The sequence below is a fragment of the Pagrus pagrus genome, assembly GCF_965226575.1.
Source record: "Pagrus pagrus genome assembly, chromosome: 24".
Taxonomy (NCBI): Eukaryota; Metazoa; Chordata; class Actinopteri; order Spariformes; family Sparidae; genus Pagrus; species Pagrus pagrus.
The window spans coordinates 17853542-17997720 of NC_140206.1; the positions used below are offsets into that span (position 1 = coordinate 17853542).

Below are 144179 nucleotides of genomic sequence, written 5' to 3' on the forward strand. Positions count from 1 at the left end.
ATTAAATGGTCCAAGCCTTCAAGGCAAGCATGAAAGAAAACTGAGAAAAAATGAGGAAAAGAAGGCCTGATATTGAGTTTTGTCGTCCTTGGTTAACCTACAAATTTCATTTTGTGTGTTCAGGTTTTTTTATAGCCGCAGCTAGCTCAATAACAATACAGCTCTCTTGCAATGATGCTATCATAACCAGCTATCAGACTCAGGTAAAGATTGAAGGGAATATATCTGAATACATTTTCCTGAAGCCCAGACGGGACAGCTGAACTCCCACCTACAACACACTCATAAACATATACGTTCAGCCAATTAGTTGTGGTCTCTGTGTAATAGATAAAACACAGCTCTGTTATCATTATTATCAAAATTCCACTATTACACTACCATTTTCTACTTAAATGAAAAAATGTTGTATCTTGTCATTGTGAACATGAAAAGGATCTTGTAAAAACAAGAAAATGAGCACAATTTAAAATTTCCATCATTCATCATTGTACCTGGTTGGACCTGCTGCTTCACTGACAACTTATCATGAAATAATTATTCAGTAGGCTCCCTCCATATATAGATTTGGTTTAAATAATTGTTTCCTGTGGTGTCAGATGATTTCGTGTTTTGAACCTCATTACATAAGAGATCAGGTGTTAAATACTCCAGTCCATTAACGGAGGCATCCCGACATGTTTTGTATTTACAGCTTTGTGGTTACAAAATTAATTATAACATCACTTTCACACATACACTTGATGCTACCGAGGAGCAGCAAGAGGCCCATATTGCAAAGACTGTGGTTGTGTGTCATCCTTTTAAATCTGTGAAAAAAATATAAATTAAATTACTTTTAATTGTAAAAGCGGGGCCAAAATTTGTGCTAGTAACTTAAATATGAGTGAATGTTGCACAAACCGCGCTCCTACCCTGCCCTAACACTTCATCCTACCCCAGTTGGGACACCCTAGACGTGAATGCGAAAAATGGAGCGGTAGGGCTAAGTGATAGGGGCAAGGGGTGTATTGACTGGGCTTACAGACTAACGTTAGATTAAATGGATTATATTGTTACACTATAATTTAGATTTTTTTTTTTAAATCAGCCTTTGTGTAATGTCGCTGTTAATACATTTTATACGCAGATTTACAAAATGTGATCCAAAAGCACAGGCTCTTTGACCATTAAACCTTAATTTAGCTGAAATGCTATCTATTCATTGTTGTGTTATAAGTGCCTGTAAGCCTAACTGTACACTGTAATCATATTAAGTCTCACATTCCTGCATTCAATGGTTCCCCTTCAGTTTGGGAAGCATTTTCTTCGCTGTTTTTTGTTTATTTTTCAAAATTGTATCAGGAAAGGGATATTATGGGGATTATTGGACACTGGCTTTTAATGTGAAACTGTGCAGGAAGTGTGGAGTTTCACTGGCGGTACCTGAATAGCAATCCAAATAGTGTCGAAGTAGAAGGAACTGAAAGTAACTCAGAATATGTTAACAGTATTTCTGCAGTTCAGCTAAATACATTTGAGAATGTTCAGTATAATCAAACTAACATGCACAGACATTTGCACACACAGCACACACAACCATCAAATTAAACCTCCCAGGTTTCTTTTTTTCTCTTTTTTTAGAAAATACTGTGATATTTTATTAAAAATGTTGCAGAAAAAGTTTATACAGGTGTCCAGCCAGAAATATCTCTATTATCACTTAAGGCAAAACCGCAAACAAATATAAGACAAACTAAGGATTTTAAAACTCTACATTAAAACCCTTGTTATCATGACTGGTTTAGGGACCAAATGGCAAGAATATATCTTTTATAGAATTTACAAATGTAGCTTAAAATCTTCTGGATGTATTTCCATTTTTTTTTATAATAGGATGCAAAACGGAACGAGAGTTAATGGTTACTTCTGTTGTAATTTTATAATAATTAATATCATTAATATTTACACTCATTCACTTGCTTTTGTAACCCAAAATATCACAAGCCTGGCACAATACTTTACATATTGCTAGCATATGACAATTTGAAATATCTAACATATATTTCTTTACAAACATATCCAACTAATATTGATACAAAAAAATCACTGCCTTTTTTATTTCTAAATAATACATTGCTGGTCACATTGTAAGCTCAGGCAGTGCTGAGATTGCAAGACAGAAAAAGCCCACAAAGAAAACTATTGGAAGCATAACAGGATGACAGCAGGTGATGGGATCAAGTCAGTCCTCATTCTCAGAGATGAGATGTGTCTGAAAATGGAGAGTAAAGCTCTTCCGGGACATGCAATGTCTAAAGAGTGGAAACAAAGCAAATGTACGAGACAGTATGTGATGACCTGCAGACACACAGTGTGCAACTCTCCAAGGATGGGATTGTGTTCGCATTTTGGTCGTTCTGTGAGAAAATGAATGCAACACGGGCTGTAATCAGAAAAAGAATGAAGGGTGTTTGGATATATTTACACGCATCTAAACAGAAAGCACAAGCTGGAAAAACCCAAAAGATCTCAGCCAAAATAAAAACAATAATAGGAGGAACTCCTTTAATATAATTTTTTCTTTTTTAAAGTTTTAAATTTCCACGCACAACTATATACCTTTTTTTCTTTTTCTTTCTTTTCTGTTTTTTACAAAGTTTTCATAAATACATTTCAGGCTGGGGTGTAGAATTCTGTGCCCAAGTCAGGTGTCCGATGCATGAAGGATCATGAAAAGATGATGTTCCAGATGTTTAATTGTTGCTTTTCAACAACTGATGCCACTGACCTCCTACTGTTGCCTATATTTATGGCACAAAAGCGTCTGCAAAGGCTTCTTTGTCACACAGAAACAGTTAATTTTGTGTTGTAAGAATATTAACAGTCATCCCCTGGTTGCCTTGTCTTTTGGTAAAACTCCTCGAAACCTTCCATGAAGCTTAGCTCCAAATAGAGTTATTACTATAGTAACATTCACTTTGAATATTTTCAATTTAAATTGTATATACTTTTCAAGAAGGCATGGTAGCAAAATAACATCTGCTGAGTCTGTGCTTCACACAGTTTTATCTTGTCATATTTGCCTTGCGAGGTTAGTGGCTGATCCAGAGGGAATCAAGCGGCATCCTTTCCCAGCGGAGCTATACCCGTGTGGTGGAGTGGCCGTGGGGTAAGTTGGTACTGTTCTGGCTGCCACCGAATGTATTGAAGTTGTGCAGAGGCTGCATGCCAGCCAGCGAGTTGGGGATCATGGTGATGGTGCTGGGCGTCATCAAGGGTATGTCGTCGGGCGACCGGCGCAGAGTGAGGGTGTAGTCGGGTGGGCACGTGAGACGCAGTGTGTCATGGGTCTGCATCGACTCACACTCGTGGTGGTGCTCGTGCTCCAGCTGCTGCTGCTTCATCTGCAGGGACATCAGCTCCTCGCTCTGCAGGTGGGCCACATCGTTGGCTGTGGAGGGCGTGTTGGTTGGAGCAGAGTTGCGTTGCGGGGTGGGGACACGCCGATTTGAGTCATGCCTTCTCTTGTCTTTCTTGTAGTAGAGTGCAGCGAAGGCGAGGATGTTCAGAAAGAGCAGGGACGCTCCAACTGCGATGGTGACGCTGAGCTCAGTAGAGTAGTCCCTCTTGGTCTCAATTACCACGGTCGACTCATCAGTCAGGTCGCCACTCTTGTGCTGGTCGGTTGTCTGTTTGGTGTTGGCAGGTGGGACCCCTGGGTGACGGGTGGTGGATGGCCAGTTGTTTTTGCCAGGGAACCGTTTGGTGTAAGGGTAGGGGGTGGTGTCCTGTGGTGGTATCTTGGTGGTGGTGGATACATATTGAAAAAATTCATTGATGTTGTGGAGATGCGGAACTAGTTCTAACCAGAAAGCAACCTTGGTCGCGCGGTAGTGGTCTCGGACTCGTGGTTTGAGGCCAATGTGAAGGTAGAGTTGGTCTTTGGGGTTGTACTTAGTCCAGGCTACCTCCTCAAACCGGTTGGGTTTTGTGTGGATGAACTTTGTATCCTGTGGAACTGGCTGGTTTGGATCCCTGAAACAGGAAAGCAGAAGAGACCAAAATCAAAGACATGTAATCAAATGACTAAACTGTTTTTATTTACCTGTGGCCTATAGGGCTGGACAATTTATATACGTAGAGATTAACAACAAGTTCTCACTCCCAACTCGTCAAATACAACAGCTTGGTCAGTGGCCTCATGCTTTAAACTATGATGGTCTACCCTTGTAGTGTCAGTTTTGCACGTTAAAGGGTTTGCAGTCTAGGCAGCAATTGTACATATGCAATGTCGATTTAGACTTGCTTTGGTGGGGTTTAGGCAACAAAATAACTTGGTTAGGTTTAGGAAAAGATGATCCTTAGGGTTGTTAACTAAGTTATGTTGCTTATGCTAGTTAGCTTACTTACATAACATAAAAAACAAATCACTCATCCCAGTTGTTGACACAAAGGACTCTTCAAGAAATGATGCTAGAGTGGTAACTACAGCGTCAAACTAAGAAGTATAGGGCCACTGACCACGATTCTATATTTGACATGCTGGGAGTGAAAACAGGCTATTAAATCTCTCCAAATCCATTATGACACAGTTAACATGCATTAATGAGACAATAAATAAATAAATAGATAACATAACATAACCTAATGATCATATTTAAAACACTGTAAATTGGCTTTTTTAATCATTTCCACGCAGCATGATCACACAGATGAGAGAGTCTAGAGTCAAAGCCTTTCTTGTATTTTTCCACTCCCTCTGTTCAGGCTCAAGCTACACGTTTCTAGGTGACTCACAATTTGAATGCACAAGCCGACAGAATGTTCTGTGTCCTTTATAAACCAATGAAACGTTTCCAGGTCTGTTGTCACATTTTCTTAATATTCAGTCTCACCTGGGGTGTTGTTTTTTTGTAGTTTGGAAAAGAGCTGCCTCTCTAGTGACTTTGTGGGAGCAATTTCATTAATTTTGGAGAGGTGAGGGGGAGTGAAGGCTAGACAACAACCTTGGATAAGACGCACTGGAGTGTTTGTGTATCTGTGTGTGTGTGTGTGCGGTTGTGTGTGTGTGTGTGTTTTTGGCATTGTGTGAGTGTGTGTGTGTGTGGGCAGGGTGTAAATCTGGATACTTAATAGGAAGGAGTCATTTAGAGTCATGCATTGCACTTTGGGGACTACCAAGGGACGCCGACAAACTCCAGCTACTGTATTAGCGACAACCAGTCAGGGTTAGGTGTGTTTGTGCATTTTGTGGATGAAAAGGTACTGAGTGGTTATAAATAGATGTATATACATGAAAATGTGTATGTATACATGTGTATGGATGTACAGTATGTGTACAGGAGTGTAGGTAATGTCAGCCTGTTCTCACTCCAATGTGTAAAATACAGCAGCCTGGACAGCGGCCCTACACTTCCAAGTTTGATGCCGCAGTTACCCCTCTTCATTTCTGGTGTCGACCCACTAGTGCAGTATTATAAAGAGCAAGTTAAGACCATGTTAGGGGTGGTTGGTGTGGTTACACGGGTTATACACAGGACTTTACCTAAGGAGACCAAGACTCAAGTGTAAAGATTGATATGTTTTAAAGTTAATAGTAACTTCTGTAAATTACATAATGTAATGTATTTTGAATAAACCTATGAAATAACGTTTCTTATTTTACCCAAAGCATGATCTTTTCCTAAACCTAACCAAGTAGTTTCGGTGCCTCAACCTAACCAACTGCAACGTTTTACATATATAATGTTTGTGAAAATTTGTCAGCAATCTTTGTCTTGAAAGTCTAACCTGACTTTGCATAGATTATTTTTAACTTGACCGCAGACCGCATCATAGTTTGAAGCTTAAGGTCACCGACCAAGTTGCCATATTTGAGGAGTTGGAAGTGGGAATGCGTTGGCATGGTTCAGTCTATGCATGGCAATATTGATATGTAATAGATGTTCACAGCCTTGAATCTGAATTATTGTAAGTCACCTTGACAAGAGTGTCTTCGAAATAAATATGTTTTAGTATAAAGTCTTATTATGTCTTTATGCCAAAATGCCTTCTGGCATAAAGCTCTCATAATTATGACATCGTCCTAATTAGGCAATATCTCAGTTTTTCTTTCCTTCAGTGAATACAGTGCACTTCCACACTTTCTAGCAATTTGGTATAACTGACATTATCATCCCAACTGAGAACATCACAAACTAGCATGGTTTGTGCACAGCCCAGGACAGGAATGCTCTGCAGTGTGATTAAAACCGCCCAGAACATCACTGGTGCCCCTCTCCAGAGTATCGGTGATATCGCTGAAGAGAGGTGTCTGCACAGAGCCCAAAGGATACTTAAAGACAACACCCACACCAGCCACAGTCTGTTCAACTTGCTGCCATCTTGCAAAAGAATCCACTGCCGTACCACCAGACTACAGAGCAGCTTATTTCCTCAGACTGAGACTCCACAACCCTTCATTTTGAATATATATTTTTTTAAATGATTGTTATTTATTTATCAGGGAACATTGTGAGCCAAACCTTTGGTTCTTGTACAGGATAATTATCTGGAGTGAAGCAATGCATCAAGACTCCTGCAGAGTCATCACATCTGAACCCTATAGAATCTGTTTGGGTGGTGTTGTTGGTTTTAAAAATGATCATAACTGCGCACAAACCGGAAGTTCGGTCAGCTATGTCTCCCAAAAGACGTCTATCACTTGGACAAAGAGTTGTGAAACAACACAATCACAGTTTTTTTTACAGGTTGTGCCACTGATTGTGCAGAACAAAGGAGGGCAGAGAGGGAAGTAAATCAGCAAATGCGTCAACAGACCTCCACACACACACCATCTGCTTGTGCCTCTTTGTAACTGCCTATTTTTGAATTACAGCATTTCAATTTTTGTTCGTTTTTTCAATTGAGCCACAGGCCCACTGCTTATTTGCTAAAATAAATAAATGGCTGCATTTTATAGTGCTTTTATCCAACACTTCAACAATTTGCCTCTCATTCGCCCATTCACACACCCACACACACACGCACACACACACACACACACACACACACTCACGCACACACAGACACACACCAATGGCCCATTGCTCAAGGATGACATGTGCGCACATGGAGCCACAGCCTTCATCTGAAAAAATAAAACAATTACAGACTCCAGTTCTCTAGAAAATGTTCTCTACTTTTATATTCTATTATAGAATCTGTTTGTTTTATTTCATTTAAAAAGTAATGCCAGTAATACCAGAAACCAGTTATTAAATACTTCAATGGTAACCTGGGGTGAATCATGCTCAGGCTTGCTATATATTCCAGCACTTATACAAATGTTTGACTGTGTCAGCTGGCTGTAATGACCATCTTATACAGATCCATCAGATGCCCACGACACATATTACCTAATATTCCTTTACTGTGGGAGGATTTATATGGGACCACTCAGAAGATATCAACTGTGACTACATGCATTTTGCCCATTTTTAGTCATTTTCAAATAGCTCCAGGAAATATTCCAAGAACTAAACTCAGGAAGTAAAAAAGGAACTAAAAGTCCCATTTGAGCATTCCTGTTCTTTCAATATGATAATAATAATAATAATAATAATAATATATTTAATGCCTCTATTTTGCCACATTATTATATTAATTTTGTGAATGTATTCTTACATAATTATTTACATAAACTGGCCCTAAAGTAAATCAGTTAAATAATTAACATAAATAGAGGCAGCATGAGATTAAAGGTAAAGGAAGTGTGTATTGAACAAAAAGGATTGTATTATTTGCTATTTCAAAATATTTTTCTATTTTTCTTACCTTGTCTCATTTTAAAGGGTTACTCCTCCAATTTTACACAAGTGTGTTTGCAGGTCTTGGGGAGTACTACTTCATATTTGAAAAAAAAAGTAGTATAAAGCCCTTTGTGGCTCCAGAAAAAGCAGCATATAATCTGTAAAGCAGAGGGTGCTAGGTTTTGAAAAGCAGTCCACTGGTCAGATATTGCACTGCTGTAACACCTTTATTCCACAGATTGAGCATTGAGTGTCATGCCTGGCTGATATTGTTGACATGCCCAGATTGTGTTTGTTTTGGACTTTGTCCTTGATTTATGTGCTTCTACCATGTGTGAGTAGGCTAAGAAGTTAAAGACCCCCTCCAGTGTATTTTGGTATTTTTATGATAGTTCATATTTTCCTTTTCCTTTTTCTTTTCCTGGTTCACCTAGTATTTGTTGACAAAATAACTTAATTTTGTGCTGCTGATGTTCATGCTGCTTGTTCATGCTATTGCTAATCCATGCCAGTGATGTTGATCTTGAGAAAGAACGCTGACCATTAGACCAAACACTGACTGGACTCAGCTTTAAATGGTCTCTTTTTTGTCAGTTTAAATTGTGTTTATTTGTTAATATTTCTGACTTTGTTCTCCTATAAAGTCTGCACATGGGGTTTTTCTTTGAAAATGTTCAGATGGCGGCAATTTATCAGATTACATGCAGCTTCCTTTGGAGCCAAACTGCTTTTTTCCCATAGTTCCCAGTGGTACTCCCCAAGACCTGTAAACACACTTTATTCAAAATTGGCAGAGTTACCCTTTATAGCAGACAATACAGACTTTAATTAATAAAAGCAATTCTGTGGTATCCAAATTTTAAAAAAATGAGTGAGCTCATTTACGTCCTGTTGCGATCAGTTGAATCTGTAATTGTAACGGTTATAAACTATTTGAGCATTAAAGCAGGAACAAAACAGAAAGGTCAAAAATGTATCACCATCAACGCTGATATTATTCATAATTAAGTGTATTTTGTTAATATGGACCCCAGGAAGATTAGTCATCCCCATGGGAACAGCTACAGGGGATCATTTAAAGGTCGGGCAAACACATCGGTCCACAATGTACACAGTTCCACCTGTGCCTTTCCCCTAATGTGGTTCCCTCATTAAAAAGGCTGTACTCAGCCATAATGCAAGGTCTGCCCTCCAACTGGTGGCTACATATGGAACCATACATAAGGCACTGCCAGCATGTGGTGGGCTTGTCATCTTAATACTAACATATGCTGAAACAATATGTCACTCTCTCCCACTGAATTTGCTCAAAAAATTAAATAAATAAATAAAAAAAGACAACGCTGAAAGCCTTCCAAGCTCACTGAACTGCAAAATACGTGCTTTGTTTGTATATGCTTCAACGAAGCATCCAATCTGGTGCTAAGTACAGTGACTCTTGCCATAAGTTTACATGCTAAAGCTGTACTTCTCTCAGTCTGACAGGTGAATGAAAACGGAAAATTCACAGTCACCAGAGAGGTGGAACAGATGCTCCCCTGTACTTGGATGAGCTGTAATGTATTTAGTGTTACCTTGTACTAACTGACACCAGAGCAGCCTTAAAGGTATAGTTGGTAATCCTGTTCAGAAACACTTTTTGTTATACTGGGTGAAATGGTCTTTCGACCCTGAGAGTAGTCCATACATAATGTGTTCAGAAAAAGGAACAAAATAAATCAGACCTCTGTGGCAGCTGCAGGCCTGTAAAAACTGACCAATCCCTCCCTCTCGGTCCGAGTTGAAAGAACCAATCAGATGCCTTCATGTCTCGTCCTGCCTGCACCCCCCTCTGTCCCCCCCTCCTCCCTGAGCACACTCATCACGTGTCACCGTTGCCGGATATATTCAGCACACTGCATATGGAGTTAGCAGGAGATCACACTCCAGGTCAGAAGGTGGCGGTAATGCACACCTAACAGTTGTTTGCCAACAGCCATAAAACAACAGAAGAAGAAGAGTTAGCACAGCTAGCAGCAGAGAACAATGGCAGAGAAAATGCAGCCAAAAGTAGCACTTCCAGAAGTGATGCAGAGGTTGCTGTCTTTCTGTTGGACAGGTAATTAGTTGTTTTGCTTCGGGGGATTTGTTATTTTCATGAAATATGTAACGTTAGCCAGCTTAGCTACTTTTGTAGCTTGTATTAGCCCAATGCTAACGGCTCTCCTCTTCCCTGCTGACGGACTGTCTGATGCGCGTTCAAGTTTGTGGGGGCGGGGCTTTGGACGGAGCACTGACGGGAGGGGGAGAAGGGGGTGGAGCTTAGACAAGGTGCCACTTTCAAATCTTTGCTAGCTCTCCAACATTACCAACTATACCTTTAAAGGTCCCAAATGTAAGATTTAGGGGTACGTATTTGCAGAAATGGAATATAATCACTTATCATAACCTGGAACTCAGAATGGTGTTTTCGTTACCTTTTAATGAGACCTTTACATCTACAAAGGGAGCAGGTCCTCTTCTACAGGGTCTGCCATGTTTCAACACTAGCCCAGAATGGACAAACCAAACACTGGCTCTAGAGTGGGCCTTTCACATTTTCCATGGCCACCACAGATTCTCGTACAATCATAGAGGGGCTAGTCTGGTCGCACTCCCATTGGGTCAAACACATCCTGGTCAGTGGCCTGACCCCTTTTCCTAAAACCTAACAAAGTAGCTTTTGTGCTTAAACCTAACCAAAACACTCCAAAAGTCATAATATGTCATGCTATGTGAACTGTTTGTCAGCAAGCTTTATTTTGAAAGTCTAACTAATGCTACTGATGCTAGAGGTTAAGGTAGAGCGTCAATGACCAAGGTGCCATATACAGTATCAAAAGTTAGGTCTGAGAAGATGTTGGTTTACAACAGTAGCCCAGGATGGACAAACCAAACACTGTGGGGCTTTCATGCTTTTAAAGGCTACTGTGTTTCTCATGCATGCTTTGAAACAGAGCATTTGGAAAACTCCAGACTTGATCAGGCAGAAAAGTGGCATAAAACATGCAGGAGAGGGGGCCCCGGGAGTCTTTCTGAGACCTTTTAATTTTCATTTGACCTAATGGCTCAAATTCTTTAGATGAAGTCATGCTGCAGTGTTTGTAAAGCCCAGAGGAATTTTACCCTGCCATTGAAGGAAGATTGGACTGACAAAAATACAGTCCCTACTCCCTTTTTCCTCAGTGAATAAAAACTAAACAATAATGTGAAAGACATCTGAGCTAATTGATGTTGATCATTGAGCCCTCCCTGACAGAGTCGGAGGTAGAGCGGGTTAATAAGGGCCCAGCAGCTCATTTTTGCAGCCAGAATAAAATGTGACAGTTTACATGTCTGCAAACCACAGATACATTGAATTTGAATCACATTTTTACAATATGTATCACATTTACATATTGACTGAGCTGACTTTCAAGACAGGAAGTGGAGGGGATGATGGTGGCGTGACAGCTCGGCAACAAAGAATATTGGCAGCAACACACGTACCCAGCCTGTACATAAAAACAGCCGCATTCGGTCGTATTGTGTGTACATCTAAACTGCCATATTCTTGTGCTCTGACATCAAGAAGTTTCAGAACATCAATCTGCTCTACTTCACAACGGGAGACTTTGCAAAGAGTGGGGCAGAGCTGTTGAAAAATGGCCACACTCCCAGTGACAAATTTTGCTTTCAGTCACTGCTTTATTAGAAGCACAGTGAAAAGGGAAGCGAGAGAAAAGAGCCTTCCCAAAATACCTATAAGGCAGCCAATCTCCCACTGAGCATCAGCTGGATGGGGGCCAAACAGAGGGGAGTGAACTATGAAGCTGATCAAGACTTTATTTATTCACCTTAAAGTGAATTTTCAGTATGACTAGGCTGCAAACACCCTGATACCTAATCTCAAGGTGCGCGAAACAAAAACGTGATCCAAATATAAACAGCAGGCAAATCCTCTCATCAAATCGAGCACTGCCACAGCACCGGAGGGGATTTGACTTGTTGTATTAACCTCCACTTGATCCCTCTGACTTCTCAGTTAATCATTAATACTCTAATCAGAACAAAAGTTTTTTTGTTTATACCATATCCCAAATCTATCTTTGCAGTATCAAACATGTATTCTCGAAAGGCTTTGAAGGTCTTTTAATTTAAGCATAGTTTAACAGGCAAAAGGAACCCAAGGACGTTCTCATTCACTTTATTCACAGGCATATGACATTGTCACTACATGCTGCGCATGCTACTTTCAGAATAAGTGACACTCCTCTCAATTGGCAGGTCAATGGAACTATATCTAATAAGATGCTTATAATGAAAAAAAACTGTTAAGCAATTTGAAAGTACTTGTATTTGTTCAGAGATCATCAACAGTGTCCACAGACTATCAAAAATACTGTTAATCAACCAGACATGTGGTTTAAGTCATGTGGTCCAAGTCTCAAGCAACTCCCAAGTCATTTTTTCTTGAACAAGTCACGTCAGGTTAGAGGTAAAGTCAAGTCGTGTCCTTGGTTAGGGCAAATTTAATTCTAAATCAAGTTAAACTGAAAACATAAAATTAACACTGACAAGTCATTCAAGTCATCTTGTCTCAAGTCAAGTCATGAGTCGTAAACCTCCAAGTCCAATTCTTGTCTCCAGTAATGTATTTTCTGTCAAGTCATGTTGCAAGTCATCAAAACAGTCACCTGAGTACAAAAGTTCAAAATATGTATTAATTTGGTCACTCCTGTTGTTTTTCCATCTTTCATTATTATAAATATGTTTTATTTTTTGGATTTACAGTTACAGTTCCCATCATGCTTTGTGGTGTAAACTCAAAGTAAATTGCTGCCATGGAGTCTGTCCAAATCCACACTTACCAAGACTTTCCCTGACTTCATTCATACGACTATCGGTCAAGATCTATCGGTCATATCCATGTAACCTATTGAGGTCTAAAGTCCATTTTGGGAATTTCTTCCTCCAGGTCCTGCACCCTTTCAAGACTTGAGGCATTGATGGTGTGCACTAAAGGACGAGTCACAGTACATATGGTCAAAGTCAGACTGTGGAAAATCTACAGCGTGTAAAGTTATAGTGCATTAGCTACCCGCGGTTTGTGTTTGGCCTGTGCAACATGGACCACCTGTCTGTTACGCATGACCACACAATAACCAGTGTTCCTCCTCCTTAATCAGGGGAAACGACAGAAGAGCCAGAAATATGCAAACAGGGCGTAAAGCCTATTTGAATTATATTACCCCATTTTTTCATGATCTGTAGTCAGCTTGGTAGACGGGGTTAAGAGCACTGCGTTTTCCATGACTTTATGGATTAATAAATTCAACCTTGATTTTTTCATGTTTAGACAACAATCACTGGATTACTTTTGATTCTACAGAAACATCAAAACATGATTATCATGAGGCAAGCTCTGAGATTATGAAGAGCACTCTTTAATATAATTTCTAAGCAGATAACGGCCGTTTACTCTCAATGGACAGTGCAAAGAGCAGTATGTGTTTGACTGAGTACTGTAGGTAGATGGCGTGCAATTTTAGATACCTGCATGTATCTCATATACTGTAAGAACGATGGCATAACATGAATCAAAATTCAGGAAAACCCAAAGAAAGGGAAGGACAACAAGAGGGAGTACTCACCCTGTTTTAGCAAAGTTAGTCCAGTAGGTCATGACCACAGCACTCAGCATCACGTCATTCTTGGAGAAGTTGCAGTTGAAGAGATCTGTGGGGCCGATCATGGGGATTCCAAACACGTATGGTACTTCATCACCGTGGGCCGAGTCGGCCCAGCTAGGCTTCATGTCGCTCTGACAGTGGTGGTAGAAAGCGTAGAAATACGTAGGTGAGCCATACTGGGCGTGGAGGTCAGCTGTGGCCACTGCTGGCGCCACCCACTGGTGGTCAGTGAACAGAGCCACTAGGGTCTTGCGCCGTGTCTCCGGGTTCTCCTTGTCCGCCCAGTCCGTGTACATGAATTTGATGGTCTCGCGCAGAGTGTCCTTGCCCTCCGGGTAGCCATAGAGATGGTCCACAAAATCCGACACGGCAAAGTCAAAATCATTGGCAGACACACCGTCCTCACTGTCCACAATGCCGTCCACAAACTTAAACCCCTCGCCCTGGTTGACCCCGAGCATGATGTCATAGTTGAGGAACTCCCCCTGCTCCATGAGGATTTGAGGGTCATCCGGGATGACATCGCCATCAATAACAGGCCCAAAGGCGATGTGGTACTTCGCGGGTGTGATGTACTGTTCAATCAGCTCTTTGTAATTCTTGTTCTGCAGGCACTCCACCAGGTCAATGGTGTCCAGCATGTTGCAGCCCACCTTCTCAGCCAGGGCACGCGTGTACTTGGCAGGCTGGTAGTTGACTGCCCAGCTGGACAGAGCTGTGCCACTCTGGATGATGGCTTTCTGGAACAGATCTGAGATTAGAGCTGGTATTAGTGAAACAAAAATACACACACACACACATGCACACAAATGCTGGCAGCAAAGGGTTCATACTTGATAATTAGGTGAAATGCAGCAAACATTTGCTCTAGTTAAAAACATGGAAGAGGGAACCTTTTTCCTCTCCACGATACAGATGTCAAATTCAAACTAATGTCATCTGCCTAACTGAGCACCACTACTGATGTGATACCAGTGAAGTTATTCCCTCAAATTTGAAGTTCATCCGAAAAACTATTAAAAATCATGTCCAAGGGATTTTTAAATTTTGAGTTTTAGAATTTTTTTAATCATTAAAATGATGAAACAAAAGGTCTTTGGGGAAATATGTTCCTTTGTTCTCTCAGCCTCTGAAGAGGCATTTCTGTGTCTCGGTTTGATTGAAAGTTAAGCCCTGACAGGTTCGGTTCTAACAGTAAATCAGAGAAACAATGTAAACAGAGTTGTGCTGTAGCTACCGGCACAGCACATACTGTACCAGGAGTGGCATTATACTGTTATGATAGAATTGTTTTTTGTTTCCTTTAGTGTACATTTGTGATTTGCTTTGGCCTGTCATATGTGACTTATGTGACAGGAAGTTGATCACGGGGAAACAGGAAGATCATAGGGTAATTCATGCAATCTGCATCACTGGTATGTAACATTGTTTTTCATATTTGCCTGCAATTGTTCAACATTATTTATGGGTATTGATTTATTTGGAACAATTCAAGAATCTTGAAGTACTGTGTGGCTCTGTTTACCTAGCAAATGTTAAGATGTTAAGAATTCATTAGCTGAATTTATGTCAGCTAATTCAATTCACTTTTGTGAGATATCAATATTCAGTATTCACCTCATATTTATCTTAGTTAATCAAATGTAAAATGTACTTAGTACATAATGTATTTATTATTTAGCTCTTTTCAGTTTTTACCCTGCAACAATAGCTCATTGCAGAAAATGAATGGCATATAGAGATCCACTTAATGGAGTCTAACAAATCACTCATTTACTGTTCATTCAACAAATTACATAGAGAGAAACCCAGTCAAACTCAGAATTCTGAAGCTCTGACTTTTGTCTTTTTTCATGCTCGCACAAATAAACATTACAAAGCATTAAAAGGGTGATTCAGAATATTGACGTTACATCTTTGTGTCCCTGATGAGCAAACCGAAACATAAAAGATATTTGTTGTTCATATAGAAACAACACCTTAGGCAATTCCCACATCTTGGAACACGGCTTCACGGACTGCCAATCAGCAAGTAGGCCACAATACACTAGAACACTAGAGTTATGTGCTTTTTTTTGTTTCAGAGTGTGCTATTTATACTTATGCAAACACGTCGGTGGTGACTCAACCAGGCCGACTTGAAAAGTATGTTTTGAGCACACAGCAGACATCCTCCACTAGGCCTGGTTAGCAGTACAAGCTTTTACTGCTGCCGCTGTGAGTCAGATGTGGAGCTTCAGTTAAACCTCAAGTCTGATGTAACTTCAAAACTGTACTGACAGAGTGACTGAAGGTTTTTATGACCTTGGTATGTTTGCTGATGCACAAACTGATGGTACTCCTGTCTTCATGGCAGCTTTACAACAACCGACCTCCGATAGCAAATGAAAAAAGGAACATTACCTTTCTTGGTGATGTATTATACATCACCAAGAATGCTTGGCAGGGCAGAGAGTGTTTGTTGACTCTCTCTCAGCCATGATTTCTATCCATCAGAACATGAGGACTTTTATCTAAATGTAAAGTAAGCTATTCCTATTCCCTCAAGTACAAGATGGACAAAATGAAACAGACCTAATAACAGCAACAGAAGACCAAAAGAAAACAGCCTCAAGTCTTCCTCACTTTGATTGTCTGTAAGGTCAACCCAATGGACTTCTACCAGCAAGATAAAAAGGTTGATTTTGTAAGAAGGTGCATCTTTCAAAAAATCTGTATTTGTCTCACACAGAGAGGAAAATGGCCCGAGAACTGCAGCAGCGCTTTCTGAGAGCCAATCCTCCAAATCCTCCTTTTTTTTCTGACAGATGGCTGGTTGTATACATTTGAGTTACACGAAGCTATTCATTTGTGCAAACCAGGGAATGGAAAAAAAAGTCATTCTGGCTTGCTTAGTTATAATCTCCATTAATAATACATATAAATAAAAATGTAAATACAGTATGATAATCCAGAATCCTCTCCCATTCAGCTCTTCTCCTCTAATGCTTTTAGACTAAAGCCGAATACACACTTGAATGAACACATATTTTGGTTGGTGTTTCTGCATGTGGTGATAAAATATGATGAGTAATCTGATGACAGAAAAGGCAATTTGAATAACTGATGCTACTGAACTGATTCAGTGAATTCTTCTTGCACAGGTGGTGTTTTGTTTTGGTGCTTCTGGTCTGTCTGCTTGTGATTTTCTTTTCCATTTTTGCCACAAATTACATTTTTTTGTATGCCCTGTATCCAAACACTGCATGACAAATCAGGAAACTCACTGAGGCTACACTCGGCAAACAATTGTGATGGTAATACCCTAAAAATCTAAAACAAGAGCAAATCTGCAGCGTAGTTATTGGCCCCTAGACGCTGTAATATTAGCTGTCATAGCTGTTTTTTGTAGAATCAAAACAGGTTCAAACATCAGTCAAGACTAAGAAAAAAAAAGGTGCTAACTAAGAAGGAAACATCTTTCTGCTCACAGCTTACAGGCATATGCAACGTGTGATAGCAGGTTGCATAATGATGATTCAGCTAGTATCACAGCTGTACCAGCTATTAGGCTCAAAACATGAAGTTCCTGAGGACGGAAAAGGAAAATTATCGGATCGTTTATTTTGAAAGGAAATATTCCCATGGGTGCCTGATTGTGCTAGGAATATTGAAAGGCAGTTCATCCATTAAATTGTATCTTATGTTGCAGTGTTGTGTTTTTCCCTGAAGGGGTTCCTTCGTGGTTGGCATGATTTTACAAATTATATATCATTGCAGTTTTCCGAATACATACTTCTTGTGCACAAGTAGAAATATCCTCCTGATAGTGGAACCAAAAGAAAGCTCATCAGGGGTCACCAAAAACATGGAGCTTTATCCACCGGTAGACTCACGGGTGTGATCGCTACTGGGGTTTGGCCGATGTAAACATTTTCAATCCTGTTTGATAAGCTGTATTTTACCACTAGATGGCGAAAGTGACTCAGCCGCTCCTGAGTATAACATAAGGAGAGCAATGAATGTGAAAATATAGCGGCACCATCATACATCAGGACAACTGTAATAATAAATAGTGTTTGAAAATCCAAATGCCACGTGCTGTGTTAACAAAGAATTCCACTGAATTGATATGTCTCTTCAACATCCAGAAATGTTTTGGGGCACGGGTGATAACAGAATAATTGAATGGTTGTTTAATTTCAATGGTTCTAAGTTGGCTACTTTTGTTTCTAACACTTGGAAAAACGTCTATTTGTAGTCGATATGTTGCTACACTGGTTTCTGGTCTGATGGTGTTGTTTTCTGGTAATGGTAATGGTGTCTTGTTCGGGCTGGGCACATTATTTTTGCATGATGGCCTTAAAGGTGCTATTTGTAAGTAAAGTTGATCCCATAGCGTCATTATTTGACGAGTTGGGACTGAGACCCATAAATCAACTTTCCCTACTAATAGCACCTTTAAGCTTCAAACTATGATGCTCAACCTATCCCTCTAGAGTCAGGTTTGCATGTGAAGTGCTCCGCTGTCAAGAAATTAAACTGCAACCCCGGCTGAAGGTAAGTCAGAAAGAAACTAGTTGGAAATTAAAATAGTATGAACAGCCGAAGTCAAGCAGGAACCAGCTGGAAGTTTTCTAGAAATGTATGAAAGAAATGGCCAGCTTCTAAAGAGCAGAATATTATTCTTAAATCATGTTGGGGTTATTTTCAATACATTTGGAGGTAATTATTGTTGTAGTTGAGGGGTAATTTCAAGAAATTTAAAATATGTTCCTTCGTAATTACCACTTGCCATGAAAATTTGCAGACCTGTAAAGTTTCTCACCAGGCGGCCATGTTGAAAACAGATGGTGAGAGGACAGAAAGGGACGTACATGCAGTAACATGCAGGCTCACACGCACTAATTGACGGATCTGGATCGTCATACCCCTGGGTACCCTAACCCTACTGTGGATCACTGCTCCTTCTGTTTTACCTCCTTATATCTTTACTTTTGTAAAATCTAAATCCTTATACCCTGATATTGTTTGCTTATTATCTTGTGTGGCCTGTCCTCTTCCAGGTCACCATGGTGGAGAGGAGGTCATGTGGCTCGTGTGACGGCCTGCTCAGTCGTCCTCCTGATCCATATTCTTCACTTGTATTCTAATATAATTTACTTGTATCAGATATTCTGTCATTGAAATCTGTAACCTCTGTGATTTTGTTGTTTTGTTCTGTCCACGTGGCATCTATTGCATGTCTGGTCGTCCTCTGTGGCTCTTCCTGAGGTTTCTTCCATCCTTTTTCCCCTGTTACAAGGGTTTATTTTTCTATTATGGTGCATTTTCCTCTTTCAAATCAAGGTTCTGAGGACGGATGACGTTGTTTCTTGTACAGATTGTAAAGCCCACTGAGGCAACGAAATTGTGGGTTATGCAACATAAATAAAATTGATTTGATTTGATTTAACGTGCACACATGGTCAAGAAGCTCAGATTACAACACACACAGAGGGAGTGTGACGTCATGTTCTGCTCAGGACACCATTACTCACCTTTATCTCTACAAGGCGAACAGTTGTTTGCAGCAAGACTAATATTATAGATCTCATATATTTAACCTGTAAAAACACTGTCAAATGCCTGAATATGTGAATCAGTCCACAGAGAACATTCTAAATGTTGTTTTAATGTTGCCCTTTATATATGTGTGTGAAACAAAAACAAGGCTCTTCACTGTGAACATTCTTAATGTATGATAGCGTAAGGAGCATGCACATATATAGCAATAACGACAATGTGATGAAAGGCCCTTTGTCTGTGCATATATATCTCTGTTGTGGTTATGCATGCCTGCGAGCGAGTAGACATACCTTCTGAGTAATGCGAGAGGGTGAGTAGGCTGACGCACGATGCTCCAGCGCCAGAGCCAAAAATGGTCACTCTCTTCGGGTCTCCTTTGAAGGCTTGGATGTTTTCTTTGATCCACCTGAGAGCCTGAATTTGATCCAGCAGGCCGTAGTTGCCCTTGGCTGCCTGGTCTCCTGTGCTTAGAAACCCTGGATTGATGAAAACAAACAGGAGAAAAACAGATCTCAACTTTCAGGAAGGTTTCTGGCATTGATGTAATCCAGACTGAGAGTTCAGAACATATGCACTCTTTGTATTTTAGAAGTGAAGTGCAGCATCCATTATTTTTTTTAATCTCATCTCAAAGCCCTCACTTGTTTGAGTGAGTTAAATTGGCAATATTAAGAAAGGAATCAGAATTTATCCGGCTGGTCTTCAGTAGATAATGAAAATAGCAGGCTGTACTTTGTGAATAATAGCTTTATTATCACATCAGAGTTGTGCTTAGTTAGTTTTTACTGAGTTTTTTGGGTGAGGCCTGACCAGTGAAGAGCTCCGATAGAAGTGTATCCGACTCTTTTTAATAATAAACAGCTGAAGCCTGTTTGAAAACCCAAATGCCATGTGCTGTGTTAACAAGTATTGTGTGTGTATCCAAAGCCTGACGTCCTCTGTACCATAGAGCTCCACTGTTGCCTGTTTGAACTAAAAAGAACACATCAATGAGCCACATTGTTTCACTGGATGACATGTTCCTTCATTACCATGAACACGCACATCGCACACTCTAGTTTATTTTGACTCAATCCCGTATACACCGTCCTGTTGTCAGAAATGCTCACTCGAGTACCAAAATGTGGATTAGTCAGCGTCTGAAAATAGTCCTCAACAGATGCATTTCCTCCTGTTTAAAACTATGTTGTCCAGTGTTTTAGGTAAGATAAGATAAGATAGAACTTCATTAATCCTGAAGGAAATTCTTGTGCTAACGCTCAAAATTACAGTGCCATAATAGTAAAATACTAAAACACAACCGACTAATACAGAATACGTGTAAAAGGAGGAAATGCTGAGTGAAATTATATCCTGCTTGTATAAGAAAAGGAGGAGCTCTGCTCGGGCAGCCAAAGTCTGCTTGAACGGAACACTTTAAAAAATAAGACGTAAAATAAAACTGTAATATCCTGGCAGCAAGGGTGCCAAGAAATCCTGTAAAATATCCCTTATAAAAACAATGAAATAACCTTCAACTATGATCGATCACTGTTAAAAATCTAATTTTCTTAATACTTAATCAAAACCTCTTCATCAAAATACCATAAAACCAGAACATGCCAGCCATTAAACATTTGGTTTACATTTTAAACTAGGAGCCCCCTGCACTCACTCATAGTTACCAGTCACATAAATATTCATAACCCTAACCCTCATATTTCATCAAGGTCTATGCATTATTCCCTGAAAATTCCCCATAAACGACAAACGAATGCTCAAACTCTCAATGTTAAAGGAAGTGAGAAAATAATTCCAGGATCTAAACCAAAAGGTAATGTGGCATCTGACAAACTGCTAACAAACCAACCAACCAACTAATCAAACTACCAACAGACGTCCTCCTTGAAGGAAGTAGATACATCAACATGTTGTTCTACAGCTCGTAATGAGACTTAGAAATTGCAACAATGCACTATTGCTTGACTTTGACCTTGACATTATCAGCCAGTGTCGGCCTATCACAGACACATCAGTATTAGTGACTGTGTTATCAAGCAACACACCGATATTAGCCGGGAACATAAAACTGCAAACTGCTAAGCACATTGTATGACTCCATTACTCATGCACTGTCTGCAGCGCACCAAAGCTAATTGTAATGGTGGAGCAATGTCACATGTGTTTAATACATTGCTGAAAAGTTGATGAAAACACATTTATTTGACATAATTACATATGTCAATGAACAAATAAATCAATGTAAAACAACAGAACCGGTCCTTCTTTTACTGAAAAGTGTATTAAACTTAAACAGATTAATTAATAAGTAAATAAATAAATAAACAAACAAACAAACATTTGTGGAATTGTGATAAATTTGCAATTTTTAATGCGGAAAAAGCAAATTGCTATTTTTCTATTTACAGTAACATATGTATCATATTAATTCATATTGGACATGCCAGTTACCAGTCTTTTTTGTAATTTTATGGATACAGTTGTGTTTTTCAAAAATACAAATAAAAGTCTATAAAAATATCAATAATTTTGTTTTACAGTGTATTTGAATGGACAATAATACCACCCTTGTATGAGAATGTTAAGTGTAATGAATGCAGAGTCTGTTAATTGCTTAAGGGACACAGGAACATCCTGAGATATTCAGTCCACCCCCCATATTGACAAAATGAAAATTTGATCATACAGAATATTTAGCCATGTGCCAGCATGAAGGCAGCGTGAGAAAACAACTGCCTGCGCAGAGGTGATTATGTAAACTGTGCTCAACACAAACCAACCTGCGAGCATTACACTGTGTCTATATAAGATTCATTTTAGCCGCGTTTTTAAGTCATCCGTCTCGCACACATCTGACAGAACAGATGTGCCTCTATTTTAATCAGTCCAGCTGCCCACATAGACTGTGTAATAGCTGAGGTTTTGCGTTCCGAAGCGTATTTTTACGCTTCGTGTCTGTTTTCTTCAGTTTTACACGCGTAACGCCAGTGATTGTGTGTTGGGCTCAAAGCGCTGCCAAATCGTGGGAGACCTGCACTTCAATACCGTGCCTCAATGCATCCTGTGTAGCCACAGACGGAGCACTGGAGCTGATGCTACACCTCCTGTGTGGACACAGTGTTGGCTCTCTTTAGAGGCAGGAAATGTGTGAATGAGGTGTGTGTGCTGCTCATCTGCACAGCGAAATAAGCCAAAAGAGCGACTATTTACTGTATCCCCCATAAGTGTCTTCTTTTCTGCATTGAAAATCCTCTGAATCCGCCTCCAATGATCCCAGCATAATTAATCATTACTTAGACTGTCAGTAAGCCATTCAGCATTGAATTCTACTGCCTCAAGAGCCAAAACACAAATAGTCAAGTATGAAAAAGCCTTTGAATTTGATCTCACTCCACCAGAAATGGTCTGCAAGTCAAGTGCCAGACCAACCGGCCTGGCAGGGAGCTCCACATCCGAAACTTGTTTACAAATTAGCAAATGCGCCTAAACCCATTAAGTGGCTTTCTAAATGCTGCCACTGGGGGAACTGGTGGCTCCTCCTTGCCAGGCCTATGAGCTCGGCGGCCAAGCCTGGCAGTGACAGCCTGTCCCTGCGAGCTGACCAAGACCGAGGCAGTGTAAATGACAAATGGGATGAGGACCGCTGGGTAAGAAAGGAGGAAAAATAGGAGAGGTAGCCTGTGGCTCTTTGATAGAGAGCAGATCCGGTTTGTCATGGTGAGGTGGTGGGGATGATAGAGAGGGAAGGAGGGCAGGGGTGGGGGAGGATTACAAGGCCTTTGGCAGCCTCATACACCCTGTAGGATGACCGCAGGTCTGTCGCTGCTCTCCCCTCTCAACTTCTCCCCCCCAGACACACACGCACACACACACACAAACACACACACACACACACACACACACACACACACACACACACACACACACACACGTCCTCCAGTCTTTCTCATTTCTCTTCTGTTACCCCTTTTCTCTGTCTCCTGTCATCCCTCACTGCGAAGGAGCCGAGGAGCGAGGCATGCCTACAGGAGCTCCCGAGGATGTGTGAAGATTAGTCAAAGCTTCATTTCAAAGGTCCTGAAAATAGACTGCATACGTAACGAAGCCTACCACCTATGGACAGCATCAAAAAAGACATGAGATCTTTTTTTAAGGTGTCTTTGATTTCTGAATCAAAGAGTTTAATTGTACAGAGATGGGATTTTTTTGTTGGTAGGACTGAAGATAATAACTCTTCTGTAAAAATGTAAAGTTAAGCCTGTGACCATTTGTTTCACGCATGAAGCTAATGACCATTTATTCTGTAAATTGGCCAAACATCAGCTCAGTGGGCTGTTTGCCCTTTTTTCTTTTCTATTAAGAACCACAGAGTGGGACGTCTTGGCAGCTGTCGGTTTAATTGACAGCAGCTGAATACTGTTAATATTTTTCATGTATATCATATTGTTGTTATCATCGCCACACAGGCTACTTAAAATCTGGTTTTCCAGGATTTAGGGCTGTAAAGTAGCTTGTCCTGCTGGTCTGTGTCGGTCCTCACCCTTCTTCTGCACGAGCGTGGAGAGTAGAGAAAGGTTACTGAACAAACAGTCTTTAACAGTGATTACTGTTGGAATACAGAGCTATTCAACGCTTAATATGAAATTAATGCATACAGCCGCTTTAATAATGAAAGAGCAAAATATGTGCCACAGGTGTGGTGTGGCATAAAAAATGGTGCAAAGTGCAAAGGTTGAAATAAATATTGTGCACACTTGCTTTCCTCAGGGTATCTGGAAGTAGTCTAATTGTACACACTTGAGTTGAGTTGAACCCAATACAAGCGTGTATTAGACCAGATGCTTTCTGGGCAAACAACAACGGCATGATGACATACATACGCACAATATTCAACATCAACTCAAGATACTTGCAAGCAGCAAAATAAAGCTCAAAATGATATAACTAGATGACATAACAGAATCTGCTAAAAAAAAAATGTTTAATTATCATGAGTATCATCTGATTGTCACTGATTTACCACACCTTCAAAATCTGTTATAGGAAAGTGGAGAGTCAAGTTCCTCATTTATTAGATGAGCAGACAGAGAGACAATCTGTCTGTTGTGGTAAAGGGGCAATCAACACTGATTGAAGCTAGAGAGGTGGCAGGATAGGATGCCCTATATCTGGTTCAATTATATCTTTGTATCCCCCACATATAGCCAAATAGGCCATAATAAAGTATATAGCCCTAGAGCCATACAAACTGCTGGAATTCCTTCCTGATTAAAACCAAGAGAGTGAGAGAAATGGTTGGTGAATGCAGAATGGCTCATGCTGGCACTGACGAGTTAATAGAATATCCTTAGCTGACCACTGGTGACTAGATGTGACAACATGATGGACATCTTAGTGTTGCCTCTCTACTACGAGGTTTTCAGATTTTCTCCAGGCTTGTTTACTTGATAAGAGAAATCAGTCAGGACTGTGTGCAAATCTGTGCTGTGCTATCAAAGATTCACCCAGCAGTGACCAGTAATCCAACCAGTGTCTGTTCATATATGCTTCTGTGTGATATGCTCATGCTACAAGAATCAAACAAATCCAGGTCCACGCCCTGTAGCATCCTAAACTGGACTGCCTGTTGTGTTATATACACTGGTGACAAAACTGTGTTTACAGCCTGAGGTCAATGTGCAGCAGCTTATTTTACATTTCTTGTTGGAAGGAGGAAGTTAGGTGACCGCATACAAAGCACTTTGTGTTACTTTACTGTGTAAAGTCTGTTTGATTGATATGCGGACCTTTAATAAGATCGCAAATGATTATTTCAGCTGATAAAACGTAAGTCTGGATCAAAAAAATTTGAAAAGCTGAGGACAGAAGACATAAAAGCTGTTATATTTTTGGCCAATATCTGATGGAGAGTTTGTTTGCTTGCTTGTTTGATTTTCTTTTTTTTTTTTACGTAAGGTTTTTTGCTATGCTGCCAGTGACACTGTGATCTCTCACTGAGCACAGAGGAAACCCTTCATCATCAGCAGCGCTCCCACCGCTCAGAGGGGAAAGCATTAATCCCTCACATTTGTATTAAGGCTACTTTGACAGGGCCTCGGAGCTTAATTTAGGTCAGTTATGACAAAGCACAGAGTGGTCACAGCCGCAGGATTTGAGCAGCACTGAGGCGGGAGGTATAATGAGTGACAGCACTGATCGATTTCTAGCTATTTCAAGTGAAGCACCGTCCAAAAAAATAATACTTTTTTGTTTCTTTCAAGAAGTTTTCTAGGTTTGGGCATGTCAAAACATGCTGTTAGGTGCATTATGGCAGTGGTTCGCAAACTTTTCAAGGTCATGCCCCCCTTTGGAAGTCAAGAAAGTAAAAGTAAACACAACATTCTTTCTTTTATTTACAAGAAAAAAAACAAGACCACAACCTCTTCTTAGCCGCAAGTGCTTCAGTAGGACTCTTGTCAGAGGCTTGCACTTTTTACCGCCACCGTCCATTCTGACCACCTTCCTACAAGTTAAGTGGGGTGCAATTAGAACTTCCTTCATTTGGAAAACAAACAAAAAAACAAATTGTCTGTGAACATAATTCCGGCAACAGTTATGCTTTGTAGCAGGAAAGAAATAGTTCTATATAGTAAGTAATTTCTAAAAGACAGGAATGGAACAGCAATGACAACATCAGTATCGTCACAGGGACAGAGCTCCAAACCCTCACGACAAAATCCATGTGGTTGAACTGAACAAGTCGATGAAATGTTGGCATTTTGAAACCATGATAGATCGTCACCTGACAACGGAAATGTGTTTCCAGAGCCAAATACGAGCACAGTCACTCAGGTGCGTTTGGAGCAGCCGACGTGACTTAATCTGCACAAAACATCTGAGTTGAAATTTAAAAATGAATTTTTGCCAAGTCCTGGAAATACCATCAGGGTGTTATCTAAATGCCACAGCATGCTATTCTACAGAGTCTAATGCTAAAAAGTAGCAGCATCAGATGACAACAGAGCAGCGTGAGTGACGAAAATGACACAGAGTGAAATGGCACTGCAGCTCTGCGGACAGACGGTGACCCGGCTGAATGCCAAGTGTTCGAGCTTTGGGCACAAAATGTTCACAGACCAGAGAGCAATACGAGTTAATGCATGTGTTCAATTGCATTACATCACTCAGCCTGGAAATGAAGAAATGTCTGGTTTTATTTCCTCGTCTGAACTCTGAAGAAGCTTGTTGGGCTTTGTTGTTGGATCGATATATCATAGTTACATTTGGTATGGTAAGTGTAATGATTCAGCAGTGAACACTACAATATTACAGTGTGTGCACTTAAAGTGACAGTTCACCCCAAAATCAAAAATGCATATGAGAGTTGCTGAGTTTTCTAGAGCAGCCCAGTCACCAGGGTAAAATGTTGGCAGTTAACGTTTCTGCAAACCACAGATTAATTAAAATCTGTACGCGTCCTATTGGTACGTCTACAAAACGTGTCATATCACATTCACAGTGCAAGTTTTTTACCTGACTTGTCAGTAGGTGGAGGGGGCGCTGTGTTTGTGGCAGCCAGAACAGATATTTTAAGCCAAAACGTGATGTTTTCCTAACCCTAACCAAGTGGTTTTATAAAGTCTGAATCAGCAGGTAGGAATGATTCCCTGTGCCGTTCCTTTAGGCAGCAGGTTGAATGAGTCTGTTGCTGAAGCTGCTCTTAGCTTGTCCAGAGTTTTGTGGAGGAGGTGAGAGACATTGTCCATGATAGCCAGCAGTTTTGCCAGCATCCTGTCCTCCACCACCTCCTCCAGGGAGACGAGCTTAGAGCCAACAACAGACCCTGCCTTCTTTGAGTTTGTTCAGTCTGTTGGCGTCCTTCGCTTTGATGCCCGCCCCCCAGGACACCACAGAGAAGAAGATGGTGCTCGCAACAACAGACTGATAGAACATCTGGAGCATCTGGTTGCAGACATTAAAGGACCTGAGCCTCCTCAGGAAGTAAAGCCAGCTCAGGCCCTTCTTGTAGACTGCCTCCGTATTTGTAGACCACTCCAGTTTATTGTCCAGCACCACACCCAGGTATTTGTATGATTGCACTATGTCAACATCTGTTCCTCCAATGCAGACTGGACTAGAGATGTCTGCATTCAATTAAATGAAAGAGAACTAATTAAATTATCTTCATCAGTATTGAGAGAGAAAAACTTGAATCGATATGTAAGCCTCTTCCAAATCATGTCATTTCCTCTGAAAGGATCAGCAATCAAGAAATGAAAATAAAAATGATCTACTCAAACCCAGCTCAGCCAAAGACGGCTTCATACAGCTCGCCCGGCGTAATCCAAGTCTCCAGAAGCCCTGAGATCCCAAATTGACGTTATTCACATTCTCAAAGTGCCGCTGAGCTTGTGCACCCACTTCAGACAAGGTGCACGCCCACCCTTTTAGCTGTTCCTTTAACCACGCTGTGTGTTGTGATCAGATCGCGTCGCTATTTAAAAAAAACAACTATGAAAGCAGCAAATTATCTGTAAATATGGTGCTGGTGACAGTAAGAACAATGAATAATATCTGTATTATTTCAGCTACCATTATCACAGCAGGCACATTCTACAGAGAGTACTTCAACTAGACCGCTTACTGATGTAGTTTCACTTGAGCGAAGACTGCATATGAATCTTTGAGATGAGCATCCCTTCACATCTTTGAAACATCTGGCAATCATCTCAAACGACCTTTCAAGCTGGATTTCAATCCACCTCTGCCACTTTGTTGCATTTATACTTCAATAGGATCGGTGACAGACACATTACTGTGAGTGGCTAAGTGTAAGCGGGCTGTCTAAGATTTCTCTTCAGTGACATTCTGAAATTAGCTGCAAGATTCGGATCATTGAGATACTGTATGTGTAAAGGACAAAAAAATACATCTAACATTCTGTGAATCCACACTAACAGTGAGTGGCAAATGAATTGCACAAAAAGGAAAAATCGAATTTGAATGCAATCTATTATTTTACGAGCGCAGGATAGAAAACAGTAGCGGTCCTTTATCATTCTATCCTATGGAGAGGCATTGGCAAACTGACATCGTGACGGTAATGGTTCTTAATTGTGCTCTCTGTCCAGAAGATAATCTCTGCGGCGGCTCCCAGATTAAATGTTAATTATCAAAGGGAATGATGGGATGGGAATAGTTTGGGATAAGCCCAGCAAGGTCAGCTCCGCTCAGCCTCAGCCACGTTCAAGCCTCCTGTCTGTCAGATATGAAGTCGTCCACCAGACCGGGTCAGACGGGGACGGGGGAAGGTGAAAAGAAGACAATTAAAGTCGGGCTTTTTCTTGCGGCTGATGTCTGTAATTAGGCTAAAGCATTAAGCCCACAAGGGGCATGCCTGGTGTTAAACATAACCTCCTCTGACTGACAGTACAGCAGCGAAACAACCTCACCACAGCTGTCAGAGCACGTCAGCCCACGCCGATGCATCTGAGGGTCACATCATGTGGCAGAGTTTGGATGACAGCAGAGCAATGAGTCACACCAAGAATGACATTATGATAATGACTGGAAAAGACAAATGTGGACATTCGTCTACAACCTCTCTTTTTTTCACTTAAGCTGCAGATTAGCTGTGGTTGGCTAGGCTACGTCCTGTCTCCACAGACTACATGTATTTGAGGGTATTTTAGAGGATGACACCAGTGTCATTTTTTTTTCTATCATCATTAACGCCTGTGAAAAAAACCTGGGATGTATTTGCCTCTGAGACACTGCTACAGTACAACAGGCTCTCTCTTACCTCCCAACAAAATCCATTATAAAGTGCTGAGAGACACAGTGCTGCCTTGACTAATGCCATCAATCATGTTCAACAACACATGCTCTGCACTTTTGTCTCGCTGTGACTTTATTATGCAGCTAATTACCAGTTTAATGGGACTATTTTAACTTTTTCCATATTGTGTACTGTTACTTACTTCTGGTGTTAGTGATGTAGCGCACACAGCTAAATGCTGGGAGGTGAAAACACACAGAAATCACTGCACATTCACTGGAGGCACGATCTTTGGATTCTACTGTATAACAATGTACTCTGCAGCCTCAGAAAGGCATGTTAAGAAAATGATAGACTACATGTCTATGATGTACTACAGACAGATGTACTGATATCCCTACTTGTCTAGCTGTTCATTCTCTCATTGAGCATTTCTGTTATCGGTCTATCTAAAGAAGTGAAAGGTATTCTTGGGATGCGCTAACCATGTTCCAAGTTAAATGAGCTTCCACTACAGCACTTGGTATGAGAAGTTGAATCCATTGTGATCTGATCAAAGATTCTGTCTCCTCCATAGAGGACAATTTTGTGGGTTTCATAAGCCTTCAAAGTACTCTTTCCACTGTATGACATTGCTGTCTTGGGATGGACATTTTTGGGTTGATTTTTATTATCTGTGTTAGTAAAAATGCAAATGTGATTTTGACTTCTGGAAAAGAACTGAGAAATTCCTGTTTCAATTTGGCTTTTCTGCAATGATCAGTGCTGTTTCAAAGAAACAGCCTTTAGAACACACAGCCAGTTCTCAACCCCAATGCATCAAATACAGCAGCCTGGTTAGTGGCCCTGCTCTTCTACGTTTGACGCTGTGGTTACCCCTCACGCGTCACTTCTTGAAGCACCCCTATAGTGCAGTAGTGGGGGGATGGTCGAGGTGGTTGCATGGATCAAACAGTGGACTTGACCTGCAGGGAGCGGAGTTCGCCTACTGTTTGTGACCATTTGTCTGATTACTTAATTGAAGTTATGTGACTGAATGTAGTTATGTTCACTCAAAGTATGATCTTTGTCTAAAACTAACAAAGTAGTTTTGGTGCCTAAAGCTAACCAAACCATTTGACAACATCAATAACAATTCAAAAGTCATAATATGTCATAACGTGAACTGTTTGTCGGCAAGCATTATTTTGAAATACTAACCAGACGTTGCATGTTACATATGATTGCTAACTTGACTGTGGACCATGTGCAAAACTGACACTCCAGGGGTTTGTAGAACTATAGTTTGAAGCTTAAGTTCACTCACCAAGCTGCCGTATTTGACGAGTTGAGAGCGATAACATGCTCGAATACACCATTCATAATTGTAACTTTAGAGTTAAGGTGATAAAGCCAACTAGCTAACCTTACATGGTCTCATAGACATGTTCTCTGTGTTTTAATAGCGATGCGTTGGCTCTCTAAATCAGTGGAAAAGGATGTCTCTGTGAACTTCATTAATGGCGTTTTGACAACAATGAAAGTTGGTGACATTTGCAGTATTATAATCATGCCTTGTGATTGTCACAAAAACACTGATGGGTTCAACATTTCTGTGGGTTTTGATGTGAGGAAGGTCACCTCAAGTCATGTTTTAAGATCCTAATAAATAGGCTGTTAACTATAGCACACAAGCAAAGGTGAAAAAAGAGTGAGGAAAAAAGCTTTAATAGCAGCATGAATTGACTCATCAGCCCAGATTCTCCATCCTGTAAATTGTTCTCGCTCAATAGTTCATACAATGCCAGCCGCATACAGATGTTGCCCAGCTTAATTATTTTGAGATGTTTTTTGAAGAAGGTAAACAATGTAAGTCTGGTGTCTGGGTTTTTCTAATTTTTAGTGAGAAACTCTTTGATGCGATGTGACTTCTCTCCCAATAACGAGGCACAAGTCTTCTCCTCTTTGTTTACTTTGACAATGAGAGATGACTGTTTCACAGCATCAAAGGAAACAGCAGTGAGTTCATTAGCTGATCTAGGGCGAGCCAGCTTTGGGCACAGATACACAAATCTATGCATGTATTCTGTGTCTGTACATTGGGTGTGTGACTGAATCACAGGCTTGTGGTGTGAGGGCTGCCTGTGAATCAGGAACAGTAATCTCAAATCCAGAATTGGTGTCGCTGGCAGGGGTGTCACGATTTTGATTCTGAATCTTTTTTGTTGAACACAGGAATCTTTATTTGAAATTGCTTAACCCTAACCCACAAAGAGCCACCAAAAAAAGAAAATATGCCTATCTTTTTAGACAAGAAATAAAAATGCAGCGAGACGTGACCAATAAAATCAAATCAAATTTAAGATTTGGATAATCACTCACAGTAGCTGGTCACTGCTCACATCCAATAGTAGATGCAGCAATAACATCCCGAGGCCTTATCATAGAGGGGATCTGTTAATCACAAAGTAATATTTTCTTAATGTGTGATTTTAATCTTCACAGTTAAATTTCAGTAAGATAAATGTGCAAGAAATATGTTATTAAAATCTGGAAAAAGTCATTCTTACACCGTATTTAGTTGAAAAATATTAGTTTTACCTTTGTGGTTTTCTGATTATAAAAGAAATTCAGAATCCCTTTTTATACCATTGATTCATGTTGTCTGCTGCACTGGAAAAAATCTCCTCATAATCACACTATCATGAAGGGATGTCAAACCATGAAGTAGTTACTCCCTCTAACAAAGCTGATCTTTATATGTTTAATATGATGATTAACACCTTTAATCAAGATGAAAACACTACAGTGCAAATACAAAATTGTACTTAGATTCAGTACTTTTCAATATCAGGTGCACTGTAAATATAATGTACACTATGACTCAAAAGTTTAGGGTCACTAAGAAATGTCCTTATTCTTAAAGCAACAGCACTTTCCAATTAAAATAACATTAAATTCATCAGAAAAATGGCTGATTTTTAATGGAATATCTCCACAGGTGTACAGAGGTCCATTTTCAGCAGCCATCACTCCCGTGGTCCAATGGCACTTTGTGTTAGCCAATCCTAGTTTGTCGTGTTAAAAGGTTAATTGATCTTGTGCAATTATGTCAACACAGCTGAAAACTGTTGCTGATTAAAGAAGCAATATAATCGGCCTTCCTCAGGCTAATTAAGTAGAGGAGCTTCGGCATTTTTGGGGGGTTTTATTACAGTCTCAAAACGGACACAAAAAATAACCTTTTTTTCTGTAACTTATCAGTCTATTTCCGTTCGGCGAAATGAACGCCATTCCATGCGAGAAATTGCCAAGAAATTGAAGATCTCATACAAACAACTCCTTTCAAAGACCAGCACAAACTTCTTCTAACCAGAATAGAAAAAGAAGTAGGAGGCCCTGGTGCACAACTGAACATGAGCACAAGATCGGATCAGAGTCTCTCATTTGAGAAACAGACACCTCACAGATCAACTGGCAGCTTCATTAACTGGTACCCGCAAAATCCAGTCTCAATGTCAAAGGTGGAGGGACGACTCCAGGATGCTGGCCTTCTAGGCAGAATAACAAAGAAAAAGCCATATCTGAGACTGTCCAATAAAAAGAAAATATCAAAATGGGCAGAACACAGACATTGGACAGGAAGACTGGAAAGAAGTGTTTTGGACTGATAATTCTAAGTTTGAGGTGTTTGCATCACATACTGTGGAAGAGAGTTTATGAGACACAGAACAAATGAAAAGATGCTGGAAGAGTGCTTGACTCTATCTGTGTATAGCTCCAAACTATTTAGGGAAGAAGTAGTCAGCTGGTATTCTGCTTATAATTGAAGGACCAGCACAGCCTCCACATCTCAATCCTATTGAGCTGTTGTGGGAGCAGCTTGACTGTATGGTACTTAAGAAGGGCCTATCAAGCCAATCCAACTTGTGGGAGGTGCTTCAGGAAGCGTGGAGAGACATTACTTTAGACTACCTCAACACATTCACAGCTAGAATGCCAAGGCTGTAATTGCTGCAAATTGACAATTCTTTGATGAAAGCAAAAGCTTGAAGGACAAAAAAATCATTATTTCTAACCTTGACAATGTCTTTAGTTTTCATAGAAACCACGACATTTTTCGGGTGACGTCAACCTTTAAAGTAGTGCAGAGTCATGGAACAGAACACTGAGACCTTTTTGTTTTTGATGTGATAAATATCTAGGAACCTCCAGAAGTGTTTTGGATGAGATTTTAACTTTCATCTGTGAGCAGGTAGATAAGAATTCAAAGCATTTCTCTGTGATGACAGTGTGTTCACCAAGGACACCAGGTGGTGGAATGTTATCCACTGCACTGTGATGTTTGATTAACTTCTAAAGCTAAAAAGGGTTTGATTGAGGTAAATCCAACTAAAAAATCAAGGACAACAAAGATAAATAAAACAGAAACCAAATATGTAAAGTATGTAACTAAAATATGTAAAACAAGCTTTCTTCTTACTCCTCTTCGCCCTCAGCAAAATGCTTCCCGGGATACACATGCAGAGTGAAAGCCATCGACATAGGAGGGGAAAAAAGGGAGTGGGGATGTGCCAGAGTCATTCTGCTGCAGCAAACCCCTCTCGACTGTGGAAAAGTGCGATTGGTTACACATCCATTCAGCCGGGGCTCTACCCCAGTGATCCACCGGCGTATGTTCATTAAATTCTGCAGAGCTAATTAGAATCTATTTGACATCCGTGGGGAGACATTTGCACAGCTTGCAGAACTGCACAAACAATTCACGGGCACAAGCAGCCGTGCACACTGCAGGCATTTTAAATGGGAAAAGATGCCGTTACAGCAAGCAAGGAATTGTAAAGTAAGTAAATAAAGCATGGGACTTTACTCGACTTGAAATGCCTTATTAGTCGTAACTGTGCAGGTAATGATGGCACTTTTTGCTATTAATCCCCCTTAACCAATACAAGCAGCCAATGACAGCCAATGTTTTTCATAGTACATTTGTGTTACCTGACTGCTGTCTCAGCACGGCACTGACTGACCATCACAGTATAAAATCCATGAGTTTATATTTCTCAAGGCTTCTTCACTTTGATTTTCACTCATGCCATCCGTGATTTAGATAGAAGAAAGGCCTATCAGGTCTTATAAGTGGAGAAACAAAAGAAAATGGTCTAATGGCCAATTAGTGAAAACAATTTTTGATTTTATTCCAAATGTAAATATTCCATTACATTAACCGACTAATGGTGCTCAGGGGAAATATTGACTGTGAGCCCCCTTAGATGCTGTGTTAGTTTTAATTTTGACACAGGTAGACAAGACAGCATTTAATGCAGGCCTCGCTTTGAGGCCCTTAACTTGACTGGCGCATATTCAAAAACAAATTTGCCATTAATCCAATTAACACAAGCCGGTTGACAGGCAGAATTAGGGGCCCCAGGGGAAGCCGAGTTTTACTTGCTACTTGGCGATTTAGCAATGTTAATAGCAACCCCAAAGCCTAAAATTAAATCCCAACTTACTCATATTTTCTAAACAGACACAGTCTAGATTCAAAACATCACCTACTGCAAGAGCACAGAAGCCATTTTATTATGAGGGACTGCTGACAGCAACAACAATACTGTCAATAATCTGTAAAATGACAATTCATGTGATTCGTATGGAAATGCATTGCTTTTGAGACAAAAGCTAGGACTTGCAATTATGTCTTGGCATCTAATAATTATCAGTCAGTGGACACTTCACATTGTGATTTTGTATTTACATTTTAACCATGGCAAAAAAAGTTTTTAAGAGACTGCAGTATCATGAGCTTTATTTCCAAAAACAATGTTCATCACATGTCAGTCAGTCTTTCTGAGTTTGGTTTCAGCAGCATCATTGCTATACTGCACATAAAAGTGGTAAATTAAATACATTTTGAGGGAGACTGCTACATTTAGCTGTTCCTAAGAAAATAATGTGAAATATAAAATAAGATGTTAGGCCTAACTGAATAGAGTCCCTGAAAACTGCATAAAGCACAAATGTGAGCTTATGAATAAACATCCTTCATATGAAAAATGAAATAGAAAGTGGAAAATAAAATGTACAATAGAATGATTAAAATGAAAACTTAATGAAGTGCTACATATAGCTGTTCCTGCTCTCAAGTTAGTGCTATGAGGATACAAAAAATAGAAAACATAAAGGTATTTACTGAATATGTGCTGCCCTCTCCTGGCACGCAATGTCTCCATTGGGAATTTTGAGTTCTAGGTTTGACCCTTTGAAGTTGCCGTTGCTGGTCAGTGTGGTGGACTGTTTGGTCACGATGTTAACATCGGTTTGAATGTTACTGGGAATTCCTATTATGTGATAGCATCGAGCTAACAGACAAAGTGCTAGTTATATAAAATCGATTCAGCAATCATTAAAAAAAGACTCATGATACTCTTTTCCACCCCTACTCTGTTATAAATTCAAAATTGTCACAATTGTCGTTATGCAATGAAATGTCTGTTTTAATTCCCTAAGCTACACACCCAAAAAGCAAAACCTGAGACCTACTGATTAATGAATACATAATAATCATGTCAGAATAATAACTTTTCGTAGTGAAGTGTTGAGGATGAGTTCTGAGGATGAAGCTGCTCTGTAGTCTGGTGGTATGGCAGCAGATACTTCTGTATCTTTTGCCAGATGGCAGCAGGGTGAACAGACTGTGGCTGGGGTGGGTGTTGTCTTTTAGTATCCTTTGGGCTCTGTGCAGACATCTCACTTCACCAGTATCACCAATGCTCGGTAGATTGAGTACCATCATGGTACTGATCTTGTTGTAACACTGATTGAACTCCAACAAACACTATTCCGGTCTCTCATTCTAGTACATGATGTAATGCAGAACATTTTTGGATTGTCAGTGTCTCATTTTACAATAACAAGGCTTTAAATGAATGTGATTATACAGGTAGTCATGTTGACAGCTGAGTGAGAACATGGCAGCAGAGAGCAGGAGTGTCGCAGTGGGAATAGTTGGTGGCACCTTGGTAAAGGCTGAGCGTTGTTACTGCAGATGGAACATGAGCCAATCAAATCTAAACCCAGGTTGTTGGGCTTTTTTACACTGTGTCACATTGTGTTCGGTAAACTCACCTCGATGAGCAAACACAGAAGGGATGAGGTATTAAAATCCACAGGTCAGTGTCGGTGTAAACAAGCACAAACCCGGACGAATCACCTTGAAAAACAAACTGCAAACTCGGTCTGTCACATTCCAGTGTGGAGTGCGATGGCGAGACCCCGAGGCCTGCGACCGCCCGACTGTTTGTCACTTCATAAATGTCAGCGGACTCGTCAAACTCCGGCCATATGTCAGTCCGAGTCAGGGCTACCTCCTTCTCCTCCTCCTCTCCTTAACTTCCATCCGTGACGGCGGGCCCGAGGCAGGTCTGCTGCAGCTTCGACACCCACATCATTAAAGCCTCATCATCGCGGGCCATCCACGTGACGGTACACACTCACACACAGGCTGTTAGAAGACTGACAGGCCTGATGTAGAATCTCTGACAAAGCTCCCGCTAAACAGCCAGCGAGGATGAATCAAATGGGCAACCACATGTCTATCTGGTCCAGGAAAAAGACAGGCCTGCACAATGTCTTCCCCTCCAAATTATTTCGTCTTTTCTCTGACTTTGCCCCCCATAACACTCACCCACTCTCACCACCCTCCCGTCATGCGGCTGAGTTGAGTGGGGATGTCAGCCCCCTCTTAGTTTTCCAAATTGCTCCCGAAACCTAGCCAGCCATGGCAGATCTGCATTCGGCAGAGGACGGAATGAGGGCACACGGAGAGGAATAAGTTTCCGAAATGAAACATGTAGATGTTGCTGAGCATGATGGCCCCCGGGAAACGGGCTTTTTAAACAGGGTGAAGGAGTCACTTAGTCATACCGGCGGATAAAAGCCAACCTTGAGGATACTCGTGCAAGGACGAGGAGGCGATTTTAATGATTTGATTATTGCTGCACCGATGTGTGTGGGCATTTGGATGTGTAAAGCAGTCTCTTTGATGAGGATGCAAATGAATTGATAGCAAAAAATGAGAATTCAAATCGGAGTCAGAACTGCACACACATCAAAGATACACAGTAACCAAGTACACTGGTACAGTTCGGACTGAGCATCCTCTCAACATGAGATATGATTTTTTCTCCCTTGATTTTTTCTTTCTGTAAATCTTCTGTTTTCTTCCTACTTCTCTTCCTTTCCTACCCCACTGAATTTCATCCTTGCTCACCGCTGTCTTTCCTCATTTCCTCATATTTTTTCTTTCTTCTTTCTGTTGTTCCCTTACGCTTTCAATCTATTTCCCTGATTTCCTGCTTCTATTCTTGTCCTTCCCTGTGTTTTTTTTCCTCTGCTTTCTATTTTCTCTTTCCATTTCTTTATCCTTGGTTTCTTGCTTCCATCTATTCATCATCATTTTCTTCCTTGCTATCCTTCATTCACCCCGTCTCTCCTTTCTTGCTTTCATTCTTTCCTTCCTTTTCGTAATACGTTTGCGCTTTTGATCTCTTCTCTCTTCTTTCCGTCTGTCCTTCCTGAAGATAATATGTATAAAATATCATCATTTCCTTCTGTCTGTCCTTATTGATTTCTTGCCTATTCTGCCGCTCCGTCTTCTCTTTCCCTCTTGCTTGTCCTACTTTTCTTTCTCTCTTACTCTCAAATGTGTCTTCTGTCCTTCAGTTGATGTCCTTCCCACCTGCTTTTCTTGCCTCTCTGCTCCCTTGTCTTCATTTCTGTCCACCTTTCCTCGTGCTCATTTCTTCATTTGTTCTCCCTTGCTACTGTTCCTGGTTTTATTTCCTTCTTTTCAATTGTTCTCCTTTTCTTCCTGTCTTTCTTCTGAAAGAAATCCCCCCCTTGTTCCTTCCTTCGTATTTTATGCTTATATTTCACTGATTTTATCCCTTTTTCTGTCCTGATTCTCCTCTTCCATTCTTTAATATGGAAAACTGGAAGAAAAAAAGTTGCTCCGTCCTTCATCTTATTTATTGCTCCCCTTCCTTCTTTCCTTCTCTTTCTTTGATTCCATCCTTCCTTGTTTATTATTCATATTAATTCCCCTTTCTCTTTCTTTCACAAGCTTATCTGAATGCATAAAAAATTGCTTTCTTACCCTGAAAGTGATTTCAGCCCGAGCCGAAACCAACACTCCTCTTCATATTGACCATTTTAACTTTTAGTCCTCGAGAGAAGGTTTGACTGAAGGCTTTTTACATATAATACAGTATTTAACAATAGTTGTCTTGATACTTCTCCGGATCAGAATATTTTTTGCACAGCAGAGCTCTTCATATGTGGACAGACTGAGGTGTGGATTCACTGACATCTCAGCACACGACAGACAGCGAAAAAGGAAATAAGTGGAAATTGGAGGCAGCGACAGCGGACCTGGCAGCGAGGCTTAACAAGCTTTCCGCTCTGACCCCAGCTGTGCTCGGCCCCTCCTTGGACTTCTCTGCCAGCGATGGCGTACATATTGCAAGGGTGTATGATGTGTGACAGAGCTGTCACAGGTATCAAGCCTGTGTGCGGCAAATTCACCGACTGTGGCAAGGAGCGCAGGGAGGACAGGCGGGATGGAGGGAAGTAATGGGGGGGCTGGAGGGGGAAGAGGAAGGGAGAGTAGGGATCTCCGTTGGAGTGACAGCTCGTCCAGGTGTGGGACAGCTGGGTGACAGTGATGGAGGGGGAGAAGCTCCAACACACATTGTCGTTATGTCCCTGTAGTCACTGCTATTATTTGCTGTCTTGCAGACTTAGTGCTGTGTTTTAGCAGATTTGTGCAGTAAAAGCAAATAACACAGTGTGCAAACACACTGTACTGCAGCATGTGGAGCTGTACACATGCACACTCACAGTGAAACCCTACTACAGCACTGAACACTGGACACACATCACTGCCCAGGCTAGATCTGGGTCACAAGGCATTAAATCCCCTTGTTCATCAGCTGCCCTTACACAAACACACACACAGCCGCACACACCCACACACACACACCCTTGTGCAAACACACACTGCAACCCACTACTGTCACCTCACCACATACCATCTGTCCTCCAAAAGCCGGGCTATGAAATCCATCAGGGTCTAACAGGTCAACCTCCACAGAGCTGCCAGACGCACGTGAACCAGCCAGCTGACAATGGCCACGTCTCTGCTAACAACACGACACACGGCCAGGGAAGAGCTGTGAAGACACTGCACTGATGCTGTACTGTACATGACTGTGTATAAATAATTCATATGAAAGAAAATGTTGTCTAAATGGTTCCATATTCAGCTTTAATTTAAAAATGGTCTTATTTTTATCTTTTTATTGTATCTGTATGAAATGTTTGTTCAGGTAATATAACACAACAGGACATCTTCACAGTTAATCTACTGTGAGAAATGAAGTAGCTGTTGTTCTGTATCCACAGGAAAACCCCTCAAACACAGATACTAATCCCTCTGATATGAAGCCGCTGCTTTGTTAACCTCATTAAAAAAAACCAAAAAAAACTACATTACAGCAGAAACAGAAAACACACACACAGAAAAGATTGGTAATATTAATTTTAAAGGTCTGGGAATTCCATGATAAGTAGGTAACAACAACATACTTGACATTTCTTTGAAATAAGCCCTACTACAATAAATACACCAGTATCATTTAATAATAATATTCTGCTATTTACCAATAAGCATTTAATAAATAGCTGGTATTTTTTAATACATCTCCAGGTCTCTGCTTTACTTCGGCTGATCATGCCATTGTAATTTCCAGCTAGTTTCTACCTAACTTCCCCTCAGCAGGCCAACAAATTGAATTGTTGCAACTTAACGGAGCAACTTTGGGGAAGAAATGTTAATGAGAAGAGAAAGATCTTCATTGGCTGTTTATTTTTCTGCCTAAACAAACTAAATAAACAAACTCTCTTTGTTTTCATGACTGAATAAACAAAGTGACCTTAAAGGACAACACAATTTATACTGTTTTACTTCAAACAGTGTCCCGGAACCTTATTCTCAACAAGAACGGCTTGTTTATACAGTCAGTTTGTATTATTACCTCAGTAATATCATAAATATAAAAATTCTGAGTTTGAATTTATTTTCCAAACCTAGAGCCTTTTTAATTCCCAATAGTGTCTGCCCAACTCCTGCAGTTCAGTATATCGAAATATATTATAAAGGCCTTATTTATATTGCAGTATTTATGAGTTGACGGGGGGCCAGATGACTGACAGATTGAGGGCTAACCCCGGGATCTCCCCTACCCCCTATCTTAGTGTCCTAAAATGATGCTGAAAAGTTTTGGTAAAGAAGGGTTATATAAAGAACACGCGGTTTGTCACATGCTTCAACTCAGTATTGACTTCTAATATCTATCCACAACCGCACGACATGACATTTCTGCCAATGGGGGACTCTTTATCAAAACAAGACAAAAGACGTGAGCAGCATGGGATCATGGGAGTTGCTGTATTTATTGTTCAGCGACCACCATTTCCAATGAAAGTCTATCTGACTCAGGCAGCGATGTTCATGGAGGAGGTAATGTCTGAACATTTAAATCACCAACTTCCTTCCCCACTCTCTGACTCTCTCCCAGAAGTTCTAAAAAGGAGAAGAAATTTCAACATGTCTCTGGGTTTGACCAAGATTGTTGGAAACATTTAGGATCACGTAAGTACACAACTTAACAAAATATTTAACAAAGGTTTAATCATTAGAAATGTTAATGCATAAATCTAGCATGTTGTATCTCTGACCGAGTGCTTTCAGACAGGCATTACTCATGCTCTGGCTGCCTCCAGTGGCAATCAGAGGAAAAATGAATGAAAATAATTAAAAATGAATATCTTGCAGATTAATTGAACATTTTGAACACTGTATAATATGATCATTTAAAACATTTGCTCAGTATGTTGATCAAAACAAAAAAAATCTCCACTTTGGAAACAGTAAACAGGTAAAGTAACATTAGGTTTCCCCTAAAACATATTTGATTTGCAAATTATTAGAACAAAAGTTTCCATAAGAGATAATACTGAGCACTTTTCATTGTTCCTATCTTGCACTTTTTCAGACCAAACTGCTTATATACTTTCAGTATGCATTTTTTCTGGCAGCAGTGATCTTCCATAGGCGAATGCCTCCACACTGTGACCTTACCATGCTTGGTCAGACGGCTGTAGAACACAGTCAGGCAGACAAATTGACCAGCTGATGCAAGTGACCATAAAAAGGCGAACAGACAGGTCTCAGAGACACAGAGACGGGGTGAGACATGAGATGAATGAAGGCTTTCTGTAGAATAAGGAAAGAAAGAGTCTGGTGGGCAGAGGAGGCTCAACAGAGATCAGGCTGAGACAGAAAATAGCAACGTCAGCTGAGTTTTCTGATAAAAGCTCAGCAGAGCTGGTGTTTTTCCAGCTCGTATCTACTGACAAACTCTACCATAGAATGCTTCACTTGTTCTGATGTTCATTCTAAGTTAAGAAAATCAATCAAGGGAGATGAGAAAACTGACCTCCACCACAAAACAAGGGGCAACAGAGCACCAGCACACACATTCTGTTCAACCAAGCATCAGGCTTCATTTATTGGTTATGTCGGGCCACAGAGCAGTTCTAACACCGCCTGAGCAGTTCTGGAGCACCCGCATCAAATTGGAGCCATGTAGTTTTCAAGCTGCGGCAGGGTTATGTGGAGTTATTCTATATAATAAACAATCAATATCCGTGATTACTTATCAGAGTGACTCCTGAGGCCACCGATGACAGAGTGTCGGTGTCTGTGCCCTGACTTGCCGTCGTTTAAGGCTGCAGTCATTACCCCGAGCATCATGCCAAGTCAACAGAAGTGGGTCGCAAAGCAGAGAAAAATTACATAAGGAATCGATACCAAGCAAACATACAAGCATGTCAAAGCAGCCGCTAATCCTCTTTGTCGAGAGTGCCGCGGCTCTACCAGGCAGCAGCTCCTACAGGGAAGCTGACGGGGATGTAAACAGCTTGATGCAACCTCAACCCCCCCGAAAAACAATGTGTGAAATCAATGTACTATTATTGGAATACACAAACATAATTGAAATAATTGCTACAGAAGCTTTTCCAGTACATGTTGCCCTTTATAGCTGAGATGGCTCCTCAACGTTTTCAGCGAGTCCTGGCTGCTTTGGTAATTATCACACATGAATGCAATGAAGAGCAGAAGTGTGACAGGTGATCTCCTCTGGGTGCTAAGAGAGAACAGGACATCACTCATCTCAGTCATACGGGATGGATTCGGGCTAGGGGCTATTTTTAACAAAATTCCCTCCTAACTCACTTTGAATGTTCTGAAACTCAAATGAAGGAACACGCCGCACTCTTGTTTAGAGGGCGCAATACGTAAGAAGTCACACTGCAAACAAACAGGCAGTCAGCCCAGTCACCAGGATAATACGCTGGCACTTAATGTTTCTGCAAACCACTGATACATTGAAGTTTGTATGTGTCGTATAGGCTATGTCTACACAAATGTCATATCAGAGCACCTTCACAGTACAGACGTTCTTGTCAGGAGGGGGAGGAGATAGTGACGATGAACTAGAATTCTTACATATTGCGGCTTTAAACCCTCTGATTGAACTCACTTACACTCTGCTGCTTTTAAATCACTTCTTCAAACATTTAAAGATGTAAATTAAATTATTTTATGAATTTCCAGATTATTATTCATTCTTAAATTAAAAAAAACGTGTTTTTTTCAAAATCATTTAATTGATTAACTATTTTTGTATTTATCTATGTTGTGGTGAAATAATAGTTAGGTACAAAAAGACATACCATGAAGGAATAACTTTAAATCAATCACAGTTTATCAAGTAAGCTTGACAACTTTAAACTATTAATTCTAAACTCCAGTTACGGCTCTTGGCCTTTGAATGGCACAGTAGTTAAACTGAATGATCTGTGTCTTCCTGCCAGATGATTGTCTATATTAAGAACAAATTACAATGTGCGCTGATGCATAAAGGTCATGGTGCGTAGAGAAAAAACGTCGCACGTACAGACTTAAGAACCTGGGTTGTATGAGTGCAGTAGCTCATATTCATGCACATTCATTAGGATTCAGATGGGTTAATTAGGGAGAGGAGCAGCCGCCGCCGCCGCCGCCTCCATGCTTGTGTCTTCAGAACATCAAAGCAGCGTTGGCCCGCTTGGTGGTCGGCCATCTCACTCTTCTCCGTCTCTGCCCTCAAGTTGTTGAGCGACATCACTCTTTAATCAGCTTTGCATCTGGGGAACGCTCTGCCCCACAGATATCATGCAAATGAGCCCACCCCTCTTTGGTGGAGCAGTGCCTGATGAGGCCTGATGTGTTCTGGTGGTCCGCTGCTCTGTGGTCTGCACTCCATCATTATGTAAGATTGGATTTGTGCAGGCCTGAGCCAAGGCAGTGCTGCTTTTCCAGTGGTCTCACAGGAACTAAAAGTTTACCTCTTCACCCTCAATTCGGTTCTGGCATGAATCTAGTTGTTTGTGTGGGATTCCAGATGGATGGAGCTGGAAAGTGATCTTTTCTTTTGGCTCACGAGGTGTCTGTGGGTGGGTGCCTGGGTCACTGAATGCGTTACTTCTGGATACATTCACCACAGCTTTTTCAATGAAGTCATGCTGGCTGGTGTCTCTGGCCTCTGAGAGTGACTCTGCTGGTTCTCTAATGTAAAGTGAAACATTATGGATAAAAAAAAAATTAAAATAAAAAAAATATAATAAATAATTCACATATAGAGGTGGAGATATGACTAAAATCAAATGACACACTGAAACATTTTCCTGCTTACAATCATGTAGAAATCTTTGAAATTTGTATTCTAAATGGCTAACTTCTAATCTAACTTTAGCAGACGCGACTTACATACATACACTGATGGCAGTGGCTGCCATGCAATGTGCCGAACAGCACATCAGAGGCAGTTTGGGGTTTAGTATCTTGCCCAAGGACACTTCGACATGCAATCGAACCAGCGACCTTCCCATAACAAGACACTGGCTCCGGCCCTGAGCCACAGCCGCCCTTTTAAGTTGGGAACTTTTTAGCACACAGTTGCTTATTTACACATCCAGCAGTAACAGTACACACTTAACAGTAACAGTATGGAGGATTTGAAAACCAAAGTGAGGTCTAGGGGTCCTTTCCCCCAAAAATGACTGAGACTTTTCTGTATTCTGGTAACTTTAAAGTTAAAATGAAAATGATAACAATGATTGTTAAATACTTAACTTTTAAATCCCAGGAAAAGACACTGCTTGATCAACAGAAAAACTGACATGGCAGACTTTATAAAATGTCACTCCCTTTCCTTTAAAACTTTTCATAAGAAACACAACATCTGAAATTTGCTTGAGTGTTTTTTCCTCTTATCTCTGTCCTACTCTCACTCATTGAGGAGGACAAGGCACAGCAGTACAGCAGACTACATGCTGTACAATAACAGAAATAGTGGGAAGAGGTGCAAAAATTTCTAATAAATTGTGTGAAATACGGGAAATTGTGAAGTCAGAAAAAAAGAAAAGAAGGAAATGAAAAAGAGGAGTCTCAAGGGAAATCCAGAGGGTTTGCAAGTATTAGATGGTGCTTTGTGGAGCAACATCATCATTTGTTTGGAGCCGTATTTTAATTTTCACTCCCCTTTAGCTCATTGTAGCGTTTTTGGGCCCTACCAACTCCTGAGTACCTGGCTCTTCAGCTGTGAAATACTCCATGATGATCAGCTCGTCTTTAACTGTGTTTGTTTGGTGCGACTGTGTACCGTGGGTTTTTAGAGCTTTTTCTCTGACATCAGCTGCCTGTAGCTTTCATGTTGTCCTTACGACAATGCTACATTGCTATTTTAAAAATTCCCTGAACCTTACGAAGGTCAAAAGAAACACAATCCTGCATACTGATTTTACTTGCAGATCAATTTGTGGGTGCTGTGTTTAAAATTTCTAAACTGAATAAAAGGTTTCTTACATTAATCATTAAATCATGAGGTGAAAACCATTTAATATAGACGTCATTACTATGATATTGGGACTGACTGGACATCAAAACTTACTTCTGTGGCTTCTGTAACCTTTTTATCACCAGACAGTTCTTGCTTCCAGATGTAACCAATCACTTGGAGCAGTAAGAGTTTCAGGTGGGATCCTCGGACAGATTAATTGTACATGTCCACAGGTTTGATGCACATGAGGGCTCGCAGCACAGCCCAGCATTGGACGCTCCCAGAATAGCGCAAACACTCTGATTGGATGAACGCCACTCGTGTCCGGGATTTCACAGTGGACCAACAAGTATCCTGGACCTCAACTTTCTGCAAATGAGGAGCGACAATGCAACGCGTTTCTTGAAACACAACGCTACAAAAAGGGACTGCTTGGCTGCTTACATAGGCAATGAATGACAATGCAGACAATCTGTGGACACGTTCCATAACTGTGTATCTGCCTCCTGTAATCTTCTACAAAAATGACTAGAGTGTTTTGACTTGTGCATCACATAAGAGATAATGGTAGTCCGAGGAAACCCAAACCACATATGCTTTTCTTTCATGTCAATTAATATGACTTCAATGAGAAAAAGATGCATTTGCTTATTGTCCTGAACAGATTATGTCTCATTTTCTGTAATAAAAGGTACAATCTCACTGATATTTGAACTTAAAGTTACCAAGGCTCTCAATGGCCAATGGTCACTTGGAAAATATTGTTTCTATCCTATAAATTATTTATCCTATAACTAAAAAAATAAAAAGCTCCTGCAGCTGATGCTTATTAACCTTACAACATTTCCTATTCCTGACCCACAGGTCACTCCACTCCTGTTCATTTTGACATGATTTATTGATCACTACTTACTCACATTACTTGAGCATGTGAGCACCCTGCAGGACAGCACAATCTGCAGTTTATAGCAACAGACACTTGTGAAAAGCCTTCATTTGTGAGCTGCATGTAAATTGTTCTTGTAATTGGCTTCAGGCTGTGTACATTTTGTTTCTCAGTTCATTCAATCCACCACACCTGGGGCAAGAGTGAGACACTGACCCTTTGCCCTAGTTGAGGAACTGTGGATCACAACTTGAGCAGCTGTCCAAAGGTCCTGGAAGAAGGCTAACGCTACCATGATGAGCTGCTGCAGGCAGTGGCATAGCACACAGCGCTGGGCAACAGCAGCAAGCGCTCCCACATATCTAGGAAGACTTGAAAGCATGTGAGCAGCACCATCCTCGGCCTGAAGTGGCAACATGGCCGCCCGCTACTTAGAATGCGTCTCAACATGGATCTCAAGTGACCGCTGTGATTGGATGTTACTTCACTGCTCTATATGCAAATACGCATGTAGACGAGGACAAAAGGACACAGTGTTTCTTAGACAAAGTCAGAAATATCTTCACGTAGAACATTTGCAGAATTTACAAGAAGGCCAAACTAATTAAGAATTTGTCAGAGACAGTATTTCATAGAGTTTATTAAGTTCCTCCTGACTCAACAACTCATGAAATTGAGTGATTTTTTAAAGGAGTCTGGGGATTTTCCCCATGGGTGACCAAGAAGTAGCCTATATAGGTGACTCTGTACTGTATTTGTAAACTTTGACATGTTTACTATCAATAAAATATTGTTTTCTTTCATAAATGTAGTGTAAATGGTGAAATCAATTGCTAAATGTTGGCAGGTAAGATGCACTTTAGATGAACAGGAAGATATGTTTTTTTTTATATGGTATATTATGGTGTATTATGTGACTGTTTTATTAAGGCTTGTGGCTGGTGGAGAGTTCCTGCCTGTGTGATGGCTGAATGTCAGTGCAGAACAACGCCTAGACAAAAAGCCATGCCTGTTTGATTCTGACACCGAAACCTGACATTTACTGTTTATGATTTAGATCTCTGGACCATTTTCAGCTATCAAACTCTATAGCAGTGTAGAGCAGAGCTGTCTCACTTTGACACCACATCATGAACAATTGACCAGTTATCCACGGGAAGAAAACCACCAATAAAAGACACAATTGATGTCGCTGGGACTGTTTTTTGGGTCTCTTGCGTCTACTATCCCATCGTGTGAGAACATGACCAGTTCACTGACTGATCATATAATCCCTAGGCTATAAGAAGGGATGTCCATCCTCATCTCTTTCCATTTCTCTTATTCCACCTCAATGCAGGAAATGACAGCCTGCAGATAACAGAACTTCAGTCAAATCCTCTAATGGCAGCTTTTTCCTTTCTGCAAGTGTAAGGAAGTGCTGTCTTTGATGTGCTAACTGTCTTCAAGAGCTGAATGAAGGTTTACTGAGCCTCTGCTCTTCAGCCATAACAGAGAGCAAGTGTGATTTGAAACCTCACAATGACAGCTGTATATTCACAGACACCTTTGAGTCATGTGGAACAAAGCTGTTGAGCTAGTCAGCTCTCTTCAACGCAGTTTAGTGTTTCCTATTATGGCTTTTACCTCAGCTGTCATTCAGATTCTGGGGCCTGGGCTCAGTAACATCTTTAACTGTGCAGATGAATGTCCTTTGAAAATAAAATGCTAATGTGACATATCAGCTGGTATATAAAAAACACTGAAGATAAAGGTTGAGCACAGGACAAACGGAGAAGAACACTCCCTGCTATTTTGGTGGAATCAAAGCACGGCTAAGCATCGCAGAATCAAATCTACATGACTGATATACAAGTTATTGATGTGGGTGTTGGCCACATTGAGTGAATTTCAAACCAGACCAACATGAGGGCTCATTTGGAAACTTTCTCAAGAAATAAGACATGCAGTTGCTGAATCTGTCTTCATTTATTCTTAACAACAGTTAGTTTTTGAGTTTCCAGAGGCAGCAGGTCACACAAGATGCCTCGGATGTGCACAAAGTAGCCTAGACCTCAAGTTTTTGCTAATGAGGAGTGGGCAACATGACAGATCCTATGGACATGTACCACTATAGCCCACATCAGAGGTCAAACAGTAGAGTCACAATACAGCCAGAAGACATGAAAAGGCTGTATGATGTTATTAGCCTGTATTTGCTGACACTGTACCCTTCTATGCTGATGGATTGAGATTTTGCTATTTGATGGGTTTAATATTTAATGTAGTCACTTAAACTTGATACAAAAAGCAGTCGCTGTAGAGCACTGGGGGGCAGCTGGTTTAATTGTTTACTTTGATGATGATAGACTGTATCATCTCTTGAGGTACAAGAACCACCGGCCACATGGCCAATTTATACTCCAAACAAATTGGGGCACGGTGTATCACCAGAGAAACTGCTATAATTGTAGCTGCTTGCTCAGTTAGCTGTGCAGCTAGCGGTCTGTACTGGAGCACCTGGGGAGTGTTGGTCTTGTTTACACTTTACATCAACCCTAACCCCCTAACCCTAGCACAGCGGCTTTGGAAGGGGCTTGCTGGTTAGCATGCTAACTTCAGTAGATATCTGTGAAACACACCAAACTAAACTAAGATTCTTACATATTGCATCTTTAAATGATGCGTCAGAATCATGCGTCAGAATTGATGTTTATTCTTTCAGATATCTGAGATATCGTGCTGATCAGTAGTCAACAGCAGCAGATGCAGTAATGTCACAGTAGCAATCATGCAACAAATTGATATGCTTACAGCAATGGTTGGCACTTACCCACAGTGTGCTTGCTACAGCACAATCACAATAGGTGGCCCATTATATTAACAAACACATTGCATGCTATTTTGAGGAAATTACTGTATGTATGGGCGTCTGTATGGAATATGACAAGTTCCATCAGAAGGCACTGATTGAACTGAAATATGGTGAGGGTCGCAGGAAGTGACTCGTATACTCCCAGGAGGCAGTGGGGGAAATGGACCGTGCTGATGTTCTTTGAGTGACTGTAACTGCTAGGCCAATGAAGACACCAGCTCTGTGAGCTCCAGAATAACAAATCAACTGTCTGACACGCTGCTATCAGAGATTAAAAGCTAATGCGACTATCTTAGCTGTCATTCTGCTCCACTTAGCCATCTCTGATTTAGATGTTTTGAGGACATTTTTTGTGTTTTGTTTTGTCAAAATGTCCATTTGGATGAGCTATTTGCTGTTCCCTTTCATTATCATCCAGACCTGCTGCGCTGCTTTTCAATTCAGGCAAAATGAGCCCGCCATCTCGCCAACTGTAATTGCTGAAAATTCATTTGCGGCACGCAATTATCTTGACTATCCTTTGCTTATAACAGCATTTAGTCAAAGGAAAGTGTATCACACTCATCTAACACATTCTCTGAGAAAACAGGATGGGACACGGGGGGTGGGAAGGTTGTTGTTGCGGCTACAGTCGTCATCTGTCATCGGAGGGCCGGCCAGGGAGATTGAAAACAACACAGCCTCGGATCATGGAGATTTACACAGCCGCTGACCAAAAAACCCCATTCTAAACAACATCCTACTTTCGGCCATTTTATCAGACACTTTATCAGCCGGCCGTGGCACAGCCGTGTGCATGTGCAGGTTGAGGCCAGCAGGAGCATCCATCTCTTCCCAGGGAAAAACCATCTGGGCACTTTTCAAGCCTCTCAAATCCCTCCAGTGCATCTGTTGCATTCTGTACATGACAGTCTGTGTGGAGAGCAGCTCCCAAAGCTAATAAATGCTTGATATTGTAACATTTTCAGAGCCAAGAATGACTCCTCCAAGTAGCATTTTGTTGTGATCCAACAGTTTTTCTATCCCTCGCAGTTATTTCTCACAGCAGAGTTGCGAGAGAATACACGACTTCAACATGAATATCAATATACTTTGGTTTTTGTTTGGATTCAAAGTGAAGGCTGAGCAAAGGGCAATGACAACACTGACCTTTAAAAGGCAGGATTGGTTAGAAAACACAGAGGCCAGGGTTATATAAGGAAAAACTTTCCAATAAGCTCTAAAAGCAAATGGAGTGAAGTAAGAGATCCGCTGAGAGAAAGAGCCACAGTCTCCTGCAACGGTTGAGGGTCACTGGCTTCACAGAGGTGCCTTTTGGAATGAATGAATGACTTTTTTTTTAAGCAAAAACTAAAGCAACATAATAAAAATCAAGCAAAACAGAAGTAACATTGTCTGAAAAGGAGTAGGTGGAAGTCAAACTTATATATCCCTACCCCTTCCTCACTTTTCTTCTTTTACCTCATATATAATTTCAACAAAAAGGAACATGGTGGATATCAGTCTCATGTATGGAGCTTCAGTTAGGACCTGGTGAGGCTAAGGGGCCGGTGACACAGAGATTCATCACTAGGAATGTGTCGCCAGCAAAACCATTGTTTTCCAATGGTACATGTGGTACATGTTGAAATGTGTTCAACTTTACAGCGCCAGCCAGAGTCACACCGCATTTCCCATTGGTAACATATGAAGGCTGGGTGTGCACGTAGCTCACCTTGGCAGGCGCTACAGGATGTTTTTCTCCAAAACATGCTGTTCCTGAGTGTTTTTAAAGCGACCACACCTCTAGCAATGAGTCTCTGTGTGATCAGCCCCTTGAAGAATAGAAACAGCGAGCCTGGCTCAGTCCAAAGTCCAAAAATACACTGTCTAACACCTTACAAGCTCGCTGATTAATACACTGTATTGTGTTTTTGGTTAATCTGTACATAACCAGATCCAGCATTTAGTGGGTCAGAAAAGAAGGTTTATATTTGTACCTTTAGGGGTATCGTCTTGTCACTGGGGCAGTACTCGCAAAGGTACAGCTGTTGTACCCTAGACATTGGTTACCTATTTGTACCCTTGTGGTTTGTACCTTAAATTTTACCCATAATTTAAGGGAACAAAAAGTGACCTTTTAAAAAGGGAACATTTAGAAAAACTGCCACATATATGTACCTTTTTGGAACTTAAAAGGTACACACAGTGACCTTGAGGTCTAATATTTAGTCCTAGGGAGTACATTAGTATAGATTGTGCCTTTGGGGACAGAAATGGACTCCTACTGTAATCCTATTTTTGACAGTGTAGGAAGTTACATATTAAAAACAACTACTGCTGGTCGATTTTTTTGTACATTACGGCACTTTTGGCACTATTTGTTGTACACTGAGGGCAAAATGATCCTATAAATGTGATAATTATCGTATATCTGGCAATACTGACTCTTTGTGAGAAATGCACACGGTTACTTTTGGTGATAATATACGTATGTTGTAAGATCCATTCTAATTGTACCCACCTTTTTTTGCCGCTACAGCCCTGCTAAGAAGTAAGGGGCATCTGTGTGTTTGTTGCACTGTGGTGATGCAGTTTTCAGCACTGTTGCCTCACAGCACGAAGGTTCACAGGGCAAACCCGCCAGCTGGCTGGTGCCTTTCTGTGGGGAGTTTGCATCTTTTTCCCATGTCTGCGTGGGTTTTCTCTGGGTGCTCCGGCTTCCTACCACCATGCAAAGACATGAAGGTTAATTGGTGACTCTAAAATTGCCTCTGCGTGTGAATGTAAGCGTAAATGGCAGCCTGTGTCTATACAGTATGTCAATGCTGTGTTGAACTGGCCACCTGTGACCAAAATGTGGAGCTATTTCTCTAACAGGATAATCTGAATCAAATCAAAAAATGCTGTCACTTGAAGGCAGAGGAGAAGGCCTGATGTAGTGGACACCGCTGATTAGTCAGGACCATGGCAGTGGCACACAAAAACACAAACAGAGCACCATTTGTCATGTTAATGACGGTTTTGCCAAAGCGACAGATGACTCTGCTCACCCTCCTCCCCTCACCCTCGTCATGTATGCCGGCCAACACGAAAAGCGTGTTTTGCGGGGTGTTTTTCCCCCCTGTTTTTCTTTCAGCAGGATCTGAGCTGCAGCTGCAGCTCTCTGCCTTTCTGTGTAATGTCAGAAGACATCACCTCATCCTCTGACTCATGACTGGAGTGTATATCCGCCACTGACGATGGTCGTGAGACAGCGACGACACATTTCCCTCTCACTCCTCACGTGCTATCGTCACTCAACTGCCGGCGGGGGAATTTGGAGTGGTAATGACCTCCTCCCAGCTACAGCTGTCCTTGCAGAGACTGAGGATTCATAAAGAAAGAGGAGGCTGAGTACCTGCCCTCTGGCTACTAGAGGCCACTAACAGACTAGAATAGAACAGAATGATGCAGAATGAATTAAAGAAAACTGGAAAGGGAACGAATACGATGGATAAAGAAGGGCAGGTGAGGTTAAATACTTTGACTGTAGTGTCAGTTTGAGGACTGTAAAACCAAAACAATACAATTGTTAAAGACATAATATGTAAAATATTTTCAATAAAATGTCTAAAAACAAGGAGACGGTCGGTACATATTTATATTGTACACTTTTATCATCCCTAATGTTTCCAACAACGTTCAGATCCAGACGTTTATTTGCCCAAAACAGCCAGATGATTTTATTGTGCATTATCTGTGAGCTAGCAAACAATGGAACGCACCAAGGGTGTGTGTCTGAGTGTTTGAATTCAGGACAACCGATCCCTGAACTCAGCACTCGCCAGAGACACTGGTTCTCCGTCTTCATTTCCTCCCTTCTCTCTGTAACGACAGTGGAGATCACCTCCACGGATCACTGCTGCAGTCAGGTTGATAAACAGGAGTGAAGATAAATCAGCCTTTTAATCGCAAATGTTAAAAAGCAATCTCTGAGCTCTCCTCCCGCCAGTAAACGGCTCTGGATCGGAGATAAATCTGGCAGAAATTACAAATGCTGCGTTTAATGTAAACATACCGATTATAGTTGATTTGTATGTATGAAACACAAATGAAAAGCTGAATGTATCAGGAATACAACACACCCTCTGTCACTTCAACAGAGTACTTCATTTTCATGCAGGCCTGAGCATTAGCTTATGGAGGGTAATGTTAGCATCGATTAGTGATGTCTGTTAACTCTTGACTCTGTAAAACTATTATACTAGGTTTCAGCGTTTACTATTTATGATAATTGCCATTTGCTAGCCACTAGCTGTTGTCAAGCAACTGTTACACAAACTAGCTAATATCCATCAAGAAGAGGTTGAGTTTTTCAAGGTTTGCTGATGTTAGTTTTATAGACATTCATGGTTTAACTGTCAGTCGCTTCCTCTCCTATCATTTTCCTCCTAAAGCCCTTTTCTGGGTGCCTTTTCTCAGCCATTAACCGCTTTGAAGCACCAAGTTGTCGAACAGACAGACTTGTTTTCTCGAAGATGTCTTCTTTCTTTAATAATCCCTGAGGTTAGGCAGAGTGCAGGTTATTCCAGCTGATTGGTGAGCTGCAGTTTGACAGCCTCTATCGCTGAGATTCATCACATCTGTCTTGTTTGTGAGAGATTTCCCTCTCAGGGTCACTGACTCATACTAAGCAAGCAGTTTACTGTGCCATAAAGTTAAACCACGGGAAAGTAACTTGTTGTTCAACTCGTCAAGTGTCAAGACATCAGCAGGATATCTTATTTTCCATCACACTCTGACAGGCTGTTGATGGCTGATTGTGATGAAACAAATTGCAGTGCTTAGAATCATTAGAACAAATCATTTCCATCAATGTGATGCAATTTCTTTTTCTTTCCTTTTTTTTCCTTAAATAACACATACTGTATGCGTCACATGTTCACCAGAAGTGTTATCTCGTTCCATACTGGCTTTGAAGCAATCCCTTTCTAATGCAAATCCACTCTGAGAAGTGAAGTACGAACCCTAGAGACTAGCAGGTGAACAGAGCAGAGCACTCAACAGCTAAAGAGACAAATGTTTGAGCTGGTGGAGACAAAAAACGGAGAGTGAAACTTTCATTTCTAACATTGTTGGCATTAGTTTCAGAAATCTATAGAGGGTTCAAGTTTTTTCAGGCCACATATCTTATTCATTAATGGGATTCAGTGCTGAATCCAAAAACACTTTCTCTATTGTGAAGGACCTCTAATATAATTGTAACGAATCAATACAGTCAGTCAAATAGTGGGTAAGCTGAATTTAGTTGTTACAGGCTTTTTTCTCTCCTCCACTGGTTTGAATAGAAAGCAGAGCAGCAACACATCTCCATCAGGCAGCCATCACTAGTCGTCTCACGTCTGGTCACAATGGACAGTGGGGTTGGGGGGGCTTGGAGGAGAGAAAATGGAGAGTGCCATGTGCCTCTGACAGATCCCATTGCAGCGTAATGAAGCTCACCGTCACTCTGGCTCATGTGACACCTTCCTGAGGCCAGATGGCACTCAGTGTTATCCAAGAGACCTCATCCTGGTACCTCCAGCTCCCCACTGCTGGAACCGAAATCTTTACTCACTGATGACCCGGTGCAGTGATGGTGCAGGCTACATCCTGTGAGCCATTTTGCTTCAAAGAGAGGAACCGAGACCATGGCCGTGTTGATATATGACGCTGATACATCACTGTCTGTCCCTAATGGCACGTGTTGGCCTTGAAAACGTCATGCTACCGCCTAACTAAGATGCCTAGGATTAGTGCACTGCCCTCCAGTCTGTCGGGTATAGCCATCTTTGATGTTGTACCGTGGATGGATGCACTTTCGCTGCCAATATTGCTTTCTCAGCTTCCCACTTATAGAGAGAAAACCATAACCACTTAGAGAAAGCACCTTGGCCTGTAATGGACTCCTCTTTGTCACTCTCTCATTTAAGAGGCGCAAGTGGGCACAGCAGAGCCAGCCTAAAAGAGACAAAGTTACAATGTGACCTGGCCTCCAGCCTGAATTGTTGAGGCAGAGTGTCTCCTCAGCAGCTCCAGATATTCCAGGAGCTGTGAGCTGTGTTTCCACAGCATCAATGGATCAGGCTGAGTCAACTCGACTCGACACCCTTTAGGTTCCTGGTACTTTCCTTGGTTTTGTTTTCTAATAAGTGCTTTCACTCCACAGTTTAGTATCAGCTCAGCTCGCTTGGAACCTTGATGGAGGTGATGCCAAGAAAGGACCAGGTGCTATCCACAACATTTTCCAATGGAAAACCAAAAACGACCTTGTAGGGTCGAGCCGAGCTGAACTGCACATTGCAGTGGAAACACAGCAATAGATGGTCCTCTCGAAAAAAAACAGCTGTCTAAGAACACCAGAGCTGCAGACGACAGATTAGACCGAAGACTTGGGTCAAACTTGAGACCTGAGTTGGTTTGAATCGAGAGTTGGAATCCAAAACCATCCCAGTTTTCATCCAGCAAAACCTGAGAACGGTTAAAAAATAATAATCATGACAGCAACATGCTGAGAGTAGCCCTTACACATGTTGTATATTAAGTTATTCATTCTATTTGCTTAAAACAATGTAAAGATCACCATTAGTGTAGTTTTGAGAAATGCAAAATGTTTTTGTGACTTTAATGTTGTGTTCAAAGACCTGAAAAATTTGCAATTTGTGACATTTTACCAACCACTGCGTTATTTGCTACCAATTATAAAGAATCAATTGGTTCACTCCCAGTTAATTCCAATAATTGCTAGCATAGCAAAGGACGCCTTGTCAGTGCATTACAGAGATGTGCACTGAACATGAAAATGGTTTAATTTGCCTACAGGCAAGCATTCAATGCAACATTCAGTTTACTTTGAAAGAAGTTTATATTTTTTATATAATTTCAATGTTCTTTGCAGCAATCCTTAAAAATTATATGGCAGTAACATTCCTGTAAAATTAAGCATTATCCACTTTGCTTGTGAAGACTTGACTTGGATTGCTCTGAAGCAATGCACTAATACATCACTGCCTAACAGAGATCTACAGCTGCTCTGACCAGGAGTCTGATCTGGATCATATCTGTGTTTCTGGTGTTCCATTTGATGTCCTCCTGCTGCTCTGCCTCAATCTGGTGATTTAGGGAGTTTTACTGTTAGACAAATAGCTTAACTTGTTGCTAAAGTAACCACTAACAGCTGCTAATTGTAGCTGACTAGCTACTAGTTAGCTCAGTTAGTCATGGAGCTACCAGTCCTATTAACTCACTCTCACCAATACCCTACCAGCATTTCCCACTTGGTCCCCCGTGGCCGGAACAGAAAACCTGCTCCTCCCTGTGGTCCACAGCTCCTGTGCCAGTGGTGTAAACACCAACACTCTCCAGGTGCTCCAGGTGTTAACACCTCTTTCTCTCTTCATTTACTGTCTAGCTTGCTTGACCACTGTTGCTCCCTCAGTTTGGTTGAGCCAGGGAGGTGGGGGCGACTTTGACGGAAAAGTGGATGGAAAAGTGCTGCTTATTAAGGCTTTTTCCTCTTTTCCTTAGTTTCCTCCAACTCCTGAGGGGAGATAGTCGCCATTTAGCTGCTAAATGCCCCACTTTGTTCACCTGCCCGTCTCCAACTGTATCTTGTCTGCTGCCTGGTGCTGAGCAGGTAGTTTGCAGTGGGTCTATCCAAGCTTTATTAACTGAAAACTGTGCCGGTCATAAGGCCATGGTGAACCAAAACAGGAAGTTGTGGGACAGGAAGCTAAACAATACGCTGGAACTCTCTGTGACACCTGTGTGATGCCGATGGGAGCCACATATAACTCCCATAAGAGACCACTTTTACAGTGTAATGTTTAAACTGTCATTTGATAATTACTGCCTATGCATAGCGCTGATTATAGCTGCTTTGAATGTTAATAAACACATCATGTCTCATGCTTGAAGTCACTGCAGACTCTTTCTGTGTTAAATAGAACCTTGATCATTCTCTGATCTTAACCAAGAGGTGCCACTAACTTCACAGAGCCATTAAAAAGGTTGTTGTATTGCAAAAAGAATGATAATGTATTAACACTGGTCAATAATCATTAGCATCCAGAGTATGGTGGACTGAAACTTGATATTTCTGTTTTAATCTGCTAAAGTATTTATTTGTCTTTCTATTTATTACCCCATGCATCTACTTTCCCATTGGATTTGCCTTTTTATTGATGAATTCATTGATTTAAAATAAATTTATATTCATATTAATTCATGTATTATCTTACAAAAAGGAAATGTAGAAGAATGCTGAACTAAATACTGAATTAAATAAATAAATCAATATATTTTCATTAAATTAATGAGTACAATGGAAAATTAAATGGGACAGTAAATAACTAACACAAATGTTAATAAATACAGAATCAAAAACAGAAATAATATATGCAAACTTTTATAAGTGTTGGTGCATTTAATGGCATATTTATTGAGCCATTAATCATGTCTTGCTTTATTTTTGATTTGGGCTGTTTCAGTCCTCCATACCAGAGAACAGCATTATAATTTCCATTTTACTGTAACCAGCCCATCCTGACGCCACACTGACTCTTTCACTCTGCTGAGTCACGCAGCACTTGTCGAGCTAATTGTCTTTTGTGAGCATGTTTATTTTGTTGCCTCGTTCTTCTGAGTTTCAGCTTTGAACTAAACAGTTTGTCAAGCACCATAATTAAATATGACCTGACCTTCAATGGTTCAGACCATCATTTTTCATTAGTCATCATCATTGTAGTGATGTCACTATGAATAACAAGTGATTAAAACCCTGGCTATCAAGAGGAACCTTCATGTTAGGTATTTCTCCCTTTAATGGTGCTGTGATGATATTCGGTTCTATCTATTCAATGTTGTTGCAGATAAATGTCAGACAGATGTTACACACTATCATGCAAATAAACAGGAAGAGAAAGTAACTCCAGCTGGTATCCCCCCTCACTGTATCTCTCTATGCAGGCCCTGGATACAGTAGCACACTTGTACCTTTGAATCAACCCATGGAAAGCGAGCTGAGCGTAAGGGTGTAAACGATCCAGCCACTGACTGTCCAAAGGGATGTGTGAGGTTAAAGTGGCGAAGGGTGATGAGTGTCTGATGACTTCTTCCCTCCACTCACACTCTTCCTCCATCAGCCTGCCGGCGCAGACACTATTGAAAACCCGCAGAGCCTCGTCATCTCCTTACACAAGATGTCTGCTTCAGCCCAGCCTCACACTGTTCACACGCTCGCTGCACCGGGCAGCGTCGCACATTAGCACCTTCCACAACAGCAGCTGGAGGTATCTGTTTGAATCATTTGAACCACAACACCTAGAAATCTTGTGAGGATGCTGCTACGTTCAGCAGGCCTTTCTTGTTCTTTTAAATGTGAATCTAAGTGTGCGCTTTCTGACCTCGATGTCACTTCATAAGGAACGTTCTGTACAAAAAAAAATCTTGTTCAATGACAGAGGTTAACGATAGAAGAGCTTATTTTTTCACTTGGAAACTTTCATTCTGTTCCAGCTTTTGCAAATATTTTCTTTGCATTTAAAGGTCCCTTATTATGCTCAGGTAAATTCAAATATACATTATTTTTTTCATTCTTTCCATTGCTGCAGCACCTCTATTCACCCTCTGTCTGAACATTCAGTGTCTCTTTAAGGCTCCCCTCCAACCCAGTTTGCTCTGATTGGTCGCCTCTTACAAGCCTGAACTGTTTGAAGGCAGGGTTTCTAAACATGGGCTGTGTACATTTCTTCTTTAAAATTTAAATAAATATACAAGAAAAAAAAAATTCTGTCTGGGATCTTCTGTTTGTGATTACTTCTAAGTCCGTCACAAGACGTCAAGACATAACGTTAACAGAGCGGAGCAGCGATCAGCAGCACCAACCAGACTAGCTGACAACCGCTAACGAGCTAACAAACACACGCTGCAGCATTCAACACGTTAAACAAACTCTGTGGTGAACAAAAATAAAGAAGGAGAAGAAAAAACTCAGCATCTTGTGCAATGATGGACCCCCGGAGCTAACAGCGCAGCAGAGAGGCTGCTCTCACAGCAGAGCACAGCCCTTATTATGTTATCCACATACAGACACGCATGTTTTCAAATTAATTAATTCATTAATTGATGCACTTTACTTAAAAATGAAAAGGCTGCAGATCGTTTATCTTAATTTCCAGCTGTGTCTCATATTGTATTTCAGTAGATTAAGGACCCCAGTTAATGGTTTAGCACACAGTTAACTGCAGAAAAAGATGGAGCGCCCTCTTTTCTATTCATTCAATCCATAATAAATTTCGAATTGAGACACCCAAAAATTTGATTCACACCCCTAGTGGCAGCGGTGATATATTAGTAAGTTTTTATTCACCCAAATTAACACCATCACAGGACAGATACTTCTTGGCAAAACCACTTTTGGCACAACACTGGTCTGCTATGCTTAATGATACCAAAGGGACCGACATGACAGCAAACACCACCCAGTCCACCTCTGTTTGGACAGACACTGCTGGGTGCTGTTACAGTCTTAACTTGTGTCACTTTTCTGTGCACAGATGATTTCCCTCCAGTGACTGCAACAAATTTAATATGAGCACCCAATGTGAACCAGTGTGTGTCAATTAGTGGAGAGGGAACACTCATCCCCGTCGGAGCCACATACGCTTTGTAAAATGGAGACAGGCGTGTTTTTACATCAAAATCCGCAGCCTAACAAGATCACCATTTCTACATTGTCACTCTCTCGCTGTTCTACTCGTCTTTCTCTGTTGTCTCCATCTGTATTCTCATCTGCATTCTCTCTCACCCTGTCTCTCTGCCTTCATCTCTTTTTTCCTCTCTGCAGTGCACACTTTTCCAGAACACCTTTTCCCCCCGGCTCTCAGGCAACTAAATTTAGTGACTGGTGCAGACAGCTCGGCCTTATAACAAATGGTAAGCAGAGCAGAGCAGCAGCGGTGGTAGCGGGAGCAGAAGGATGTACTCTGGCTTCACAGACAATAAGCAAACCACACAGCAGATGCATTAAATTTAAATCTGCAAACAACGAAGGTAAACAGAAATGTACACCTGATGCCAGGAGAGTGTTGTATAGGGATGTTGCTATTTACCAAGGCTATACCTACACAAGTACATTCACCTTTATATAGGATCATATATATACATCAAGTGATAACAAGACAAATATCATTTGCGTATAACTGGACAGCATGAGATTGATTTTCCATACAACCAACTTGAAAACAGCAGCAGAGATGTGAACTTTGAAACTGTTTATTGCATATAACATTCTGTATTGCCACTAATTATTCTATAATTATATAGACAGCCCATCATCATCAGAAAAGGCGCCGAACTCTAGTGGCCATAGTAATTATTCAGACAGCAAAGGTGGAAGTAGTGTAAAGAGCGACAAAGTCAGCACGGAGGTCGGGAAGGATGGTCGGTTTAAAGCAAACACAGGACTATCACTCAGGAGACCACAGCTTGTGTCCAGTTCCAAAACAAAAGTCAACTGTGAGTTCCATAAATAAATAAGTAACCTTGGTAAGTTTATAACTAAAGTTACACAAGTAACTAAAAATTAGCTGTAAAATCTGTGATGCTACTGTGTAGACGGGGTCTGCTTTCATTCGTAGGAGGAACTGTTGGCTTGTTAGAGGATATTTGAGAAAAGAGAGGCCTGCCTGTCTCTTAATCACACAGCACTATTCATGTTTCCAGAGGAGAATGTGAGAACATTCAACAAGCTCCCGACTCATGCCAAACTGCAGCGATGAGAATATTTTAATTCAATGGCTGAGGTTTCTGTCGAGCTGAGAGCATTTTCAAACCGCTGTTTCCTCTCGTACAGCCTCCATCTTGCAAAAGGCAGAGTGAGTGCAGTTCTGAAGTATGTTTGATGGTTGCTTTAACTGACATTTCCAGCTTGGTGGCTGAGGACTCCCAATCATTACTTTTCAAACATGTACAAGCTTAAACAGCGCGGCATCAGACCTCGGTACAGCACCGTATTCAAGACACATAACATTGAAATGTGTCAGAATGTGAGGCTTGATTGCACAAATCAGCAATAACAATGTAATGTTAGCTAGCTAGCTAGTTAGCCTCAGAGACATTGGCAAACTAGTATCGTTTGATGCTTTTCATAAAGAAAAGGACGATATGACAAGATAAGTTCTCATAACCCTCGGTTTGAAGTGTGCCTACGCCCTAACACTAGATAGGACACCCTCACTACTCGGTGTCAATGTAAAAAACGGAGGTGTAAGGCTGACCAATATAGAGGTCACACTTAATTCGGTAAAATATACTTTCTGAGAAACTATTTCTACAGCAAACTTGACCAGGAGTGATTTTCTGTCACAAAATGGCCACAGCTTTCCCCACTCCTGAAGGACTCCAATATAGAGTGACTTGAAACCCTTTGCCTAAAAACGTTTGATATTATCAGACTAAAGCATTTTCTTGGGCAACAGACATTCAGAAGCCAAACCTTTATGTCAAAGGCAAGATAAAGAATCCCTGCGCGAGCCAGAAACTTCTTTCATCTTGCAGACAGAAACAAAATCAGATGCACGGCACTGTGGTGTAGATACACGCTCAGATCACAACGGATCAATTTTCCCAGCATGGAATTTTTGGGAGGCTGCTGGATGTTTGATGCGGCGGAATGATTAAAGTAATTGAAAATGCTACGAATGTAAGAGTCTTCGTTTAATTTGCATGCGCTTATCTTGTGCTGCGGGGGTCATTCAAGGCTGCATCTGAATACAACCATTTGAAGTATAGAGAAGAAGAAGAAAAATGAAAACTACCACCTACGCTACCATTAGCAGCTGATTGGCACTGTGAAAACAAAACTCTTGATAGCTGGAGGCAGAGCAGCCCACAAACCATGCACACAATCATGAAATAGTGTATCAGATATCTCTGCAGTGTGTATGTGAGTCTGAGTGGATTAACCTGCTTCAGTATGTACTTGCTCTATTATAACACACACATCATGAGTGACTCGAGTTGAATTAAAGGCATTAAAGATTGAACAGTGTAATCAAAAAGAGCTTAAGAAGGTTTCCGCTGTCCACCTCCCTGTCTGTACACCCGAATAGCAACATAAATGTCATCCACCGTAGCTTTACTTCGCAGCAAGACCAGCCAGTTGGTAAAAACAATGGGACCCAATTAGTCATTCAGTCAATCACGAAATCAATAAATCACTTCAGACTCAATAAGCCTTCTCAAAACTGATTAAAGGCGCAGATTGGTAGACTCACCCAGAACTCCGAGCCGGTAGTTGATTGTGATGACGATGACATTCCCGTAGCTGGCAAGGATGCTGCCGTCAATCATGTTGCCGGTTCCCTCCATGTAGGAGCCGCCGTGGATGTAAACCATGACTGGCTTTAACCCGTTCTCATCGTGGATATCTGCAAAGAATGAAAAGAAAAGGATATAATATCTAATTCTATTCAGCATCTAGTCAGCATTTTATGGCCCAAGAGTGTCGACAGCGCCGCCTAACTATGGGTCATTTTGATCCGCTTTCTTTTTCGATATGGCTCTCAGAGGAATGTGCCTTGACACCTATGCATTTAGGGATAAAATTCAATATAGAGATCACACTCCCCTGGCAGAGATGCAGTGGTCTTCATTTACAGAACCAATACTTCTGCCACTACAGTCTGAGTCTTCAATATAAAGATCTGTAACAGCTTGGAGCGAAATCCCGATAATGTTGGAAACACTGACAGCATTCATTCTCGATGTCGTAAACAACAAGCAAACTCTAAACAGTATCAGTGTCTACGCCACAGGCCAATAAGTTTGACCATGAACACTGATCGTTTTAACAGTACAGTGAAATAGAAGGATAGATGTTGTTAGAGATATGGTGTGACATTTTCTGGAACACTTCATGGCTCCATTTCCATGGCTTTAACCCTGCAATCTCTACATCTGTCTCCTCCCCTGCCTGCTTCATTTGTTCTTTGTGTAATATGCAGGGAACGCTGCAATTAGGCCAGATGAATACGTTGTTTATGAGGCTCTCCAGTTGTGATTAAGCTGGGTGATTAGTACATGTGTAGGTGGTGATTATAAATTAAGAGTGGGCCCTTTGCATGAAAGAAGATGTAAGGAGAAGATATAAATCCTCATAACAAAAAGGGCTCACAATAAATCAGCAGGCGGGATATGTATCATCTGGGTTTAACACGGAGTCCTCTGGATGCACTCTGGCTTTACTGACACCTAAGAAACAGACAGTCTGTCGCAGAAATAGTGTTTGTGGAAATGTTTGTTTCATTTCACTCCTTTTAACCCGAGAGATGAATCCGTATCATTGTTGTCCTCGCATGGCCCAGCATCTCAGATCTCCTGCACTACAGTAAGCCACGGTTGCCTGGAACCAACAGCTGAACGAACCCATTATCCCCGGCCATGCCGACCAGGCTGCTTGGAAGTCTCTCAAATGTCAGTCGGATGACAGCATCTGCTGAGGAAAATATTGAGGGGAAAGGGGAGCTGGCCTGCTTTCGTGCTGCTATGTGAGAAATTTAAAGCCATGATATTATGCTTATGGTAAATTCAGCCCGTTCTCAGTCCCGAGACATCAAATACAGCAGCATTTTTAGTAGCCCTGCGCTTCTAAGTATGATGCTGTAGTTATCCACCTAGCATCATTTGCCCATCTAATGCAGTAGTATAAAGACCAGGAGATGGTTGGGGTGGTTGGGTGGGTCATACAAAGGACTTCCTCCTTCAGGAGACTGAACTTCAAGTCTCAACATTGATTTGTTTAAAGTTATGTTACACAAGTACTGTATCTGACATCAGTTACAAAAAGTGAGTGACATGAATCCTCTTACATAAGTACACTAACGTAGTTATTTTAACTCTCTTCCTAAACCTAACCAAGAAGTTTTGCTGCCTAAACCTAACTGCGACCATTTAACAATATTAACTATAATCATTAGAGCGCACACCTCAGTCCCACTTTAATTCAATCAGCCCTTTTCCAATATGAAATAAAACATTTAAATCCACTGGATCTGGATTTTTATATGGATCTGCATCAAATTGTGCTCACTCATACTGTAGAAACCTAAAAACCAAGATCCATGCATTATTCCCTGGGTCTATTCTGGGCTGAGACCCACCCTCCATCAAAGTTCCATCAAACCCTACTTTGTAGTTTTTGTGTAATCTTGCTGACAAACCAAAACATCCAAGTCCTAGGCCGAGGATATAACAGTCGAAAGATTGTAATATGTCAGTATGTGAAAGCAAGCTTTATTTTGAAAGTCTAACTGGACATTGCATATTTATTTACTAACTTGACGGGAGCTCTTTACATGCAAACCTGACACTAGAGGGGGAGGTGGAGTGTCCCAGGCTGAAGCTAAGGTCACTGACCAAGCTGCTGTATTCGACGGGGTGGGATTGAAATCCAGTTGGGTAAATTCTAAGATAGTAGCTTCCATTTAAAGCCCTCCAGTCAGCTTTTCTTCCAGTCTCACGGTCAATGTTCCTCGTCAAACATAGAATGGGGGCGTTGTTAATTATCGTACATAGTTATTAACATCAGAACCAGACTGCCATTCCAACTTCTTCATTTGCTCGACCACTAACACACTACGCACTGCTCTGTTTCTTAAAGGAGCCACGATGCTGCTGAATAATGCCTCCCTATTAGAGGACGATGGTAGACAGGCAGCGGTGATGTTCTGGGTGGTGTTAATCATCTGCTGCAGAGCCCTCCATGAGTTTATTGCTAATTTCCTGTTTCATAATAATTTAGTGAAAAGCCTGTTTTCTGATACTGTTTCATTTAGCTGTTCATGCAAACAAAACAATAACTGCGTCAGTACAACAACAGAGTCAGGTCAAACTCATCATTCTGCTGCTGTTTGTTTCTGACATAATTAGTGTTTCCATTCACCATTTGTTTTCAATTTTTGCTATCTCTATGAAGCCGCCGTCATTGAAATTCAACACTTTCCATTTAGTACACGCTCAGGAATATGAACGTTATTTGAAAGCATCTCTCCAGTTTTAAAGAGTCTGCCTGGATTTCTGGTGCCATAAAAAAATCTAAAGAGCTCCAGTTTAATCTAATCTAATCTTAAGAGCTCCAGTCTGTGCTGTGTAATTGGTTTTAAAAGGATGCCTGCTGCCCACACCAATTATTGGTTTCTCTTCCTGTTGCCACAGGCTGTGACGAGATTCTGTGACAGTATGCGACTGGAACGCTGGCTATACTTCATATGTTGCACCTCAGTGGGCTTAGCAGAAAACACCACAGCCAGCCAGCCAGCCAGACAGGGCGGCAGGGAGGCAGGCACAGGGCAGGAGGAGTGTATCATTCTCCTCCTTCGCAAAAGAAAACAGCGAGGCAGAGGAGTGGAAAGCAACCCACAAAGACAGGTTATTAATCTCCGCTGTGCTTTGAGTGGGTGCCTCAGCTTTACTAATGTGCCTGCATCTCTTTCACAACTCCTCACCTGCAACCACGCAGGGGGCGGGAGGACGGGTTCTGAACAGAGAACCTGAAGAGGAGCCGGGGTCAACATCCTGGACGGAACCAGACGGAGTCCCTCGGTTAAATACAGGCCCGCTAATTACAGAGGCAGGACGCCAGGATGGTGTCAATAAGCTCCTGTTTGTGATTCAGTTCTGCATTATGAAAGGCCCGGTGGAACAGTGTGGGCGGCGGAAACAACCTTGAAGAGGCAGATGCACATAAAACAAGAGCGGTGCCATTAAGTTGTCACAGTGTCTAACTGATACGCATCTGATGGTCACTGCAGGCCTCTGTGGGCTCAGACAAAACTATTCCGCTGGCTCTCCATCAAACAAACAGGCAAATTGACTGTTACTACCCATCTCTTTTTGTGTAGTGCTGCCGTGGAGTCAGAAGTCAGCAGGGAGAGAGAGAGGGTGGGAGGGCGGGCACACAGGGCACTTTGATCCAACAGAAAGACGCCCTGCAGATTTAGAGTCGTGTTTTATGGCTGGGGAAGGAGAGGGTGGTCTCGGGGCACCGTGTCCCAATCCTGTCAGCGTGGAGTGCACTTAAAACTAAAGAAATCAAACTGCTTCAAGTGCTCTTCTCTCTCTCTCTGTCTTAATATCTGTGTGTCTCTCGCTCTCTGCGCTCTCTCGGGCCTGTGGAGCTTCCTGGGTGACTGTGCAGCGAGTTTGTCCCGGACATTCATCACTGCCACCCGGGCCGGGGGGATAATATATTCCTCCACTGGCTGCGCGGCGTGGCACACATTACTCATCTTTATACGGGTGAGGGGGGTGGGGGGAGGCAGGGGGTGGTGTTCAGGGGAGGGGGGAGCTTGTTCTAGGGGGTCTGTCTGAATTTTCCATTGCTTTCAGCATTTTCTACTGTTAGTGGGACGAATACAAATGGCAGTTAATGGATGCAATGTAAAGTGCGTCCCCCACTGCTGCCTCCGCCTCCACCACTATCACTGCCATCAACAGTGCCTGTCCCTGTATGCTCTCTACTGACAGCAACCTACTTCCTGTTCAATACAGTTCTAGTGACATGCCGAAAACAGCCTGCTTCCTCTTTCCAGAGTCGCACACAAGTTGTTTGGCCAAAGTCACTCAAATCTAGTGAGAAATTGTTGTTGAGTTTAGTGTCAGGAACCAAAAATGTAGAATGTGGTCACAAACATAGAGACTATATACAATAGTGTATGTTAACATACAGTAAATTAACATATATTTTGATCCAATATCAGCTTATTAAAAACAGTATGTATTAATATTAAGATGGAATGTTTTATTATTGTATAATGTATTATATAGTCGGCCATATATAAGCCTGTGTATGGCATAACATTTGTGAACGTACAGTATGATTATGTAAAGGATAAGTCAAATTCATGCTATTTTCAAGTGAACAAAAAGTTACCGTTTATTCTTCCAATGATCTCATCTGCTCACGGGGGTGAAATGGTCATAATGTATAATGTTGATTATAGCACCATGTGCTATGGCAACAGCAGCGCATAAGGATGCAGGAGCCAATAGCTCCTCCAAATTATGCTACATTTTTGTTTTTTTAACCGTCATTTAACCAGCTTCATAGCTGAAATACATGCTGCCTATGGCAGAAAATACTGTCATCATCATTGGAGAAGAAATCATGTTTTGGATGAATACAGTGGGCTTTATGGTTGCTCCTGGCTAATGTCTGGTTGCAGCAAAGGGAAATGGACAAAATGGGACAAAACAACCTGAAATCAGAGACCATTGTGCCCACAGAGACTTCTCCATCACAACATCTCCAATCAAGCTGTTGCACGACAGGCGCACCGTGTTCTGTGCCGACAGAGTGCAGAACTACAGCTGGATGAGGCGAGGTGGACTGTTTATAACATCGATGCTTGGTGCTCACACACAGTCAGAGTTGATGGACAATATCACCACCATCTTGAAAAAAAGATGCACTACATGTTTATGTATATTTGTATATAATAAAAGTATTTATGTTGTATAATTTGTGCAGCATGAAAGAGCTTACAAACTTTCATTCTGTTATGCAACCCTGCGTTGTGTAATGACGAATATATTAGCTTTTACCATGTACCTTTATATAATTATTTGGGTATTAGTATTAATCAGAACTTGTTATTCCAATCACACATTGAGAACCTTGTTTCCAATCTGAACTAGGTTCCTTTATTGGAAAAAAAAAATCATTTTTCTTCCTCCAGGCAAGGAAACGCTTGATTTCAACAACGCTTTTACCATTATTGGTTTATTTGCTCTTTATGAATGCACCAGACCAGTGCTGAGAGAAGTTAGACACTGTCTATCAATGTGCCTTTTTCTTTTATTAGTAGCTGTGGAAGTCTCGCACACCACTGCAGTCTGTATGCTGCTGCCACATCCCTGTGTACACATTGGTCGGTTTTCATATAAATCCCTCCTTGGGCTGTAAAAACCAAAATCAATATAGCCTGTGCTCTCACAGTATTCTACAGATGTTGGTGCCCAGAGTTAGAACAGAATTAGGCAAACAGGAGTTTATATACCCTACCCCTAATTCCTGGAATAATCTACAGAAGGACCTGAAATTGTCAGAGTTTATTACCATGGCAGAATGTAAGTTGATTTTAAAAGATTGTGTAAATGGTTCTTTTGGTTGATAAGATTGTTCTCAAATCTCCACTAAATTTGTTTTGCTTTCTCCTTCTGATCTTGTATTGCACTTTAGCTGAATATTGTGTTTACTCATTTGTAGTGCACGACAGTTGAATGGTATGTATTGTGTTTACTGTTATAAAGGTGTTTATGCTGCCCTCTTGGCCAGAGCACTCTTTAAAAGGTGATTTTAATCTCAATGAGGCTTTGACCTGTTTAAATAAAGGATATACAGTATAAGTCGGCAAAATAATCCAATCATGGTGGAGTGTTGAGGATGAGTTCAGAAGCCTGAGTAAAAAAGCTTCTCTGTAGCAGCGGATACTTCTGTATCACTTGCCAAAAGGCAGCCGGGAAAACAACTAATAGTTATTATAGATATTTGATCTTGCATTTTGTATTCCTGCCGCTTGCATCACGAGGCAAAATCTCCCTAAAAAGGAAGAAGTATGTTTCAAGAGGCTAGCTTAAGTTTTAATCCTGACAAAATGTTGTTTACTTGACTATACACATAGCACACTCAACCTCCACATCACAGTGCTGCTTCTGCGACATGATATCACACAGAAACATAATGCTCTCGCTCACACACATACAGGCTGCTTATCTCTCTCCCTTGCTCACACATAGACATGTTAACACAGCTCTATTGCTGTCCATCTGTCCCTCTCTAACTCTTACATGCCACGTCTCTATATATCAGACATGCATGTTTCAAGCTTCATTGACATTTAGAGCAGCAAACCACCAGAGTGTCAGAGATGTCCAGTAATACTGTCTGGTTACTAGATACTAATCCACAACTGCCAGCCAGTCAGAATAGCCGTATAGCCTTATTTTTATACCAATATGCAATGAAATATATTTTCCCTTTATGTAGACCTAATGTTTTAACATTATAGCTGTTCTTTTTACCTATTGTGTCAATTGAACAGTGTGTCAATTAGTGTGAATCTCATATGTATTGACGTATATATTTAATGATGTACTTGCAATACATATATCAAATATGTTCTCAATATTGCTAACAGATCATTGACATTTTGCATATATTGTAAAAATATTACCATATATTTTCCGGTACTTTACGTATATTTTTCTATATTAATATATAGCAGTTTATGCAAAAATATGTTTAAAGTAATTGATCTTTAGATACAAATCTGCATATCTTACCTATGTTTATGAAAATGTACATTCATTATATTTAATACAATATATATTATAGAAGCCAAATGACAGTATTGTCATACATGTAGACCCCTTTTCACTACATACTGTATCAATGTATGCTCATTTACTTACTAACGTAAGTAAATGATGTAACTAATGTGGAGTAAGTGATGCATTTATGTGACATGATTTGTAACACTTATCTAACTTACATTACATAACTTACGTGACTGAACCTAGTTATTTTAACCAGAAGTATAACATTTTCTAAAACCTAACCACATAGTTTAGGTGCCTAATTCTAACCAAACCGTGACCATTTGACAACGTTGGGAACAGTCCAAAAGTTATATGTCTAAATATGTGAACTGTTTGTCAGCAAGCTTTATTTTGAAAGTCTAATGTATTCAGAGTGAGAACAAATACACTATTTGTGGTGGTATTTTATATGGCCACTTACCCGATTTTTGTATGGGAATATACATGTATACTGAATACTGTACATGCAGCCCTTGTGCTTTGTATGCACCGTAATCTTCTTTCCACAGTGTCTCTTTTCAAAGGAGCAAAGTAATTACAGTAAAATCTCAAAAAGCAATTCTAGTAATGCCCTTAACACTTCTTGTTCTGGGGACATAATTGAATAATTAGAATTGAGGGTACGTTTGATTCAAATAGAACTCTCAAGGCGAGCACTTCTGACAAAAGCTCATTTAACGGTAAAGAGCAAACTTCCAGAAGGAACAACTGAACACAAGGTCTGAGAGAGGTTGTCTGCAGTGCTGCGAGGTTTCTCTGCAGCAGCCGCTGAGGTATAGGTGGAACCACAGGGGATCCACAGGAGTAATTCATTGCCACTGCAGATGTTCAAACAGTCAGAGTGCATTGATTCTGCGTTCTCTCCTCAAAACACAGGCAAGCCAAGGTAGTGCTTGAACACACTCTTTATCCAGACCTTTCACCATATAGGAGGCTTTGTTTAAAGTGTCAACGTTTCTCTTTTTCCTGTCGATTCACTGTAGCACATAATATCATCAAAAGCTGAAATGCATTTGTTTGCTTCTCTCATCTCTATTCACTAAAACTGTGCTAATGATGTCTGAGTAGGAATATGTTGCTTACATAATCAAATGCATTGCGTTTACTCCTCCAATTCTAAGGTGGATGTTGTCTATTTCCACAACAGCTGTGGACAGATGGTGCGTTTTAATCGGTTTTAACAACACAGCACCATCTCCCAAAGATCTGGCCCCTCTAATTTGAGGTAAACTATACTACATCTGTTAGGTGCAAATCCAATATATGATGGTATTTCCTAACCGGCGTTATGAAACCCCAGAGGAAATTCAAGCTTTTAGAGGATAAGGGCCAAGCAAGACTAAATAAATTACAGTTTCCAAAAGGAAATAAGAGGTATCACTTCAGAAAACCAATTTGGAGATCATTCTCCTGTGAAGAGGAAAAAAAATCAGCTTACATAAAAGAAGTCTGCAAGGTGAAGTTTTAAACATTAGCGTACCACTTCATTGCATTTATTCGCAGACAATTTAAAAGGTCCAGTGTGTATGATTAAAGAGGATTTATTGGCGGAAATGGAATGTAACATTATAATAATTATGTTTTCATTAGTGTATAATGACCATAAACTAAGAAACATGAAAATGTTGTTACCTTAGAATGAGCCTTTTCTCACTGGAGTCTACCATGTTGCACCGTCATGTTTCTACAGTAGCTCAGAACGGACAAACCAAACAATGGCTCATCACAGTGCTTCTCACATCGTAGGTAAGGGTTAGATGAGGTGTGTTCAGTTGGTCCCCTAAAGTGCATTTTCATTTTGGAGTTCTACTTCTTGCTTTTAGGGCACTTTGTTTTGTAGACGTGAGGAGCCAGGCAACAAACCACCAAGCCTGGGGATTTAAGGGGCTTTACATGTAAACATCAGTTCACTTATCATGAGTGGTGCTATCACAGCCCAGGTGCCAGGATAAATGTTAGCAGTTAACATTTCACTGCGTTTTTGGCAGCCAAAACAGGTATTTCAAGCCAAAACAAGTGGTTTCTGGCCAAAACCTGACCAGACCATTTGTACTGCATTGTCCCAACATATACTAGAAAATCAAACCTAAAGAAACGTAAAGATGCAACATAAAGAAATGTAAGGTTTCAACACTGCTAGAGGTCACCGTCTAAAAACAAACGTTGATTTGGGTCATAATAGGCTGCGTTCACAGACGACCTATGTGGTCATTTTTTGTGATGATTCTATAAAACGGCTTTAACCACATTTTGCTATACTGTACTGTCATTTCAGATCCTGCCATTCCCTTAACCATTCACATAACCCCTTTGTTTCCCGTCACCTGTCCTCCCCTGCTCATCAGCACATTTGCTCCCACTTCCCAGTTGGCTTTGCAGCATACAGTGAACACCAGCCCATTGTTATTCATTCTTGGTCAGATTTTCTAATGAGTCTGCCAATTACATTATGGCTTTCATCTCTGCCTGCCTGATCCTTGCTTATCTGTAACCTTGCCTCTTGGACCCTCTGCCCTACACATTTTCTCATCTTCCAAGTCTGCCTGCTATTGATCAGCCTGTTTCTGACAGCATGTAAAGCTGAACTTTTAACTTTACCTGCCAATCTGTTGTGCATAGGTTTGCACTGACGGCCCATAAAGCTTCATTGTTGTCTGAAAACTATTAAAAATACATCAGCGAGCCACACTCTTCCACTACGTGCCTATTCCTTCATTACCATGAACCCACACACACACACACACTGCACTTTATTTTGATTCAATCCCACACACACAGCGTCCTGCTGCCAGAAAAACTCACTAGAGCACCAAATGTGGATTAATTTGCTGCTGAAAATAGTCCCCAACAAATGTAATATGTAAAGTAAATGTAAATGTAATAGCACAGGGCAAAGCCTTTTCACTCAATTTGGGCCCAGACTTTGCATGTAATTAGCATCTGATCTACCAGCACAGCAGCTCATTACCCCGGCATCGTTGTGCAGGTGGAGCAGTCGGAGCAGGTCGGTGGAGGATTTATCTGAGATCACCTCGCTCAGAACAGGAGGGATAATGTGATGCTGCATAACAATAAAGCAGAGACATTTACTTCACTTGAGAATAAAAATGTCTTTTACTCACTCAATTATAACATAGATAGTCAGCTCTGTAAACCTACGCTGATGCAAGTCAGTAAACTGAGGTAAATTCAGCCAAATGCACATTTACATCATTAGCTTATCCTCTTTAAATGTTTAAGGTTAATTAATAACAAGACTCCCTGAACGCCCTCTCTCCTCTTCCATAGCTGTTATATCGTCTTCCCTTTAATTCATATTTAAACTTTTTGCAAATGATATGAACCTTGATTAATTCACCAAATCGACATTTAACAACACCTGTTGTATTGTCTGTACTTATGTCTCACTTTATCATGTCTTACATCATTACTTAGCTTGTAATTGATGAGGTTGATGAGTGCTGCGCACAGATCACCGATCTACACAAGTTGATCACTCGCAGGCCTACTACCAGGTAAAACACAGCATCACTGATGTTGTTACTTTTCTTCTTGATTAACACATCTGTACTTTGAAAGCTGGGCCTGTAGGTGATTTGTCACTAAACTGTGTTGCTGTGAACTGACCAGGTTATCAGTGTGTTGATAATCACCAAACTTAACTAACTTTTAGTCATTTATGTATTTATTTATATATCATATTTGTTTGTTTGTGTGCTTGTTTGTTAGTTGCCACACAACCTGCCTGCAGTGTTGTTGGAAATAAAATTAACTAACCAACTGTGTGAATTTCTCATTTTCAATAATTTCTCTAGCATTTGTTATTATAAAACTCCACTCCACAAAACAATATGGAAGATTGAACATGTCTATATTAAAATAAACCGATCTGAAACTTGATAGCCTATAACTGCTAATGTTAAAGCTCCGATAACTACTTAACATGATTTAAGCTCATCAGATTGAGGATCCTCATCAACTTGTACTCACTCACCCATGTATCCATGTATTATTCCCTGAGAAATTAACAACAATGTAAAAATAAAAATCCTATCTTGCGGTGTCATATACAGTAAGAAAAGAAAATCCTGGATCTGTCTCTTTTTCCAAAACCATCCTCCATCTAAGTTTTGGGGAAATCCATCCAGTAGTCCAATCATAATAATAATAGACATAGTAATAATAATAATAATAATGCTAATGATAAAAATAATTTGTAGTTAATATAATTAATTCACTCAGGATCTCCATACCCCCATGTATAATGGGAAGCGGTCACTGAGAGTGCAGAGCATATTTTTTCCCATGGATGACTTATTTATATGTAATCTTTTTACATTTCCAGTTGGATGATATGAAAGAACCCTGAAAGAAAAAAGAAAATGATGGAGTTGAGGCGTACAGTTGCAGCGCCCCTTGTATAAAGAGCATTAATGGCAGCAGAGCTCATACACAGAATATGTCTATCTTAAGGAGAAATTAGTTTGGAGACCCAATGAATTCATATGTTTAGGTCTGATTTGTTCGAAGCTTCTCATTATTTACGATTAATTTTAACCTTACGTAAAATCCATTCTGTCGGGAGGGTGATGCTGCCACCTTCATATATGTGTTCTGTGAACAATCCAATAAAAACATCCGTCTTAAAGACTGGTTTCAGTCTATCCACAGCACACAGAGCTGCCCGGCTGATGCTTACTCGTGTAGAAGAATGCGTGTTGAGGATTATGTCAAATATCACTCTCTCGAGCAACATCCGTAAAAACTGAACAACTGGCCATAATAATGTGATTCAGAAATGTCACTGCTTTTCCTGGCACTTGCGTGTCTCTCCGCCAGAAGACAAATGGTGCCCTTTAACTGAAATGTCTCCTATGGCTTTTTCACCTCCAGTCATCTGCCGGTCCCCACAGATTACCCAACACAGTCAAGAAAAAGTGCGGCACCATTTGGTTATTTTCATGCAGAGAAACGAGGTGTTAATAGAAGAAAGAAAAAAAAAAAAAGAACGTGGCAGAGATTTTGTCTTTCTCCAAGCTACTGATGAGCAAATTTCTACTGTCAAAACAACATGGGTTAGTGCTCATGCTTCACCGAGCAATGGGAGAAGGAAAAAAAAGGAAATGTAGAGAGGGAGGAGAGGGGCATGATCGCTTTTTAAAATTTAATTCATCAGAGGAGGCAAAATGACATGCAGAGCTGAATTCAGATCACGTCTGAGTCGGCAGCGACAGGTGAGATAAGGATTACTGGGACCTCCTTCCTGTTTAGAGGTGCCCTCTCACCTCAGGTAAGATCCTCTGATTTACAAGACTCCAAAGAGGAAAGAGGTTGATACAAAAATGAGGAGCTGAGACGAGTGCACTCAGATGCACCTCGAGGGGGATAAAAAAGAGAGGGAGGTCAAAAGAAACGGATTCAAAAAGAAGTCTGCGGGTTTGCTGTCATGCACAAGTGTCAGGCTTTTATTTTGTTGGTCAAAAAGGGGAAAAAAGAGAGAAAAATACCTTCATCACCGCCACCATCATTACTGTTGAAATCTGCGCCTTGCGGCTTGTTTGAGTTGGCCCCTAGTGTTGAGGAGAAAAGTAGAGTAAGGGGAGACATTTAAAAAGAAAAAATAGAGAAAAAAGAAAAAAAAAATCTTTTTTTCAGCAAAAAAAAAAAAAAAAGAAAAAGAAAAAATCTGATTTAAAAATGCATGAAAAAGGTTAGGGGGGTGCTGTGTGAGGAAAAACAGATTCATTGTGAGCTGAAAAAGCTGTGGTGTGATGAAGTCTTTCACTAACAAGGAGCAAAACAGCAGCCCAGCAGGGCCAAAACAGCAATTTGTGACCAAACAGTTCCATCAGCTGAAACAAATCTGTCACACTGGTGTGATACACACTCTCATTAACTGCACAATCAGTGTGCAGCATCAAAGCAAGCCCATCACTCAGACATGAAGAGCTCGCGTTTCTCAGGGATGTGATGATCGCTCAAAGGATGGTCTGTGAGTTGAAAGACATTAAAAACAAAGCAACAAAGACTGCATGTTCTCAGGTCAGAACCATCTCTGTCAGATGTGACAGTCATAGTCCTGACAGCTGCGCAATCAACACACAAACATGAGACTGACATAAATCTTCTCATCGTCAACACTGCCTCTTGGTCTCTTGGCTAACGTGCTGCCAAAATCTAATCCATAACTCGTTTTTCAAAATGTGAAGTTCATATTGTATTTCACAGATTTTTTTTTTATTATGGTTTGTTCAAATACCATTTCCCCTTCTTATATACTTACTGTAGACTAGTATGTATGACTAGAAGTAACTAACTGTTGAGGTATATTAGCTATCTAAAGGGTCGCTTCATCCAAATTCCCCATTTTTTTCTTAATATAATTATTCACTTTCTTACCATGAGGTATATCGATAACACCAGTGTCACGTCTGTACAGTAAATATGAAGACATAACCTGGAGATGGTTAGCTTAGCTTAGCCTCTTTAGGGCCCAATCAGACAGAGAGAGGCGCACCACATTGCTGTAAGTCACAAGATTAACAGTTTAAAAAAGAGCAGTGCTGTGCATTTTAAAAGTGTTTTGAGGCTGTTCCTCAAAAAGGCAACAGTGATCCGTGTGGGCATGATGATAGGCTCTTCTGCTCTGAGTTAAGTTTTTTTTTTTTTTTTTCAAACTCTGTTCAGAGCGCGTCTAAAAATGCAAGCTGAGCAGGGCGCATAAGTAGCATGCAAAATGCTCACTGCTTATAGAAAACGTGTGGAACAGACGCCTCTCACTGCATAAGCTGTGCTCCATCTGATTGGTTCCAATATACATCTGGTCGGTTTCACCAAAACAACACTTAAAACACTGAAGTCATAGTTTTATATGACTCACATTTTACAGCAGTACAAACAATACTTCCAAAAAGACAAAAAAACAATTAAAGCAATGATGAAAAAATAAATTAAAGAAAATTAAATAAAATCAACACATCACAACACTTTAAGCCATTGGTTCCCAAATGGATGCTGCAGCACCCTTGGGTGCCTTAAGAACCATTCTATTTGTGCATTTTTAATAATGTGTCATCAGCTAAAGACTAATGTTTGCTGGTTCTCATGGCAACACAATATAATTGTATATTTTCTGGCTCAGGAGTTTTTCAGGAGCTCAGTTGTAAGAAAAAAATTGTGACCAGAGCAAAAAGTACAAACTGAGCTCAAAGACATCTGCCAACAAACACCTCAAAGCTCAACACAGCCTAACAGGACTGAATCTGAGCCCACCAACCAATCTAAAACAAAGTCAACACTACTGGCACTGCTGTACTGTGTATTCCCAACATCATATGTGATGTGGCTCTCTTATCTCTGGCATACATGAAAAAGGAGAGTGGACTCGCACTGTTGTCTTTCCCAACATTAACACCAGGCTCCATTCAAGTGCCTGAAACCTTTTGTTTGGTTTTGTTGTGATTGTTTATGTCTGTATGCCATGAATATAACTTTATAAACTGAAAGAAATCTAAAGAAATTGAAAGAAATACTTTTGATATATTGTCTAATTTGAATGGCATGTATTATTCATTTTAAGTTTAACATTTCTCTGCAGCGCTCATATTGACTTTTAGTCTGAGTGATTGAGTGCTGCTGAACTTGTCCTAATATGATATAATATAATATAATGTAATTTAATAATGTTAATAAAGACTCAGGTATCTTTTTTGTTGTACTGCACACAAATACACTTCTGATCAGCCTGGAAACATGAACTGTTGTGTCTGATTTTGGTGGTCAAGGGCAGATCAATAATGTCAGATCAGAGAAAAAACACAACAGTCACTGTCACTATGGAATCATACAGTTCTTTAAGTATACCTGTGTTTGGTTCCAATTACAGATGTTGATCAAAATAATGAGTGGCATGGTTAGTGTAAGTAAGAACTCTTTCAAGCTCTCCAACCCAGAGCGGTATCTGGATGTTAAACATGAGGTGATGGACATTAGTTGTAGATACGGGGCCTGTAATTGGAGCGCCTTCAGCCAGCTGGTGGCTTGCCAAATAAACATGAACAGCAGCAAACAAGCCGAACTAACAGCAACATCTGAGACACGACAGCTCTCAAAAATAACATCTGTGAGGTGCTTCTCATTCTGAGTGGCAGGTCACCTCTCCTTCAGTCTTGATCCTGTCAGATAGCACTGACCTGTTGGACAGGAATGGGCAGCAGGCAGCAGTGTTAGCTTATAAGGTGGAAGCATATTTACTCAAAAAGCAGGCTCCACTTCCCTCCACTGTCTTTTTCAGAGGAATAGCTTTGTCTGTTCTAAATGCTGAAAAAATCTTTTCATGTTGAACTCTCAGCTCTTTTACTGCTCACCAGCAGCTGCTGGAAGATCTCCAACCCAATTGCCAGAATAAATGTTAGCTCAGAACCACAGACAAGTTAAAACTGGATGTTTCTCTTTCTCTCTCCTCACAACACTGTGCTCATGCTCTGCTTAGGTTTAGGCATTAAAACCACTTGGTTAGGGAAACATCATGATGTGGCTTAATATACCTGTTCTGGTCACCACGATCATGGATGGAGATGGTCCGACTTCCTGTGAAAAATAGCCGGTTTTGGTCACCACAAAAACGCCTGGAAATGTCCCCAGGTGTCCTTAGAAATATCCACTGATGTGATTTGAACTGCAGTCAGCTGTTTGGCAGCCCCACTGGCTGTAATAACACTTCCTCTGTCTCCTCCACCTCCATATGTGAAAGTCAGCTAATGAGCATTTAATGTGATGTAACGTGCCACATTTGGTACAGATGTCAACCTTGGACGTATCTGTGGTTTGCAGAAATTTAACTGCTAACATTATATCCTGGTGACTGGGCTGGAGAGCTCCAATTTACAGGACTCAAATCCTTCTGGAGAATATCTATTTAATTAGTGTCATAAAAGGATCCTTAATTACAACTGATTCTAATTAATTTTTGATTTATTTGTCTGTTTGTTTACAGCACTATGCTTTTGTTTGACTACTGCATCAGGATTTGTAAAGATCAACAGATCATTGGTTTTATGCCCTGACAACTGTCATTTACATTTTAGAAATCCCCTTTCAGAAGATAGAAACAGTTTTTTGGACACAGCCAGACTAGCTGTTTCCCCTTGCTTCCAGCGGTTGTGCTAAGCTAGGCTAACTGCATCCTGACTTGCCTCTGTATTTCACATGCAGACATGACATTGATATCAATCTTCTGAAACAAAAGGGTACTTTCCAAAATGCTGAACCATTCTGTTTCCTCAACTTGTTCTTGCAACTCACTGTGATCCGTACGCTGTGGTGAGTTTTGAAACCTCACCAGTGAGCTCAGAGGAAGTGTAATCATTTTGACAATACTATTGGAGTATATCTTTAAAATGGGAGGTACAATATTGGCTTATTGCTGCAAGAGCTGATGCACTGTCATAAAACAAAGCAGGCATGATATGAATGAGTGATTTTGCTAAAAAAAAAAAAAAAAAGTAGTTAGCTTGGTATCCATGCTGCCCAATAGTCCTTGAACTCTAACACTGTTCAGAATGTATCATCTGCTCATCTCATTGTGCTCCCACCTCCATGATGTGTGCTGTAGCATTCACTGATCAGCAAATGGTGGAGAATAGGTCTCAACAGGCACATCATGTGGCGGCATAGCCGGGATGGTGGAGTGTTTGCACAATATAGCTGCTCACTGAGAGAGAAAGCTGCACAAATACGGGCTAGTGCCATGTCAGTGTAACCTGGCCAGGCGTGAACAACCACATCTGTTCAGGCTGTTCATGCGCACACACCTACACACACACGCGCGCACACACACATACGCCAGCCTCAGTAAATAAGAATACATACATAAAGATGTATATGTACAACCTTCATTTCGTGAAATGAATATCTCAGAGCTGCTTTATGCACTCAGAAAGTTAAATGTACTGTGGCTGTGTGGCTGTCTTGAGCGGGGATCACCTTTGCTGTATTTATTATGGAAGCTCATTGATTGTAATGTATTGGCTGAGATGCTTTAGATGCCATGGGAGTGAATTAAACATGTGGCTGACTTTATAGCCAGCATGAAAACAGTTGATCAGTGTGCAAAGCTCAGCATTCTGAAATTCAAATAAAGTTTGCTGTGTGTACAGGTGCAAAGTTATAAATACAATGACCCTGAAGGGACCAATAGAGTTATTATGATTTATTCATGTTTGAATACATTATTATTATATACAGTCTAACTTGTAAAAAACTTGGATGTAACTTATCCACCTTATTCCTAGCTCCCATGACTGAACCAACGTTTTCCAAATAACGTTGGTTATTAAGTTAACGTATGTAAATGACAGAACTTACAGTGAGTCACTTGTGTTACATGACGTTGCGTTACGTCATTTAAGTAAACATAACCCTAACCCTATCTAACAAGACTGAATGTAGTTATTTTAACCCAAAGTATGATCTTTTCCTAAACCTAACCAAGAAGTGTTGGTGCCTGGGTAAAGGTGATTATACACTAATGAAAACATATATTTAAAATAAAGCCTCTGCGGTCAAGCTACTAATAGAACATCCTGAGAAATTTCCAGTTAGACTTTCAGAATAAAGCTTGCTGACGAACCAAAACTACTTGGTTATGTTTAGGAAAATATCATACTTTGGGTTAAAATAACTACCTTCAGTCTTGTTAGATAGGGTTAGGGTTACATAAGTGGTATAACTCAATATCACATAACGTACAGTGACTTAAGTGTGTTGCATTAGTTATGTCATTTATGTATGTTAACAAATGGCTCTTGACTCTTGGTCAAAAACAGGACAGAGTCTAGTCTTCAGAAGGAACGTCCAGTCTATGACCCATCCAGCCATACCAACCACCTCCTGACTCGGACTTCTCTGCTCTGTATACTACTGCACTAGTTGGACACTTCAAGAACTACTGTAATGCTAGAGGAGTGAGAATGTGCTGGAATGATATACATGGATTTTTAGGTTGCAGTGTGCAAAATAAAGCAGAAGAAGAAAAATACATAGTTAGTAAGAAGAATGCTAGTGTGGTGAGTGTGACTGCTGCTGACAGCAATCAGCTGACAGTTAGAAACACAGTCTTTGAGAAACACGGGCAAGAAAATAAATTACATTACGCACATATTGATAGACTAATGGTATGTTTTTGAGTCAAAGTAAAGAAAAAATGCCACAGAGGAACAATAATTGTATTGTGTGCTGACAGCAGTCACACTGACAACAAGCTCCTGAAGAGAAACAGAAGTGAAGAAGTGTCCAAACTGTTTTCCATCTTGATTTGTATCATCACGTGACATCCTGTATTGTTTCCAGGGCTATCTTGAAGACAGCCTGATGGCAACCAAGCGCTGCATGTCACAAGATTACAGATTCAGATGTCACATCCTGGCTGTTGTTATATCTGTTGCTTTTGATGCAACATTGAGCGGACTGAGAGAAGTGGAATTCACGGAAAAGACGCTCTGCTGCGTCGTGACTCAGTCTGAAGTCCTACAGCCTCTCCCTGCATTATATTCCTGTCATAAGCCCCCATGCAATAAAAGAGAAAATGGCAGCTGCATTCAGAGGCACTTTGAACACTTGACGGCCACTTAGTGCTGAAAAAAGAGGGCCACAAGATCACAGCTCTGGTAATAGCAAAAATCTTAGATCTAACAATAAACACTGAGCTAAGGGGAGTCATGAAGGAGTCTGTTTTTCCAAGTTTGACACTATTCATAAGGCCCTCAGAATGGCTCTTATTAATTGTTAATGTATACCAGTAAATCTAGAATCTGAACATGACAGACTGAAAGTGCTTAAAGGACATTTGAGCTTTTGACCTCATGTTGTGCAGCCCGAAAAGGAAAAAGAGCCGAGGCAAAACTTTCACATTTAAAATTCATGAATATAAAAATATAGCTACTGTACGACCAAATCAAGTATAATATGTATCCTTACATGTAGGAAATCAGACAATATTCTTTATATAATGATTATAATACACAGAGTATATACTTCATATTGACAGTGTCACTAACCTGTGCAATCCAAGAAATCCCAAAATGTAATTGTATCCATTGCAATGACCTGATTACACTAAAGCCCAATGTTTACATTAGGTGTTTGGACACAGTGAAGTCAGAGGTTATTTGAATAAACAAAATAAATAAATAAATAAATAAATAAACAAGCTATGTAATATACATATGAAAAAGGTTATTGTTCTTTTATGACAGTGGTATTTTGTAAATTGGTAAATTTCTGTATTAATGCACTAACCTTCACCTAAAATCCCATTTAGTCCCAACAAGTTCCATTTAGTAGACATGACACAGACAGATGATGTGTTTGCTTTACATGTACTGTGACACATTACAATTATATAAAATATAACACTTTATATTTAATATTTCAGTGATATATTACTACAGTTATGTAATGCATTACAATTAGCGTCACATAACTGTAGTCTAGGCCACTTATAGGCTCCGACCGAGCCTACAAGTTCTTCGTTCAGTCTCTGTGTGTCTATATACTGTAGGTTATTTGGGCATTTCGTTGAAAGTAACTAAAAAGTAATATTATACGTAATAAATTACTCTACACAGACAGTTACTTTGTAATGTCATATATTACTTTCAAATGAAGGTAACTAATAGTATGTAATATATTGCATTGGGAAAGTAACTTGCCCAACAGTGTTTACCACAAAGAGCACTGGGCCTCACGACTTTATTTTTCACCACTGTCAAGCTGTTAGTGGCTTTTAGGGAGACATGACAATTACACATATTTCTGTAAAGCTGTGCTCTTTAAAGGCAAAACTCATGATAAAAAACCCTACTTATGAAATTGTTAGAAGAACATATCTGAAATACATTATATAACAAAACCAATTAAAGCCTCTTGAAAGGCAGCTGGACTGAGATGACACTATTATGAGATAAACTGTAAAAGTGGTTCCTCTCAGAAACATGAAACATGAAACACGCCATCGGCAGCACAAAACTAGTGTCCAGGTAATCGGCTTATTCCAGACAATCGCCGACACATCTGGGATTATCAAAAACATCAGCGAGGGCTCACACATCTAAGTGAACATAAAAGTGACTACTGGAGGATCGCCCATGAGCAGGTTAGCATAGTGTTTTAGCTCGTCCCAGCATGCACCTGTTGGTTATGCAACACTGTGGGTGAGTTTGATTTGGGCCATTTAGTATGCTCCCTGGGTGGTGTATCAGTGCATCAGTGATAATTAACCGTTTTTAAGTCATGCTGAGGCACAATTATGCTAATCTTAACCATAGCCGATAATGACACGGACGTTACCGACGCTACTTGAAATGCTGTGAAGAACAACACAGAGACAAAAATCTCAAGTCAAATTACTGATTGTTAAAATGATTCAAAGACAAAAATATACACAACAAATGAGAATAAATGTAATAAATTAATTCCACTCCTATTTATTTGACAAACGTTTGTCATGGTGGGCTGAGCTGAAGCTTAGCTCATGTCCATACGGTCCATAGGTGCTGGCTCCATCAAACCTCCAATTCTGTACTGATTAAATAAAAAAATGCAGCTCCTGTCTTCAACCAGCTGGCTTTCTGCATCATTTTGTATACTATAGATTATTATTTGTAAAAAATGACTGTCCCCAACCATTCCCACTGACTGCTCCCCTGCCCTCTGTGCCCTGTCGCCTCCAATTTTGCATTATTCAGCCAACCGGTACTCTAGTGCTAAAATACAACCTGGCCCCAGGACAGTCACTGTGAGGCACCTGATTAAACAACTCTATTTAAAACCAGATTTTTACCCAGGGTCCTTCTTTTCACCTTACTGTTGATAAGTCCTACATAAATCTACAGCGTATCTATTTATGTGAAACTAATTGACACATTAGTGCACAAAAAGCAGGAAAATGTCTTTGGGTGTGGGAGCTTGAAATAAATCTCTGCTGCTGCTGAAACATTTTGCTGCAGTTAAATCTCCAGTCTGGAAGATTTAAAATGCCTGAATCAAACCAAATCAAATAAAGAAAGGAAATGAACTGTATTTCATTCCTCCCTCCTCCCTCCCTTTCTTCTTTTCTTGCTTCTTCATTCCTTCCTTCCTTTCTTCCTTCTTTCCTTATGTCTTCTTTCCTTCCTTCCGTCCTCCTTTCCTTTATCCCTTACTTCCTTTCTCCTTCCTTCCTTCCTTCTTTCCTTATGCCTTCCTTCCTTCCTTCCTTTCTTCTTCCTTCCTTCCTGTCCGTTCTTCCTTCTTCATTCCCTCCTTCCTTCTCTGCATCTGTCCTTCTTTCCTTATGCCTTCCTTCCTTCCTCCTTTCCTTTATCCCTTACTTCCTTTCTCCTTCCTTCTTTCCTTCTTTTCTCTTTCCTTCCTTCCTTCCTTCCTTTCTTCTTCCTTCCTTCCTTCTGTCCATCCTTCCTTCTTCATTCCTTCCTTCCTTCTTTACTTTATCCCTTCCTTCCTTTGTTCTTCCTTCCTTCCTTCCTCCTTTCCCTTATCCCTTACTTCCTTTCTCCTTCCTTCTTTCCTTCCTTTCTTCTTCCTTCCTTCCTTCTGTCCGTCCTTCCTTCTTCATTCCTTCCTTCCTTCTTTACTTTATCCCTTCCTTCCTTTGTTCTTCCTTCCTTCCTTCTTTCCTTCCTTCTGTCCATCCTTCTTTCTTTCATTCCCTCCTTCCTTCCTTCCTTCCTACTGTCCATCCTTCCTTCTTTCATTCCCTCCTTCTGTCCATCCTTCCTTCTTTCGTTCTCTCCTTCCTTCATTCCTTCTCTCCATCTTTCCTTCTTTCATTCCTTCTTCATTCCTTCCTTCTTTCCTTTATCCCTTACTTCCTTTCTCCTTCCTTCCTTATTTCCTTCTTTCCTTCCTTCTGTTCATCCTTCCATCTTTCCTTCTTTCCTTCCTTCTGCCCGTCCTTTCTTCTTTCATTCCCTTCTTCTGTGCGTCCTTCCTTCCCTCCTTCCTTCTCTCCATCTTTCCTTCTTTCATTCCCTCCTTCCTTCCTTCCTTGATTCCTCCCTTCAATCCTTTGTATGTATGCAGTGAGTGTCATAATTACATGTAGAGACAATCATTGAGCGTTTTGTCTCAGTCTAACTGAAGGAACACTGTTCTGACATGACATTTCATGCCACAGTGAAGTCACACCCAGCTTCATTGTAAAGACAGAGAGATGCTGTCCGTGCAAAATGAGAAAACAATCAACTGTCCAATCGCAGCTTGGGGGTGGGGCTTAGTGTTACTTGGTGGCACAAACAGCCACTCAAATGAAAACACTTTCCTGTGGGGCAGCCAGCTGGATGGACAGGAGGGAAGCTTTACAAACAGACGCTTAGCAGGATCATCTTGGCACAATAATTGGAAAATGTTGACAGCTAGAAAGTGTTAGCGAGCATTAGCTAATAGACAGGCTGTATGTTGTTACTGCCATCGGCTCATGTCAGCAAGAGAAGCGTTTTGTGGACAGGGAAACTTTACCTGCCTTTATAGTCACATGGGGAGAGATAATAACTACATTTCTATTTGTAGGTGAACTTATCCTTTAAAGAGAAAAAAAGCTAAATATGTCATTTAATCATATACCTTAATTTGATTTGGTTATAAAACAGTAAATGTGTACATACAGAGAAATACAAATAACAATGTGAATTGTATCCCATTTGTTTTTATATGGGAGTTATAAATATTCAGTGCTCCGGTGTTATGCAAGTGTTTATAGCAGCCGATGTCACTGTGTGGAAGTAGTAGCAAGAAGGTGAAAATATTGTTTTTTTTCCTACAGTATTGGCACTTTTATAGCAACGAAATCTAGAAAAATAATAGAAACTAGAAACTCACAAGGCTGATCTTTGTCCATTTTACTTCCACAACAGTGCAGGCAGTTTGTGTCTGAGTGTAGCACAGATTTGGACTGTAGGCTACAGCAAATAAAGCGGAAGTGCTGACTTTACGCCCTACAAAATTACATAATCACTTGATGTGTTTGGCATCAAGACGCAAGTAAATAAAACTGAGCTGCAGTGGCTCGGAAAATGCAGTCTTACAGCCATTCTCCCTCTGTGTTTACCTCAGTTTACCTTACTAGAGTATTTTAATTTAAGGAGAGCAGCTTGCTCCACCGCTGCACAGAAAGCTGAAAAATGTCTTTTGGTTTGGGAGCTTGGAATAAATCAGGGCTGCTGCTGCTGAAACATTAAGCCGTCGGTCGTGCCTGTGGAAGGGCATATGAAGGGAACAGGCGGCTTTAACACTGCGCTGGGTTTTACATCCGAGTTGAGTGTTGAGCAGTAAAACAGACGTAATGCGGTAGATGTCGACAATTAAAAAATGGAGACGAGGCAGCCGAGGCATTGTCTCCCCCTCTGAGAAAGGCCCCCCACCCCGCCGAGGAAACATCTTCACTCTGATTAATTCACTATATAGCTGCGTGCCTCGTCCCCAGCCAGCCTACTGCAGAGGCTGATAAAGCCAGCTTTACAGCCTTAACACTCACACAGACACTATCCCAACTAGCCTCTCTTTCTCTTTCTTCCTCACTTCATCCATATCCTCATAGCCTCTTTATGCACACAAGCTCCCGGGCATTTCAGCTGCAGACAGCCAGCACCTTGTCTGCTCGGCCAATGGATTCAGAAGGAAATCTAAAGGGCTCTGACAATACAGTCATTTGGGCACGCTCAGTGCCGGCCATAGTGGATTTCCTCTTTCAACTCCAAATCAGATGACAAAAGAATAGGCGTCGCTTAATCTGTCAACCCACTTGAGGTGCAGTAAAACTATAAATCCCTCCCTGATCCTCGGCTGGCAGGGTATTTTGACATTACACCGGATTTATGAAAAGGCCAACTCAGGGGATATAAAGATGATGGGCAGCGAGGGGAGCTCTAACTGGGATAGACATGTCACTCCCTGCTGAGCTCGTACTGTACAGACACATTAGTGTAATTCTTCTTCTCTCTCGCTCCTCACACTTTTGTTCCTCTAATTGCAATAATGAGAAATAATGCGATACAAAAATGTGGCTATTTGAATACATTATCTACATCTAGATGTATTCAAACGGTTCATTTACCAAACTACAGATGTTAAACAAGCCTCGCGTTTTCTTTTGTGCTCGGATGAAAACTTCATAACTCCTCTGGGTGGTTTACACAAACAGTCTGAAGTCACAGTGGTGTGTTTTTCTACAGGTTCACCTCATCTCGAAGCACACACTGGCTCCCATTGCTTTCAAAAATCCATTAAAAATAGCTTAGAGACATAGTGCTGCCTGGACTAATGTAGTGCATCATGTTTCACAATGCCTGGTCTGATGAAAACCTTTCAAAGCCCTGTTGGATAAATGGATAAAGTCTGAGTTGCTGTGCCGAGCAGCAGCGTATTTTTTAAAATTTTTCAAACCTTGAAACTGGCATTCAGGACACACTGCCTGGTGTTTTGCAGGTAATAAAAATTCTATACTGCAAATAGCCAATGATTATCAATTAGTTGACTGACAGAGAATTCAATTTATTTACATTTTGATGATTATCTAATTGTGTAAAGGTGTAATTTGTGGAATATGGCCAGAATTCGAAGGTAGCTCCAAAACCATAGCAGGCAGCATATCACCTGATTCACCAACAACTGCTGCTCTTTGCTCGCTATCCTTGGCTGTAGCTAGTAACCTTTAGCTAACAAGCTCATGGTTCAGCTAGCCGTGGAGCCAGTGGCCCTAGAGTTTGCCTGGACCAGGTCTTGGATCGCAGCTGTAGTTACCACGGCCAATGGGGATTGGACACAGCCTTCAAGTCAGTTTGATACGGAGGTAATTCAGTGGATCTGACCAGGACTGTGACTTTTTGATGACAAGACACAGCAGAAGAGAAGCAACAGTGGGTGGAAACGGCGTATAGAGCTGGAATATTTTCAGATCTTACTGATTTGAGAATTTATTTCATCCAAACCGGAGTCGAGTGAGTTTTCTATAGATCATGTAAAGTTTTGAGTTATAATGAAATTGTTTTACGCTGAGTCAATGAGGCAGTTGAGCTTAGTTAGTCTTAGTTCTGTAATCGAGAAACGTGAACACAGAGTGTGGTTGTATTGTATTGAACATTGAAGAGAGAGTATTTTAATTTCTTGACATTTTTTGAGTTTTTTGTGTTCATTTACTACGCTTACAGGTGGCATAAATCAGCTAGCTGAAACTATAGGAGCTAGAACTATCCCTTCTTGCCAGTGTAAAGTGGTATTCTGAGACAGGACAGGCTAGTGTTAGCTGGTTAGCATGCTAACTTCAGTAGACATCTTTGAAACACAGTGCATAGACGTGTTACCTCAACTTTTTGTTGTTAGTTCATTTTTTTCAACTACTTCAAGTTCAACTAAAATTCTGGAATTATTTTACAAATTGCCCCTCAGCAAACTGAACATGTTCGGGCTTTTTGTTGACCCTTGGGGCTTTGGGAAGAAACTCTAACCATAATGTGTTCACAGCTCAATATGAAACATAAGGTGGACATGGTCTAAGACACATAGCACTTGAATGCAATGAACTAAAAAAAAATATAAAATACATTTCAAACTGCTGTGAACTTTAGCTGCTATTAGCTAGTTAGCTCAATTAACCATGCAGCTAGCTGACTCGTCCCAAACCGGACACAGTGTTGCTGTTTACAGCCATTGCACAGAAGCGTTGGACCAGCAGGAGGAGGTTTTCAGGCCCAGAGTGAGTTGTTGGAATGGGCAAAAGCACCAGACCAGCTGGGTGAGCAGGAAACAGAACTGAGCTCAAGAGCCTCTATGGACATCATGACAGAAGGTAAATGACTGACTAAGAGGCTAAGAGGACAGGAACAGGGAGGTTTTCCTCCAATGAGGTTGGAAACAAATTAAAAGAGACACTGTGTGAAGCATCCCTGTCCATGAACAGTGCTGTCCAAGTACTGTATGTTCCATGTAGTGTAGAGAACAGCTGTCCATTGCCATTAGATGGAGCTGGAGTGACTATGTGGTGCATGAGGATTTTATCGGGATGCAGGAATGCACTAGCACTGATGCACAGTCCTAACTGACCTAACTGAAGACTCCCTTTGCTGGTGCGGGCTTGATATCATGCAGATTAGGGGTCAGACTTAAGATAATGAAGATGTCAGGAGCGGCTAAAAGAAGTGAGGATAAAACCTGAAAGTCAATTCAATACACTGTCTCAACCACAGCTCAACTTGATATTACCAGAGGTCACAACACAGTGTCCAATGGTAAGAGGGGCATGACAAACAAGACCTGATCTCCTCCCCACCAAAAACACCGGACGTCTTTGAAAAAAGTATCTATTGACAGATTTTATAAATGCAATAACTTTGTTGAATAAAAAATGTTCCCTACTTAAAATAGATAAATTACACAAAGGCAAAGAAAAACAGACGACTGGTAATGATTTCCATCATCGAGACATCAGTAGCCTCGTTGTGCTGTGTGTTGATGGTGCTGTCCGTGGTGCTAAAGTAACCAGAGTTTCTCTTAGTCACGACCTCCTGTCATTTTAGTCTTGGAGCTATAATATTCTCTAAGCTATATACTATATACTCAATTCTCTACCATATTTATAGCCTATATACTAAGAGTAGTGTCACCATCATGATTGAAGTGATAAGAAACAACGGGCAGTCATGGAGGAGAGAGAGGATCAATCATCACAAGACTAGAAACGCTGCTGCCTGTAGTATTCCTATAATATCAGTCAGGATGAAGTGTATGAGGGGGCTGGTAAAAATTGTGAGGGGGAGAATCACAGAAAAATCATGTATTTACCGTGTACTAACAACAGTAATCAGGCTTCAAAATCTCTGCACGCAACAAACAGAGCTGTCCATGGTGCTGAAAGCACAACGGAATGGTTGTGTTGAATCTCGGCCAATGACTTTGTTGTTTTTGGTATTTTTCTATAGATCCATAAAGCCAAGACAGAGGGAGAAAGGAATGCAACAGTGGGGGCTGTAGGTACAGGACACAGCAGAAGTGGAAATAGAAAGTTTGAGTTTTTTATTATTATTATTATTATTATTATTATTAAACGATATAATTAAATGGTGTTATGCCTGTTGTTTCAACAGGTCAGACGATGGTCTCATCTCAGTTCTAGTGCTTTTACTTTGTAACATAACCATAGGGGACTGAACCTTGCTATCTATTTGTATGTTGGGCACACTCCATTCATTTTCATTCTTTCAAACCTTATTTAAAAAGCATATTGACTGATTGGTTGGTTTGGTTCTCAAACTGAAAACACAAAAGTGCCTGAATTAACAGCATCCGAGACACCCCATTGTAGTCGAACCTTTTCATCCGCCTGCTTGACGACCACTACAATAGAATTTTTAAAAATAAATCAGTTCCTACTATTTTGACACTAAAAGTATTATGATGAGAAGAGGGAATACAGTTTGTACCGTATTTTAGTTGTCCCAAGCAGCAGGCTAGACTAAGATTAAAAGGATGCTGTCGTGGAAAAAGTTCACCATTACGTCATGCAAAGCTGGATGTTCCCCTCTTCAAAACTCATTGCAGTGCTGCTGAGGTTATATAACTATAACAAATGGACATGCACGGCTGTCCATATGTACTTCAGCGGCGTAAAAAGTAAACTGCAATCGGAAACAGTGAATCACCCATAGACCTAGATTAGCTTGATACGATACATCTCATGATTTATGTTTTCCATAGTGGGGCTGGTCCAGTACAGTAGATGTGCCGAGCCGTGCAGTGAACAGCTGGAAGCGGGGGAGCCATACTCCCGTGACGGTAGTGTTTGTCCACCTCACCACACACCAAGGTGAAGTAGTTTACCTTGATGACATGTTGGAGAGGTCCTGGTCACAAGCCACATGAAGAGTCTGTCCCCTGCAGCAGCTCTCTGTGACTGTGTCTATGTGTTCTACTCTTCCTGCTCATACTTCAAATGTATCTACTAACCAAATGGCAAAGAATATGTCCATTAATGGTTGGACCTGCTCCTAAAACAACACTATTTTGCATTTCCTATAGCTTCGTCATGATAAAAGCATCAGCAGTAACCTGACAGAGCTCTTAAAATGGCGGAAAACAATCAGCAAACAGCAAATAAGGCTGATTTGTGACCGTACAGGAACACAGGAGTGAAACTACATTTTCAAACACATTGATTCAGTGAGGAGCTGCAACAGAGAGCCTTTTAGAAGCACAGCTCTTTTTTTCTAGTCACCAGTGCAGCCACACATCTGTGCCAGACAGGGAAGAGACCATCAGGCTGCTACCAAGCAGGCACAGAACAAACTGTATCAGGCCGTACATAAGGGCGGCTGTCCACTGATTTGTTGAGCTCAGCCTCTGCTCGAGCACAATAACTTTTTTTTTGGGAGGCATTTGAGAAAAGCCCACAATTGCGCACGACGCAGGATTGTGAGATTATCTCTCTCCTGCACTTTTTAATCTACCATGTACTGAAGAGCTCAGACTAAATTTAGCGCAGAGCTGTCAAAGATCTCCAGCAGACACACACGTTAATGTGCTTCACTATCCTTCCAGAGGCCATTCACACTGCCCCGCTGCTTCCTAAAACAGCTCAGCCAGCCTGCTCCCCACCCCCGACCTCCGACCACTCCAGGTTATGTTCAACACACGTTGTGCAAAACGCACGCCGAGCCCTGTACACGGCAGCTCCTGCACGACTTGAATGGGTAAAGTGCGCTGCTGATATGAGTGTCACACCCACTCCAGATCACAAGTGCTCACTGAAACAGCAGAGTGCAAAACACATAATGGATGAACCTGAGAACAATCCAGAACCTTACACCCTGTGCTTCTCTTTATTTTTTTTATTACATCACTCTTGGGCAAAAGCACTCTTATCAGTCATAGTCAGTGTTAGGGGTAAGGTGTTACAAAAGCAACGCATTACAGTGCTATATTTCTTTAAGCGGTAACGGGGTAATATAATGCGTTACTAATAATATTTCAGTAATATATTACTACAGTTATGTCAGGTAACACGTTATAATCCGCGTTACCGACCGAAGGGACATTTTTTTAAGAACCCATCCACACCAACATGACCATATTAATATAGGCTCTGTGTGTTTAATACAGCCGAGCCTATAAGCTCTTTACTTTAAGTGACATTCTTGAATCGCACCATGCATTCCTTGTTCTGTGGACTAAAGTAAAAAGGCATAGAAGAAGATATTTTTGTCTCGTCGCTACATTATAGAAGTTATAGCTCTGCTGTGTTTCATATGACTGAGCCTACAATTAAAAATGTATTCCTATCTCATAATATATCAGACTGTGACCCTTCGTCTGCCTGCTCCTCACTGTGTCCAAGACCATTCCTTTATTTCAAAAGATCTCAGCTATTTAATTGTTCTATAGAGATTATTTGGGCATTTTGTTGAAAATAACTAAAAAGTAGCGCAATAAGCAATGTATTACTCTACGCAGACAGATATATTGTAAAGTATTATATTACTTGAACTAGTAATATGTAATAACTTGCATTATGAAAGTAACTTGGCCAAAAACAACATGGACTGACAGAGCTCCCAGCGCTGTGGCAAGAGGCTCTGCATTTCCTGTTGTTGGACAAACCATTGTTCCCTCATTAGACTGCTGGCAACTTCAAGAGAAAGGAAACAGGAGGTTATGACACATTAGTCAGTGAAAAAGAAAACACAAATGCATTGTGAAAAGGCATGCACGAGCTGTTGTAAGCCTTTGCGTTTGAGAATAAAGCTCCTTTGTCCAATGAGTCGAACTAAAATCACAAATGAAAAGAGCTCAATCATGTCAAAGTGATTTTTAAATGTACTGTTAAAACTTTTTCTTTCATTACTCAAAGGAAGAACAAAACCTCTTTGGGGTGTCACAAATGTTCATTTTTCTCGAGGCCTCTAAAGAGGTGTGTGAAGTGTTTGATTGACAGCCGAGCTGGCAGGCTGAAACCTGCAAAGTTTCCATGTATGCAGATGGAAAACTAACTCAAAGTGCACTATGAAGAAGATGTTTTAATCAAAAGAGAAAGATCCTCATTGATTGATTTTTCTGCCTTAACAAACAAACTTTCTTTGATTCCATGACTGAATAAACAAACTGACCTTGAAGGAAAACACTATTTCATACTGTTTTGTTTATATGTGGTGGACCCCGCCACCTTTCTAGCTAACTCATTAATATTGTAAACATTAAAATTATGAGTTTAAATTTCCTCTCCAAAACTACACAGTGCCCCTGTAATGCACAGTCACTTAACCAAAAAACTATATTAACTATACAACTATAAAGCTCTCTCTGTTGATGAAAGAACCCCTCTGGTTCCTGTGACTCTCTGCATTGTGTATGTATCGTGTGGCCTTTAAGTTTCCATCAGCTACAGAGCACACAGCAGACTACACACGGCTGCTTTATTATATTTTGCCCACAGCCCCAGAAACCAGTCAGTGCTCCAGACAGACCGAATCACTGTGACGGTCACTTCCAGGTAGAAAACTAGCACTTGATTTGCATTGTGGAGATCAGCAAGAAATGTATTTCTCTTCATGTCCAAAGTTTATAGATGCGTATTTAAACACCGTGGTCCAACCTATCTGATGTTGCTGCTGTGCCTTTTTTATGTAATGTGAAGCTTTGCAAGCGTCTTTCATAAACAAAATCTACCAAATAGCGACGTCGCAGACTAACTGCTAGTTTTGGGTAAACTCAAGCTGTCATTTTCTCTCTCCTGTGGCCCCTCAGCTTCCAATCTAACATTAGTTTAAGTGTTGTTATCAATGATATGATATGAAGGCTTGTGTGTGATGCAGGGTTTGGGCCAGTAGTTATTGTAAACAAACTTTGTGATTGGTTCCATTCTGGAAAAATTCAGCCCAGTCACCGGGATATAATATGAGCACTTAACGTTACTGCAAACCACAGATAGCTCCAAATATGTACGTGTCATAGGCTATGTTTCCACAAAATGTGTCACGTTGACATTACATGTTTATGGCTTGTCTTTCACATCAGGAGGGGGATGGGATGGTGGAGGAGTTACAGGCGATGAGGAGGCCAAATGGGCGACCGCATTGTAAGTGTGGAATATTTTTAAGGAGACCTCAGGACATTTCCAGCTGTATCTGTGGTGACCAAAACAAGTATTTTAAACCAAAAAATGATGTTTCCCCAAGTTTAACCAAGTGGTTTTTGTGCCTGAACCTAACAAGAGCATTAGCACAGCACTGTGTCAAGAGAGACAAAATAAACAAATGTAAAGTTGCAACATAAAGAAACATAAAGCTTCAGCTTGAACTATCTGCGGTTTTGCAGAAACGCACTTGGCTAACATAATTCTGGAGATTTGGTTGAAAATGATCCTGCTGCATGATTTCAAGACATACCATAAATTGATGTCGACTTCTATGAGGCCTAGGCCTTTATGTAAAATTGACTACTCTAATGACAGACCTTTATTTCCAACATTCCCAGTTTTAATTATGTTCAGTCAGATTTTAACAAGAAGTCTTTCTGCTTTCTGTTCAGTGTAATGTCCGCTTAAGATTCCTGCAGGCTTTACCAAGTTGCAATTAAGACTTTAAGATCTTTATGACACCACATAGAACGCAATTTAATATCATCTTGCCAAGTATAAAAGTATGCGGCGATGATATGGCCTAGAATTATCTATTATTATATCACATTTTTCCAATATTTCACAGCTTTATATGACAATAATTTCAACTGATATAATTAATCCAATTAATCCTACCTGCAGTCAGATAAGTGGCAGAAAAATGACAGAAATGACAGATGGATTAACCAATTACAAATGGTTAAATGATTTTAGTTCATCCAGGTCTTTGTTAAAATAGCGGCAGGAAAAGCAAGTGTGACCAATGACGTTAACAATGGCTCCATTCTATTAAGTGTCCCGGCATGCACAACACCAGAGTCTTGGAACAAGCTCACCTAAATGGGATGCAGCCGTAATTAATGTTAGAAATTCCACCTGTGCTTTTCTGTTTTGACAAGTCAAAATGTCTGCCGTGAAAAGAATGGATGAGCTTCCAGGCCGCGGGAGCCAGCAGTAGAGACAGCGTGTGCTGCAGCTCTGATGGTGCTGACTGAACAGCCTCCTGCAGCACAATCCACTGACACACTTACAGTTTACAGGTGTGTAACGTCTCCTGACAACCCGCAATCACATACAGAAACATTAAAGCGCTCGCATTACTGCCTACAACAGGCAAGAGACAAGATTTAATGCTTTTGTAAATAAAATGTAAAACCTTTTAATACCTTCAAAGGACGTTCTTTGGGAAACTAAATTCAATGCCTTTTAAGCCAAACCCTGCAGCTACCCTGCTATTTCCACAGCACTAATTCAATCAGTGCAACAAGAGAGTCGTGGCATACTGACCACTCTGCTCCTCCATGTTTCTCTTCCCTAATGGTGCACTCAAACTGAAATCTGTCTGAGGAAACTTCCCTGCACGGTGTGGCAAAAAGCAGGGTGTCGGGAAATATTGTGGTTTGTTTAGCATGCTAGTCCGTAAATGTGTAATTTATACAGTGTTTTAATAACGATTTTTCCATCATTATCCTCTTTTACTGCCCTGCGATCACTACAGACAAGCAGTATCCCATCTCTTATCTGCTGGTATTGCAGTTATAATAAAAAAAGTACACAATTTTATGAATGAGAGGTCAATCTAACCCCCGCTCTTAAACTGCACACAACCTTGGCCCCAGAAGTTCACAAGTCTGCAAGTTGCACTGCAGAGCCACAGGACATGGTCATCTGTCCTAATCGCCTAATCCACGGAGGGTGAAGTGAGGGTGACGGGGTGGTTGAGCCCATGTCCCTGAAGCTCAGAAAAGAAAGGAAATAAGCTTGTTGTATTTAGCACGGAGGAAGACAGGCTGAGACTCTAGCTTAGCAGAGCTCAAGTGCTAACCACAAACACTGGAACACAGCCTGCATTAACTTTCTATGATCTCAAAAGAACCCAAATAAGACTATGCTCCAGGCGAATGTGCAGACACAGACAGAAATCAAAGCTTACTAAGACAAGTCAGGGTTATAGGGGTCACATAGTTGCTGGGCAGGAGTGCCTAAATTAAGTTATGCATAGGTCAGTGTGCAGGGTCACTTACACAGACCCAAAGAATGTAAAAAAGTTTCAATAGTCAGCTTCTTCAGCGATCACAGTGGGAACTCTGACCGTCCAAAACTGCTTTGAGACTGTTACTTTAGTTTGTCTGACTTGCTAGCATTATCCATTACAAGCTAATGATAATGATTTAGCATATTTCCTGAGTGCCTTTAATTTGCTTGCTTGTTTTGCAGATGGATTAGAAAATGTAATCTTGGAGACACACATAATGTTATATTCTAACTTTTCTTTTAATTGATTTAAAAGATATTAATGTCTTTGCTACATTTTAAGCAATTTTATGAATTTCACAATTGATTTTGGCTTTCTTCCTTCCATCTGATAATCATCTCGGTCATCTTGAGATATGGCATCATAAATTCAAAGTGGTGAAGAGAAGAGAAATACACAAAGTACCTCTAGAATAACAGTTAAATCCTCTCATACTCAGGTAAAAAGAAAAAATAAAGTCAACTACATACAAATACAAATACTTTTGTACAGAATTTACTACAACATTTTCTTTCTGACTGAAAATACATCTGTCCACTTCAGTGGATGTTAAGCGCAAAAGGTTGGTTCTGCATTACTTATCATGTTTTGTTTTATTTTATTTTAGTAATTATGGTGTACTTTACACTTAGTGTACACTTAATAGTTTTAGTAAAAAAAGAGCATGTAATAGGGTAAATACAGCCCCAATAGTCAGTTATACCCACTGGTGCATGATGTGCACAGATGGACAGATGTTTTCTCATTCAGAGAGAATGAGGTACAAGAAAAATATTATGTTCATCTGGATATAATAAGATGTTTTTACCTGTCTGGTTTTCTGAGAATAAAAGGATTTAACAGGTACAGGTAACAGGTCCTGAAACACTTTTTAAACTGTTGATGACATGATTTTTCACTTGTTTGAGAACAAAAACAAACATTGAACAATAAGTATGACTTTGTCACCCAATAATTCATGCATAAAAGGGGCCAGTAAAAAATAATTGCTCACTCAAACATTGTGTTTTGCATGGTTAAGTTGCCATTATTGAAAACAATTACAGATTAATTAACTTTCTGGACTGATGTTTGGAAATACAAGCTTTCCCAAAGAGCATGAACCATCCTCTTCATGTTAGGCTTTTAATTTGTTACACAGACAAGAATAACTACTGCTGGCTTTTAATGTCAAACTTAATATATCTAAACATAATATCAACTGAAATGATAAGCTCTAAAACTAAATTTGACACAAGGTCCCTTCACAAGACAGGGTCCTAAATTAAGACAAAAATGCAAAGTGCTGGGGCTTCCTGGTGGCCCAGCAGTTCAGACACACACCATATAACCACAATGTCCCCTGATCAGGTCAGGCCAACTGTCTGCCTGCTTAAGGAAACTAGAAATACTGTCTTGCGATTGTATGCCTCCGCTCCACACATGCCTCAAGTTGCTCTTCCTGAACTGTGGTGTTGCATAAATGATGTCACAGTGAAGTTGACCTTTGACCTTTTGGATATAAGACATCATAACTTCATCATTTTATCCTATTTGACATTTGTGCAATTTGTCGATAAATGGCGAAAAACGTGTTTTGTGAGGTCACAGTGATCTTTGACCATCAAATTCTATTCAGTTCATCCTGGAGTCCAAGTGGACGATTTAGACAAATTTCAAGATATTCTCTCAAAGCGTTTCTGAGAAATGGCATTCGCGATAACGGGACTCCATGCTCCATGTCAGTGACTTTGACCTTTGACCTTTGACCACCAAAATCTCATCAGATCATCCTTGAGTCCAAATGGAGCGAAATTCTATCTGAGCGTACTTGAGATATCTCATTCCGAGGAATGGGACAACCCAAAAAACATAATGCCTCAAGCCACGGCTATTGCTGGCACGGAGACATAAAAAAGAAAGGCCCTCATCATTTCTGCTTGGATTGAACTTCAGTAGTGGTTATTCCCAGCCAATTTAACAATCATCAACAATCAGCAGTTCAGACTTGTGTAGAAGGCCTGATATGACAAGTTTAGAAGGATTAGGATTAATCCTTTTAATCCTTGAGTTAGGATTAGAACTTTCCCTTCAAATGATGATGACATTAAACGTATACGCCATGATTTTGTTATAGTGTTAGTGGATGCAATGGATACAGACAATAATTGTATCCTCAAGAAATGATATCCATTTAAAGATGAATCTCAAGTACCAAGTCATATACCATTTCTTGTGATTGGAAAATGACTGTGAGACTGAACCCTAACCCTCAAAGTTCAAGATTCACAAGCGTGAAATACAATAGCGAACAACACAAAGACATCCAGGAAGAGGTAGACAAAGAGACAAGAGACACAGTTGACCTACCGTCCTCTGTGGGGACATAGATGTTCAGGTAAAGGCAGTCCTCGCTCTGCTCCTGCACATAGGTTACCACTGTATCCAAGTTGGCGGTGAACCAGACAGGGAGCATATCATTGAGTAAAAAGCGGTCCTCTAAGAACTGAGGACAAACTGGAGCAAACTGAGTAGCATTCCTGATGCCCGGCCAGGACATGGGTGGCTCCGGCGGCTGGAACCTTCGCTCCCCCGTTGGAGCCAGTGCATACGGGATCCCTAAATACTGCTCCACTGGTCCCAGGATCTCATTAGGCAATGTAACCTTCACTCCACGCAATTTTCCATAATTGGTGGTGACCACAGGGTGTTGTTGGGCCTGAACAGCGGCCACACAGATGGATGCCAGCCCCATCCACAGCAGAAGGTAGGCCTTGGCCGTGGAGCGACACATGCATGAAGGGCCTCCGGGTGCTGACATGCTCCTGCTGTGCTAAGCCTTAGCCTGGCAGGTCGTGGTTAAGGTCCACCCTTTGGTCCTCTGCGCCCCCCCTGCCCCTCCACCGAGATGCTTCCTGCTCCTCCTCAGGCTGTGAGCTGAGCGAAGCAGCCCCAGTCAAAAAAAGCAGATTTCTCAGCGCTCCCCATTCCGAGAGCCTGCATGGAGATGGGCGTCTGCTGTTCGACTCTCCAGTCCAAAGCAAGAAAGAGCCTAGGACGCTCTTTCGTTACCCGGTCTCCAGCTTGATGGGATATCCTGAAAGACAATAAAAAAGAGTTGATCCACTATAGCATCACTTATTGTTACAATCCATGTGTTCATATAGCATTTGTACCATAATAGTGGAACACCAGATTTAGCCACAGACAATGTTGCTTCTTCTCACAGTAAGTGAGTGGAGGAATGGTTCAGTCCAACCAACAAAACAATCAGCTCTTGAGTTGTTACTAGCTTTTCTAACAGTTCCAGGGATGGAAATTTCAGTAATTTGCTCAGTCTAACGCTTCCATTTAAACTGAATTATTTTGACAAATATTCGATGGATTGCAAAGAGATTCCATTTGCAGATTTATAATCCCAAGAGGATGAATCCTTTTAACTTTGGTAACCCCCTGACTTTCTATCTAGTGCTTAAACAAGTTGACACTTCATGTTTTATGTAAAATGATTCATCAACTCTTGGATGAATTGCCAAAAAATGTAGAATTGTCACAGTTCCCAGATGATGGTAGCATACAGACTGTGGTAATTCCCTGGCTCGTCTGCCATTTAAATATTCAGTCTTTAAAATCAACAGTTTGACAAAAAAATCTCAACTCAAAAGTTTACTTACTAACTCAACTAACTTTTTGAACTTTAACCACATCACGCTTTCAAGATTATCCTCAGAATTTGCACAAAAGATCTTGCCTTGTAATGTTGGTTTAAAAAAAGCATTTTGACTTCATTGAGGACATGTTGCCCTCAAAAAACTGGGCTGTTGTTTTATTCATTAATATGAAATCGAGGATACTAGCGGGTTTTGCTGTAAGAATAATCTTGACACCAAACCATCTCATATGTGTATGAAATGGAATAAGGTCAGGCAGTTTGGTGGCTTTTAAAAATGCAACTGCCTTTGAGTGAACTCAAGTGAGGCAGCGGAGTCACAATGAATAATTTAACAATGTTTTTCTACAGTGTATGTATATATTATAATTAGTCTATGTGGGTTTTGTTTGAATAGATTAGTTTGAACAAAGTATGTGTTAACTTTTTTCCTTCAGGTCCAAAGACATTCATGTTCCCCACATGACTAGTTAAGTCAAGTCAATTTTATTTATAGAGTGCAATTTATCTGATGGCCCTTTTCAGCTCTAAGTTGTAATCACTTTAGAGAGTTCTTAACCTTTCATCTAGCACTGTCAGGAGGTTAATTTGTCTTAATTAGAGGAGTCGTCTAGTTTCATGATTTAATACCTCCAAAACTAATGACATCCCATCAGCCTCAACTGTACTTTGTGTTTAGTGCTAATTAGCAAATATTAGCATTCTTAGGCTACTTGTATAATTTAAAGCATGAATATGGTAAACGTTATGTTTTCATTATGCACTTTTTTTCATAGACCCAATGATACCTTGTGCGAGTTACGAGCACTACTTCGAGGGTCCAGACAGAACCACAACCAACGTCCATGCAAACAGAGCGCTAATTCTCATTCTTAGAGTGATGGTATGGCGTATCATTCATTCACAAAGTTCTAGGTTAGTGACTTAATCGAGTCAATACTACTAACACTTTAATTATTGCACAGCCCACTTAGCTAACGCTTCTAAAGCCTTGAAAGTGCTGCTGGTGCGTGTGTTTTTATGATACTCATGCGATTTCTGCCGAGCACCGGATGTATCAGCCATAATTGTTTCTCCGGTTACCTCCCCAGTGACCTCCCCAGGAAGAATACCAGGTTCCCATTGTCTTTGTGAGCATGTTAGCATGCTGATGTTTGCATTTAGCTCAAAGTACTGGCCTACTCTAGACTCTTTGTGTAGTTAAAAGGCTTTTTGCTATACCTTGTGGAAGCAGATCATCTCACAAGTTAAATGCAGAAGCCTGAAAGACTGACAGTCAAATATTTGAATTTGTTTATTTGTATTTGTGGAATGGTTTATTTCAAAACTCTTTGGTTAAAAAGATGACAGTTCATTCTCAGGCTCCTCTGTAAAGGAATTTAAGAAAGCCCTCAGAATTAGAACTCTGCTCTTTAGACTTTGAGACATCTCATGGACATTTGTGTCAAAACTAGATGGCACACCACTTGTTAATTCAATTTCCTCTTGGAGCTTTCACCTCATTCTACTGCCCCCAGGTCATGAGAAAGTTTTAAATATATATTTTTATATTTTATATTTTAAGTGGTTTGGTTGAAGAAATCTCACGCCTGATTGCTTCAATCTGAAAGTGTTGATTAATTATCCTCTCACTCAAATAACAGTGTGTGCCACTCAAAGTCAGGCCAAATCAATTATTAAGTCTCACGCTGACCAGCACTGACTCTCTGAAATCAAATATAAATGAAAAGGCTGCATGAATAAATGAGCGGAATTCTGCTAATAGAGTCAAAGTACATGCCAATCTTTGCAAGCAAGCTTTTTAAACTAAACAGTTTTCCAACATGGATTAGTGAAACTGAACAGAGAGGATTCAGGTTCCTGATTACAGCTGCAAGGATCTGTCATGTCGACTTCTCTGCCTGGAAACACATCAGCTCAGACAAGAAATTGCTTTAGGGTGGCAACCCCTCAGAAGCTGGCTGAGTTAACCATCACCCAAACAAGCAGAAAAAGCTTAATTTATGTGTCGGCAAGTAGTCGGAACCTTTCATGTTACTTAAAGAATGTTTTATAATGTTATCAATTTAATTGGGAAAAAAATGCTTGTATGTATGTAATGGATTCCATTTATCAGCAACGATAAACATTGACTTTATATAAAACAGGCCGCCCGAAGTGAAGCCAAAAAATCTTGTTTGCCCCCTGGTGGCAGGCTGAAGTCTTCGCCCTCTTTGTTAGCTGATGGGCCAAACTAAAAACTCAAAGTACATGTCAAATTATTTTTCCCAAAGACTGTTTCTGCCATTTTAAGGTAATTTGATGTTTGAGGAGGTGTGCCATTATCATTGACAGCTGAGCCCTCCAGCTGACTTGATTAAGTTGGGTGGTTGAACCCGGCTCCACTGCCCGATCACTACTGCACAGACTGGCTTCGAATGAAGTCACAGGCGCAAATGGTGGAGCTCGCAGCCAGGATGGTTTGGCTTCATTTTTTTTACAGTGGGAGGAGACAGCAGACATCACATCTTTGTAATGTCTTTGTGTTATTCACATTCTGAATAGCAGTAAAGGGCCAAAATATAGCAATGTGCCAAGTGTGCAGGTTCCATAATCAAAATCTTGGGTTTTTAAGCCACAACGACACACACAATTTCGATGAGAACTGAATGTTCCCCACAGGGTACCTTTGAGCTGTCAAAGAATTCAGTGGGTGGTTGCACAAAGACATGTTGGACTGGTCTATACTACAATAGCTTAGTCTTACTCCTGAACTAGTCTAATGTGAATGGAAAAGTATTGTGTGTGTATTCAAATACTGATATAGGCTATTTTTTTCCTTAATCTCACATACAACGTCCTGCTGCCCGATATACTCACTAGAGTTTTAATCCACTGATGAAGAGTCCCCAAAAAGTGCACTATGTCTTCCTGTTGCAATAACATTTTTTACAAACTACAGCAGCCAGCTGTTTGAGAAAATGATTGAGCCTTCTTTAAAACTGCAATGATCATGTTTTTAGTAGGAACCAATGGGCTTGGAACTGAGGCAATGAATGATTCATCCTTGCACCTTGGAGATGAGCAAGGTAGGGAAGCCCGAAAGTATTGAGAAACCGATCTGTTTTGTTGATGATAAAAAATATATATAGAATAATACAACCCCGAACTTTTAATTCAATCACCCTCAAGGTAAAATTGTGTTTATTTTTTTCAATTGGGTGAACCGACCCTTTAAAAGTAGAAGTTTGCCATCCTACCCTCAGGCTCATCTCAGAGCTAGCAGTGGTGTTTCCATGGTAACAATCAATGACACCTGCTGACAACTGGCAAAAACCAAGGGGAAAAATGTCTTGTAATTTCTGCTTTGCTGACAATGTTGTGGAGTGGGCAGTAGGAAGAGAATGCATCTTCAAGACTTCAGTACACAAGCCCTTCAAATGTTATTTGAGAAGAAACATACTCCTTGTACAGTAGCTGTCTTTCAGAGGAGGCTGAGCGGCATGCCCAAAGCTTTCAAATAGGTCAGAATTAGACAAATAGACCCTCTCAGGTAAATGACATCCCAACAAACTCTCTCTTTACACCCATGATATGCTATTTTTGATATGTGACTGTAAGCACCTGTGGTCAACTACAGATGGCACAACTTACAGGATACATGATTTCAGTATTGGTGCTAGAAATCTATACTTTGGCAGATGTTTGCTGGGCTCAGTTTAGTTTAGTTCAAAATATACACACATCCTCTAAACTCTAACTAGACGAGAAGTTAGACAGTGGTAGAGAAGATTTTATGTACTCTTCTGAGATGTCCCAAAGTCCACAAAGGGTTTATTTATTATGATCTGCTATTACATGTTTAGCCTAATGATGATGATGATGATGATGATGATGACGATGATGAACAAAAACATTTCCTCTTTCATTGAGAAATGATGGAGCTATGCTGACTGGCTGCATCACTTGCTGCAGCCAGTGAAAAACTGCCCTATCAGGACAAAGCTGCCATCAATAGAGTACTGCAGGGGGGACTTATTTTTAGAGGTTTACCCGGACGTTGGCATCGCCCTGGTTCCCTCGACACAAAGCCTATGGGATTGTTCAATTGGATTTTGGATATTGCAGAAAATAAACCCTGTGGCACTGTGACACTTGTGCATCTTGTTCAGGGAGGTAATCTTCATAGATTTACAGGACTTTTATGATGTTTGAACTGTAAATGCAATCACCCAAAATAAAAAGCTGACTTCAATGTCCAATCTGAAAGCGTTGATTAATTACTATGATTCCAACAACACAATTCTGTACATACTTTACTATAAATTGAGCAATCTAGAAGTTGTAAAGTGAGAGTTAGAATGTTTGCAACTAAAATCAGCCTGTAGAACAAACTTGAAAATCTCTTAAACTTGTGATAACCACAGAAAGATTTACTGGCTTTGAGACAAGGGAACCAGAGGTGCAAAATTAACTTATTTTCAGGTTTTAGGATTCATTCCTGTGGTACTCTGTGGAGAACCTCAGCACCCAGCTACATCCAGCAGTGCTGTAAGAAGACCAACAGGATCACCACAGACCTCAATCATCAGCCCAACCACAAACTGTTCTGTCTGCTGCTGTAACATCTGTTCCCACGCCACCAGGTTCAGGGACAACTTCAGGCCATAAGAATGTTGAGCTCATGAGCTCTCAAGCTCATTACGATCCTTTTACTGGAACTGCCCTGGTGCACTTACCTTACATGTCTGTACTTACAAAGCTGTTAACAAGAGCCATAATGAAGACTATATTGTTTACCGTGATCACGTGTTGTCAGTGAGAGTCCCTTTGGACATTAACAAATCCCAGAGGACCTTTCTCATGTTATATGGCCTGTTTAACATGTATCATTGTGAATGAAGGCTGCTGGGTTGTAGAAAGTCAAGATAACCTGGTATGAATCCATCACAACATGGTTTAATACACTGTTAATAGAGTGGCTCACCAAAGTGTCTCCAACAGGGACAGAGTTGTACATGTATTGATTGAGCTGACTGTAGAGTAACATCACAGTGTTGAATTTCCATGGACACACGTACTGCTGACATTTTAAAGGGTATCTCATTCATTTGGCTCATTTGTCTTTAGGTGACAAAACAAACAAACTTGCATACTGTATGAGGAGTCTACAGCTGGGCCCTGCTCTGCAATAGTAAATATAATAAATTTGAGGCATATATATATATATATATATATATATATATATATATATCTTATTGATTGGGAAAATCCCCTTAAAGGGGCAACATTTAAGAATTTGGCACCTGTCTGAATTCATACTTAGAACAGTTGCTGTGGTAGCTTGGACACCAGCTCCCACTACAGCTGATGGTAGAGCTGGTTTACCGAGAGGTTTTGGCGAGCTGCGTGCAGTGTTGCCAAGGCTTTATTTTGCCTCAGGATAAGGCCCAGTATTGATTCAGACAGGTTTGACTTTTAAAGCTTTTTAAAGTTGATTTAAAGCTTTTTCTCAGAAAAGTTTGAGACCAGAAGACTGTTTCCAATCATGGTCCAATATTCAACATAGACAAGTGTGATGTGGAAACGTCCTCCAGTGCACAGACTATCTGCAGTCAAACCTCTGAAATAAAAAAAATGTATATGAATAGATTGAGTTTTTCATGAGTGTAAGGATATTTAATGTGTTTTTTTATTTTGTTTGCATACTGATATGCTTTTGAAATAAAGGTAGGCATACAGATGAATATTAGTAGGAGACCAAGGACTGATACCTGATTACCTGAGTACCAATTACTAAGCGTTTAGTTTGTTATAGCTTGATTAAGCACAGATTTATGTAGTAACTGTTATCACTGTAATGTACTAAACTATCAAAGGCCTTGCTTTAAGGCCCCTATAATTTCCATTTGCGTATCTGCCAACATTAGGCTGAGGGAGATTTTTAGTGGTATCGGCCTGCCTTTCATGCAGCAAACATTGTGAGAGTGTGTGTGTGTGTGTGTGTGTGTGTGTGTGTGTGTGTGTGTGTGTGTTGAGGAGCCGTCATTGCCAGGAAGACCTTCAAAAAGGAGTGCAGAGTAAAAGCAAGAGGACAGGAGTGACACAGAAGGCAACTGCCAGGAGAATTTGAGAATTTGAAAGCATATTAGTTCTTCTCCAGACCTGTTTCATCCATTTTAAGCGGCAAACTGAGCGGAGGGCTTTAGGGAACGCAGTGTCAAGTGATGCACATCAGGCAGGGTCATTAGCGTGGGCTCACCTCTGTCTCTCGGTTGGTTTGCCAGGTACCACAACACATCCCACAGGAAACAGAAACACCCCCATGTGGTTTGTATCAATATGAAATCGTGAGATTAATGGGAGAAATGACCAATTGGGAACGCAGCAGGAGGTTAAAGGGTTAAATAATAGGGAGGTGTGTTGGCAGGTATGCAGCTCATAATGTGCTTTAGTGGTGTATCACAAACTAATTGCTCGGTGGACTCGAAGCCTTTAGGTTCCCTAAGGGTCTGGGGCAGACGCACACTATGGCCAGTTGGTCGTCCAGGCTCCCTGCCAGGAATATTATTATGAGGAAGAAGAACTGATTCCTTTCTATATTTATTTTGTGTAAAAGTAAATATTCAAATTCAAATACACTGGTTCTACAAATACTATACTATACAATGGGTGCAATAGTATAAAGCATAATAATATGCAAATGTGCATACATGACATACACGTTTACGTATTAATAAGGGAAACTCACTTTACAATGCGTGGAGTGTACTAATGATAAATAATGAATAAACACATCGATAAATATTAATACCTACAGTGGAAAGACATAAACATGTAATCACGTAATGCAGTGTGTTTACCGATTCATTAAACAGCTCCAGTTATGTTTTACTATAACAGGGTAATTATGGTGGGACATTTTGCAGCCCCCTTACCTTTGACTATATTGAAATGAAATGATATTCATATATATCCTAGCAACAGGAGATAGGTTGGATTGAGCACATCATTTTGCGTGGTGTTTGAGTGCAACCACAGGCTGCTCATCACCGAGCGGTTATATAGACATGAAATTTACTGCTACATGAAGAATATGAGTGACCGTGCTTGCATGGCAGCACAGAAAAGTAAAAGGGGCGAAAGCAGCGAGGCTTTGCTCAGGCGAAATTGTTGGTCATTGTTCACTGAGGTTATATGCTTGTAAATGTTTCTGTGATAAATTGCCGTGGTGTACAGTATTTGTAATAATGTGGCGTTTTATGATGAAGCGTCCTTCAAATGGCTCGGGCTGAATTCAGAGCGTGCTCCGTGGCTCTCCTTGGCAGGAGCACACGGGAGATTGGGAACATTGTTCTCGCTCTTAATGATGATAGGAGATAAGTCTTATGAATATCAATGAAGGTGCTCTCTGTCATTTGCATTTCAATCATTATAGAATGATCCTGTCAGAGGCACCCGTCCTCCCAACTGTAAAATATCACAGACACTTTGAACCACCGCAGCTGATGATTAGCTACATACTCATATCATGACGCGTATATGTTTTTGCATTTTTATGCACTGCATGTGTTTTCCTGTTATGAAAAAAAAGCATCTGAAGCATAATAAGGACCATGATGTGGATCAAATCAGATCAGAACCTACTGCCAGGGTTAAATCTGTATCCATTTCCTCTTTCAAATGTGTACATTGTATTCTAACACTTAATGGGCACAGCCTACGCTATAATAGTTTGAACTGAAATACGCATTTAAGTCAGACCTGCTGCCAGGCTGTTTAAGATGCATATTGTGTAACTCTGGAAAACAATAGAATACAAAAGAAAGAGAGTTGTGAACTCTTCTTGCAAAAATGAGCACTATAGTTATTTCATTAAGACATTCTAATAAGATTACAGTGTGAGTCATAGGCAGAAATCATACCTATCTCAAATCTCTCTTTTTCTAGTAAAAAGAGAGATTTGTCCCCCTCAATAACTTTTATCAGTAAGTAGATATTTTGCAAAAGTTAACTTAAGAAAGGTGCCAAGTGTTATAGCATGTAATGAGTGTAATAGCTCCCTGTTTCAGTCGCCACAAACACCGCTGTGTTTCTGAGGTCTCGATAAAAACACCTGGTTTTGTCGCGACAAACAGGGCTAGAAAAATTCCCGGGTTGTCAGGAAAAACATTCACGGGTGTCTCCTACAGGAATGACTCCTGAGAATGTTTTTTGTTTACTGTCCCACCCAACGGTGAAGTGAAATATCTGCCCGGCCTGAAGCTTGTAGAATATTCTCACATCTTCCTCGAACAAAACCAAACTGATGACCAATTGAAGGTATGGAGGAATCAGTATGCGATGTTAGAATACCTCCACACCTTTCAAACATTCAAAACAAACACACGATATGTAAGTGTTTTGTGGAGATGTGTAGCTGCTGCTCAGCTGCTCAGAGCAATCCAGCTCTAGAGGAGAGAGTCGGGTGCAGAGCCAGACTTTCTGGAGGAATAAACACCTGGAGTCACATCAGATTCTGCTCTGATCCGGAGTCGTTTGCCAACAGGAAAACCCTAACTTTTGTGATTAAACAGTGGATTTATCTTCACTCCTATTTATCAACCTGACTGCAGCAGCATTCTGTAATGTTGCCTGTTGACTGGAACTGGAGGAGAAATGTACTTTAGAGAGAGGAGAGGGGAAAAAGAAGATAGAGAGAGAGAACCAGAGTGTTTGGTGAGTGCTGAGTTGAGTGAGAGGTTGACCAGAATTTAAACACACAGACACACACACCCTAAATGCATGCTGTTGCTTGCTAGCTTACATCTAAGGTACAGTAATCTGGTTGTAAACACGAATTATTCTGCGGTCATACTCGCACATGTAACGCCTCGGTGTTGGTGAACACGCCATTATACAAAAACATAATCAATCATCTATGTGACCCACGCATAAATGTTCAGGGACGAGGTCGTGTTTTAGTTTTATTCACGTTGCATTTAGTCTCATTTGCTCTCTGATTCTACCAGAAGTTATAGTGGCAGGCAAACAAGTAAAACACACCGTCACCTTGAGCAAACTTACATGACAAAGGTCTAGTCAATTGTTGCATATTATATCTTTAACACAGACAATTTAACAATCGTGACCCACTTTATGTTATGTGTGGGTGTGAAAATAGGCTGGGTTTAGATTTCGCTCTCAAGCTCTCTTTTATTCATACTTTGCACGACTACTTTCTTGCCTTCCATGAAAACCATAAATATCTAGGGCTGGACTTTCTAAATAGGTGCACCGTTGTCCTCTTTAAAAGATTCCCTGCATTGTGCCTCTCTTTATGAAAGCAGGCCTCTTCTTTGCTGCTGCTACACAATGAGCCACCTTGCAAATTAACGACGTTTCCTCCAGCAGATTGACGATGTCTTCCACAAATTAAAATTTAAAAAGGCCTGCGTGCCTTCAACTTTACACCCTTTCCTCCCAGTTCTCACTGATGAGAACTCACTTTCAGCAGCCTTTTGAATATATTTCTAACCTCATAATGAGTCTGGGATGTCATTTCATTTTGCTCATAGTCCATTTCTTTTTTTTTAAGTATGTATATGGCTTTATTGATAGAACAGTTTGAGATAGACAGGAAACAGAATGAGAGAGAAAGGGGGAGTGACACACAGCGAGGAGCCCCAGGCCGGGACTTGAACCCAGGGCCGCTGCAGCGAGGACAGAGCCTCTGTACGTGGGACGCTTGCTCTACCAACTGAGCTAAACGGCACCCATATAGGTCCATTTCTGTTTTATTTAATCATTTGTGACTTCTGTATCTGCCCCATCGCTGTCATTTACAGCTACTGTAGTGGTCGCTTGAGCAGTTGATGTTCTCATGTTAATCAAATATGTTGATTTAAGAGTTGTTTTTTCCTGTAAATTGACTTATAACACAATACAACACACACAACAAAGAAATGAGTACACACTTATTCCTCGCCATTATTCTGACGCTTTATTTTTCCGGGCTCTGTCACAGAAGATGACTTCCACAATTTTTAATCCCACTGACACACTCTGATTGGCTTAGTTTTATCTCCAACCTGGAAAAAATGAGTGCAACACCAGAACTGTAATTATTATAACGGTTGTAAAGGAGGAAGTCATGAGAAGGAGTATAGGTAGTAGGGCAGGGTGGTGCAATTCGTGTCCAGTGTGAAGCCAGAAGTCAATAATGAGTTTTGTTTTAACTTACTAACATATTTAAAGGTGCAATGTGTAAGAATTGGCCACCTTGAATGCATACTCCCAACAAATAAGGGCAGCATATCAACAGAATAACTGCTCACTGCTGCTAACTGTATTTTTTTTATATATCCATGACTGTAGCTACTGTTACAGTAACTTGTCAACTCAGTTTTTAAGTGACGTCATGTAATAAGCCTTTGTTGCTTAAGTGACATACATAATGCTGGTTCTGGTGATGCTAGTAACTCAGTGGCACGATGTGGGGAAGTGAGGAAGGTTTAAGATGATTATGTATCTATAATTATGTAAGATCATCTTAGAAATGATGGAGAAAAACCTCATCAGGGCTTTTTAATTCTCAACAATGCTCTCAACAAGTCATAATGACTTGAAAGAGAACATATGTCGCAGGGAAACGCACCTCTTGAGAGACAAACTACCTTTTCATTTGCATGTATAGGAGCCGTGTGATAAAATGAGAGCCCACTTAAAGCTAAGAATGTAAATGGTGTGCTGAACAGCTTGAGGCGAGCGACAGCCTCTTCATCTGTATGCGTGAACTATTAACGAGACACTTCCATGCTTCAGGTTTGGTGTGACACAGAGAGGTCAGCCTTCATTTTCTCTAGTGTGGCCACAGAGCAAAACAGGAAGCTGACCACCGGAGCCACCGTCTCATAAAAATTCAATCTTTTTCTTTCTTTCTTTTCTTTTTTCAAGTCAAGACAAAATTACAATAAACTAGACACTGGGCAGGCCCGACCCAAACTGTTTTAAGTCCAAGCCTGAGTTAATGTAAGCAGAAGCACTGAGTTTGCGTTACTCCGTCGTACAGTCCAATTTGATGATTAAATCAAAATGCCTCCATGCTGCTGATTTCCCTGCATGGTCGTCAGTAGTTTTAAAGTTATGCTTTACGGCCTTCATCCTTAGCTAGATTAAAGGTGCAATATGTAACACTTGGCCACCTGTCAAATTATTTCTTCGAACAAATGGGGGGAGCATATCACCAGAGTAATCGCTAACTGCTGCTACCTTTAGCAAGTAAGCTCAGTTAACCTCAGTTAACTCTGCCTGGAGTGTTGCTGTTGTTTACTATTGGACTGGCACATGTTGGGTACAAAGTGGAAAGAGGCTAACTGATTAGCATGCTAACTTCTCTAGATAATAGATATCTCTGCAACACAATACATAGACATCACATATAACATAACGTTAACACTGTCATGGCCTCACATTGATTGATGATAATTGTAGTTGTCGTTTTTAAATGCGTTCAAAGCGTTGCCATGGAAATTAGCCTGCACACAGAGTAGACCCATCACTTATAAGTTCACTTAATATCACTTATCATTAATTTTTACAATATATTTTCACTCGAAGAACTTGAAAGCAACATGCCAACTGACGTGACCAAACCCGACCCAAGCTCGGACATGATTTCTAAATTTTTGTCGGGTCCCGACGGGTTCACCTTGTTTAAGGCAGCCAAACATAGGCGTCGGTTGAAAGCTTGTGCTACCAGCTCCATCCATACGCAACTCATTTAGTAAAAAATTATGCTGACACATTTTCTTATCTGAGATGCAAAACACCCCTAACTCTTCCAAATACAGCTCACATGGTCAAAGATTAAACATACAGTTCACGCACCTGGCAAACACACAATACACACAGAGGATCGTGGAGCGATAAGTGTGTGCGGGATTGACAGACAACAGGGTGTCTTACTGTGCAATAATCCCTCTTTCAGACCTCCAGTAGCGCTCCTTACACAAATTAAAACGTATCAAAGCATGGCAAACACAACAGGCTACACGACTCTGCTGCTGTTTCGACCTATTAGTTATGTGTTTGTGTGCATACGGTTTGGACGGATCAGCAAGCAGCCGCTTGCTCAGCATCCACATGTCAACACTGACCTGACGGATGAATGATGAATATGTTGATGTACCATATGATGGAGGGCCTGCAGTGGAAATGAAGACATGACGAAAGCAAAGGAGGTTATGTTGTCACAGTGTCCATTTGTTGGCTGGTTGGTTTGTCTGCAGGATTACAGAAAAACGACTGAGCAGATTTCCATTAAACCAGGATGGTAGGATGGGTCTCGGCCCAGATTAGACTCCATTAACCTTTGGTGCTGATCTGGATAATGGGATAGATCCAGGATTTTTTTCTCACTTTCTTTAATATTGTGAGATTTTTTGGACGTTTTCATGAATTGGATCTTTATGAAAAAAGTGTATGTCAGTGGCTGCTATCTATGAGTGAGCAACAAAGGGAATGCTGGGCCTTGGCGGAGGTATGCGCTCGACTGAGTGCCTTTCTACAAATTGTGAGGCATTAACAATGAAATATTTTGGCCAGATTTTTGTTGGCCTCAGTTTGTCATACCAGGTCATTTCCATTTGTGCATTCTCAAAAGCAAACATGGAAAACTGAGGTCAGACATCCATGGAATTAAAAATGAAAGGAAAGAAAAGAAGATTCGAAGCAAAACTGTGGGTGGATACTTCAAAGACACCTGCACGCACCGAAGATTATTCTCAGAAAAAAACACAAAAAACAATTTCCTGCACGTGTCCCCTGACATGCTTCCAGGAATCCTTGATATTATTTGGAACATGCAGGAGGAGCGGATTATGAAGCCATGTCGTGTGCATGTCGTAAATATTTGACTTTCATTTTGACTGACATGATTGTGTCCGTGCAGTTTGCCGAAAATGGACCAAAATCTTGTAGGACAATCACAATCCGGGAGAGGAAAATGATTGAAAGAGGATGACTGTTTGATTGGACACAGAACTGAACAGAATTCTTTTTTTACAACAACATCCAAAAAGTAGGACATGTCCATCTCTCTCAATCACTGTCAAACAACAACTCATTGAGCATTACTTTAATCTTCAAATGTTGTCTCAGCCATCCTGGAGTGAATTTAACACCTGCTCGGCCATTTTTTTCCCCCTCTCTTCAAAAGATGGCAACGACAGGAAGCCTCGGCAGGATGAGACGGAGCTTAGCAGCACTGGCAGCCCAGTCACCAGGATAGTGTTGGCAGTTTCTGAAGGTGCTTTCAAATTTGTGCATTTCATAAGCTGTATTGAGATTTATAAAAATGTGTCATATCATGTTCACACTACATGTTTATGACCTTTCATGTTGCGAGGTGGAGGGGCTGATGGTAGAGTCAGAGGCAAGATGGCTGCCCAAGCCAGTGACCGCAGTTCAAGTCTGCGTGTCAACATTTGTAAGTTAGAAACCACTGGATATTTATAATGGGACCTCGGGGCAATCTCCAGCCGTGTTAGTGGTGACAATACCAGGTGTTTTCGACGAAACCTCAGGCCGACTCTAGCTGTGTCTGTGGCGATAGAACCGAGTGTTTCAATGAAAACCTTGGGCCGCCTCCAGTTCTGTTTGTGGCAACAAAACCAGGAGTTTTTAACGAAGCCTCGGGACACCTCCAGCCGTGTTTGTGGTGCCAAAAAAACAGGAGAAAGCCAAAACACGTTTTCCTTACCCTAACCAAGTGTTTTTCGTGCCTAAACCCTAACCAGACCAAAGTGCCTTTGTGAGACAAATTGAAAACCTTAACAAAGTTGCACAATATAGAAACTTTTTTTTTTTTTTTTTTAACTGGTTTTGCAGAAGGTACTTTGCCAACGTGTATTCTGGAGATGGGGTTGGCACTGGAGGAAGATATTAAACTTCTAATCCTTTTGGGGATTGAGTTATTATCAGTTATCACCTCTGAACAGAGCAGTGGAGACCTGAGAAGGATTAACATGCATAAGAAGTTGCACCTACACCTTTTCTCTGCACACCCACACACATAACAGCGTTACTGTAAAGATATTAACAGATCTTGCATTTCCTAAAAAGATTTTGGGTTTTTCTGTGTCCTGCTGTGCCCTTCTCTTTGCGGGACCTGAACGCCACTCTGAACATTATAATTTCATTTTTGGAGCAGGTATGTGCACGGCAGCACACACAAGGTCATCCCATGTTAAACCAGCAGCCTGTGCGAAGCGTCAGTCCGCGCGGCGCCAGTGTGAATGCCACCCAGCGTGAATACAAGCTGAAAATCACAGCATTAGCAGCGGTGTAGCTGTAAAAATTCATGCAAGGCACAAAACCCTCCTCACCCCTCCACCTCCCCCCCTTTTTTTTCTTTTCCCCTAAAAATCCACATCCAGATATCCACACCACCATCTTGTGGCTGCTTGGGTAGAGATGCGCGCAGAGAGCTCGCTGGAAAGATGCTCCGTCTTTCTGCTGCACCTCGTTCAGACACAAAAAAGAGTTGCGGTAGAAACGCAGGTGTGAAATGGGTTTAAACGCTTTGTCGTCTTGAGGGAAAGCGCTTTGTGCTGGTTGGATCGCAAACCGCCTCTCTCGTCGTCCCTGTCGCATTAAAGTTAACCGAGCTGTTGCTTTGGCACCGAGTTTGGTGAAAGCGGCACCGCGGCGTCTGCAGGAATAACGCTCCAAACACTCTTTTACACAAATAACACAGAGCCCGGTGTGTGATCTGTGATCAGCGTTTTCACCGCTGGCTGAGCTGGCTGCAGCCGTTTCTATCACTCATTATTCCATCAACATTTACGCATGAACAAAACATCAACTGGAGTCGGATGAAAGTGCGCAAGAATGAGCCTCTGCTGCCGCGGGCTTTTTTTTTTTTTTTTTTTTTTTTCCCCAGAAAAACCTCCATATTGCGCCTGTTTCCTAATTTTTTTCTGGGAAGTTCTGGCTGTAAAAAAACGATCCAGCTGAGGTTAACAGAGGGCTAAATGTCTCTGGATGGATTTCCCTGTGGATTATGCTCCTTTGTAAGACTGAAGCGCGTCCGGACAAGCCATCAGAGGAGGATGAGGAGGAGGAGGAGGAGGAGGAGGGGGTCAGCGCTTGAAAAACGCGCAGAAATTAAGCCGCTTGTCTATAAATTTAGTCCGTTTCCCCCGCTGGGAGGAAAAAGCTGTAAGGCTGAGCATCACATGAAGCCGGCAGCGCACTTACCTCAGCCTGTATCTCCACCGTCTGACTCTTAGCCGTAAGTCCCGACTTCAGGCGAAATACACACCACATAGGAAAAATACAATAAAGTCCACGTCCAGCCTGCCGCGCTGCAAATCCAAAGTAAGAAGCGCAGTCCCGATGCACTGAAGGCAGCCCAACTATACGTCCTGTGTGTGCGCGTGCGTCTGTCAGTCTGTGTGTGTGTGTGTGAGTGTGTGTGTGTGGTGGAGGGAGAATAGAGATGCGGCTTTATCAGCACAGAGGATGTTTCAATGAGTCATTGCAGAGGCACTGGAAACGGTGCTGAATCTAATTGCTCTCATAGAGCGAGTGTATAGCGAGGACAAGATTAGTGATAGAGAAACCAGGTCTCTCTCTCTCTCTCCCTCTCTCTCTCTCTCTCCCTCTCTCTCTCTAGCTTGCCATTGGACTACACCGACTGAAATTTACTAAGCCTGCAGCCAATGGATTGCCGCATTCTCTCCATCACCCTTAACCAGCCGCTGTGTTGTGGCAGCTCTGACACGGAGCATGGAGCATGGCACCGGCTGCTCTTCAAACCTGGATCTGAACCTCAGACACGAGAGGAATGCTAAGTCCACTGTGATGCACACAAAAGTTCATTTTTTCCAACTCTTGCCATAGTTTGGGTTGATAGGACTGAAGGCTATAGAGCTGTCCTGTCAGGGCAAGGTTAAAGGAAAAGTTCACCCAAAAGTCATCATCTCCTCCCCCACATGCTGATCAGTCAGGTGAAGTTTCCACTAAACAGTTCTGCAGCCTCACAGCAAAACAGAGTTGCAGCATTCTGTGCAGCTCGCAACTCCCCAGCAACTTCGGTTGTCTAAGAGTCCGGAGTAATCTAAATCTCCGGAAGCCCAGAGACCCCAAATAGATTTTAAAAGACTCTATTTACACCGTCGACACTTTCAGCTTCAAATCCATTTGGTTATCTGAGAGTTGTATGGAACCTTGTTTTTTTTTTCCTTCTCTTTTTACCCTCGCCAAGGAGGTTGACTGTGTTTCTTTGTTAGTTGCTTTGTCAGCAGAATTACGCAAAAACTACCAAACGCATTTCCACAAAACTTGGATGGAGGATGGGTCTCGGCCCAGAATAGATCCCGTTAACCTTTGGTGCAGGATAAAGGGACAGAATCGGGACTTTTTCTCAAGCTAGGCATTTTTTAACATTTTCGTTCTTTTCTTGTGGCGTATTAGGTGGCTGGTATTAGTGAGTGAGTACAATTTGATGCTGATAAAGGAGGCTGTTTGGCCTCGGCAGAGGTATGCGCTCTACCGAGTGCCATCCTTGTTTGTTTTTGTCCCCGTCAGAATGCTGCAACACCGTTTTTGCTGTGAAGCTCCACAAATGTTTTGTGGACCCGGCTTATCATCAGCGAGGGGTGAGGAGATAATCACTGAGTTTTCATTTTAAGGTGAACTGTTCCTTTAACGCAATAGGGGGCCTTGTTGTAGTTTGATCTTAACCCTTGCGTTTCCCTGACTGTTGCTTTACTTCCTCAATGATAATAATGACAATTATAATAATTGGAAATAAACGTTTTATTTTAGTCCAAATATTAAGTATACTGTATATGTTTTTAATATATTTTCATCTGACCTTTTTAAGCTTTAACCCACAGACTGGCACATTTGATGATCATTTGATGAAGGTGACGAAATGCAAGCTCTTTTTTGGTATATGTTCCAAACAAGTGAGAGCTAGCAGGGCTGGCAGACACAGCTCTGTGATCTGTGTCTTTGAAAAGAGAGAAAGAGAGAGTTTCCCTTTGCTTCTCACATATAAAGCAGTAAAAAGACCTTTCAACACCAATGACAGATATCGAGCAGATAAAAATTGTCTTTAAGGTTTTACAGCACGGGTCCCTGGAACACCAAACAGAGGCAATGTGTCATTTTCTGTGGAAGTGGGTTATTTTATTTTATTTTATTTTTTTCAAAAATGATTTGCCTCAAACATTGACTGTAAGTAATAATTAAATGTAATTTTCTATTTACATTTTTTTTCTACTTCTATTGCATGGGTTTAATGTAAAGGATCACACATTGAGTCAGTGTGTATAATTTATGAGATGTGTGATTTATTATAAGAGACAGAATAACCAATTTGAAATGCATTACTTTTATGTTTAATAATTGAATAATTAACATGTGAAACATATGTTTATGTAATTGAATAAACATATGTAGATGTGCATTAATTCATTCATAAAATACGTTATTTATTCACTATGACACAACATGAAAGAAACACTTTGTGTGACATTAGATGGGGAATTTACATGTCATTAAAATACTTAAAGTCAATGTTTTAGCAGCCTGTCCTCATGAGAAAAACAACCATCGAGCTAAGCTGTGAAAGCAGTCTGTCACGACCCATATTTACATCTGTTGTTGGCCATAGTGATTAGTACAGTAGCAAAGGAGGAAGTCAGGAAGTCAAATAAAAAGAGCAACACACTAGATTGTACATTTACATATAATTATAATACTTAAAGTCAACGTTTTAGCAGCCTGTCCTCATGAGAAAACAAACCAAGGGTTGGATTATTTAGGAAAAAAGGGCAAAGACACACATCCCTGTCTACATCAGTGGAGCTGAGTCACAGGTTCCTTCGGAATTACCATCATTGAGAACCTATCTTGGTCATCACACATCACCACACTGCCCAGTGAGCAAAGAGTTCTCTAGATCACGTCTTTTAGACATCATTTATGGACATCCAACACATCTAAAAGACGTCCTCTGGGGAGCCAGAATGAAAGTTTTTTATACGTCTTTTCTGGACATTGTATATATATCGTTTATCGACTAATTCTGGCTGTCAGTGGACGTCCAGATCGTGGCCTGGCCATGTCAATAGTCAGGCCATAACCTAGACATCCACTGACATCCAGAATTAGTTGAGAATAGACGTTCATATTGGCAATGCTCTGGACGTCCATTGACAGCCAGAATTTGTCGAAAAATGACGTTAAGAGTCAGGCCATAATCTAGACATCCACTGACACTGACAAACTTTCATTCTGGCTCCCCAGAGGACGTCTTTTAGAGGTCTCGGATGTCCTTAAATGATGTCTAAAAGACGTGATCTAGACCACTTTTTGCTCACTGGGTGAAAAACAAAAGCAGAGAAGAGGCTCTACTTCCTATGGAAATTTTAGGAAAGCTAAATTTTGGAGCCAGACTCTGGTCAACTTTTACAGAGGAGCAATAGACTGGAATCGCAAACTGGCATGGTTCATCATGGCCCAGGACAGGAAGGCTCTACAGTGGGTGATTAAAACCACCCAGAACATCACTGGTACCATCTACAGAGCATCAGAGACATCGGTGAAGTGAGATGTCAGCACAGAGCCCAAAGATACTAAAAGACAACACCCACCGATCCACAGTCTGTTCACCCTGCTACTATCTGACAACAGATACAGAAGTATCTGCTGCCATACCACCAGACTACAGAGCAGCTTCATTCCGCTGGCCGTGAGACTCCTGAACTCATCCTCAACACTCCATTTTCCAAAATAGATGTAGCATGACTCAATGGACTATTTTTGAAACCCTTGTAATTCAAAAAGTGGTATTATTTTTACCTTGTACCTTGGTTGAACAAGCACAAGACCTTCATCCAAGAGACCACTGTTTGTGTCCAGTGTGAAACCAAAAGTCAACAGTGAGCAATGTCAACTTTGTAACGTAGTATAGTGGCAACACATACCTAACATAAGTGAAGTTGTACGTAACTAAGCCTAAGACCTAACCAAGTTTTCTGACCTGAACCAAGCCAAACTGTAGTACGACAAAGGCTGTTTCAGTAAGAGGATGTGTAATTATTTCTTTTTGAGTGAACCTTAATCATAGTGAGGGCAGATCAGAAAACTTGTATACTGTATATGTCAATTTTGAAGGTAACAACAAACAACATACAGTAGTTTTCTGTTCAGTCGGGAGGATTGATCAGTTTAAGGCAGATGCTTTGTGTGCTCAGACATCTACCCTGACCTCCTTCCTCAGAGCTTTTGTGGCGCTATAACAATTTCATGCTACTTCCGTCTTTGATTCTGGGAGGAAACAGCCATTGTTTGCACGACCACAAGAGGCTTTACAGGGGAGAGTAAATACAGGTCATTTCAAACAATTGAACAAACGGCCGTGTCGTTTTTTGGCGAGGACAGCCTGGTTATACAATACACACAGGTTATACAACTAGTCAAGTTCAACTTCAAAGCACCCCACATTGATATGTATTTGGGGTTCCAGGACATTAGGATGCTCAACATTTTTTCTATAATTCTTCATCTTTTCAAACTCCTATAATGACTTCTGCTTTCTAAGATGTAAATCTATAGATATAGGCCTTTGTATGCAATTCACATACACGTTTTATTTGATCTCAAGAAAGCAATGACAAGTACATTCATAATCCACAGATGATATCCTTTCACTTCAGCAGTCTACATTTAAATTTAGATAATGATTAAAGGCTGGAAACGGATGCTAAACCTTTTAAAGTTTCATAGGATTCCTTGTGATATCAAGGTCAAGTTAATTTCAGACCCACATGCTTCTCATCATCATGTCAGTGAAAACAGGCCTACAGCTCGACTGAACAGTGGTGTCGGAGCCTGAGATGAGGCGGGCTGAGAGCGGCACAGAAGGCAGGCCTCCCTTTGATATCGTCATCATTTATTCCCTCTCCCAACATCATAACCCTCAGCAGTCGGGGGTATCCTCCACGCCTCTGAAGTGTATATCAGCTTCTGTCAGCAGCTCGGCCCAGAATGACTGGGTGACTTTCATGAGATTGACGAGGGGATGTCACTGCTGCCTGGGCCAAGCCAAATCAAATGTTCAGCAGGACAGCAAATCTACCTGCAACAAGTGGCAGTGGAACTTTGAATATGACACATATGACCTTTACCCTGTCACTGACAATTTCATCATCTGATGTAGAGCCACAGTGAAGGTCTCAGTAGAAGTGTTGCAAATCTGCTAAAGTTGTATTCTAGATTATTTATGTCAAAATGTAATAAAATATGGCAATAATTCAATTGTATGATGTTAAATCTCAATTTCATTAAAACAACTTTTTTTTTTTCAGTTCAGGGTAATGTGAAACATTTGTCAGTTTAAAGTCAGGTTAAAATTAAGAGTCTATTTAACTCATTCAGAACCATGTCAGTACTCATGAGTTCAAGTTCAAAATGATATGCCGACTTAATGTTTAATAATTAAACTGAAAAGCTCAAATTGTGTGGTGAAGAAATATTCAGCCCAGTCTTCTGACAAAGCATGTGACCTGCCGATCAACTAGAGGTCAGGTCAGGTCATGTAAGGAGGGCAGTTTTCCTCCTTAGGCACAAAAAGTACTTGAAGGTGCAGTGCCAGCAGGGGGCAATAATGGTGGGAACAAAAGACAAAGAGCCAGAAAGTCCACCTTGGCAGGAAGTAGAGGATGTGGGGAGGTTTACTCATAAGACCAGCCCAGTCCACCAGGGTCTGAGTCCACTGTGAGGCAAACAGCCAGTGGTGACAAATCCATGATCTTTTACTTAACCTCACCAAGTAGTTTAAGTGCCATTATTATGAATTGGTGATTAGGTCATGAAATGAGACTGTGGGTATATGTATGCAAAACAGGGCATGGCTTAGATGTGTCTATCACACTGAATTTGTTTGTTAGATACTCCATATGTGTCACTATGAGGCTAATATGAGCTAATTTGAAACTGCCCATGTTGGTATTAGAGCTAAGGGTGGAGGGGTGGTGATGGATGCTTTATGGAAAAAATAAATATTTCTGAGTTTGTATGATTACCTCATTAATATTGTTTAAACTTCTTCTCCCAAATTACATAGTGCTCCTTTACTCTCTTAAACATGTGTATTTTCTAAAGTTCAGTTAAGTTGACTCAGCCTGCCACTTTGCAAATTTTAACTATAAACAACTATAAACTTTAAGTTGTACGAGCCAGAAAGTTTTGACTGAAAACTAATTGTCTACTTTACTTCATAATTTTGAGGTTATTGGTTTCCTGGTTTTCTTTAAAGTAAAGTCACTCCGTCAGATTTTACAGTGTACATTTGAGTGGTCAGAATCAAAGCAGCAGAGGCTGATAAATCCTGACTTTCACTTCCTAGTCCCATAAACACCAGTTCCTACATTTCCCATAATGCTACCAATAATCTTATATTGCACCCTAATCATTTTGGTAAATTGCCACACCCTTCAAATTTCACTCTTCCACTTCTGTTTTGTAATTTGTATTTTTCAAACCCAATCTGAGATAACACCGATGACACTACTGTGACATCATCAGGATTACTTAGACTAAAGCACAAAAGACCACTACTTTCAGCATAAAGCATCAGATCTGTGCAGAATGGAAACGAGTCAAAGCCCACTGTAAATCCAGCAGTGGATGGAGTGTGTGTGTGTGGATGGATGGAGTGTGTGGCCGTGTGCTCTCTTGCAGAATGAAGAGACTGTCAGACCTGTAGACTTACAGAAGATGAGGGCAAGAAGTGTGGCGCTTAATACTTCACAGAGGACATGCTCGCCTCTGATGATTTAGACAAACAGTGGCAGTAACCACATGCAGTGAGACAGAGATGGGGGGGAGAGGGGGGAGATCTGAGACAGCGAGGACTCCTCTCTTCCTCTGTGTTTAAGCACAGACAATTCCTGTCGCCTCGGGGTAGCAAACAGATACATAAAGGCAGTAAAGGGACCGCTGAGGCATGACAATGGGATTCTTCAGGAGCAGCCAGCTCTCTGGTGTTGACACGTGAAGACGAGGACGAGGCCTCTTCAGCGAATACTCGACATTGGAATTGACATGTCTGTGTTGATGCAATAGAGACGAAGCAGATGGCTTCTTCTCCCTGTCTGTTTTATCCATAAATCTTTAAAGGGCCAATCAGGAACTTTTTATAGTCTCGTCTTACAAAATAACGATACTCTGCCAGTGATCAATGCCAGTCACTCCTCCGCTGCTCAGTGGTGCTGAGAGTTAAGGCTTTCTGAACACACAGAGACTTTGTGTATTTGCTCCGCACTCCCCGGACAATCTGGAAAGGTAAGACTTCACTCTCCAGGTCTGACGACATCAGTCTGTAAACTCTGTGATGAAACTCGCTCCAACCGTGCCCTAAAAGGAAAGTTCCACCTTCGGATACACTGGGTCAGTTAAACCAAATTACAAGAAACAGATGACTCCACTCTGCTTGAATCTTGCCCATAGTTTTGGTTTTACAGGCTGAAGTTGTGGAGACTGCCTTCACCTCGGTCAGTGGCTGTGGCTGTGAGGATGATTAAGGTTAAACTCTCTGAAGGAAAGAAAGTATTGTGTTGCAAAACCTTTTGTTTGGGCAAATAAGCGTAGGGTTAGAATTACATTATGCAAGAATTATATTCATATTGGATGACTCCGCACCTCATGGTAAATCTGGTCCACGGCCAATGTGCAGTCATGGTTTTGGGTTTTTAGTTCAGTCATTTCCAGTTTTATTTTGTAGGTTTTATCCTCATGTCTCATGTTTTTTTTACACTTCCTGTCTTTGTGTTTTTCCCTCCTTTTTTGATTACCCTTTAAGTCTTACCTGGCCCTTATTAGTCTCGCCTTCCCAGTGTATTTGAGGCTCTGTACACAAAATGCCTTCTACAGTGCAATTTTTTTTAAAACTCTGGTTTCTGTGTCTGTGTGCACATGTAAAATTGAGCATTTTGGGAAACCATGACATCCCACCTCAATTCATGCATGCCCATTGTTACTTTCTGTAAGGAGCACCTCCATCTCCTCTCGAATGAATCTCCTTGTGCTTTTGGTTTCTCCACAGCACCTCAGCAGTGTGCAAGAAAGGTGTTGATCAGAGGTAAGGGAATAGGTGTCAAATAACTAAGTAAGTAGCTACTACTTTTTATGTTTTTAAGTCACTACTGCCAAGCGGTAAAAGTTCACAGAGCATGCTCAGAATTTTCTTCTCTCTTTTTTTATCTTCACCTATTGGCCCAGCATGCCTTTTTCAACATTTTTAAGTGTTTTTGCATTCTCGTGTGTACCAAGATATTTTGTAAAATGAAGGTTGTGTGGACAGGATTTTATTTTATTTTTTAAACGAAGGGAACTTACGAAGGATGCTTCTGTAAATACACAAGTGTTTCCAAAAGTAGGCCACTGAAACCATTGAGAAGCGAAGAGAACCAGCCTGAACAGCAAGTACAATCTAGAAGTTTGTGGGTGAATTTATCTCGCCTGGCAAAGTGACACCCACGCAGTATGTACAAATATTGGGTAAAAAGTTCACACACCCATTTGAAGGATACAGAAACTGAAATCACAGTCGTCTGTCTGTACATACCTAATGACAGAATAAAAACACTGCTCTCAGTTCTGAAATAACTGTCACATAATCCCACATGAATAAATAATCATTTCAACAAAGATCAAAAAGGAAGGCATCTTCATCTTCTTTCCCTTTCTCTCTTTATACAATGTTACACAAATTGTACAGACACTCACACACAGTGTACAGTATAATACAATAGGGCAATCACAGTTTTGCCAAAATTCACAAAAATTAAATTCACACAGAAACCAAAACAAAGCAGGTATTAAAATAATGACCAGGTTTCATATAATACCCAGGGGTGTTGCTACAGGGAAGGCTGGTCTCCTATCAAGAAGGGAGTCAAAAAAGGAAAGAAAAAAACATAAAGTGGGTGGACCTTTAGCATAGGATGCATGGTAAATTCAGCGTGAAGTATATTTCAACCCATTATGTAAATCCATCAACTGAGCCATAGCATAAGCAAATAAAGAGCTAATAAAGGCCTTTACCTTCTACTTTTCCATTTTTATAATAGCTGTTAAGCCACTGTCAGTTAAACACAATAGCTCTCTTGGTTGCCTCACCTTAAAAGCCTATCAAGCTCAGGAAAGGGAGCGAATACGTCCTTTGGAAGGCTTAATGTTAAACATCTGGGATGGAAGTGTTGTGTCACTGGAAGTGGTTTAATACTGAGCAAAAAAACAGCAAACAACAACAACAACTGGACTGAGTCAATAAGTGATAACAAAATGAATGTTAAAAAGAAAGTGAAAGCAGCAGCATAATAAGTATGACATTACTCTGTTGTACTAATGGAGTGAGTGCTGTGGAAGTGTGCTTCATGCTGACTACATCAAGACAAGAAGAAACAGAGGCAGAAAACAGGGAGGTGTAAAGTATGTTTGAATATCACTCAAATTAAAAACAGAAGAAATATTCTAGTTTTTAATATGAGCCAGTTGCTATTGAAGCTTTCTCTCTTCAGTTGAGATAAATACAGATAGTAATATTATAATTCATGCATATATTGCACACATAGTTTCCCATCATTGGTATGTAACTGTAAATTTACAAGAATATTCCATGAAATGGCTATGTTTGGTACAGTGACATTATTGCATTCATGGAATAAAATAAGAGCGTACGTGTGTTGTGAACCCACCTGTGTCGGCACATCTTACTGTCTGAATAAATTCCCTTCAAAAAACAGGAACCACTGCGCCTCTGACTTCAGACCAGCTTTGTGTTGGTCTACGGCACTGTTGCTTTCTGCTGCTGTGCCATCAGCGTGCCTGACCACACCCCACTTTAAGACCAACACGCCCAGGGGCGCACAGGTGGGCGCGAGTACATTTGCTATCAACACAACGTGGGCGCCGGCCTTGAAAATGGCAACTGCGTCGGCGTCACTCTAACAGTGACACTTGCACTGCGCACCCATTGTGCGAGGTGTAAGATACAGCCCATAGCAATGAAAAGAACAACCACAGAGTGTTCTCAGTGAATTTTGTAGTCGGGCAGACGGCACAAACAGCTGCCAGCTACCATGGTCTAGTGGTAAAGCAGTAGAACTCAGTCAGATGCTGGTCACACAGTTAAGCCCCCCAAATATTCTTGACCAACTTAAAACATCTTGGTATTCATTAGCAGCTGCTATTGTTTCCACCTTGTGGTTGTGTGTGTGTTCTATTCTAGCAGGAAATACAACAGAAGCTGTTTGAGTGCCTTCCCAGGTGTTTATATGCCTGTCTGTCCATCTGTCTGTCTGTGGACAGATTTTGTAAACCTGATGGCATCACAACCAGGTAAGACGCAGTAATAAAACATTAGAGCTGTGTAGTTTTGTTATTGTTTATTATTATTATTTATCATTCAGGCTAATGAGTAAGAGTTGACTTTTATTTAAGAAATTTTAATTTTGAATCTTGAATATAGATATACATATTAGTAGCTCTTTATTTCTGTTTCTGGATATACATGTATCGTGTATTTTGTGGTGTCAGGTGATTTGTACTATAATAATAATGCTAATAATAATAATAGTAATAAAAGTAAAATTCTGTTTCAATAATAACATATGTTGATCTCACATGATATGGCCGCTTATCACAGCTGTGATCTGTCCTACGAATTTACAAGCAGGGCCAATATAGCAGAAATATGAAATTAATGCTTTTCCATGTGTAGAAATATTAATGAGAAAAGAAGTTTTAGGTTTGCCAAATGTTTGGTATGCAGTAAGCCCTTTCTGTGTTCTGACCCTTGTTCGTATTCTTCATCTTCCTCTTTCCTCCTTTATCCACTTCTTTATTTTGAATTGCCAGAGGTATTTCCACCATCTCTGGTTTGTATTGATATGTCCACCCTTCCTTCTCCTTGACCTCTAAGTGATCCTTGCTTCGCAAACAGAGAAGTGCACCTCGCAGACGTCCCATGTCACCTGTGAGTCTCATGAATTTGGATTGATGTTTCTCCCCGACCTTAGAACATGGAAATTTCCAGGCAATCCGCTGACCAACGGGGCTTTGATCCAAATCCTATATGGCAGCTGCCATAGCGAACAGGCAGACAGACAGATGGGGTGTCATGGATCACAATATGTACAGGATACCAGAAGGTCTAAGGTGAAGTGCATATTTCAGTGCTGCAGCTGGAGTTTGTTGTGCATTTTAATCAAATTATATTCTATATTGAACTGAATTTGGTTTAGCTGCAATAGTTTTACTCAACCTGTCACAAAACTGTCCTGTAGCAGTCCCTTTTCTTACGAGCTTTGATGTCATTGCCATTTCTTTAGTTTGCTTTCCTGACCATGGTGATGGTGTCATATGCAGATGTCGCTCATGTTGTTACCTTAAACTCTGGTACATTGTTGTTTAAATTGTTTTTTTGTTTTTTTACTTTAATTTCTGAAGCACACACTGATTATGAAGAAATACACTCATCAATGTCAGAAAAGAAATTGTGGGGATCAGATTAAATACAACAGACCTTGAGGCAGTCTCAGCCAATGGCATCTCCCAACCAACAAGCCAGACTAGCAGGACCAAGAAATAATACCGTATGTGGCATGATCACCCCAGGAAGAGAGGGGAAAAGTTGGGATCAGAACTCAGCTAACCCACATTGGACCAAAGGCCATTCCTCTACCCAGCCTTCTCTTGGCTAACCTCGGTCGTAGAACAATAAAATGGATCAAACAAGAATCATGCTGACTCAAAACAGAGTGCCCACATCTTTACAGTGGCCTGGCTCCCAGAGCAATCTATTGCACCTGTTGGGTGGACCATGATCCAATGCGACAGAAAACAAGACTCCAGTAATACAAGGAGAGATTGACTCTTTGGTTTCCCAGATGCCAACTTCTTAATGTTAACACATCGACCATATTATCTGCAGAGAATTCATTTAAATGCAAACTCCACCAGCATCTCCACATCCCCACCAGGGGGAGAAATACCCAGGACCATGTTTAGAGCCCTTCCTCGTTCTAATTTTTGACTATTTTCCACATTTTCCCTTTTCTCCTGCAAACTTACTCTGAACTCATAAAAAAGCTAAAAAAAATAAAATAAAAAAAACACTGCCAGTGCAAGACTGAAAGCCGGTTTCAAGAGGCAAAGCAGAGACATTAGCAGAGACCTCAATACCAGTCCAAAAGTAGTTAAAACGTTTGTAGTGTCTTAACAACTATAACCCTGTGGCACTCACCCCATTCTGATGAAATGAATATCCCTGCCAGCCTACATTATCAACAGTATGCATTCAAAACCAACAGATCCACAGAGGATGCCATATCCACTGCCCCGCCACTCAGTCTTCACACACCTTAAACATGACACCTACAGTACATCAGCATGCTATTTGTTGATATCAGCTCAACAGTCAACACAATCTCGTCTGAATCTTGAAAGTCTGAATATTGGACCTCCTCACAAACAGACCCCAGACAGTTCGGATTGGCAGTCACAACTCCTCAAATCTAGTGCACAATACCGGGCCCCCCAGGGCTGTGTGCTCAGCCCCCTCTTGTTCACACTGTACACCCACGACTGCACTCCTAGAAATGGAGAGACCTCTCTTGTGAATTTTGTGGATGACACCACCATCATAGGCAGAATTTCAAACAAATATGACAGTACATATCGTGACCATGACCAGGTGAACGGTTCTCCTCAACTCATCTTCTGCAGTTCAATATAACAATACAGTATTTTTGTTCTCAGTGAATCAGATGCATGTCCAGAAACACTCAATTGGTTTTCATCTGAGCATCTGATTGGCAGATGCACAGGTGTATGGAATAGAAAAAAAAACCTAAAACCATGACTACCATTGTCCTAACCTTATAAATCATGCCATGTTATGAATCCATTCAATTCACTAACAATCCCAATCTGTACATTCAGCCTTGGAGAACAAATCCAGTACCTAATACCAGAGGTGTATTATAGTTCCCTATAAGCTGCTGTCTAATTCATCCTTTTCCTCCCAGAATTCCTTTGGACAGCTTTCAGATAAATCAAATCAAAATCAAATCAAATTTTATTTGTATAGCCCAAATTCACAAATCACAGTTTGCCTCAGAGGGCTTTACAGTCTGTACAGAGACGACACCCTCTGTCCTTCGACCCTCGATTCGAGTGAGGAAAAACTTGCCCCCAAAAAAAAGCCCTTTTAACAGGGAAAAAAAAAATGCGGAAGAAACCTCAGGAAGAGCCAAAGAGGAGGGATCCCTCTCCCAAGACGGACAGACGTGCAATAGATGTCGTATGTACAGAGCAGATCAACGAGATCACAATGTATACAATTATAATAGATGGTTGACAGGAATGAAAGTACATAAAGAGGTATTACAGCAATAATAATGAAATGCACATAATGGAAATGTGACTACTAGTAGTAACAGTAGTAGTGGTTAACGGTAAGGATAGTATGTAGTAATGCATTACAATAATAGTAGTGAAACGTATGTAACAGAGATATGACTAATATTAGCAACAGTAGTGGTCATGGCAGTAGGCGCATGGCCCTGCCTGACACCCATCCAGATAACAGGTCTAACCCTCTTGCTTTCACAAGGCAAAGATCCATTGGCATATGAAAAGTGTACTGATGTAGTGGTTCTGTTATGAGGTATATGTGTCTATGACTATATCTTGTCTTGTTCCTAACTTGAAGCGTAACCTGTCTTATGGCTGCATTGCATCATGGTCCACTGAGGGAGCTGTCAGTAAAGAAATGCATCTTTGCCTTTACTATCAGAATTCTCACTCTTCAAATCTGACATGTTTAGCTGAAGTTTTAGATGAATAAACCTCCAAAGGCCAGTATTGACATGACGTCACACCATCTGTTTGGACAGTGAGTGTTATTGCCAATGCTTACTGACACTACCAAATTAAACCCGCGAGTAAAGCTGTTTATCTTAGCAGCATCTACTTTCAACCTGCGGTGACATGAAAACATGTTAGAGAAGATCAGTATAATACAATATAATCAGAAGGGCAGCTGGCAGTGAATAAAGGAAACATGAAAAAATCATTTCCATGTTCATATGGCTAATTAGTCTAATATTAAACCATTTTGAAGCGTATCTCTCACTCTCTTTACATTTTATACGGGGTATTTTGCATTACATTATCTACATTTGCATTGGATAATACTAACACAGGGTTCAATATCAATGTTTGGTTTATTTAGCAACACCATCATAACTATGATCTTTCCCTTCCCTTAACCATAGTGTAGTTGCCATGCATGGATACATGAAATATAAATAATATTTAAAATGTTGTCATATGCAATCTAGCTGTATTGCTAGATATCTGTGCAATCATAATTGTAGAAAAACTGGTTGTGTTGTGTGTACTGTATTAACTCTTGTCAGTATGGTCCTTCAATGTATTACAAAGGACACTGCCACTCCACCTCTATGGTTGGCCCCCAGAACAGATTATTGTACGGCTGTGCTTTTATGTAAGTAGTCCGCCTCCGTGGGCCTCTTACTTCAACTTCATTTATTCAGGGACAACACCCATGGAGTAACACAATATAATGTACATAACGTGTCAGATTTAGCCAGAAGTCTTTAGAATATGCAGTCCCTGGGCAGGTTTATGTTAGAGATTAAAAGAAACTAAAAAGACATACAAGGAGACTACTGCATTTAACAACGCAGAGTCTACATCCATGCTAGTGGTTCTGTAAGGGTGTAGGCACAGTGTGGCTTAATGCTAACTGCTAACATCAGCATGCTAACATAATCAGAATGAAAACACTAAAATGCTGATGTTAAGCAGGTTTAGTGTGCACTGTGTTCACCATATTAGTTTAGTATGCTAGCATGCTAACATGTGCTAATTAGCACTGAACACAAAGGCAGCTGAGGTTGATGGAAATTCAATGGAATGGAGGTTTTGCAGGGATTTGTTCATAAACCAAAGTATTGAACAATTAAAGTATCAACTAGAACTATCCCAAGAACCATTTATCAGGCTTTGAAGCTTCAGTGAGTTAAATTTGTTTAATCCCTTTTAAAGAATAGATAGGTGCTGCTAACTTGTTTAGTTTCGTACTGTTAGCAACCAGGTTAGAGTTAGGGTATTTTGCCACGTTCACAGAGTAGATTGTTAACTCAGATGCTGCTGTTGCTGTTTCCCATTGAGACAGCGATTTTGGAGATTTTGAGAATGTTAACATGGGAAGGGAAGAGAAAGATGACTGAAATAGGACTATCATAGCAACAGTGGAAGCTTTGAAGCTTCAGAACATTCAGGTCAGCCCTGGTATCAACCTCATGGTAGCACTACAGGATGCTGGATGATCCTGACAGTAAATAAGCTTCATCTTCTGAGAACCAATAAAGTCTGTGCAAATATCATGCATGCGATAATTCAGCTGAGAGAGTAAGGCGTCCCTCAGTATCAATGGTGACAGGCTTTACTTCATGGTGGCGAGTGGCGAGTGTGCACGTCTATTTATACCCTCCACCTTGATGCAGAGAGCCCTCTACAGCTCAGGGTGACTCAATGTGTAGTGACACTAGTGAAGGCCTAGTGGGCAGGAATTACTTTGGAAAAGGTCATTGTCACTGCTTTTTACGGTGTATTGTGGAAATTTCCTCAGATTAGCATTGCCATGTTTATGTCAAATGGAAGCTGTGGCAACGCTTCACTTCAGTCCCCCATTTTAGCTTTTACAATTGGTACACAAACAACTAATAAAAGGTTTATAACACACTATAATCATTTTTGAGCCAATGCAAAGACATATTGAAGCTTTTAATTTTAATTTCAAGTGTATACTGTATAATCACACACTTCTACAGAGCCTTGCAGTGTCTTATGAAGCATTTATTTACTGTTAATACACATTCTCAGCTTTTATATTCGTGATCAAATCAAATTAAAAAATCCAGTCCATGCCCTTGACCTGTTAAAAGGAGGCCCTACCTCGCAGCACTCACTGGCTGCGGTTACTGAGAGCCCATTAGTTGCTGGCAGGCGGTGTGGATGCTGCAGCTCTCACTGCCTGGTTTTAGGAATTTTGTTTAATCACATAAAATCATAAGCAGTGGGCATTAGTTTGTGTAATCACGCATGTCTCCGGCTGTGTGAGTCAGCAGAGTGAGGAAACAAACTATGTCAAATGTTCATTATAGCTGCATTAGAGCTCTATCTGTTGGACAGAAAGTGGCATTGTGGGAGGCCACAGTTACACAGCTGCCATGTTGGATTAAGATGGATTATTTGTTTGGCAGAAGAGTAATCCTGGATGATTGCTGATTGGCTACAACCTCCCTGTTTTGTGATTGGTGGCTGTAGTGAGAAAGGTATTATTCCTTCAAAAATCATCTTATCACAACACTCATTTGTTTCTATTTATTCTGCTTCAGTTGCCAGTTAACTTTAGATGCTTCCAGTTCATTTAAACCTGAAAGTCAAACAGTGTGTGGGGAAATCATGAGCAGTGCAGCGCAGTAACAGCCACAAGGACATGTGTTCAACACCTGGCTGTTATTCCTCCTTCAGTGAATAACGCACAGTCTGAGACTGATTATGTATTCAGGCAGTCACCTGTAGCCGACACTATATTTCTCCACATTTGTTGTGTTGAGTGCAAAAAGAAAATTGCTCTTCTGTTTTTGTTCTCTTCTCAAAAGTCCATCAGTGATTCACAGCTTTTAACAATGGGAGTGAATTTAGGGTTGTGAAGGACTTAATGAGAGCGCCTGTTTGGCTAAGGGACTGCATGGAAATTATTAGGTGAGAGGGGTGGACAGCAAAGGGAGAGCAGGAGAGGGTCTTTCATTTCATAGTTGTTCACGCCAGATATAAATGATTCTTCCATAGTGTGATTTATATGGGTAGTTAAAAAAGGTAACTCGGTCATACAATCCGTATGACTAAATACTTTAGGATATCTTAGTTGTTCCCAAACTGTTTCTATAATATTTTACTCCATTGTGATTCTTTTTACCTGACCTTCCACAAATGGTGCAGGATGTTTTGTCTATTCCGTCCACCTTTCCAGGCCCCAACGGCCTGTGTGCTGCGCCTGTGGAGTGAGCCTGCGTGTTCAGGTTGCTTGGGCCAAGTGTGACATTGACCAGCTGTGTGACTCTGATACTTGTGCTGAAAAGTTGAGAATATTCAGATTTTTATGCGAGTCCAAAATCTGCTGGAGGAGTGAACAGCAGGAACACCAAACCACACCAACATGTTTCTTGCGATGTGTCTCTGTTTGATCGATCGGCTGCCTGAACTTCTCCTGCCACTCTGGTTTGAATCATCTTTAGTGTTTTGGCTGTTGTTACACCATTTCTTCAGGAGCTTGACGTTATGCTGTTGTCTTGCTGGCCTCAGCTGCAGTACTAGTTGCAGCATCACTTTTTTTTATTAGACTGGCTCAGAGATGTCTGCTTCACCTTTGACATTTCAGTCTTGTATTAAGTGCTGTCAAGCCAAAGCACAGGGCTGTTCCTGGAGTGTGTGTCTTTTGAATCTTACAGCATCCATATATACGCTGCACAGGACTAAACACCGCGAATCTCTACATCTCTATATGTCTTAAATATAATATGTCCAAAATCTACATTTAAATGGAGTTGTCTGTTCAAACCAGAGAAATCTCAAACTCTCAAAGCAACGGTGCCTAGGCCGGCATTGCTACTTCTGGATTAGGCAAGTCAGCAAACAAGACTAAACTTTAGATGAATAAAACTTCAAAAATTAATTGTGTATGAACATGTGTGAGGCGAAGGCGGATGGGTCTTGTGAGAAGATAATGGCCACACGGCTTGTAATGGCTAGGTTAGTTGCATACTAGATGATGTCATCTTGTTCTTCGCAACTGGACAAAATATTAATCTTAGCTCCATAGCGCAATATTTATTGAATTATGATTAAAACACCTGGACATTGACACCTGCAGGCCAGAGCAGGCAGGAGGTGAAAGTGCAGTCTGTGTAAATAGGTAGTGGGGGACAGTGGAGGACAGACAAATAGGACTCAGACTGGCCCAAACAACATGAAATCAGAGACTGTTGTGCCCACAGAGACCTGTCTCCACCACAACATCTCGGATCAAGCTGTTGCACTCGACGGGCGGACTGTGTTCTGAGCCGACAGAGCGCAGGACTACAGCTGGATGAGGAGAGGCTGACTGTGTGTTTATAACATCAATGCTTGGTGCTCACACAGTCAGAGCTGATGGACAGCGTTTCCCAGATGTCAAGCTTTTGATATGAAGATGCCGACCACATTATCATCACCATCTTGTTGCTGCTGTTTCCATACACCCTGATGCACATGATGTTTATGTATATTTCTATAATAATAACTGTATACATGTTCAGTAATGTACGTAGCATGAAGGAGTTTATAAACTTTCATTTCGTTATACAACCCTGTGTTGTGTAATGACAAATAAATTACCTTGTACCTGCCTTCTCAACAGTGAAATCAAATATCCTCTCCTGCCTGTGGCATTGTGTTGTGTGATAAAACTGCACATTTTAGTATGGTCTGTTATTGTGATCAGTCTGAGGCACACCTGTGCACTAATGATGCTGTTTAATCAGCATCTTGATATACCACTCCTGTCAGGTGGACGGATTATCTCAGGAATGGAGAAGTGCTCACTGACATGGATTTTAGAAAATTTGTGCTCAAAATAATTCTTTTGTCTTCATAAAAAGTAATAAATCTTTCACTTCAACTTGTGAAAAATGGGAGCAAAAACAAGTATTGTTTTTTTTATTGTTGTTGAGTGTAGATAAAAGCCTCACAGCACAAAAGAAATAGCATCAGGCCAGTAGCTGTCATAACTTCACTATGGGTTTATCTAAACAGAACCGCCTCTCTATACAAAATTGAATGTGCCTAAAAACATTTAAGGAAGGGGAATTTGCAATACCCAGCCCACGAATATTCATAAAGGAGGGGAATAACGTCTGGAGTGGACTAAGTACACAAATCATACTGTTGTAAGTGGTAAGAATTTCATGTTTTGGATATATACACTGGGTACTCCTTCAACACGAGGCCTGAATATGACTTTCAGGATCAGACTTTTCTTGTTGCCTTAATATAATTTGGGGAAAAATAAGAGACAACGGACTTTATCTGGGTCCTCATGTACTAAGACTTGCGTGGATTTCCTACTGAAACATGGCGTACGCTAGAATCCAGAAACTGTCGTACGCACAAAAAAAATCAGATGTATCAAAGTGTGCGTACGCATCGATCCAAGCACTTTTCCTTTGTACATCCCAATCAACGTGGAATTGAGCGCACATGTAGAAGTGCTAAACTCCTCCCTGTCCACGCCCCCATTTAAATATGCAAATGTATTTAAATAGGGCCTGCACCGGGGATTCCCCTCTCTGCACCATCAGATTTACAAAATGAATAAAGGTAAGAAGCGGAACTTTACAGAGTCTGAGCTCGAAACGCTCCTAAGTGAAGTCGAGACAAGACGACCAGTATTATTTGGCAGCCTTTCTACAGGCATAAACACTAAAAGAAAGAAGTGTGAGTGGGAGCGTGTGTGTGAGGCAGTTAACGCTGTGGGGTCGGAGAAGCGCACACTCCCAGAAATTAAAAAGAAATGGTCCGACGTGAAGGTGGAGGTGAAGCGGAGGATTTCGGCCCACCGCCGAAGCGTGACCGCAACGGGCGGGGGGACAGGAGGGGAGGAACTGACCCGCTTTGAGCAGAGAGTGGCGGCTATTGTGGGTAACACAGCCCTAACTGGAGTTGTGGGGGCCCATGAAGGCGACACAGATCATCCCCAAGGTAAATGTGTGAAACTCAGAAATGTTGTCATTATACTGGTCGTACAACAGGCTGCTCACATTACACATGCTCGTGCGTCGAGTTGCCAGGATATAAACACATTGACCCATGTTTAATTATTAAATTTTTTATTATCATTTGTAATAGACGATGAGCCAGGAGAGGGCACCTCCACCAGCACCGCGCGCCCTGGCGTCTCCACCGGCTCCTCCACCAGCACCACGCGCCCTGGCGTCTCCACCGGCTCCTCCAGCACCGCGCGCCCTGGCGTCTCCACCGGCTCCTCCACCAGCACCGCGCGCCCTGGCGTCTCCACCGGCTCCTCCACCACCTCCACCAGCACCACGCGCCCTGGCGTCTCCACCGGCTCCTCCAGCACCTCCACCAGCACCACGCACCCCGGCGACTCCACGCCAGCTGCTGACGCCCGCCCAACTGGCCGTGTCCTCACTCAGGCTGTGCTGGAAACACAGGAGGAAATTATAAGGGCAATCAATGGCGTCAGTGATCGTCTCGATCAACTGATCAATGTGCTAGAAAATGTGTGTCATGCAATAAATGCACTTAAACAGTAAATTGTGTCCTTGCCTCTGTACATCGTTGAAATCAGATGCTGCCGGGCCCGTATCGCTTCCCGGGGTGGGTCGAGGTTGACGGGTCCGGCATCCGGTTCCTCTGGTGGGGGGATGTGTTCTGGCAGTGGTATGCCATGGCGGTGTGCCACGTTGTGCAGGACACCACAGGCCAGCACAATGCGGCACACCTTCTCTGGTGTATACAGCAACACCCCCCCCGACCTGTCCAGACAGCGCCAGCGCCCCTTTAATAGGCCAATTGCCCTCTCCACCACTGCCCGAGTTCGGGAATGGAGGTCGTTGTACCTCCTCTCTTGCTCGGTGCTGGGGTTAGTGAGAGGGGTCAACAGCCACGTTCTCAGGGGGTAGCCACGGTCCCCTGGAGTCAAATGAAGAATATAACATGTGAAATAGACAAGACGGATCACACTTATATTAATGACTGCAGAAGTGCGCCGTGGCTACTGCAATGTGACATTTCCAACTTTACGCACGCGTTTGACACAAATACTGAACACAAGGAGACAGTAAAGGGCTTGTTAGATAGCGCTATCACTCTATTTTCACCAGGGAAAACAAATGCACATATTTGAATGCACGTGCCCAAATGGGCATTGTGCTGGTTTACATTCGGGGCGCAACTAAACGGATTTACTCACCGAGAAGCCACCCATCGCGCACCGTGCCAGCCTCCAGCCTGTTACCAACCATGCTATTGGTAAGAATGAACGAGTCATGCGTTGAACCAGGCCACCTTGCCACGATGTTGGTGAGCTGCATTTGCGCATCACATATTATTTGAACATTAATTGAATGAAAATGTTTCCTGTTGACAAAAACAAATTCATCCTGTGATGGCGCTTTTATAGCAACATGTGTGCAGTCAATAGCTCCGATTACATTAGGGAAACCGGCTCTTGCTGCAAATTGCGCTTTAATGTTGGCCTGTTCAACAGCATTGTATGGGAATTTGATGTACCTGGATGACATTCTTATGATCCCGTCCCACACAGCTGGCATGGCTCGGCTCAGAGTGGACTGGCACACTCCTGACCGGTCGGCCAGTTCCCTCTGGAAGGCTCCTGTTGCCAGGAACCCCAGAGTGGTCAGCACCTGTGTGGACACGGACAACCCCTGGCTCCTGGCTGTGTGTCGTTCTAGGGCCGGCCGCAGCTCTGCGCACAGCTCCAGTAACACTGGCCTCGGCAACCTAAAACGACTCATGAGCCAGTTGTCGTCATTTGCCAACAGATCTTCCCGTTCTCTAAACACCCTCTCACGTCTGATATTACCATTTGCGATGTCTTCCAATAAGGCCAAGGCTGCCATTGTTGATGCCATTTTTTCATCACTTTGCGCATGCTTTTATATCCATCCATATGATTGCAAACACGTGTGTGTTCATTGTCCATTAATGTGTCTCTGATGTGCACATTACTCTGAGGACTAATCGTTTTCACATAATAAACAGTTTCCCAGCATCACCTCAAAGTGTCGCCAAAGGCACAATAGCTGTAGAAACGTGCGTACGCCAGCCATGAAGCTGGCGTGGGGCACCGCACATTTCCACGGTCGTTTCACTTTTGATACATCTGAACGTTGGCGTGGAAAATGACGTACGCCACTTTTTTGTGCGTACGCAACATTGATACATGAGGCCCCTGGTCTTTTACTTTGATATGAATATTAATGTATTCAGAATTTTGTATTATTCTGCTAAATATTGTTTATTTGAATTAAAACAATTAATGTATGAGTAGAAACAATTCCTTTACATTTAACTTTTTAAGTAGATTGATCATAATTTCTTTATTTATTATAATCATGAATCAGATTTTTCTGTATGAGTCATGTTTTATTCCTTATTTCAGGAATCAGTGACCTGCCAAATCATGATATGATATAAGGGAGAACAAGGAAAGAAGGTAAGTTAAAAAAAATGTCTTTACGTGGTGCTGTACTTATTATAGTAGAGTATCATTTTTGGAATGTTGTGATCACACTTAAGAGACACAGACTGGGAATGCTGACCTGCTGTGTGGAGCAGATTATCTATGATGAGGAAATGAGGAGACGATGTGATGATTCATCATTCACTGACTATAAATACAGGCGTACCCTCCTAAAGAAGACCATCTGTGGTTGAAAGGATCTCAGTCATATCCACAGCAAATAGACAAGGTGGTAAAAAGACAGTAATGTGCCAGTAGTTTTTCTTTTTTCTTGTACTTATGGTTAACTTCTTGTTTTTTCAGAATAAACTTTTCTACTCTACCACTAGTTATTTTGATGACTACTTTTTCTACAGTTTTGCCAACTCTACTTGCCCCTGAGGAGCCGAAAATGTAAGAGAATTTTGACTCTGGACAGAAAAGGTGTACAGGGCATGATGTTACAGATGGAACAACAAAGCATATGACTGACACGGGAGACCTCTGTTAGATTCCACAGAAAGACAGCAACCTGTGCAGGTCGGGCTAACACCCCAGCTTGTGTCTTCCATGGCAAGATGCATCTGCGGCAAAGAGTGCAAGAATCTGCGTGGCCTTAAAATCCATCAGGCCAGAATTAAGTGCTTGGACAAGGAGAAATAGGAGCACAGGACCAGTACCTGGTGAGGCACCTGTGCCCTAGACTCCAAGCAAAGTAGTTCACCAGCATATCAAATGGCCTCCAGCAACCAAAAAGAGTGAGTGGCAGCAGTTTGACAATGATGTGTGCGAAATCGTACAAACAACAGCAAAGGGCGATGCTGACGGACAAATGCACGCAATGACTACCACCATTGTAAGCTATGTTTATGTGACACGGACAAGAGAAGCCATGCAGTACAGAGACTCCAGGGACCCCAAAGTAGCAGCAGCTTGCATCAAGGTCCGAACAGGCAGAAAGTGGAGTGTTGCAAGAGATTTGCAGGTGGCGGAGATATGGCTAAGTCAGAAGACCCTTGTTGGGACAGTGGCGACAGGGCGATCAGGCCTGGGCTACTTAAAACAACTTGGTTAGGTTTAAGAAATATCATGCTTTGGTTTGAAAAAGGCTGCTTTGCTAAGGTTAGAGGACTTTTATTCACATGGTGACAATATCAAGCATGTGGTTAAGGTTAGGGAGCCAACATGGTCCTGGTTAAAAGGAACTAATGTCTGTAGCAAATAGGAAACAAACAGCAACCTCCTCCCGGTAGTCACTTGACATAAATCAGAATCTTAATTAGAATTAGAATAATTAGCCAAGAATATGTACAAATACAAGGAATGTGCTGGTGGTGGAGTTACAGGTTAGAAGGATGTCAAGCCATTTCTAAGAGTGACACAAAACATGATCTCTTCCAAGTGGGTTTTGTGCCTAAACCTAGTCAGACCATAAGCACAGCATTGTTGAGTTACAACATAAAGAAAACTTTAATGTATCAAATTAACCTTGGTTTGCAGAAACGTACAGTGCCAACACTTTTTCTGGGGAATGGTCAAGGACAGTGTTGTACAGTAGCATGACAGAGAAAATACCAGCAAGCTCAGCACAGAGGCTGCCATCTTGGACTATATAAGTCGTATTGGCGCAGTTTCTGAAATGACTGATGGAGTCATTCCTTCTGGTTTGACAGATTTTTGAGGGATAATAAAGCATAAATGTGGGATTCATTATCAAATGGGCCTCATCTAGATTTGTATGTTTTCTCCTCTGTGAACGTCATAGGATTAATAAAAGAATAAATGAACATTTTTTTTGTGAAATAGTAAGAGACAAACCTTGGACTGAAGAAGAGATTGCTTTAGATTTTGTCATCTTTGTTTTCATTTTCCCTTAAAACAACTAATTTTAGTCTTAACTATGAAGCTAACACAGAGGCCAGATCCTCAGGGTGTGTTTTCAGGGTCATGAGGGCGAATTAAGTGAAGTCTAAGAGTCTAGTAGAGAGAAATGATGCTTCTAGGTGGAACACTAGTTCAGGAACAGTTCAGCTTTTACAGAGGTTTGCCTTCTCATTTGCATGGCTGATGGAAACTCCTTCTGATTTTACAGTTGGCCTTGAATTCATTTTCACTGCCTCTCCATGCAAACACTGTTTTCCACCCCCGCCAGAGTGTTTGGAGAGCTTTTCAGGCATGTATTAAAGAGCTGGAAGGGGCCTGCTGCTGGAGGAGGACGATGCTGAGTTTACAGCGCTGCCCTGCTGACCTCCACTGTGGAGTCATCACACACACACACACACCAGTACAAATCACCGACACAGCTCCACAACACATACAAAAAGGGAGAGTGGATTTACCTGCCGAGTTCCTCTCTTTCTATTGCATGAGTCTGAAAGGTAATGCTTTATTTAACTAGTATGTAATTTCACAAAGCTTTCCTTCTTCTTCCTGGAGAGTTTCCTAGAATGAACCATGTAATTTGGCTGGAATTATAGGGATAATGGAGAGAGTGTAAAATTGGTTCCAGTGACTTCATTGCAATGAATTGCTTGTGTAAGCCAGATCATCTTTGAGTAGGTGCACGGCAGGTCAACTGAACATACAAACATGTTGCGTAAAATTAAATGAAAACTTCTATTCTTAGCATCAAATTTCAGCATTCTTTCCAGAACTTTAATGAGAAACTATTGTGAAATTAAGGACTTAAATAGGATTTAATAGGATTAAAATAAAAACAATGAACCCAGATCTACTTTGTAAATTGCACACACTGTTTTCTCTCTTGAGAAAATTCAGTGACTAAATGAGAGAAATTTTGTATTTTCTTGGTTTCCTGATTAATAGAAATCAGACTCAATTACTATTTATGTTGTTGCATGTTAGCCGATTATGTTTTGTTGCAAACAATCAGGAGTGAATGACATGTATGTTCTACGGATGACTTTCTCGGTCAACACTGAAGCTGTGGTAGTGGTTTCGGAACTTGAAAGTTAATGTCAAGTGAGGAAATATGAAGATTGTTTTTGCAAGTTGACTTTATAGAGCAGCTATGTGTAGAACAAAGAAAAGGAAAGCTCTTTGAGCTTGTCATTGTAGTAACCAATATTTCACCTATTTAGTGCAGTTACTCCTTATTTTACGCTCTCGTTGCTTCACTAGTTGCCATTTGTTCGACATATTCTTGAGTAGAAGTGGCCATATTAGCTAGAGTGGTGTCAAAAATGGTGCTTTATCATCAAAATGAGTTTGTATATACGCAGTCTTGAGGTTTTACTTTGGAAAGATGAATACAGACTACCGCCACCTGGTGGTATGGAGAGGCATTTCCTCTTAGGTAATTTGCCATTGGCTGTAGTCTCTGCGGTGTGTTCAGGTGCAGCTTTTTTGCTGAGACACAGGCAACCAGGGGCGACGCAACTGTCAGCCTTTTAAGTCGATTTGGTGTGCCTAGTCCCTGAGACTAGAATGAGGAACAGATCCTGTGTTAACATCAAATTACATTACATTTGGGAAGAATTGAAAGATGCCCACATGCCACATCCAGACAATTCATCTGTGGGTGAGTACTGACAGACAATTTGAGCGGTGGAGCTTTCCACATTGCCTAGGTGCACTAGTTGGAAAGCACATTGTGATTCAGGCACCTCCCAACTCTGGATCACTATTTCACAATTATAAGAGCAGCTTCTCTGTAGTTTTGCTTGCCCCCGGGATGCATACTACAGATTATTGGTTGTTGATATTGGAGGCTTTGGCAGCAACAGCGACAAAGGCATCTTTGCAAACTCCCATCTTGGCAAAGACTTCCAGGCAGGTGATTTGTGTGCTGCGGCGGAGCCGTGACGGAGCGGAGCTGGACCGGACACATATCTGGTGGAATCGAGAGGTATGATTGTCAAAATAAAAAAAAATAACAGCTTAAATCCCTGAGGAGTGGAGGATTAGTGATGGTTGTGTCCACAAGTATGCAGTTACCCATAGTTCCCTCAAACAATGTAACAAAGATAGGCATCAGAGGGGATGGGAACAGCTTGACGTTCCGAAACACCGCGATTGCGAAACCCCTCCATCCCGACACACCCCACTCCGACACACCGCTGTTCCGAATCCGACTTTCAAGTTCCAATTACTTCCCAAAATGGTTAGGGTTAGGGGTTAGGGTCAGGGGTACCACAATAGCCTTTTCGGATTAGCGGGGTCTTTAGAAAAAATGGGAAACCACGCCATTACGATGATGGTCTATTTTCGGAATAGCAGGGTTTCGGAAAAGCGGGGCGTAACCAGAGGGGATTTAGAAGTGGGTATACGCAATGCCGACTGAAAACTATGTAGTTGCCCATCTCTCATCTCATCTCATTTTCTTAACCGCTTTTTCCGTGAGGGTCGCGAAGATGTTACCGCTTTATCCCACCCTTTCAGGGGGTTGCGGGGTTACTGGAGCCAATCCAAGTCTTCATATGGGCGAAGGCCAGGGTATATCCCTGGACGAGTCGCCAGCTCATCGCAGGGCCCTTTCTGACGGCAGATGCTGCCACACAAGGTGCAACTGCACGTCAGGAGCAATTTCGGGGTTGAGTATCTTGCTCAAGGATGCTTTGGCATGTGGCCCGGTTCCGCCCAGGGGAGCCGGGGTTGGAACCAGCGACCTTCTGGTCGCTAGTCACCTGCTCTACCACCCTGCTATTGCTGAGCACATTGTGGTCAAAGGGGGTATAAAAATCCTGTCATCAGAATTTTACCATCATTATGATTCAGTCACTCTTCTGCCACCTAGCATCTACAGTTATCAAGTGCAAACCCCCCTTTTACCCCTGCGGCGTCACCGTGGTAACGCAGCAGCAAGCGTCATATTAAGGGAGAGACATCTACTAAATATGAAATACATATCAACATTTAAATATATACTACACCAAAGTACAATTTTGGTATTGCTGAGTATACACAGCTCTGAACTCTGCCTCATGACACAACTGCATTTTAAGCTTAACCTAGGATTGCCTTTCTGGGGTCAGGTGCTTCATCGCAGGTGCAAAGCTTAAAAGAAACAGAGCGATGTCATCTCTCTGCAGTGCTCTCTCTTTCTCTCTGTCTGCTTCCTCAAGTACTCCTCCAGCACACTATCACTGCTCTTCCTCTTTGCCTTGGCTGACCTGTGAGCAACAGCACCACTCTCTCTCTCACTTTCTGCCCGGTCAGATGCCTGTTCTAATGGCCCTGCATCATTCTCCTGCTCTTCCTCGCCATCCAGATTGCTTTGGGTGCTATACAAAAGCACCTGATTAGTACTGTGCCTTGTAGAAAAAATGTAATTAGAAATGTATAGGAGTCTTTATTTGGTAAATAATAACTGACAGAATGACTGGTAATTTTTCTTTTACACAGAAATAACAGCATCTTGATTTTTTTGCCTTCGCACCAGTGATAGCCATGGCTGGAGGCCATGTTTTTGGGTTGTCCATCCATCTATGCCCATTCTTTATATCCAAAAGGTCAAAGGTCAACTTCACTTTGACATCACTATATCATGCACATAATGATCTTGCCATTTTTAAACACCATAGCTCAGGAACAGCAACTTGACTGGTGACCAGAGGGATACAATCGTGAGGTTTTAATTGTAGTTGTATGTGAAATAGTGTAAAAAACAACAACACTGCATTAATAGACACAGAAAAAAGTCTAGCTTTGTGTGGATACCATATTTTCTAATTGTTACCAGATGAGAGGAATGGTAAAAGAAAGGGGTTACAGCTTACCGCCTGAATGAAGTTGACAGGTCTAAGAAACTTCCATTTCTTCTTCTTGCTACCTGCCAAACTCTGTATCTGCTAGGTCCTGTTGTAAATTGTCCAACACTCTACTGAATCGGGGTTAGGTGCAGATAGTGTAGTATATGTATTGTGTTGCAGAGATATCTACATGCTAACCACCTAGCCTGGTCCCATTCAGGTCCAAAGCTCCTGTGCTAGTGGTGTAAATGTCATGAATTACAAATTGCAACTTTGTTTAAACAGTGACATGGGGTAAGCCTTATGGACACCACCAGAGTAAACAGCATGATTTCAGGTATAGTGTGAATCCTTGTATTATATCTATGGTGTGATCTTTATTGTTTGCTGTGCATAGTATTTATTGATGTTGTTTTATCATGTGTTGTTGTGCGCTATAGGAGCGATGGACAATTGCATGAACTGCTTGCTTTAATCCTAGTGAGCATGTGCTGGTCACTTACCTCCTTGAACTATCAAAACAAAAGCACATGTCGCTGATTGACACACCTGTTGAGCCCTTTAAGTCGTGATCTCATTCACCAGCAGAGGATTTCTGCTCTTTATAAGGAGGACGCCAGGTTTTGGAGAGCTGAAGGAGGAAGGAGAGGCCGCCAGGTGTTTCTGCGCTGCTGGCGGTGACTGCCGACCTGTCTCCCCGGGAGATCTTCTCTGCCCTTCGCCCTGCTGTAGGTGGATCGCCTCATCTCACCTGGTGAAACTGATCTGCAGAAGTTGTGGTTTCCCTATGAGATTTAATAATAAAGTGACTATTTATATATATATATTTATACATTTATAAATGTCCTTCTTACTGTGTTGGTGTGGCCGGGAATCCAAACCTAAATTGGGCCTCAAAGCCATTACACAATTATTAACACTTCCCAGGCTCCCAGTCCAGACTGCTAGCTGCACGGTTAACTGAGCTAACTAGCCAACAGCGACTACAGTTAGAAGCTTTAGCGTAACCATATTGGTTTTGGGTATGAATTTGATGTAAGTCAATTCACAACTATTAACTTCAGCCATTTTAATCACTGACCCACAAAAACCGTGTAACCACAGGGACAGACCGGTTGCCAATTATCGAATCTCTTGACTTAAAGATCTACTCAAGATCATGAATGCTGTTTTAACAGTAATCATACCATAGTAATTATCTTATTAGTAATTATTGATTCTATTATGCTAAGAAACCAATATTATCTGATCTGTTATATTACAATCACATCTCATTATCTTAAAGGCTGGTTGTGTGTATACCTTGTCCAGTCCTGCATTAAGAACCATCTCCAAAATCAAAGCAATACTGTCACAGTCTTATCTGGAAAAACTTACTCATGCCTTCATCTTTTCCTGACTGGATTACTGCAACTCTCCCCTGTCCAGCATCAGCCAAAAATCTCTCTCCCGCCTCCAACTTGTCCAGAATGCAGCAGCTGTGCTTCTTACTGGTTCTTACAGAAGACATCACATCACTCCTATCCTTGCTTCTTTTCACTGGCTCCCTGTCCATTTTTAGAATTAATTCTAAGATTTTACTGATTACTTTTAAAAACTCATCTGGGTCTAGCCCTTAGTCACATAATAGAAATTGTGACCCCATGTGGGCCTATTTGCAGTCTTAGATCCTCGGGTGGGACCCTTCTGGTCGAGACTCAAAACTAAGGGTGACAGCGCTTTTGGCCTTGACTTTGGAACGACGTACCTGAGGAGATTAGGCTTGCAGAATCAGTGACCTCTTTTAAATCACTTCTTAAAACCCATTTTTATAGACTTGCTTTTAAGTGAAGTCATCCTTGTATAACAGAATTTTCATCTTTCCATCTTTTATTCCTTTTGCTGCTCTGAGACTTATCTGTTTTTAATTCCTACCTTGTGTTGTATTTTTCCTTTCTTATTACTGTCCTTTACTGCTTTTATTTTCTTATAATTATCTATTTATTGTCCCTTATTCCTTTTACTGCTCATAATCTTTTAATTCCTTGGATGTGATATCGTCATCTAACCGTCCTTTATTGTTTTATTGTTTTATTGATTTCATTTTTTGCATTTACTTTTTAAAATGATCTATTTTTATTCTATTCTATTTATTTAACTTTTCTTTTCTTTCTTCTCCCTCTCTTCTTTTTTGTGATTTTGCCTGTTTTATCACTTTTATTCCTTTTACTTGTAATAACTCATATTGACTTTTTGTGTTCTAACATTTTCTGTTCTGCCTTCTTGTTTAACTCACCTTAGGCAAGGCTTCCTTGTGTTTGGCTTGACTGTTGTTTTTGCTTGACTGTCAAAGCACTTTGTAAACGCTGTTTTTAAAGGTGCTATATAAATAAAGATTA

At 41.0% G+C, this 144179-nt stretch overlaps 1 protein-coding gene across 1 annotated transcript; it reads right to left on the reverse strand.

Annotated features, from left to right (window-relative positions):
• Window positions 1-1610: 1610 nt before the first annotated feature.
• Window positions 1611-114275, reverse strand: nlgn4xa (neuroligin 4 X-linked a). Its single transcript, XM_084347020.1, has 6 exons — window positions 113932-114275; window positions 97413-98139; window positions 61767-61919; window positions 19300-19485; window positions 13424-14213; window positions 1611-4017 (listed from the first exon to the last, which is right to left on the reverse strand). The coding sequence occupies exons 2-6, from the start codon at window positions 97861-97863 to the stop codon at window positions 3123-3125; spliced, it is 2475 nt and encodes an 824-aa protein (XP_084203146.1). The 5' UTR covers window positions 97864-98139; window positions 113932-114275; the 3' UTR covers window positions 1611-3122.
• Between the last annotated feature and the right edge of the window lie 29904 nt (window positions 114276-144179).

What these genes read in the sequence shown, in the direction of transcription:
- nlgn4xa (XM_084347020.1), bottom strand. Translation starts at nt 97,863, where the DNA reads ATGTCAGCACCCGGAGGCCCTTCATGCATGTGTCGCTCCACGGCCAAG. An exon ending in CTATGTCCCCACAGAGGACG is followed by an intron (nt 61,920 to 97,412) that starts GTAGGTCAACTG and finishes CATTCTTTGCAG; the next exon opens with ATATCCACGATGAGAACGGG. An exon ending in CCTCTCGCATTACTCAGAAG is followed by an intron (nt 14,214 to 19,299) that starts GTATGTCTACTC and finishes CTCTAATCTCAG; the next exon opens with ATCTGTTCCAGAAAGCCATC.